Below are 112,696 nucleotides of genomic sequence, written 5' to 3'. Positions count from 1 at the left end.
GTAGATCTGCTTTTTTTGCCTGCCCATTCTCCCATCGTCTACCGTGCCTCATCTAGCCAGACTGCCTGCCTTTAAATGAGCGCTGATGCCTCCTGACTGCAACACGCTACACACCTCCCTCTGTTCATCTTCACAGCTTTTACAGCCATCTGGGTTTTAGTCTCATCTCCCCATTACTATGTGTAATAACCTTTTGACCCCATTTTACATTTTAATTTCAGTGATACTGGGTTAGCGGTTTTGTTCGGCATATTTTGCATCTATAGAATGTCAGCCTTTGTCATTGAAGAGTGGAAAATTCCAAAGTAGGTGCAGTAGATAACATAGATTTATGAAAAATATGTGATTATTATTGCTGATTATTATTGCATTAATCGTCTGATGTCATGGTGTCCTTCTGGAAATGTCAAGTCGATTTAATTTGTATAGCACCTTTCACAACACACATCGTTTCAAAGCAGCTTTACAGAAGATCAGGCATTAACAGAAGATAAAACTGTAATGTCTGTAATGTCGATGAATCATCATTGTGTAATTAGATAAAATACTATTTTTAATCGTGTTTATAAATGAGTAATAAAATAATAATTGTATTTATAACCCCAGTGAGCAAGCAGAAGGTGACTGTGGCAAGGAACTCAAAACTCCATAAGATGTTGGTTAATGGAGAAAAATAACCTTGGGAGAAACCAGACTCGCTGTGGGGGCCAGTTCCCCTCTGGCTAGCATCATGAATATAATGTAAATATTACTTATGTATAGTTAAAGTCATGGTTTAAAATGATTAAACTAAATAAGTATTAAGGGTTTAAACATATTGTTTGAACTGTAAAAAAAAAAAAAAAGCAGGTTATACCAGCAAAGGTGGTCAAAAAGGAGGCTGTTTTTGTAGCATGGTTAACCAGCTCATCTAAGCCAAGGTGGCCTACCCAACATAATCACATGGTAAGTCAACATGTTGCTACTGAATGTTACAGTACCCTGACATCAACCCCATTCTGCAGAGTTACAGGCAAGCAACATCTCCCATTAAACATTTTTGCATCGGCTCAAGCATGTTTACCTACTGTGTCATGACCAATAGCATGTCAGCAGTGTCGTTGAGCAATTTTATTGTCCTGCGTTGAAATCAGAAAATAATTGCATTTGCATAATCATTAACAAGCATGATTTGGAAGTTCCAGATAACATATTTACTCCATTGATTATTAAGTTTAGGGTTGGGGTGTGGGTTTGGGGGTAAAGTTAATAAAAATATCCATTCCTTTTCCCTGTACCACATCATTTACAACTAAATAATACTCTCTTTTGGCGCACCTCTGTGGACATTTAATCCGGAAATTGGAGCTTACACGTGTTCGTATGTTCAAAAATACTTCTCCTTCTGCCACTGGTGGCAGTAGTTCCAATTTTGGTAAAGAACAGACAGATATTTGCTTAAGAACTGTCAGCTTACTGTTGCTGAATTCACAGTGAGATCAGTCTGAGCCTACCAGCCCCTAACCAGGTTGATCTCAGCCCCTCCAGCTGTTTATCCATCTGGTCAACCAGCTTTAAACTATTTAAAACCAAATACCATCAGACACTTGATTTGCTGGATAGCGTTTAACACCACAAATGTATATATATATATATATATAATGTATATACTGTATATACTAATTATAATATTCTTTTTTTTCTTGCACCCTTTCAGAGCGATACTGTTGAAAAAAATGAAAGACGTAGCTGCTTCATGCATGGTCAAAAGACAGTGGCAATCTATCTCGGTGTATTTGTGGTTATGCATATTTCTCAAAATATGCATAAACTTGTTTTATTATAATGTTCTCTTTCAGTTCCTAATCGTCTCATTTTTATGGAAATTGCATCAAATCCATGGTGGAAAGTGCTTCTAGCACAATTTACTTCCCTCTTTCTCTTCCACTGTTGATTTGAGGCTGTAAGTAAAGCTTTGTGTTTCTGTACTAATAACAGAACCTCTAGATCAGAAAAGCGTCAAACTTCTATTAACGTCAACATAAAGCAGCATTCAAAAACCACTTAACTGCGGGACGAAGTTATGAAATTTTTACATAATACCAATCTATAGAAAGTCAGATTATAAATTTTTTATAGGAGTGAATGCTCTTTGCATATAGGTAAGCTATAAGATGCTCCCTTGCTCCCTAATTAGGGAATGACTTAACATCCAGTGTGCTGTCTGTCTGCACTGGTCTCAGAACAGTTTGAAATGTATCTTATATTTATACAAAATTTGTATACAGCCCTTACAAAAAAATCTAATCTTGCCGCTCTATTTTCACATGCAAGTGAGCTTTTGATTTGCTGCAAATGTTTGCCAGAAGTTTGCAGCTCTTCATCGGTAGTGGTGAACCTCCAGCAAACCTTTGCCAACAATGGACAACTTGCCACAAGTTTGCTGCAAAGCTCATATGCATGTGAAAATTATCAGTGCCGAATTTGCGGCAAAGTTGCCATGAGCTCTAGATTTACATAAGGGAGCCTCTGAAAGCTACATTTTCCAGCTTTTGGATGCATTCACTGATTCTCAATGTGATAATTCATATAGGATATGTTATGGAAAATGAGCCTATAGTCCAAGTACATGGTCATTGTGTTTAACAGCCTGCCGTTTTGTGATAAATTGATTAATTTATTTAAATGGCATATCGGATGAAACTAGAGACTCTTTAGACTCAAACAGGTTTTAATGTAAAAATGTAATGAGGTTTCTTACCAAACTTAGTTTTATTGGCGTTTCTCACAAAGACAAACTCAGATGAGATCGGCGCCATGTTGTTTTTTGACACATGACTCGAAAGTGTTGAAAGTTTAACCCTTTAATTACAGTTAAGGTTCCCCCTGAACTGAGATCAGTTAGTTTAAATACAATTAAATTCTGCATAGCTTATAGGGAAACAAAAATGAAATGTCCACACATGTGGATGCTAGGTCTCAGGATTATAAAAATCATAGGACATGAGGAAAAGGAAAGTCATTTCCATAAGGCATTCAGGCATTTCATTAATGTTTTTGTTTCAAAAATTAAAAAAAGAAATATATAGTTTTTTCCTTTTGAAATAGTGCATTCTTATGAATCATGCACAAAAACACCAGGAATGTGTATTTAGAAAGAAAATAGGGTCAATTTTGATTTCATGTTGACTTTGAAGCAGCAACTGTGCCATTGGCAACCATACCCCCACCCCTGTGCCATTATTGCTAGGCAGTGATTAACACAAACATAAACTCGTCTTCCATTGTCAACACACAAGGTTTCCTTAGCAACCAGGTCTCTGGCATTCTAGAACTGACAGCTTAAAGAAGGGGCCACAAAAGAGTGGAAACACTCTCCTCACCCTGTTGCACATTCTCATCTGCTTGGCAGAGGAGTCATGTCTAAGCCAGGCAGAGCTCAGCACTCAGCTCTACCTATCTCCTCTTAACGCACAGCTCAGCGTGTTGTTACCTGCCAAGTCTTTTTCTAGCACTGAGAACTAGCAGCTCAATTCCCATTCTGACTGTTCATTGTGTGCTTACCAAAAAGGGAAAACAATGATGCGATTGTGACTCTTAGCTCTTAACAACACACATTATTTTACTATAGTCTGACTATGTGTTGTGTTGTGCTTGTGTTTGTTGAACTGGTACATTTGAGTACACCTTATGATCTCAAAGTCTTGCTAATTCGTAATGAGTAGGCGGTTATGTCTGACAGGCAGGGAGAGTTGGAGCTAAGGGCTGTCTAACACACTGTATGCGCACACACTTGTGTCAGCAGCTGATACACTGATCTTAGGGTCTGTTTGCTGCTGCCATCACAGCTGGAGAGACACCGGTGCCTTTGGGATCAGACACTGGACTGTATTTTTCAGCTCTCTGTGAGGGAGAAATTGCGTCAGTGGCCAAAAATAGGTTTCATCTCTGTTCATTGTTAATCCAGTTCTGGTAGAATGGATTTTTGGACAGCAAGCAAGAATGCTGTTTATTGTATTATGAAAATAGGCTTCATCATCTGGCATTGTAATCCTGCACAAAAGGATGCTGTGTTTTACAGGGTAAGACCTAAATTACAGTTCACACTTAACATCAATATGAAACAGCATTCACAATTTTGGGTCTGTAATTGTCAACAGGAATGCATATTTTACTAACCCCAACCCCAGCCCTAAACCTAACTGTCAGAGGAGTTAAAATCAACCTCTAAATCATATCACAAATGATTATGATCCCATCTGTTTATGTAAAATAAATAAACATTTTCGATTACTTCCTGGTTTTCATGGGACCAGGAGTCATTTTTTGAACGCTGCTTGTACAGCATTTTATCATTAGTGCTAGCGGGAAAGATGGAAAATGTTTGATGGGGATTGACGCTTTTCATGAAATCTGGAGATTGTGTTTGCTTTGAAAGAACATGAACTTTTGGAAGCAACATATCAATGTTGACTCGTTGCTCAGTTTGCAACACAAGTAAATTACGCATTTAGAACAGTGTCCGATATTAACTTTTACATTCTGTAAGGAGTTAGTGAGCATTTGGGTTAAGGTTAGGGTAAGAGCAAAAACCCTGACCCTAGGATAACGGTAAAAAATTGCACTTGGATTTTATTTTCAGAGGCATTGTTTACCTTTATGAGGGCATATTTGTTACCAACCATTTACAACATAAACTGTCTCATCTATTTATGTCAAATAAATCAATTTAATTCATAAAAAAAAAAAAATTAAGTCACAAGTTCGAATCCAGGGCGTGCTGAGTGACTCCAGTCAGGCTTCCTAAGGAACCAATTGGACCGGTTGGTAGAGTCAAGCTGGGTTAACCTCCTCGTGGTCACTATAATTTGGTTCTCGCTCTCGGTGGGGCGTGTGGTGAGTTGTGTGTGGATGCCATGGAGAATAGTGTTGGCCTCCACACACGCTACGTCTCCACGGTAACGCGCTCAAGCCACGTGATAAGATGCGCAGATAGACGATCTCAGAAGTGGAGGCAACTGAGGTTCGTCCTCCACCACCTAGATTGAGGCTACGCCGCTATGCCACCACAAGGATTTGGAGCGCATTGGGGATTGGGCATTCCAAACTGGGGAGAAAAGAGGAAAAATGGATTGAGAATTTATTACCCTAAAAATTTAATACATTTTACCTCTTTGTTTTATACCAAAATATACAGGTCCATCTCCAAAAATCTGAATATTGTGGAAATTTAAATTAAAGTAATTTAATTCAAAAAGTGTATATATTCTAGATTCATTACACATAAAGTGAAATAGTTCAAGCCTTTTCCAAAAATCCTAAATATCTAATATCTAATCTAATACATAATTCTAAGTAGAATATAAGAATAAAGAATTTATAATACAGAAATATCGACCTTCTGAAAAGTATGTTAATTTATGCATTCAATACTTGGTGAGGGCTCCTTTTGCACAAATTACTGCAAATAATTATTGCTCAGTGGTCCAAGATGAAAGTAAATTTTGCATTTTATTTGGAAATCAAGGTCCCAGAGTCTGGAGGAAGAGTGGAGAGGCACAGAATCCAAGTTGCTTGAAGTTCAGTGTGAAGTTTCCACAGTCAGTGATGGTTTGGGGTGCCATGTCATCTACTGGTGTTGGTCCACTGTGTTTTCTCAAGACGAGAGTCAATGCAGGCTTCTACCAGGAGATTTTAGAGCACTTCATGCTTCCATCTGATGACAAGCTTTATGGAGATGCTGATTTCCTTTTCCAGCAGGATTTGGCACCTGCCCACAGTGCCAAAACTACTAGTAACTGGTTTGCTGACCATGGTATTACTGTGCTTGATTGGCCAGCCAACTCGCCTGACCTGAACCCCATAGAGAATCTATGTGGTATTGTCAAGAGGAAAATGAGAGACACCAGATCCAACAATACAGATGAGCTGAAGGCCGCTATCAAAGCAACCTGGGCTTCCATATCACCTCAGCAGCCTGGTTAAGAGTAATGCACTAACAATAGAAGTCTATGGGGTAAGGCAGTGTACTGGAATTTGTACTGAATGTACTGAAAAAGTTAAAATGCCCACTGTTTAGGAAGTATAGCCATGAGACTTAAAAGTTCTATATGTTAACATGAGATTAGTTTGATTAAAGTGCTAACTAACCTTTTATGTCCAATCTTTCAACTCTTGTCATCATGACCATGTAAAGCCAGTTACCCTAGAAACTTTACAGTGATGCGTGCAGAAGATCAACACAGCCAAATATTTAATCACCTATAACTATAGTCCCATCGCTTAAAGGATTATTTAGACAACTGAATTAACAAAATTGGTGTGGATTTAATAGCATTTTAACAAAAATACGAGCTGCACATTCATGCTTTGAAACCCTCCACAATGTCATGCACTATAGACTTCCATTCTATGTGCATTAAACACAATTTTAGTTTTTTCAAAATGATGGACAAGGCAAAATAATCTTTTGTGGCAATTGACAAGATGCCACAAATTCTGTTGATAGAACTTAGCATGTTTAGAACTCAGTACATTTCGATTCGTTCACAACATTGGACCTGTGTGCTCGAAGGCTAGATGTCTCTAGTGTTTCCAGATACTTGTGGAAGGCAAAACTTCCCAATATCAGCCTGTCTGTACTGAAGGGAGATTTTGGAAGATAACAGGACGCATGTCTCCAGAGAGCTAGAATGCTCTGGACTTCTGCCAGCATGCCCGGCACACCACATCTATTTCTGTTCCAGCTCTCACACAGGGGCACTCAAATGGGTTAACTGCCATGTTCAAAATTCTTTTCCAATGATTTAATTAGACATTGGCCTCAATACAAAGCGATGAGTTGCCATTATCTTGACAACAGGGCAGTGCCTGAACTATGTCATCATTCCTGTCATGAACACCCCTCATGTTTTCAGTGAATGGCCAGCTCAGATAATGCTGGTTGAGTACCAACATTAAGATCAGATTATTCCTTGTTTCCCTGACACTGTCACTGTAAATATTCTGCGTTCAGTGGAAACATTAAAGCTCACTGTCTCGCTGCAATGACTGACTCATCTGATATTTTATTTGCAGTAGTGTCCCATCCCTACAGCTCTCAGCCCTCTCTCTCTCTCTCTCTCACTATATCCCTCTTTCTCCCTGTATCACTCTTCCTATTTTGAGCAATGATCAGCTACATACCAGTGAGTATAACATTCCTGTCCAACAATCATGTTTCCTTAAACAGTTTCTCAGTGTGCACATCAAATTGCATTGCTTAGTTGGTTATTACTGTAGTAATGGACAACCAAGTTCCCATTATACTGTCACTGAGAATCCTGAATATCATAAAGTGTTTAAAGTGCAATGTTATTGAATTTATCTTATATAAATGTCATATGTACAGAGCCTCATAGAGGACAGGAAGATAACTTATTCTCTGAAATTCTGCGTTCCCTTGCACAAAGTTTTACGCTCCCTTGCAATAAATTAACCATGTAACCCTACTTGAATTGTGGTATTTGTAGTAAAACCATAGTAACAACTAAATTTACCATGGTTTTACCATAGCAACTATAGTTTAACTAGGTATTTGTAGTAGAGCCATAACCACAACATTTACTATGGTTTTACTACAAGAACCATATTTTAATCATGATATTTGTTGTCAAAACATGGCACAGGAAAAAACAAAAACTACAGTAATAAAAGGCATTATTTTGTGTTTATGGTTTTGCTACAAATACCAGAGTTTACCTGTAGAAAACTCCAGTCAAAAGTGTAGCTGCAGCAAAAAAAAAAAAGTTGGTTTACCCTTACGAAAATTAACCATAGTTTTATTACACTAATCACAGGACTAACCGTGATTATGACAATATTTCTATAGTAAAACTATTTACCATTAGGCTAAACCTACTATATGATATTTCTGTAGTAAAAGCATGGTTTCCACCAACAAACCATACTATAATCATGGTTACTACAATATTACTATAACCATAGTTTATTTATTATAAAAAACTATTTCAAAAAATAAATTCCCTCCCTGCGGTTCCCAACTCTGTTCCTGGTGGCCCACCAACACTGCACATTTTGTATATCTCCCTTTTATGACATGACCAATTCAGGTCTTGGAGTCTCCATAGACGAGCTGATGAGTTAAATCTGGTGTGTTTGATTAGGGAGATATCCAAATGTGTAGTGTTTGGGGGGCTCCAGGAACAGGGATGGGAACCACTGTGGGCTCTATACAAATGTAAGATGGGATGTTTTAAATATGTTAATGCAAAGTTAAAATGCATTAACTCTTAAAAATAGAATATGCTTTTGCCTTTCATTCATTTTAAAAATGCATTGATCATTAAATATGCAAAGAAATGGTTTGATGAACCCAAATTACTTTCCTGTGGTGAGGAATTTCCGTTTGAATCAGGAAGTTAGGGCAGGCTTGCTAATACCCTTCTGTTTATGTTCCAGCCCATCAAAATCATTCTCATTTTAGAGAGCATTTTATACAAGATTAGTCAGCAATATCTGCAAAAAGTTAACTTTGTCAACACCTGCATGTATATGAAGTTATAAAACACATTTGATTTCATTGGCTCTTTAAAGAAAACCGAAGTTACATCATCCAGCATCATCCTTCACACACCTAGCAGTTCTTTAAACTAAATTCTCACTGCTGGTGTTGTTCAGAGAATAAGAAAATCATTGAACACATAGAGCCCTTCTTGGGCTTGAGCTCTCTCCCCAGTGACTCACTATTACCCATTTGGTTAAAGCTACTATATGGATACAGTATTATTATAGTAAAACCATGGTTTATCGTATTAGAATCCTCCAAAGTGTTTTTTTTTTTTTTTTGCAAAATGCAAATGAGACTGTTGCACTTCTTCAGAACAGGCTTCTTTCTTGCCATCCTGCCATACATGCCAGCTTTGTGTAAAGCTTGGGAGATTGTGTCACATGCACAGACTGATCAATCTCAGCAATAAGGGCATGTCAATCCTTCAAAGTTGTCTTTGGCCTCTTGATAGTCAAGTCCTGATCAATATCCTCCTCGCATGGTCAACCAGTTTAGAGGGACGGCCTGATCTAGGCAAGGTTTCTGTGTGGTGACATGTGCTTTCCACTTCTTAACAATTTTACTTATTAATTTCCCATCATTGTTCAGATTTATTTTACATGTTATTTTCACTCTGATGTTGAATGTTATAATGTGTAACCGCTGGAAAAGGTTCAATGGATTTATTTACATTTCCAGGCATGTAATTCTATGTGATAAAGATTTTGACAAGGTATGATGACATTCGCACTGTTGATTGACCTAAAGTAAACAGACATGGACTAAATCCCATAAAACTTCATTCATTGGCTCTTTAAAGAAAACCGAAGTTACACCATCCTGCATCATCCTTTACACACCTAGCAGTTCTTTCAAAAAAAAAAATCTCACTGCCGGTGTTGTTCAGAGCAGAAGAAATACATTGAACAATCAGAGCCTCTATTGGGCTTGAGCTCTCTCCCCAGCAGAGAGTATCAGGTATGCCACTGACTTTTTTGTCCTCGCTCTTTTCAGACCATTCCCATCTCTGACAACACTAGACACTGGAAATTCAAACACTACTGCTCTATGTTTGTCACTCCAAGGTGAAATATCTCTGAAAAAAATACCCTCTGGCACCACTTGACTGTAACGAGAGACTGAAAATCGAGCATAAAGATTGCCTGCCGTGTTGTTTGTTCCAGTCGTTGTTTAAGTCTTGACTTCAATAAGCATGACATTTGTGCTTAAGATGTATGATTGCAGAAGCTGCTCAATTACAGCACAACTGAACCATAAAGAGATGTTCTGGCTTAAAGGAATAGTTCACCCAAAAATTTAATTTCTCTAATTTTCTCACACTCATGCCATCCCAGATTACATTCTTTCTTCTGCTGAACACAAACAAATATTTGTAGAAGAATATCTCTGCTCTGTAGGTCCAAACAATACAAGTGAATAGTGGCCAGTACTTTGAAGCTCCAAAAATCACATAAAAGAAGCATAAAAGTATTCAATTTGGATGAGAAACCGATACATTTTTAAATCCGTTTTACTATAAATCTCCTTCTTTACTTTCAGAATGTCATATCGCTTCAAAAGACGCAGATTTAACCACCTGAGTCATACGGATTACATTTATGCTGCCTTTAGGCTATGTGATTTTTGGGACTTCAAAGTACTGGCCACCATTCACTTGCATTGTTTGGACCTACAGAGCTGAGATATTCTTTTACAAATATTATAAAATATATTTGTGTTCAGCAGAAGAAAGAAAGTCATGGGTGATGGCATGAGGGTGAGTAAAAGGTGATGAGAGAATTAATTAATATTTTAAAGGACCCCCACCCCCCACCCCCCACAATTTTCCCACCCTCGTAAACATGCTGTGCGCGAGGTTCACTAGCGCGCGCGTGATGTACATTTGCACATGATGTTTGTTGTTCTGAATTTCTTGTCATATTTATAGTTGAGTGTCGATCGTGATGTGTCAGTACGAGGACTGTCTGTAGTGTTGAACGGAGGAGGCGCTTCTGTGCTCTATAAGCGTATGTTTCCCAATAGAAAATTTCCTGTTGTCATACCCACGCACCACAGAGACGCGCGCACGCTCACCTCCATCACTGGAAAAGCGCGTGGAGTTTTTACGGAACATTCCCAAAATATCTGCTCGCTAGCGCTGCTCTAAATCAATTCTGCCTCTAATCAATTAACCCGAACATATTTTTAGAGGACATTCGCCTTCAATGTTTTGAAGTAACGAGGTAAGTCTCTTCTTTGGTGATATTTGGAGCGGGTGAAATAGACACGAGAAATCTCATTAAATAGAACAAACATGTTGACGCAACAATGTGAATTTCGCCTACTAAATACAGCTGTTCTGGTGTTTATCTAATCACTTTATGTCTCGGAAATTGGACGCATTTACAATTGTACTTCTCCGACACAATTGCTAATGTTATACGCATTTATATTTTAAAGAAAGAGAAAGAAAAACGCCCGTAATAACGCACGCGAAGTGAGCGCACACACTTCGGGTACGCGGCGCAGAATAGTTGTAATTTTCCGTGTTGTTTATTTGCCACGTTCACAATTATTTTCTGTCATCAGAGTTGGAACTAAATATTAATTTTGTAACAAACTGTGTAGCCAACATGTTCGTCATCATGTAATTTGTATGTATTTTGTGGAATCTTACGTTAGCCTATAACGTCTTTTTTCAATGGATGAAATGGATGCCATAGAAGGAGTGGAACAGGTTGATGTGCGTGACAGAGTCAGACAAGAGGCGCTAAATGCAACATAATACGAGCTGCAGTTATACAGCTCAGGCATCAGCCTGTTCCATTCACCCCCTGTGTTTGCCCAACCATTATTGTCTTAAGTTCAGCCAACTTTCTTTAATAAGTAATGTTTTCTTGCGACCATGTTGTTCACTCGAAGAAATGTGTACACTTCACAAACTAAGCCTACATTAAATAAAGACCTGGCGCGTCAGTAGTGATTTCAGACTTCCCACTGCTGCATTCAAATTATCCACGTTACAAGTTCATTTATTCTAATAGATATTTTATTCAACTTAAATATCCTGTAAGCTGTAAACAAAAGCTCAAAGTATAATTTGGTTATGACGCGAACGTTAACATTTGCGTACAGGACGCGTGATCAGCAGCGTGCTGGAGCATGCGTGCAGCCTCGTTTTTCTAACCGAGTGTCTTTGAATGCACAGAATGCGCATGCGCCTGCAATTATTTGCTCTAATTAGTGGGTCCACAAGGTGGAAACACTCACATTTGAGAAATAGTCCAGTCCAGTATCTCATAATCGTAACGCCTAGGAGCCTGTGATATGAGCATACAGTCAAATTAAGTATACTGTGACGGGATCATGTTCAGTAGACGCTATAAGAACCGAAACATACTCTACGGAAGAACGAGAAAGCAGGCGCATCTTGCAACTCAAGCTCGATTTCACACGTTGTTATGTTCTGAAATGTGTCAGACCACAATTCATTACTTAACGCAACTACGCATTACATTCTCAACTGTGACGAGGAGGAGGGCGGGAGCGGGCCGTGCGTACCCCAATTGGGCCAATCAGCCGAGGAGAGGGATAAAGCTAAGCCGGATGTGGCAGTTTGAGAGAGGGAGAGCCACACACAGCTGCCGTGTGTGTGTGTGTGTGTGTGTGTGTTTATGTTTATGTCTTTTTAAGTTTTCATTAAACATTATTTTGACTGTTCAGCCGGTTCCTGCTTCCTCCTTGCCCATTTTAAACCTTGTTACATCAACATTGCCACAAGGGCCGCTATCACGAGATTCGTGTTAACTATTTGTTTCTACGGTGAGTTTTATCTTTCAAATCAACTACTCCCTTACAAAAGATCTAAACTAGGCTCAAATTTGCCACTTGTTATTTTCACATGCAGATGAGCTTTTGATTCGCCGCACATGTTTGCCAGAAATTAGCAGCTGTTTGCTGGTAGTGGTGAACCTCCAGCAAACCTTTGGCAACAATGGACAATTTTACACAAGTTTGCTCCAAAGCTCATTTGCATGTGAAAATTATCAGTAGTGAGATTGCGGCAAATTTGTTATGAACTCACAACAGTTTGAAAAGAATATCGCAGAGCAAGTAAGATAAAGTCAGTATATGTATAACAGCATACCTGAATAATAACACACCCAGTTTAAAGGCACAGACGTTTGAAGGTAAATCTATCGACCCCGTGAGTACCGAGGCATGTTCAACTGGATGCAGTGGCCAAGTGCGAAAGTATAATTCAGTCTTAAGCGTTAGTGTCAGAACCGAAGTATACTTTGGGCTCTAGAATTTCAAAGTATGCTTCAGTTGACTGTGCGCGCATACACGTGCGGTTGGCGCGTGCACGCTATGACTGCTATGAGATACTGGACTATTTATCTTCAAGAGTTTAGACCCTCAAAGATTTTTATATACCTTCAGACTGGAGATACACAAATGCATCTCCTGACCTCCTTACACACGCATTCTTGATGTGCACATCCGCTGCTGTTGTTTCCAAATTCTTCTGTTGTGTACCAGAGATTACGTCTCATTCAAGTGCTTCTTCTTGAGAGCAATGGCTCAAATGTAAATGTTGCCACCTTGTGGACCCACTAATCAGTACAAATAATTCCAGGCGCATACGCATACTACTGTTTAATGAATCAGCTTTATTTAATTATTGCAAAAACTATATCGGCTGACAACTACTGATAACTAGATATGGAAATGTCAAGATGCACCATTTGCAATTAAATGTTTCATTTGTTTTTATTAAAAGTTCCTTTTAAACCTCATTAATTCAAAAGAAAAAGGACTGATAAGTCTATTAGGCTGATAGTATGTAATATATTCATGTTTAATCTTTAAAAATGTTCACAGTTTCGTTGTTTAATGCTTTAATTTGGAGGCACTTGTTGAATCAGCATGCATTGTTTCATTAGGCTATTGACAAGATGGGGGTAGTGTAAACATGGCTCAGGTTCAGTTTCCTGTATTCCACATTTGGTGTGGAAGAAGGGCTGCCATTTTGGGGGTCGAGTTTCTCAGCAGGTGCCTCTCGTTCCCATTAATGCTGGCGGAGGTGGAATCAGACTCTGGGAGAATATTCTCACTGATAGAGGTGGTATCCGAGACCTGCAGTACAGAATTTGTGATCTGCTCTGGTGTTGACAGATCCAGAGACACACTGAGTGATGCGTGCATGTGTGTGTGTGTGTGTGTGAGGTTGACATAGCAGCCCATTACTGTCATGCCAAGAATACATGTGTATATGCCAGTCTAAAGGTGAAGAGTGAAGAGAGTGAATTAATGTGTCTCAAGTAAAAGAAATGGCTCGGCTTCCAATGGAGAAGACATTCATTAAAGACTGATTGATTGCTTGTAATCAACAATCTTTTCATAGACACTCAAGCCAAAGTGCATTTTGATGATACAAGAAGCACATGTTCAGTTTTCAAGGAATAGTCAAACATGAATATTCTGTCATCATTTACTCATCTTTATGTTGTTCTAAACCTGTATAGGCTTATGTGAGAAACATACCAACATTTTTGCATTTATTAGCTGAAAATCGTCCCTTCCCATTCATATCTAATTTATGTGCATATTCAAATTTATTGTATCAAGACATGTTGCATCAATTATGATGTCAAGAAAACGCCACTGGTTGTCGCATGTTTCGTAACCACGTCAAGTTTGAATTTGTGGAAGTGCTAATGATATTTGAGAGCTACGGCGGATGGGAAGCTTGTCAGTGTATAACAACATTGATTTGTTTTGTTCCTCTCACAAAGCTATCATAAGTAGTGCGCTATGATTTCCGCATTGCAGAAAATAGACGTAATCGCAGAATCATAAAAACGGAATAAACTGTAGAATGCGGAATGTCACAGAAACTGACATATATTTGGGATACAATTTATGTATGTATTCAAAATTAATCATATTAAATTGTGATATGTCCTATTGGGATGATTAAACCACAAAAGGCTGAGATTTAATTAAACAAATAGCCTATACAGTCTTGCTGAGCCGCATGCTTCATCAGTAAGTGAATGTGAGAAGTCAATGCTTACACACTAACCGCACCATTAACATCACATGCGCTCTGTGTGTGTATTATTGACAAAGAGCAGAGCACTTTATTCACTGTATAAGCACACTATATATTAGATCATAGACTTTTGCGGTTTAAAAAGCACATTGGCCCATATAGCGGAGTGCTTTTCCGAAGGTGAGAGAAGTTGTCAATAACATCCGGTCAATATAAAAGCTAACTTTAATTAGATGCCTGAAACTTAAAAAACTCGACAGAAATATATTACTTCTGTTTAGTAAAATGTAATATTCAATGTAGTAGTAATAATAATGATATTAATAATAGTATATCAATAATAATTACTTTATATTTAAGCAATATCTCAAGCAAGAGTTAATTTCTGCTTTCATTAAAACTGTGATGCTCTACTGTGCAGCAGTGTATTTGACAAAATAAATAAATACAAATTCAAATTTTGGATTTTGGATTATGCTGTGAGGATCGGTATAGAAGCTCTTCCTTTGATAAAAATAATGCATTTGTATGTTGAAAAGTAATTGTTCTGTTTTCATTTGTCCCATGAGAATTAAAAAAAAAAAAATTTAAAACACGGAATGTGGGGGGAAAAGGCATTTCATAGGGCCCCCTACATAAGCTCTTTTCACGTATGCATCCTGGTAAACAGCGGTAAAATTGTTGGATTATTTTTTCTGGTAAATGTAGCACATCTGCTTTTCACACATGCAATGGTTTCCTTCTTTTTTCCGTTTTGCAACCATTTACATATCAGCACCAAAATGCCATTAAACTCTGAGATGTAGTGTTTGATAAGATGTAATATTTTATCAGTCGACAAATTTCTTCATCCACTCAGATGAAGAGAAGTGCTTTTAGAATGGATTACAGTACATCTCTTCTAAAATCTAAAAATACTAGGTATTTACACACACTTACCGACAATGTTAATGCTACAGATAAAAACTGGGCAACACACACTAAACGACTGAAGATAACTACGGCTAAATTTTTTTACACAAAAATATAAACAAACATTGATGTACGGGAGCGCTGCCATTGATGTTGCTGCTTCTCTTTTCTGAGTCTAAAAATAAACGGGCTGAGCACATTGACTGCTAGGCAAGATGGATGTGAATGGCGTTAAATGATTTCTCCACTTTGAGCATTGTTCACCATCTCCATTTCTTCGTGGTCAAGTGTTGTGGCCATGCGTGGTTGAATTTCATTGGCTGCTCATCATATGAATCAGATTTGAGTCGTGGAGCGTCATACACTACGAGATTTCTGATATAGTCAGTTCTAAAATAGCAAATATTTATTATATCCTCTAATTAAATGTAATAATTGAACTATCTGTCCAATTTGAAGAAATGTTTTTGACTCTGGAGTAACTGAATCATCTCCATCTTATGTCAGAGCGTCCTGGCCTCATACTTGCTCAAACTGTTAATCTTACAACTCCGTTCATACATAGCATTAAAACTGAACTTTTCAGGTAATGTTAAAACCTTTCATTCAGAGAAATACCCAGAGCTAAATTTACCAGTATCTTCAAAAGTGTTGGGTTCACACATGACCTCTAAACTGAAAATTGCAATTCATTTTCTAGAAAAGGCTGTTTATGTGAAAATGACTATAGTCTGTTTGTTTTTATATGGAAAAGAACAGCCTGAAAATCTTTCTGAATTACTTTTCACCGAAGAAAATCAGAAGGTACTGGAACAACATGAAGGTGAATGATGACAGGACCAGGCCTCCAATGTTCCTACATTTTCTGTTTCTCTTCTCCCTCTATGTCTTGCTCTTTCCTATCTTTCCACATGTCCACTCGTTCTCCTTTCGCCTTTGGCTTTCTCATTGGGGGCATAAAGACAAATTTATTTTTAAAGCATAATTTTCAACCATGTTTTTCATTTAAACTGCTCAATGAGGACTTTAAGGCATAACAGACATTACAGCATAATTTTCTGTTACAGCATCTGTAAAGCTGCTTTGAAACAATGTGTTGTAAAAAGCATTATTCAAACAAATATGACCTGACTTGACATTCTCAGTGTACATAGAGAGTGAAGCAGCAGTGTTGGGTACTTAAAAATACTAATCAACTACAAGTGACAAATTATTTATCGAAAATTGTAATCAGATTACATTACTAATTACTTTACCTTTAAGTTACTTTCTCAAATACTTCCACTCATCAAATTCAAAATAATATCTATATTCCTTCTTTGTTCATTGTTACACTCCACTCCTCACATTTCTCCTTCACAATGACTCATTATGGGGCCATAATTCATGTATTCTACATTAATAATATATTAGAAATAAGCATTACTCTATAATGTACTTAAAAGTAATTACATTAATTAAAAGTCTGTAACTGTAATCTGATTACAAGAATTTTGAATGTAATGAGGTACACTACTTTTTTTACTATAATATAATTAGATTACAGTAACTGATTACTTTGTAATTGGATTACACCCATCACTGGTAAGCAGTAAGGCCTTTGACTCAGTCAGTGCTATTCCGGAACTTTTCTTACTTACTCACTGGGTCACCAAACAAGAACAGCTCACAAAGTTTTCATCTCTCAGCTGTACAGTCTGGAAATGGGCTTTTTCTCCAATATAACTTATGCCAGGTGGACACCACACATATTTCCCAAAGAACAGTCTGCCAAAATGACACTGACTGCCCTTTTGTTTTAACAAGCAGGAAGCTGTAAAGAAAAGTCTTAACCTCAGAAGGCCACAGTCTGTGCTCTAACATCTGATGCGCATAGCTCACAAAACTGTAAAACACTTTCTAAAGTTAATCAGTCCCAATCTGATTGGATGGTTTGATGGAACTTCCACCAGGAGACGCACACAGGACTTTTTATCAGTCTGCCCATAAACAGAGTTGTGGTCACAAGGTTCCACATTGATAGAATGAGCGCTTTTGAGGCCAAAATTATCACCAGGTTTGCCCAGGTTTGCCAGGTTAGTGACATCTAATCTTTTAAAGATATTCAGAGTTTCGTTTGAGCAACGTGGCAGAAAGTAAAGCAGAAATCCATGAGCAGTGCTGGACTTTCTGCTTTGGTTGCTTAGTTATGTCTGAAATTCTCTGTGATGAGGTTTGCTTTGCTGTACTTAGACTCTACACATTTTCTTCTATTTTCCTGTGTGTTTTCTGTGCAATCGTTCGTAGAGATTGCCGTGCCAATACCATTATATAAATTATTTCTTTCCCCAATCCCCATGTCGGTCTTTTAATATGATATTTTATATCTCTGATAACCCTGCCCCTAAACCACTGTAATGTAAAAACCAACTGTGAATAACACCTTCACATGTCAGTTAGACGGTTTTTCCTGTCTAAGTGGCCGGTTCTTGGCCAATCTACCTGGCTACGCAAAACTAGCTGAGCACCAAAAGACATCATGGGAACCCAGTGATACATTCCCATTGTGAAAAATGAGTAACAGCCAGAGAAAGAGATGGATTGTTTGCCCTGCTTGAGAGGATGTTGGAGACTGTAGATGTTATTGCAATCTGTGTCCCATGAGAATGGCAGGCAGGCTGTTGTATTTCTTGATGTGTAGAGGACAGCTCAGGGAGACAGCCTGCTCGAACTGGGGAAGATGGGTTTTATTATTGCTAACACAGTAGCAGGCTACCAAGCACAACGACACAGCCATAAATTGATTGCCCTCTTGCCACTTTAATGTGTGTCAGGTCTTTATGAATCACATGAATACTTATGCTTCAACAAGTGTATAAACATTTTGCAAGAGTGTGTATTGTTTAAACAAGCTGGAAAATATATTGAATATTCATAACATATATGCAATTATTAGTATTGCATAACCAGACCTAGTGAGTAAATAATGACATAATTTTTGTGGTGAACTATCCCTTTAAGTAACAAAACCAGAGTAGGATTTGGGATGTTTCATGTATTTAAAATTATTTGTTCAAACTGTTCACTCCATGTGGAATTTTTCATATATTAGTAAATAATATATATGTTGGTCAATGTTTCTGTTTATTACAATGCATTGATATATTAGTGCATATAAATGTAACTAATTAAATATAATTCTTCCTTGTTTTCATTTATTGGAAAACGGGTGGAAAACATGCCTTAATTATTTTCAACTAAATTTTTGCAGTTTTAGTTCTTACATTAATCATTGAATGAATCTACTTGGCTATCTGTGTGGTCCAAATAATGATTTGTTCTGAGTAAAAAAACACATAAATATTAAGATTTATATTGAATATAAAAAAAGGCTGAAAATATTGAGAAACAGTAATATTGTGATTTTTATTTTTTTATTTTTTTGGCTATATTGCCTTTTCCTAACACTTTGAAAGAGAAATAGAGAAAGAAATAGCTACAGCTGGCGCAGAGCTCTATGTTGCTATAGAGCTCTGTGCCAGCTGTAGCTATGCATAAGGTGCCGTAATACCAAAGGGATTAAAGGTGCTGTTTGCAACCACAACAGTTATCATATTGATATTGATATCTGTGATATGCTAATAAGGGTGCATTGCTGTGAGATGTGGATAATAAAGAGCCCTCAAGCATGATGAGAAAGTACATACAGTGCACAAGGCGTAAATATACCGTCTGTCCTTGCTAAAGTATGAAAGACAGGCTGCAAAAACAGCTGCTTTACATTCAGTTGTTTTTCATGACTGCCAGCATAATTGGAGGAAGCTGATTTTGGCAGTCTCTGAATCCACTGGGGCATCCAAGGGGCAGCACTGAATGAGTACACTGAATGTTACCTGAGAATATACCCATTTTTACAAGACAAAGCGATTTTTCAGCCATGAAACTTTCCAATTCACTCCAAAGTAGAATCATAAAGAATCATAATCAAATCTTTGTCAGAGCAAATATTTAAAACTCTTCTTTTAACTGAACTTTTAAAAAATATTATGTTTTTTATATAAAGGTGGTTGCCCTCCTGTTTCGTACAATTCATCACTCTCCCCGTCAGACAGTGTATTTTTCACTTATAAGTCTTGTTCTCTGTTTGATTAATGCGGCTCCTCCAGGCTCCAGTAAACACTTGCTCTGCATGCCCCTCATACTCTCGTGCACATCAGCTGGGGACAGTAATTAACACCATTAAATCAGCATTCACCCATGCTAATGTTGTTGTTTTTTACCATGAAGGATTAAGCTTTATCATCAACTGTTGTAAAGCATCCCCTGAAAACATATATTCAGCTAGTAATGGGCTCACTTATTGGTGTGGCATAGCGGATACAAATCTGGAGTGGTAACAGAAGGTTGCAGGTTCAAGTCCTGCAAAAACCAACTCATGAGCTGTTGCCATTGTGCCTCTGAGCAAGGCAGATAACCCCAAGTTGCTCCATGAGGATAGTCCCAGTAATATACTTAAAGTATTCTTGAATTTACTTTTACTAAACAGCAAAGGCTGTGTCCGTATTCTAGTTTATTTTGGCCAAGAACTGCCTACTTAGACAGGAAGAGACCACTTGACTGACATGTAAAGCGACCAACCATAGTTTCTCTATTTTTGTATGTTTTTATGTGCCATTTAGGGGTATATCACAAGAATAGACAGATGTGATGCCACAAATAATGGCGCAGCATCAGTCTCCACAAATGGCTATACAGAAAACACAGGAAAACAACAGAAAATGTGTACAGATATCGATGCATCTAGTTAACTTGCCTCAAACAAAACTCTGAATATCTTTAAATTAATTAATGACAGTAATCTGGCAAACTTTGAAAAATGCAGGGATTATTTCATCCTCAAAAGCACTCGATGCATTGAATGCAGCCAGCATTTGTCCTTGCCAATACTTTCCAGTTATATATATCCATATATTTGCGTCGCTTATAGGACAAGGCACAGGTATCTCACATAGGACGTGTCAATGCAGTGCAGTGCAAGTGGCAGTCCAAAGTTGTGAATCTAGTAACAATACACACAAAAGGTTTTTGAACTTCATCGAGAATAAACAAAGTGGCAATGATGAGTTTGCAGGTTAGTGTATAACTTATGTACTTATTTTTCAAATTAACTTGTGTTCCTCTTGGTTTGTTTTAGATATGTCCGATGGTCTGTGTGATATCATCAGGTGCATTAAGATGACCAAGGAGAACTGAAAGAGATCCTGGCGCCTCCTCAAGGTTTCTGTTTCTCTGTCTACTGTCTGCACTCCTCTATGGGTTCCCGAAGTCATGGGTTCTTCCACCACCATCATCATCATCACCGCAGTTCAGTGATGCCCACAGCTGTGCCTCGACTGGTGCCCGAGACCAGCAGCCTGTTGGGTGGCATCGCCCAGATCACCCCTTCCTTGTTCCTTGGCCGTGGGAATGTGGCGTCGAACCGCAGTCTCCTCCTGTCCAAAGGAATCACCTGCGTGGTAAACGCCACCATCGAGCTGCCCAACTTCAACTGGCCGCACATGGAGTATGTAAAGGTGCCACTGGCCGACATGCCTCATTCTCCGATCTCACTTTATTTTGACAGTGTGGCTGATAAGATCCACAGCGTTGGCCGCAAACGTGGTGCCGTCCTGGTGCATTGCGCGGCTGGGGTGAGCCGATCTGCCTCGCTTTGCTTGGCTTACCTCATGAAGTACCACAGAGTTTCCCTGGCTGAAGCTCACGCATGGGTCAAGGCCCGGCGACCCGTCATTCGTCCTAACGGAGGATTCTGGCGACAGCTTATTGACTACGAGAGGAAACTGTTTGGCAGGAACTCTGTGAAAATGATCCAGACACCATATGGGGTCATGCCAGACGTGTACGAGCGGGACCGCAGAAACCTGGCACCTTACTGGGGCTTGTGAAGAGGAGTTTTGGCTTTGGTTTAAGCGTAGAGGAGATTTAACAGGTCCGATAACTGATCTCTGACTTTGTTGTCTCCCGACCTCTTTTGAAATGTATGCATGTTTCTCCAGCAAGAGAATCAAGTGAGATGTGAGTCCTTGCCTGGGTGTTTGTGTCCATTTTTGAGATGGACAACGTCACTTGGAGTCCACTCTTTTATGAGGTTAGGAGTGATAGGGTCATTTTTTAATGTTGAACTGATATTTTAGAAGCACTTTGGGAACCAAATGAGGTGCTCAGAATCACATATTTGCCCTTCCATAAAATTGTGCTACTGTTGTCTTAGTTCTGCTGTTTCATTTGATGAGAAATGCAGCAGACTGCTCTTGATTACTGGTAGCATTTGAGAAAAAAAAAAAAAAAGTTGTATTCCAATGTATATCTTTAGCTTTTGTGCAGAAAAAAAAAAGACAATAGTTTTGAAAGGTCTTAAGAGCCACAAAAATATTTACAAGATGGATATTTTACAATATTATGTGAGTTTAACAGATTTGTGTATATTGAATATAACAGGAAAAATCTATCTTTAAATGACATAAAAAAAAAAAATAAAAAAAACAGTAGTACTCCAAAAAGGACTATCAACATTTTGAAAGCTTTGGAATATTTTGTTTATAAAAAGCAGATTATTAAATATGGCGGTCACTGTCATTTTTTCAATTAATTTAGTCTATTTGGTCCTTTTGCAATTTCAATTGTTTTGAACTTTAAGTCATGACTATTTAAGTCAAGATGTTTCTTTAAAATATTTAATGTAGTGAAGCAGAGAAGACATCTGTCACAGGACTCATAGCAAAGCTTTTACTAATTCATATTGGAAAACCTGAATTTATGTTAAAGTGTTTTAATTAGTGTGTTCAAATGAATAAATATTGTATTGTTGCATTTGCTTAGTTCAACTGTTTAGTTGACTTTGTTCCAACTGAGTTTAACTGTTTTCAATGTAATGTTTACCTTTTTTAAATGTACTCTCTAAATCTTCTATCCTTGCTTAATGTGAAGACAACTTCAAGCCATTTATAGGTTGATTTCCCAAAAACTGTACATGCTGTGGTGTTATTAAAACATTGCAAAACATTGTTTAACACACCAAATTACTACACCTATGTTAAAGGGATAGATCACCCAAAAATGAGAATTCTTTCATCATTTACTCACCCTCATGCCATCCCATGTATATTCTTCTGCTGAACACAAACAAAGATTTTTAGAGGAATATTTTAGCCCTGTAGGTCCATACAATGCACGTGAATGGTGACCAGAACTTTCAAGCTCCAAAAATCACAAAGTCAGGAATCCATATGCAGGGTTCTCACAGGTCCCAAAAAAAGGCTGTTTTAAGGGTTGTAAGTTGGGTGCAATCACAGTTTCACTTTTTTTACCTTACATCTAGCACAACAGTCTGGTTCCGGAAGTAAAAAACCCATAAATTTTTTCCATAGGTGAATCATTTTTTTTTACAATAACTAATGACACACCTACCATGACCTCCAAGGTTTTTAATTAATTGTATATTCTACTGTTGAAGAAATCAGTATATTTCAACTATTAAAAAACTACATGTTTAATAGCAGAATTCCCAGTACATCTTTTCCTTAATATCAAAGGTATTGCTGGGGGGGAATCTAGACATGGGTGGATTTTTCTTAAAATGATAGTTTACCCAAAAATATAAATTCTCTCCTCATTTAATAACCCCCGTGCCATCGCAGATGTGTATGACTTTCTTTCTTCAGCAGAACACAGTCTTTTAGAAGAATATCTCCTCATAATGTAAGTGAATGGTGGCCAGAACTATGAAGCTCCAAAAAGCACATAAAGGAAATATAAAAGTAATCTATATGACTTCAGTGGTTAAATCCATGTCTTTAGAAGTGATATGATAGGTATGGGTGAGAAACAGATCAATATTTAAGTCCTTTTTTTTTTTAACCTAAAATCTCCATTTTTACTTTTAGTTTCACATCTGAAAGAGAAAGAGGAGATTTAGAGTGAATGTAACTTTCATAAGAAAGTGTTCCACCATTATTCAAACACTCCTCAGATTGCATCATTTATATGTATAAATGTTTCCCAACTGAACAGACAATATTAAATGAAACAAAATACAATAAAATGCAAAGTAATATTTTCAGTAATCCACATAATTTTTGAAAGTAACTGTATGTAATGCTGTTACATGTATTCTGTTACTCCCAAGTACGCCAAGAAGAAAAGCACTATAAATATAATCCCTGTTGTACAGCTTTGACAAGACGGATAATGATCATTGGACATGCATGTGAACACAAGGGCAGAAAATGATCCAATTAGCAAACTGTAATGGCATGTAACAGCCTGTCGAAACACAGTTTGAATACCAGAAACTGGTTAAATAGCTACAAAACATTATTTTAACAACTTAGTCTTGCTTCTAAAATTTCAAAAGGTGTGTGGAGCCACAGGGGTATAAATGAGGATCAACAGTTTTTTTTAAATGAATAACTGATTGTGCAGAGTGCAGACATAAACAATTCATCATATGAATGTACAGACAGGGACAAAATCTTGATGACCTCTGTATCAGTGGTTCTCAAACTTTTGACTCCAAGGCCTCCCATTATCGGAGAACTTTTTGACTCCAAGGCAAACTCCCAAGTTCCCCCATGTAGGCAATTAGAAATTTATATTTTAAGATATATCTAATATAATATAGTTCCTTTGATTCTTCTACTGTAATGATGACAAAGCTTGTTTTCAAAATTTTCTAATGAAAGAAACTACTAGCGTCAATAGATTAAAACAATCATGATAAATGTGTGATTCCAGAAATGTCTAGAACTGTATACTGTTGAAGGGAGATATAACATTTTCAGTAAAAATTATAATAATCTACCTTATTTTAGAAAATATTAAGAGATCTTGAGGCCCCCTAATGGAACTTGACCCCCTGGTTGAGAACAGCTGCACTGACCTTACAAATTCAAACTCCTGTATCCTTGGTAACCATCACCAAGGTAATGTTACTGCAGCTCTTAGCGCTGAGTCGGTGTAAAGGACATGCTGTCACTCACTCACTGGTTACTGGGACCAAACAACAGATGAAGGTTGGGTTCATAAAAATACACTCCCAAATTCTTGAGTTCCTTCATTATACCACATCTTTTTATAAATCACAAAACAAACTCCTTCCGAAGCACTACAACACAATTAATTCCAAATAGTAAATACCACTAAAGATCCCAGGCTTAAGATTCTCAGAAATCACTTAGAACACAAACATTCAAGAACTGCTTTCAGACCCATAGTGATATGTGTCCCAACACAACTAATACAAATAATTAAGTATTAGCATATGGCCAAACAGTTGCCACAAAGTATTTCATTGTAAGTGGATTTTCATCAAAACATATTATCTGTTTTTAAAAACTGAAGTCAAAATTATTTTACAAACAAGATTTAATAGCTTAATTGGTCTATATGCATTTCAATTACATCTGCTAAAATTTTGTTGATGCTCTTCACACTTTTACCTTTATTGTTTTGTGTATTTTATATTTCAATTCTGTTTTTCATAACACATGCAGAACATCTACAAAGTATTAACTATAGTATATAAATTCTAGAGAAATGAACAGCAATAATCAAAATCCAACCAGACACTTAAGTGCATCCCAAATGACAGAGGCAGATTTAAAAAAAAAAAAAAAAAACACAAATGTAGAGACAAAGACATTTTACTTCATGTACAATACTTAAATAAACTAGTAGTAGATAATAAATCATATTTTCCTACAGCACATGGCAGATCTAGACAGTTGCGTCCCAAATTCAAGTGGTGAGAGCAGTAGGGATTCAGAGGCAAACAGCGCAAAAACAGTTATTAACAGTTCTGAATGACTCCCATGATCCTTCAGACTGGGCTCGGTTCTCTTGTAACCCCCACAGCAGTAGAGTTCTAGAGCAGGTCGGGCAGAATGAGGCCAGGTGGTTTGGGTTCTACGCAGTTAATCCAGAAATTAGCACAGCTGGCGTGATACTGGTGACCTCCATACATGAGCTTAAAGTTGTCTGTCTCCGAATTAAAGGCCTGCCAAAGAGTTGCACAAGAAAATATGAGAAACGATTCATTTATACATGACTTGGAAAGACAGTAAGGGGCAGGCTGGGGTTGAACTAATAGGATTCTATTTTTAGGGTGGTGTTAAAGGAATGTTCCAGGTTTAGTTAAGCTTTAGTTAAGATAAGCTTTTTATTTTACAGGATAGCAAAAAGTATAGCCAAAAGATTGAGGTAACATGAGACTAGGGTGATAAAATCGCTTACTAACCATGTCTGTGCAAAGTCATAATGCAATCTTTCAACTCCTGTCATGACCATAAAGCCAGTAACAATGGTAACTATTGCACTGAATGTGCAAGGATAACAGAAAGAGATCCACCTACAGTATTAATGTTGGGAAACACAAAACCAAAACACATCTTGCTAACTAAAAGGACAATATAGACAGCTTTATATTTTTGTTTGGAACTAGTATTATTTATTTTTTTGGCAATTGACAGCATGTCACAGACGTGGTCAATAGAACTTGTTTTGAACCTGGAACATAACAAATAAGCATGACCAATTTTAGTCACCAACTTAAACAGGTGCTATATTCAACCAGTGTCTATAAACTACACGTTAGACAGGACATTTGACTAGTCAAGTCTGACTTCTGTGTGGCATATTGTCATACCCCATAAATGAGACAACAGCTCAACACAGTACTGACACAATTTGTAGGATCAATGGAGAAAAAAAACGTGCAATCCTCCCACATACTGTCTTTATATAGAAAAGCGAAACGTGAACTCAGTGAACTTCGCTCAATATATTGATGTACTGTGTGTGAGCGTGCTTTCATTTTGAAAGGCGCAACTGTAGTCCCGCATTTGTAATAAGGGAATGATGATATGGATGTTATGCAGAATGCAGCTTCTTTGCATTTCCTATAAAAAAAAATCTGAGCTGATGCTAGAAGGAGAAATAAGTCATGTTAGTGAATCACATCAGCCCACGCTGATACTATGCACAACTCTACACACACACACACACACACACACACACACACACACACACACACACACACACACACACACACACACACACACACACACACAAGCATGAGGGCATGGGCAAAATTTTAAACAAAAATCATTTTATATTTTTCTAAACAATCTTTGGCCTGTTTAACGAAGTGTTTAATATAAAGCAACATGAAAATCAAGAGGTTCAAAGTAGGGTTCTGCTGATACAGTCATCTATTAAAATATTTTTTCTCACAATGTATCCATCCAATATTTTAAAATGTATTTTGTGCGCAATCATAATAATATAAACTCTGAGAACGGCATTTCTCAGTTGGAGCAGAATTGCTTATACAAGCCTGTTGAATTATGAGGCACCGTTTCAATCGCGATCCAATTGTGATTGTGCGATGTATTGAATCATGACATATGTATTGATGTTTATTATACCGTGAGGTAGTTGGTGATACCCAGCCCTGGTCAAAGGTCATTTTTGTAGCATCCAGGAAAACATGCATTTAATACTTACCGATGTATTTCATATTTGTGAAATATTTTGAAGATTGTATAAAATCAAAATTGCGATTATTTTCACACGCTTTTTACAGTGTCATTAAGTTTCCAAAAGAACGTTATTGGACTAGTTTTGCAATCCTTCCTCGTCTCGACTTAAGACATGATATCAATAAAGTTAAGAGTCGTTAAGTTTGTTTCGTTTGCGTGAATCAGTTCAAACTCTCCATTACAATCAGTGCTGGGTGTAATCTGATTACAAAGAAATGAGTTACTGCAATGTAACACATTAGATATTGAATTATTTTAATTAGATTATAGTTACTGTCTATCATTTAAGTACACTATGAGTTACATATTTCTATTATATCTGTAGAATACATTTAAAGAATTATATTCATATGTACGTCTGATAGTGTTTCTGCGATGGCTAAAAGGCATGTATAGACATTTTTACGGAGCTAAACAGTGCGCACGCCAAAGCGCTTTCGTCGCGCGATAGTATCTCGTCGATGCGATAGTTTCTCGTGCGCACGCGAAAGTATCTCGTCGCACGCAAGTTTCTCGTCGCACGCGAAAGTCTCTTAGATTTTTTTTTTTTGCACAGGTCTCTTCGGGGGCTCCGTACATTTTGAATTCATCGAGCAAAAAAAAAAACTTCTGTGGAATGTTTTAGAAGATAACTTTAAAATAATAAGTGATATGATTAATTTTATCTGTAGTAATTATTCATATGTAATGGACTACATTTATTGAGAAACTTACCCAACACTGATTACATTTAATCAATTCAAAACAAATTAGACAATTCATTTGCGTCAACAAAAGTGCTCACTAAAGTCTCAATATGTGCCATTTTTCATTAATTAAAATATTCCTGTAAAAATATAATTTTAATAATAATAATAAATAATAAAAAAATAATAATAATTTATTGCAACAAATTGTTATACAGATACATCTAAATTAAACTAAAATATACTTCCTTGTTCATTTTGTGAAAAATGGGAAAACATTAAACGTTTTGAATGACCATTTTAAGCTTTTTCAGGGCAAATATACTGTATATTTTAGTCAAATCCCAGAGCACTACCTAGACTACATTCTGGTAAATTTACCCAATTACGGTTGGTGCCACAAAGCACCTTTTAGCTCATCACAGATGACAAGAACAATACGAATGCACTCCCATAATGACTGTTAAAACAAATGTTGTCAATTGGTAAAATATTTATCTTATTTCCATGTATACAGTATCTACTTGTTAAACATTTGCTCAAAACCCTCCATGTTACGAAAATGTGATGACATTTATACAAAATCTATCTTAATTCTGACCTATTATTAGATACATTTATTGTTAGCGACAGTAAAGCTGTTAACGATAGCACAGGAAAAACGATTACACGGGTTTATTTTGCGATAACAACCGGCTGACGTTAAATTATCCCGCTTATTACATGGCAACTAACCAAATAAATAAATAAATAAATACATGGACATAAAATATTGATTTGCATTGAAATTTCGTAATTTGTGAAGAAATCGCTGAACAGCTGAAATAAACTTCTGGTTTGAGTTCTGTTAATGAAAATGACTGACTCATTATTCAGCCTATAACAAGACTACTTGCCAAAAAAAACAAATAAATGGACATGACACTTTGATTTGCTTTGAAATTGTGTAATTATGTGGGAAGATATAAATCATTGAACAGCTTAAATCAACCTCCAGATTGCGTCAGAGTTTTCTGTAGGTGTTTATTTTGCAAAAATGGCTGTCTGCCTCCTCATTATCCAGGCTTTTGCAAAAATAAACAAATATATGGACATTAAAAATTGATTTGAGTTGAAAATGCATTATTACCTTACTTGAAGAGATCACACCATGATCAAAGCAGCAAGAGAGAAGGCTCGTAGAACCCGGATGAGCGGTCTGATACATGCCGCTGCGGTGGTTACCAAGCAATAACAGACCACTAGATGGCCCTATTGACCTATCAGAATAGAGTATTCCAGGCTGCCGTGTAATAAATATATATATCAAATATGACCAGAAGGCTTATTTTAGCCATATCAACCACTACATCCTAGTCTTAGTCTGTCTGTTTATTGTCTGTCTCTTCTACAATCATTCGTTCTCACTTTCAGTGTCTTTCATTATCGGCATTAGTATGTGCCTAACTGGCCATTTCAATGCTGCGGTGTGATGAAACGGTCAATCCCAAGGTGTGTGTGCATGTCGGCAGTTGCAGCAGAAGCGCTGTGTGAATGAACATGTGGCTCAGAGCCGCAGAAAATGTCAGCCTAATTCAACTGACCTTGTTTAGCTGGCGGAAAGGTTAATTACTATCTGATTGCAAACATAAGAGTGCATCCTGCCTGCAAAGATGACAACTCTTACAACAATCTGAAGTGTTTGAAGACCTGTGGGGGACACTAAACTACAGCTTTAGCTACATTCACTAAAGTGAAGGTTTTTAAAAAAAACACAATATTTACCCTTAATTTGGTGCGATTGTCTTTTGTCAGTGCCTGCAAGTAGCATAAAAAGTGTCAGCATTACAATAATTCAAAAGTTCCAATTTAGACTGGATAGTGTTTTTTTTTTCAATCTCTTTCTTTTTGAAGGGAGCACCAGAAACCCGGTAGTTGGAAGGGGTGTCCATTTAAAGGTGGCAGCCTACTGCGAAATAGACATAGTTTAAGACAAGAAGGGGCAACTTTGAAAAAGTTAGAAAGTTTTGTAGTTAGTTGTAGTTCCCACATTATCAAAAGATAATACAGAAGCTTAAATAAAAGTTTGTATTGAGAGTGTTAAATAACAAATATATTTAAGAATACATATACATACTGTATATTCACCACAAATTAATGTCCATGTCTTTTCCATCATTTTGTTTTTATTATTTTAGAGATTGCGCTCACCAAGAGCAATTTCAAGCCGATTAAATATCTTCGAGCTGAGCCAAATTCACTATAAAAAATATATGGTATTACTACATTTTCACAAAGTTTTACAATTATTTATTAGGTATTGGTGCCAGAATGACTGGTATGAGTATTTCTGTAACTGCTGATCTCCTGGGATTTTCACACACAGAAGTTTCTAGAATTTACTCAGAATGGTGCCGAAAACAAAAAATATCCAGTGAGCAGCAGTTATGTGGATGGAAATGCCTTGATGATGAGAAAGATCAACAGAGAATGGCCAGACTGGTTTGAACTGACAAAGTCTACAGTAACTCAGATAACCGCTCTGTACAATTGTGGTGAGAAGAATATCATCTCAGTGTGCCATTCTGAGATGCGGGTTGGCATTGTTTTGGTGGCACGAGGAGGACCTACACAATATTAGGCACAATATAATGTTGTGGCTGATTGTGTGTGTGTGTGTGTGTGTGTGTGTATATATATTTATATATGTATAATTTGTTTAGTTTTTTTACAGTACTGTGCAAGCAAAAAGTTGTAAAACAAATTGTATAGTCAGGATATTTTAGAAAATTCTCATGAATATTTTATATTTAGAAATTAACTTCATACAAAGTGCATTAAATATAAAAAAACTAAATCAATATTTGGTGTGACCACCCCATGCATTTAAAACAGCAAGGATTCTCCCAGACTTCTGAGATTCGGGTTCTGTGGGGGCCATTCTATCTGTTGCACGACTCCTTGCTCTACTTCAATTTGCAAAAGAAAGGTTTGGAAATATAAAATTTCAGCCTGACACACTAAAGCAAAAGATATAAAACAACCATCTTTAAGGAATATTCCAGGTCCAATACAAGTTAAGCTTAATCGACAGAATTTGTGGCATAATATTACCACAAAAATTTATTTTGACTTGCCCCTCCTTTTCTTAAAAAAACCATTTACAGTGGGTACGGAAAGTATTCAGACCCCATTACATTTTTCACTATTTGTTATATTGCAGCCATTTGCTAAAATCATTTAAGTTCATTTTTTTTCCTCATTATTGTACACACAGCACCCCATATTGACAGAAAAACACAGAATTGTTGACATTTTTGCACATTTATTAGAAAAGAAAAACTGAAATATCACATGGTCCTAAGTATTCAGACCCTTTGCTGTGACACTCATATATTTAACTCAGGTGCTGTCCATTTCTTCTGATCATCCTTGAGATGGTTCTACACCTTCAATTGAGTCCAGCTGTGTTTGATTATACTGATTGGACTTGATTAGGAAAGCCACACACCTGTCTATATAAGACCTTACAGCTCACAGTGCATGTCAGAGCAAATGAGAATTATGAGGTCAAAGGAACTGCCTGAAGAGCTCAGAGACAGAACTGTGGCAAGGCACAGATCTGGACAAGGTTACAAAAAAACTTTCTGCTGCCCTTAAGGTTCATAAGAGCACAGTGGCCTCCATAATCCTTAAATGGAAGACGTTTGGGACGACCAGAACCCTTCCTAGAGCTGGCCGTCCGGCCAATCTGAGCTATCGGGGAGAAGAGCCTTGGTGAGAGAGGTAAAGAAGAACCCAAAGATCACTGTGGCTGAGCTCCAGAGATGCAGTCGGGAGATGGGAGAAAGTTGTAGTAAGTCAACCATCACTGCAGCCATCCACCAGTCGGGGCTTTATGGCAGAGTGGCCCGACGGAAGCCTCTCCTCAGCGCAAGACACATGAAAGCCTGCATGGAGTTTGCTAAAAAACACCTGAAGGACTCCAAGATGGTGATAAATAAGATTCTCTGGTCTGATGAGACCAAGATAGAACTTTTTGGCCTTAATTCTAAGCGGTATGTGTAGAGAAAACCAGGCACTGCTCATCACCTGTCCAATACAGTCTCAACAGTGAAGCATGGTGGTGGCAGCATCATGCTGTGGGGTGTTTTTCAGCTGCAGGGACAGGACGACTGGTTGCAATCGAGGGAAAGATGAATGCGCCAAGTACAGGGATATCCTGGACTGAAAACCTTCTCCAGAGTGCTCTGGACCTCAGACTGGGCCGAAGGTTCACCTTCCAACAAGACAATGACCCTAAGCACACCGCTAAAATAACGAAGGAGTGGCTTCACAACAACTCCGTGACTGTTCTTGAATGGCCCAGCCAGAGCCCTGACTTAAACCCAATTGAGCATCTCTGGAGAGACCTGAAAATGGCTGTCCACCAACGTTTACCATCCAACCTGACAGAACTGGAGAGGATCTGCAAGGAGGAATGGCAGAGGATACCCAAATCCAGATGTGAAAAACTTGTTGCATCTTTCCCAAAAAGACTCATGGCTGTATTAGATCAAAAGGGTGCTTCTACTAAATACTGAACAAAGGGTCTGAATACTTAGGACCATGTGATATTTCAGTTTTTCTTTTTTAATAAATGTGCAAAAATGTCAACAATTCTGTGTTTTTCTGTCAATATGGGGTGCTGTGTGTACAATAATGAGGAAAAAAATGAACTTAAATGATTTTAGCAAATGGCTGCAATATAACAAAGACAGAAAAATTTAAGGGGGTCTGAATACTTTCCGTACCCACTGTAACTCTGGGTTACAGTGAGGCACGTACAATGGAAGTGAATGGGGCCAATCTGTAAACGCTAAAATACTCACTGTTTCAAAATTATAGCCACAAGACATAAACAATATGCGTGTAAACATGATTTTAATGTGATAAAATTACTTTACTTTTCTGTATGAATGTTCTTTATCTGCCAATTTGACAACGTTGTTGCCACGATGATGAAATTTCAACAATCCATAAAATTTAAACAACTTTACATCTAAAAAAAAACATGAATTTTAACAGAAGAATTCATGTAAGTGCTTTCATAAAATTATAAACTTCGCATTAATCCCTCCAAAAATTGGCCCCATTCACATACATTGTAAGTGCCTCACTGTTACTTAGATTTATTTAATTTTTTTTGTGGTCATCAACATTTGCCATAAATGCTGTTGATTGAGCTGTTGACTTGTATTGAACCCAGAATATTCCTTTAAGACAAATGTTGTTGTGTAACAAGTAACATGCCTAAGAGTTTTGCACAGAACTGTAGATTTATATTTTTTACTTTATTTACTAGATATATGTGAAGTGCTACATTAATACACCGTTGCCCATTCCTGCAGACAAATCCTGTTGGCAGATGGAACAGGATCATTTTTTATCCCAGCTGGGACAGAAACTGAATGTTAGCCCAAGGTCAGAGAGTGAATCATCCACAACCAGTGAAAATCCACCTGTAGCCCAAGACACACTAACCCAGCTGCCAGCACCCACCAGCACTTCATCTTTTCACAACCTATAAAACATCCCATCTGAGAGCCCCACCCCTCGTCCCAACAGTGATACTGTCCCTAATTCTCCAAAAAAAAAAGCGGGATATTAACTGGATGTCAGGAGCAGACGGAACCAGCTCTATTAATCTATGGCAGGCTGGATCTATTAGCACCTGTGTTTTTTGGTCGCCGTGACTAATGGCTGAGATGCATCTGCTCCTCAGACATCCATCCTTTGATTCCTTGCTGCTCTGAGCCCCTCCTTCCCTGATTGCATCTACAGCTCTATGAGCAATGTTTACCCCCCTGTTACATCAGCAAACCTTCACCACTGGATTAATGCTGGAGAGATTCAGGAAGCTAGTGAGAGGAGGAATCGAAATGAGCTGATTGGTGATTATATGTTTGGTGGGTGTGTGGTAAAGACATGATTGTACGCTTAAACCAGTGCAGGACTTGATTATACACAAGAGTTAAAAGGATAGTACACCAATTTTTTTTTATTCTGTCTACATTTATACACCCTTATATCACTCCAAACCTATATAACTCTTTTTCCTTGGAACACAAAATAATATATTCTGAAGAATGTTTATGCTGCTCTTTTCCATGGAGCTGTCAAGCTCCAAAAATGAGAAACAAGGCCTTCAGAACGAAATTTAAGCTGTTATTTATTGAAAATCCTCCCCTGCATAGTAGCTCTCAGTCTCATTTGTGTTTCCTTATATTCAATATGTGATGGGTATTGATATAAATTTCCCGATATGATACGATTCGATTCACAAGCTCTTGATTCCTATCTGAATTCAATTCGACATTGATTCATATGGGTACATTTCTTTTACAATGTGCATTTTGGTACATTTCGAAAATGAACATTTTACAAGATACATTTTACAAATCATTCGTTTTTCATGAAATTGGCCACATTTTAGCTTTTCAAACATTTTCAAATTCAGTCTATTCCATCAATTAATGTCTTGTAATTCAATATATTACATTGCATATATATTTTTGTTAATTTTTTTTTAGCTTTACTTGCATTACTTGTACTATTTACAAGTATTTACATTAATATGTAGAACATGTGCTTAATCCGTACTGTCTCTTTAAGACTAGCGGTATCAGCCAGTGGGCGCATAAAACGAGAAGACTTGCGTAATGTCTTAAGCGCATACATGAGTGATTACAATTAAATTATTATTTTTCTGTTGTTTTTAATTAACAGCTGACTATAAAAACAGAAATGGTCTAAAAGGAGACATTATTCAATGACATGTATCTTGTTTTCAAAAATTATGTTAATTTTCAGTTTTTTTACTTAGATATTGGCCTGTTCCTCACACAAAACTATTGTATGCCTACAGAAGACTTGGAATATAGTGCCCTATGCCTATGGTGCTTTTTTGTCCTTTTTAAAGCTTGACAGCCCTTGGTTACTTCAAGATTTCATTTTATTGGAAAGAGCAGCATGAACTTTTTCAAAACATCGCTTCGTATTCCACAGAAGAAAGGAAAGTCATATAGGTTTGAAATGAGTGTGAGGGTGAGTACATGATGACAGAACTTACATTTTTGGATGATCCGTTCCTTTAATATGATATTTCCTTTGACCCATGTCATTTCCAAGTTTGTTTTCCGCCACCCTGAGGTGCCAAAATGACAAAACCTTCACCTATTTGATGTCTGCTTTGTGCTTTTTTTGGCCATGAGTACAAAATGGCAATGCAGTTTTTCAGACCTGTACTTGCCTAACGATTTCTATAAATGCTGAGAAAACAGGAGCTAAGAGCTCATAGCCGAATTAAAGAGAATGAAAGAGTGGCCTTGATTGAGAGCCTGTAGATTTAGATGCATGAGTCAGAGTGCTGCAGGCAGACTGTTTTTGGCAGACTGAATGGAGACGAGTGGCGAGAGGTGAGTTCTGGTCATTTTGGCAGCACAACAGGGGTGCGTTTGCCTGCCTGACCCCCCACAACATGCTGCAAATTGAGGCAAATTTGAGGCAGTTCTGAGAATCCTACTTTTTTAAACAGCCGTCCAAAAGTGTTTTCATCTTTCTTCTGTAAAATGGCCAAAACCAAAGAAAAAGTCAATAGGGATGTGGCTCTTTATTAAGGGGAAAAGCAAAATAAATATCTGTTTAATAATTTAATGCATGATCCATCACATGCTGCATGTAAGGGGTAATGCATAGTCAGCCAGTCATTATTGCCCCCCAAAAAAAAGGTAACTCAGAACCATGACACAAACCACAAGGGTCTTGTATTCTCCTAAAGAGGTTTGTTTAGGAATAATGACTGGCTGGCAATAAATTATTACACTTATTACACGGCTACTAACCAAAGAAATAAATACATGAAAATGAATTGATTTAAGTGAAATTATTTTATGATCTTAAGAGGAGCTTAAAGTTTCTGCAAAGAAAAATAGTACATTAAAACGTTGAAACCAATTATCACAAACTAAAACAATATCACAATATTAATTTATATATTTTTAATCTGCAATCCAAGTTACTTTTTCTATGGATTAGTTAGCTAACGTATTAAGCTCACATAAATGTCTAAAGCAACGTCTTCCTCTATTTTAAGTTCTCTTTCATTCAACATTTTGCATCTCTTACTTCAAAGTAAGTTCTCTAGAGAGCCGTGTAATAAGCAGATTTAGAGTAATATGGGGTGATTATCACAAAACTTGGACCTATTTAACTCCAAAATCAATAGGAAAAAATAAGATATCTTTTTTTGCATACAGAAAACTAAGCTTATTTTTTAGGACCATTACGGTTATTTTTGTTATTGTGAAATAATTTTTCATGACCGTTATGCACATTTTACCCTCCAATACTCATTACCGCAATGCAGAATTTTTTTTTACATTTAAATTACATCATAGTAGCGACCCCTTTCATTTCTTTTCAGAATCTGAACTTTTCATATGTACCAGTCACTTCTGCACTTATGCTACATAAAATAACCAAATAAGGCCTAAACACATTTGCGTCACAAATCAGCACCACCTTGAGGTCATGTGGTAGAAATATTAATAAAAATAGACAAGTCTTTCAAATAGCACTTAAATAAACAAATCATATATTAAATGAAAGTGTTCATTCTCCAGAATGTGACTGTTCAGTTGATTTTGTTGCCCAATACAACAGTTTGAAAGATTTTCTTAAGAATCAAAAAGTGAATGTGATATTTGTAAGACATCAAATACAGATGTCTTTTTAAGTGCCAATCACTGCTGCTGTAACCCCCAAATAGCTTAAAAATGTATCTGCTTTTACCTTAGGCAGTTTTCTAAAACATGAGCCATTTTTTTACTTGTCTGTGAATGTGTTTGTGTGAATAATGCAATGTTATGTCTTAGACGTCCAGAACATTATACAGGTGAAACTCGAAAAATTAGAATATCGCGCAAAAGTTCATTAATTTCAGTAATTCAACTTAAAAGGTGAAACTAATATATTATATAGACTCATTACAAGCAAAGTAAGATATTTCAAGCCTTTATTTGATATAATTTTGATGATTATGGCTTACAGCTTATGAAAACCCCAAATTCAGAATCTCAGAAAATTAGAATATTGTGAAAAGGTTCAGTATTGTAGGCTCAAAGTGTCACACTCTAATCAGCTAAACACCTGCAAAGGGTTCCTGAGCCTTTAAATGGTCTCTCAGTCTGGTTCAGTTGAATTCACAATCATGGGGAAGACTGCTGACCTGACAGTTGTGCAGAAAACCATCATTGACACCCTCCACAAGGAGGGAAAGCCTCAAAAGGTAATTGCAAAAGAAGTTGGATGTTCTCAAAGTGCTGTATCAAAGCACATTAATAGAAAGTTAAGTGGAAGGGAAAAGTGTGGAAGAAAAAGGTGCACAAGCAGCAGGGATGACCGTAGCCTGGAGAGGATTGTCAGGAAAAGGCCATTCAAATGTGTGGGGAGCTTCACAAGGAGTGGACTGAGGCTGGAGTTACTGCATCAAGAGCCACCACACACAGACGGGTCCTGGACATGGGCTTCAAATGTCAAATGTCTTACCTGGGCTAAAGAAAAAAAGAACTGGTCTGTTGCTCAGTGGTCCAAAGTCCTCTTTTCTGATGAGAGCAAATTTTGCATCTCATTTGGAAACCAAGGTCCCAGAGTCTGGAGGAAGAATGGAGAGGCACACAATCCAAGATGCTTGAAGTCCAGTGTGAAGTTTCCACAGTCTGTGTTGGTTTGGGGAGCCATGTCATCGGCTGGTGTTGGTCCACTGTGCTTTATTAAGTCCAGAGTCAACGCAGCCGTCTACCGGGACATTTTAGAGCACTTCATGCTTCCTTCAGCAGACAAGCTTTATGGAGATGCTGACTTCATTTTCCAGCAGGACTTGGCACCTGTCCACACTGCCAAAAGTACCAAAACCTGGTTCAATGACCATGGTATTACTGTGCTTGGTTGGCCAGCAAACTCGCCTGACCTGAACCTCATAAAGAATCTATGGGGCATTGCCAAGAGAAAGATGAGAGACATGAGACCAAACAATGCAGAAGAGCTGAAGGCCGCTATTGAAGCATCTTGGTCTTCCATAACACCTCAGCAGTGCCACAGGCTGATAGCATCCATGCCACGCCGCATTGAGGCAGTAATTAATGCAAAAGGGGCCCAAACCAAGTACTGAGTACATATGCATGATTATACTTTTCAGAGGGCCGACATTTCTGTATTTAAAATCCTTTTTTTTTATTGATTTCATGTAATATTCTAATTTTCTGAGATTCTGAATTTGGGGTTTTCATAAGCTGTAAGCCATAATCATCAAAATTATATCAAATAAAGGCTTGAAATATCTTTGCTTGTAATGAGTCTACCGGTATATAATATATTAGTTTCACCTTTTAAGTTGAATAACTGAAATTAATGAACTTTTGCACGATATTCTAATTTTTCGAGTTTCACCTGTATGTTTTAAGCAGGAAATGCATGCAAAACAAAATGTCAGAAATATATGTTATTGACTACTGATGGAAAATTCTGCATCATCACAAAGGGGAGGATCTCCGCTTTCTAATGACATCTAGATTGAGCTTCTAGTCCACTCAGAGGCCGATATATTCAGTGAAAAAATGGGAGTGGTGCTTAAACTGAAAATTAGACAATGTCTATTGACGAGCACATCTGTGATGGCTAAAATGCATTAGAGCGCCAAATACATTTCAAATCTACATTTTGTGATGGATGGTGATAGAGGAAATTTTTTTTACTAGTACTTGCTGCCATATAAAATAAGATATTTTGGAGGTGGAGGGAGTGAAAAGAACCAGCATTACATGCTTGCAAAATTAGGACAGGAAACAAAAATTTAGACCAATTTTTGGCAATTAGTCCACAGTATAATGTGTAAACTGTAATACAGTAAAAAAATTACTGTTGCTGTAATGATCATCAGGGGTAAAATGTGCTGAATTGTCCTGAAAATAATGCCAAAATGCAAAAAATATTCATGGTCTTAAATGTTGGCTTGCAAAATCTAATTTCATAACTTTTTTTTATGTTTTGGGGTTAGGGCTGGGCGATATGACAACATATATAGTGGTGACGATAAAAGTGTCAACTGATTTTGCTATATCGTGTATTTCTTGACATGTAAATATCCATGTGCGCAGCGCAACGCGCGCGTGCATATCTATCAGTGGCCATGCTTCACGTGAGACTGAAACTATAGGCTTGAGCAGGGAATGGTAAAATCTGCACATGCTGGTGTAGCGGCAGATTCACTAGGGCTGAAACGATTAGTCGATGTTATTTTTTACTAAAATTATGTAATAATTTCTTTGTTGTTTTGCTTTGACAATAACTTTCTTGAGGAAAGTTTATAATACTGTTGTTCAACAACATATCAGACCGAAATGTGGCATAATGTGAAATTGAGTAATATGGTAAGGTGATATAAGATATACGTGATATAAGATTTTGGTCATATCGGCCTCCCCTATTTGGGGTTAAATAAGACCAGGATATTTTCTTGAATTGTTTCGTGAAAATCTCCTCATGAGTCAAATATTCATTTGCAGGGTATATGTGTTCTCTTTAGGGCTGGGCAATAAAACAATCTCGATATTTATTGTAATAACAAAAACTCCATTATACCGATGACAAGCTTTTGAGTAATTTTCTATATTTAGCCTGTGTTCTACATCTAGAGTCTAGATGATGTGTTTTTAAAACACAAGCAGTTCGGCTTTCTCAGACTGCCTTGCTAACAATTAGGCTACGCCAGTCAATCCGGGATCTGGATTCGGACCACGGTGACTGGCATAGTCTAATTTTGATGATGGTCACGCCCTCTCATTGTCTTTAGTGAGCAGTGCGACAAAACAACAGTGCTGTGTACAGCAGATCTGATCTTTCTGCACTGTATTCTTGAATTTTTCTCTCAAATACCAAAAACACTTAATTTTTGGCCTGTCCCGCTCTGCATGCATTGCTTCATTTCCCCACATGTGAGTAGACATTACGTTAATGTGGTTCTAGAGCGCCTTTAGACCATAATGTTTTTCCTTCATATTTTAGCTTTATTTATCAGCTTGTTATGAGCCTTTTATAGTAAAACAAATAGATTTCTGTTCTAATTTTGTGAAATTAATCAGATGTCATCATATCTGGCATGGATGACAAGGCAATAAAATTACTAGTTTGTAGCCTAATCTTTCTCACTTTAATGAAAATATAAAAATGGTCCATTCAGACTTTTACATTTTCAAAATTTTCTCTCAGGGGATACCCCTGAATCCCCATTCAGTAACATTCCTCAGTCAAAAGGCTTCTATGCCCCCATACTTGGGTATCTGATCTGAATGTAACAAAAAATTTAAATATGTCAATGTAAAAATGATATGCTGTCATTATGCTTCAAAACGAACAGATGATCTTTTAACATTCATATCCAACTTCAATTGATTGATAAACTCTATAAAATATTTTGATAGAAGATCCCTCAGACACCACTGCTTTAGCTGTTTTGTAAAGACTATTTAAACTGTTTAGGACTTTTTTTTCTTCTTCTGCCAATTTGGAAATTCAAAAAAATGTGCAATGAGCAAATGTGAATGTATATTGTGATAAATATCGATATCGAACGATATAAAAAAAAGAATATTGTGATAATATTTCTGGCCATATCGCCCAGCCCTAGTTATCCATGTGCAGACATGTGTTTGCTTGATGCGTACAGACCTTGCTACGTGAGTCCACATTGAGCAGACATACTCCGCACGCCAGCTCTTTGGCATTCTTAATGCCATGCCTCAGTATACAGGATGAGAAGTCCAGCGAGCTCTCGTCCGGCTAAAGAAAGAAACACACACACACACACACACACACACACACACACACACACACACACACACACACACAGAGAGCATGAAGGCTGCTCTTAAAAAGCGATCGTTACTATCCCATCCTCCACACAATCCCCTGGCTGTCAGTCAAACCTCAGATCACAGGGGCCACTGAGCCAACAAATCAACATCACAGCAGTTGATTGGCCCTGCAGATCAATGCATCAGCTACAAATCTACCCAAACCAGCAGACTCAGAGCCGGCACATTCATTTTCATTATGCTTCAGAGCTTTTTTAAAGTTTTCAGGTGCTTTTTCGCAGTGTGCAAGACTACATTCTCAGAAGCTGACATTAACTGATGGCAAAACTCTACAGTAGCAATATTATCAGCTGACATTGATATTCTCTCAGGAGTACACTGCAAGAAAAAACTCTGTTATACACAGAAACCACAGTTTGGTCTAATTTTTCTGATTTTTTCAAATGACCCCAAGACTCATTATTCTATTCTACTGGAGAATATTCTAGATAAATATGTCAGTATAGAGACAGAACTGTCATTGTATAGTTTATCCGGTAAAACTTCATAATAACTTTCATCAATAACATTAAAGTGTCATTTCACCAAAGAGAATTGCAAAAATAATGTGTTTTCAAAGAATTTTCCCAACAACTCCCCTGTCTGCCATTGGATATACACTAATGAGCAAAAAAAATTTTAAGCAAATAATGTTGTTCATCTCCTAACAAGGCCACATGTCAAGGTCTAGGTAGATTAGATGGTGATCGAACAATCAGTTCTCGTAGACACCGTGTTGAATGCAGGAGAAATGGACAGGAGTAAAGACCTGAGCAACTTTGCCAAGGGCCAAATTGCTATGGCCAGATAACTGGGTCAGAGCACCTCTGAAACACCAAGAATTGTGGGCTGATTCTGGTCAGCAGTGGTAAGTACCTACCAACAGTGGTCTGAGGAGGGACAAAACCCACAATCCGGCGACAGGGTGTTGGACGCCCAAGGCTCATCGATGCGCGAGGGCAACTAAGGCTATCCAGTCAGGTCCAGAACATTTGAATGATGGTTACAGGGGGAATGTCACGACACACAGTGCATAACACCCTAATGCATATGGGCCTGCATAGGTGCAGACTGGTCATAGTGCTCAGGATGACCCCTGTCCACAATCAAAAGCGCCTACAATGGGCAACAAGTGTCATAACTGGACCTTTGAGCAGTGGAAGAAGGTTGTCTGATCCAATTAGTCTTGTTTTCTTTAAATAACATGGACGGCCATGTACGTGTGTGCTGTTTACCTGGGGAAGTGATGGCACCAAGATGCCCTGTGGGAAGCCGGCAAAATGGTGGAGGGAGTGTGATCCTCTGGGCAATGTTCTGTAGGGAAACCCTGGGTCCAGCCATTCATGTGGACACCAATTTGACAAGTGCCACCTACTTAAACATCGCTGCAGACCAGTTACACCCCTTTGTGGCAATGGTATTCCCTGATGGCAGTGGCCTCTTTCAGCAGGGTAATGTGCCCTGCCACACTGCACACAGTGTTCGGGAATGGTTTGAGAAACATGATGCAGGTGTTGTCCTGGCATCCCAATTCCCCAGATCTCAATGCGATTGAGCACCTGCTGGATATGCTGGACCAACAAGTCCGATCCATGCCGGCTCCACCTCGCAACTTACAGGACTTGAAGGATCTGCTGCTAATGTTTTGGTGCCAGATACCACAGCACACCTTCAGGGGTTTTGGCGGCACACAGAGGACCAACAGCATATTAGGCAGATGGTCGTCATTTTTTGGCTCTTCCATGTAGATCCACCCCAAACTTACACAACTGGTTGAGTCAATATTGCCATGGTGGTCTGGATGAGATTCTCAAACAATCAGTGCAATATTTAACAGCCCAACAGAGCCACAGTGTTTACACTTTTTGGCTACAAAAAGGTATCAACCTACAGTATGAATGGAGTAATTATAGCTGTGTATGCAAATTAAGCTAGGATAGAACAAAAATATTTGGCATTTGCCATAACATTGACACTGTTATGACTTAAGTGCTCATTGTTTAATTATGTAATACAAGTATGTATTTCCCTAACATTGGAGCTAGAAGCTTATGTAACTTTGTGTTTTTACGAGCTGCGTCAGTAGAGGGCAGCCAGTACAGCTAAATACGTTTTTTTACAGCTAAAAAAACTCATTTTCACCATTTAGTTTATAAAAAGTAAACTCACAGTGAGATTAGCCAGTGACATGAAGCCCATCAGGTTGTTCCACACACGGCTGATATCTTTAAGCAGCTCTTGTAGTTTTTCGGAGCAAACAGCAGTGGCTTTGATACCCAGCTCCACACGCTTGGTCACACGATACACTTCCACCACACCTGACAAAGGCAAAAAAAAAAGACAGCATCTCTGTCATAAACCTTTCCGAAAGCATGGAGAACACAGCCATGGCAAACAAAACCACAATGTGAATAAATATATCAAAAGATAGGAAGTTAACAATTATCATGATTACCGTAGTACATAAGAAATTGCCTATGGTGGCTATTCATTACAGCAGCCAACTCAAAATGGCAAAATTAAAACACGTCTTCCAAATATGCAAAAAAAGTATATTAAGTATATTAAGATAACCAGACAGTAAAAACCAAGACTGAAGACTGCAGGGCCACATGAAGAGTTGGTTCGTATGTGGATGAAGTAAAAGACATTGTGAGATGTGGATGCGCTTTAATGTTGATCTGATTTCCGTTTGACTGTTATCTGTTATGGTGGTTAAGGGTAAGAGTGAAAATGGTCTCTGATCAGTAAATAAGAAAGGCAATGACAGGTCTTGTAGTCAAGGTCTCACCCAGCAGGTACTCCATCCCTTGTGCTGATTGGATGACCTCTGTGCACACTGAGGAACAGCTGATGCCATTAAGGGTGTTATTAGCAGTGGTGATCACCTGAAAGGAAAAGAAAGAAAAAGTGTAAAATAAAGATTTAAAGGGGCTATATTCTACACTTTTGTGGCATTTTTAAATGCACTTCTAATGTTAGTCAAGTTTTTTTTTCTTCACCCAAATCAGGCATAATTTAGTTTTACATTAGAATTTTCCATCCTCTCACTGACCTGGCCGGTTTATGCTACTGTGCCTTTAAGAATGTTACATGCAAATAATCTCTACAATTATTGTTTTTGCAAGTGTTTCTAAGAAACAACAGTCACTCTAAATTGCTGAATATGAATTTATATGTAAATAAGGGTAGTCATAGGATAATGTACTCGTGATTATGAATAGAGATCAACCCTTGTTGATGTTTTTTTTGTTTGTTATGTCTGATAACCGCTATTCTTTACACACTCTCCAGACGGCGGCATACTGTATGTTGATGAATTTTGACCCGAGCATAACAGATTAAGCAGAAAAGTGTAAATATCGGTTGAAAGCATTGGTACAACTGATCATCTGTCAATCTCTAATTGTGAAGTCATAAATATGACTTCTGAATGAAGTATGATTTCTGAATGACCCATATTTGAAGCTTAGTTTTCAGTGGACTGGATCAACTAAGGAGGAAGCTTAGTGTTGAGAATATAAGAGTATGGCCAGAAGTATACTTTACACAAGTATATATATATATACGCAAATAATTGGCAAATGCACTGGCAAGTGTGTGGTCAAGGATACTTAAAAGAATAGTTCTCCAAAAATGAAAATTCTCTCATAATTTACTCACTTTCATGCCATCCCAGATATGGAAGACTTTCTTTCTTCTGCAGAACCCAAACAAAGATTTTTAGAAAAATATCTCAGCTCTGTAGGTCCTTTCAGAGCAAGTGAATGGTGACCAGACCTTTGAATCGCCAAAAATCACCTTAAGGCAGCATAAAAGCAATCCATATGACTCCAGTGGTTTAATATATGTCTTCTGAAGATATACAATCACCATGGGTGAGAAACAGATAAATATTTAAATCCTTTTTTATTTACTATAAAACCACTTTCACTTTCAGAATGTGAAAGAATGTAAAAGTGGAGAATCTTTTTTAATAATTACTTAAATATTCACCTGTTTCTCATTCATACTTATCATATCACTTCTGAAGATCTGGATTTAACCACTGGAGTCATATGGATTACTTTTATGCTGCCTTTATGTGCTTTTTGGACCTTTAAAATTCTGCCCTCCATTCACAGACATCTTTGACCGCTTGACATGTATCTCACGCCACTTTTAAAAGATGCGGTTTCAAGTTACAACTCTGAAAAGGAGAAGCTATTCTCCATCATTCAGCTACTGCCTCGTGCTGTTTGGAGCACAAACGCATAATGGACACGTTCTTTTGCTCACCTGTGCTATTTTTAATTGTTGGTGTATGGAAACATGCACTGGATGGACGTCTTTTACCATTTAGATGCATTTCCGGAGATGTGCGTTTCAGTGCAGGATGATACTGGAAACTGGATGTGTGTGCTTCTAGTTCGCACTGTGCTTCGTACTATGTAAGTGCTTCATGTGGATGTGTCTTCAGTGTATTTCTGCGTGAATTTCATGTTTTCCGGTTATCAGCGTGGATTGCTTGTGAACCAATTATAAAACAATTCAAGCTTTGCAAAGGAACTATAATTGAAGGATGGGCAGTTAAAAACAATTGGACTCGATGCAAAACAGTTTTTGATAGTTTAAGGTGTCGTCACCTGTTTACACCAGGCGCATCCATTGACCCGACGTAGCGGCTTGAGGCTGTCTGGCATGTCGACACAAACTTTCGAAACCATTTATTTGTGTTGTTGGCAGTAGTAGCCAGCGCATGCAATACAAAATGGAATGGGACATCTATTTACTGTCATCGCGCCGCGCCACAACGGATGCTTCCATGGTAGACAGCATCATTGATTATAATAGTTTCTATTGCTTTTGAAGCAACCGGTAGACAGGGTGTAAGTGTTAACAGTTGTGCTTGAGATGAACAGTTTAATACATTCAGATACAATGTGTTGGATGTGTGTTATGTGTAAACCCTGAAATTTTGTTTTATAATGTTGTGGAGCGTGTTCATTCTCTTCAGATTGAGTTTAAAATATGGCGGAATTTGAGGGGCTGCACGACGTTAGACAATCATAATAGTGGGCGTTTACATTGAAGTTTAAAGGAGGTGCTTATGCTAAAACCGAGTGTTTCAGACAGAGGGCCAGAGACAGGGCTGAGCATAGATGAAGATGGTTTATGCTAACGCTCGCTATAGCGTCCCTTGAGACAATTCTAATAATTCAACACACTTGCATTGCGTTATGAATTAAGCTCCAAAACATTTCGGAATGCAGAGAAATCAAAAGAAATCAAGCTTGCATAGCTAAAATCATTTACATTAACATACAGGCTAATGTATGTTTCAGGCCAATGTCTACATAGTACATTAAATGCGCAAGCAAAATCCTGTTTTCCACTTTAAGATTATCCAGGAACTGAACTGATAAAGCCTTAAAGTGTATGCAGACCTCTTTATGAATGTATGAGTGTGGAGGTGTATATTACCTGCAGAGCGCTCTCCAAACATCTCTGCCATTCGTACGCATATCGCTCACTCTCCTGCCAGCAGTGTTGGATGGGAGACAGTGGGACAGGCAGTGAAAGACAGACACAGAAAGATTAAACAGAATGTGAGCTTTGTTCATTTAAAACCTCAGGCTGTATTCAGCAGTGAGAACCTTTCTGTGTCAGTTCTTCCAGCTCAAATAGAATGCATGTACCTGGGATGGGAGGAAAGAAAAATATATAGAGAGGGAGAGAGAGAGAGAGAGAGAGCGCGCGAGCGAGCTACTGACCTCCACCTCTCCTGTGAGGTCCTTGTACTTGTCGCGGATAATCGGCAATGCTGGTTTTTCATTTAGGGTGTTTGAACGGTCTCTGAAGGGCTGCTCAGGGGCAGGAGAGGGTATGACGTGGCCGATTTCTTTCTCTCCCAGACTGTGGCTACGTTTATGAGAACCTTTACACAAATAAAGAGATATAGGGGGGTCTTCAGGATGCTGGCTTGGTGTTTTTCAATGGCAATGATATACATTGGCACCCAAAAAGTCCTTGGGACACTTTAGGACACTTGATACACACTTACATTTTTGCTGCTTTTAGTCCATATCTGTAAGCTTTAAGGTCGTCTATATGCTAGTGTACTTCTGAACGTTGACAAAATTTGTTTTCAGAAGATAAAAGCATTTAAAATCTGCTATCTCTCTCTTCCGGCTAAAAAGACTCATATGTAACATAACGTCACATAGACGTTGAGAAACCTTGTCCAATCAAATGCTTTTAGAATGAGGATGTACCCTCCCTCTTCAACTGTTCAGCGCCTCTGGCTGTATTCTAACTGCCGCTGATTATACTTTCGCAGGGCACTTCGAATGGAGCACAATCCCTGCTGTAGGGTCATTCCTAACAACATTTCCAATAAGATTTGTTTGAAAAATTTGTTCTGATTGAAAATAATCACGATCACTTCTAAATGGGCCAACACTGGAGCTGGACACAAGGAAAGTTGCTGGAGTTTATGTTTATTTTTTGTGCAGCCAGAGATTTTTTGGGATGTACAGGTTGAGTAAGTGTTCTTTATTCTTTAGTGATTAGTGTATTGTGATTCAAAACATGTGATGTGCTGTGTGCGTTTGTGGGCTGGTTATGGATTAATGTTGTCAGTTAGATCATTGTTCAGTTCTCAAGTCTTTGGTAAGTGGCTCTGACATGAAAAGTATGCTGGAAAGGTGTATGTGTGTGTGTGACTGTAAACTAAAGCCTATTGGCTTTTTTAAAAAATGGGGTGAGTAATTCGGCATGTCCATTAGAAAATACATCAAATCACCAAATTGAACTGTGGTTGTCAAGGCATTTAACAGGGATTGAAACAATTTCTGAATGTCACTGTATGAAATTCAAAATTTCAAAGCAAGCGGAGTCTGCAAACAAATGTATTTTTGTATTGCACTTTTGTTGTTTCCTTCTGGCCCAATATAGTGAATGCTATGAAAATATAAAGCTATCATTGATATTAAATAACCATTAAATCTGTATATGATAATTTGGAGTGATCATGCACAAAAACACTTAACTGAATTCAAGAATGATTTTGGATGGAAAAGAATATATTTTTAAAACCATTGATTGTAAAGAGTTAAGTCTATCTGCATTTAAAGTGTATCTTAAGTACTATTATACTGTAAGTTAGACAGAATGAAAAGACTTTATTTATTTAAAATAAACGGCACTTGGTATGACATTTTTATCTAATGCAAAGTCAGCCATACATTTTGAAGTGTGGTTTAAGTATTTTTGGGGCCACTGTATACATTTAATCTATGAGCCTAACTGTTTATCCTGAATTGTTATTGAACATTTCCAAAGCACTTAAATTGTCATCGCTAATCCACATGGACCAGAAAAAACCCCCACAAATATCTAATTTGCAACAAATGATAATTATGTGCACAACAATGGCATGGTAATATAGACATGCATTATTCATCAGGCATCACACAGTCAATCACACATGTGTGACAGAGATGTCATTCCACTGGAAGTCGGACAGCAGTGTGGCAAGCTCATGCTACACAGCGACAAATAATCACACCCCCCGCTGGGAAACACATTGATCTCCGCTGTGGTTTCAGGCTCTAACAGTGCTAATCTATTCCTACAAAAACACGACTCCTCATATAAACTTATAGATGGCTGGTGCAGAAGTAAACCCCTTTTTGTTCACACAAATGAAATTTAGCAGCTGTGGGTGGGAATCAATAAGAAGTAAATAAGCCTTTATGTTGCTGAGTAAGAGCTAATACATTATGCGTGTGGCGGATGGCAAGAATGAAAAGAGAAAGGGAGAAATTGAGGGATTTGATTAGGGATTTGGGTGGCAGTGTTCATCTATTGACGTTGTTGAATGCTTCAAACACTTCACTGCCATCTGTTGACGTTCAGCGAGAATGCCACTGTGTAACTACACTGGGTTTGTGAATCATGTCAGATTGATGATTATGCAGTCCAAACAAGCCAACACAAAGTGCAATGGTCTGGTCACAGAAGTTAATATCCCACTAATTTTTGGTATATTCTCCTGCTGAAGCAAACAGTCTGCATTTTTTCAACTGTTCAAAAACGGAAAACCTGGTGAAGACATATACTACCCCAAGATCATAAGGGGAAATTCCACCAATCTGAGAATCAAAGAAAACAAACTGTGGCAAAAGAGCTCTGCAGTGTCCGCCCACTTCCATAATGCACTGCGAATGACGCAATCAAGTCAGCATCCCAACACTCTCAAAGTACTAATGTTTAATATATGCACTCATTGAGCAATTTATTGGGAACACTATTGACCTAATAAAGTGACCGGCATGGTAATCTGCTGTTGTAGCCCATCCGCCTCAAGGTTCAATTTTTTGTGCATTCTGAGTTACTATTCTTCTCACTACTATTGTACAGTGTGGTTACCTGAGTTACCATAACCTTTCTGTCAGCTAGAACCAGTCTGGTTATTTTCCATTGACATCTCTCATCAACAAGGCATTTCCATCTGCAGAACTGCCACTCACTGGATGTGTTTTGTTTTTGGCACCATTCAGAGTAAACTCTAGAGACTGTTGTGTGTGAAAATCCCAGGAGATCAACAGTTACAGAAATACTCAAACCAGCATGTATGGCACCAACAATCATGCCACGGTAGAAATTAATGAGATAAAAAAATGTCCCCATTCTGATGATTGATGTGAACATTAACTGAAGCTCCTGACCCGTATCTGCATGATTTTCTACATTGCACTGCTGCCATACGATTGGCTGATTAGATAATTGCATGAATATGTATACAGGTGTAACTAATTAAGTGTTTAGAGAGTGTATCTGACTATTTAGCAAGATCCTTTAAAAAAATAATTTCTATGCTCAACAATTAAAAATCAACAGTTTCATATATTTACATTGTTTTTTAATTAAATTCTATCATTAGCAATGCTTCATGGGATTCTAGTTCATTTGCTCATTAAATACGTTATGTACAGTCTGTAGTACCTTTGTCTTTTTGTCTGATTTTCTTATAACTTTTTGATTTAAATTAAAGGTTATAATGATGTGATTAGTCCCAGAGTTGGTTGGTTTAGTTCATGGCTTAGAAGAACGCTTTTAAGAAGTACTTTATGAAATCCCTAGTGAAAAAGTAAATGGTAAAATTACTTCCGGAACTGAAACGCCTGGAAAATAGTGGGTGGGCACAGTTGCGCACTATTAGATACTTGTCTGCTTATGACTTTTATTTTTTTAAGTATTGCCAAAGACAGTATAGGTGGTATACTTCTATGGTGGCTGTAGAAATGGAAGTCCTGCCTTTCAGTAAAAAATAGATATGTCATCTTTTTGCTAGAAATTTTCTGTTTTGTTTTTCTACTCTACAACACCATAGGAGGACCAAACTTAAAACGAGACTTTTAAAGTGATCTAAGCTAAATAAGAAAAATGTATGATACCGTTATTATTAGTTTTATAGCTAATTTGACATGTGTTGTTGAAATATAAGCTTGAAAAACTCACGCTAACTTGCTCACAAAATATTGTAATGGCACTTACCCTGCACAGACAAGTCAAAGGTGGCGAGCTCATTTTTGATCATCTCCTCACTGGATTTCACTTTGGGCTGCGTGCTGGCCTTCAGGAAGTCAGACTTGCCAAATTTGGGCTTGTCGCCCTGGAAGGCTCCAAACTCATCTGTCATTTCGCCCTGGTTGCCCTCCCAGCATGCTTCTGTGTTACCAGGAGGGGAGTCAGATTTCTCAGAAACTGTGCTGGCAAAGTCACCAAAGTCATCGTTGTTGTCATGTCCAGACTGCTCAATGGAGCCAAAGTCTGCGAAGGCTTCAAATCTGCTCTCAGTGAAGGTGCCACTGTCTTCGATTGGGAAGGTGGTCACCTTGGCAACCATGGTGTGGGTGATGTTCTCTGAGCTTCCGAAAGATGTCTCCTTTCTGGGGACCATGGCTGAAGATGGAAGTCCATCTAGAGACTCTGCCTGAAGCTTCTTACCTTGACCAGATGAGAGATCTTCCTTGTCCGACCAGTCATAGCTGCCCAGACTGCTGACAGTTGATGTGCCAAAGGGGTCAAATTTCAAATCATCAGCCTCTGTAATGACAAGATGGAACACTCCATTCAAATAAAGAAGCATGCTGTCTCTTACCACAGGAAACTAATTTGCCACGTGCCTAAACTAGAAAAATTGCATTTGCAGCAGTGCACTTACAATGTAAGGCTATGGGGCAAGGCATTCTGGGGGGATTAAAAGTAGAAATGTGAAACTTCTACCTTGCAAAATTTTGCTATTTGAGTTGTAAATGTACTTTTAGCAGTTGGACTACTGTTCTATGTGCATTAACTTCTGATTATGTGTTATTCGTGTGTTTGGATTTTTCTGTATGTAAATAGTCCTTTTCAGCTAACTTTGCACATATCATGTAAAGGTTATCATGTTTATTTGCTATGAGTGACATGAGTGATATTGTATATAACTTGTACATAAGGTTACAAGGTGATTTAATCACACTGGTGTCAAGTGAACATGTATAGTATTTTAGGTTTTTTAGCTAAACTTTTGAAACAGTATGCATTTTAACATGTATCCCTCAGTCTTGCCACATTGACTTCCATTGTAAGTATACTACAGTACAGAAAATAAAACTGCAACAGAGGAACTTTTCTAAATTACTTTGTGGCTATCGACAGCTTGCAACAAATGCTATCATTAAAGCTTAACTATTATAGAACATTCAGATAACAGAGGACAGAACAGATCTCTAATTTTCTAGAAAAGATGGGCAAAGGGCCACTGAGCTTCTCTAGTTATTGGCTATATCCAAACTAGTTGTGAGTTAGGCTTGCCTTTTTTATGCAATTTTTTCAATTAATATTCAACATACTGTTCACCAAAAGCCCTCCCTAATGTAAATTCAACCATGTTTTCTGACTAATGAATGAGGTCAAAATTGTGTTGTTTTGATGTACACCTAGAAAGGGCTCAACTACCATAGATGTAAACATGCTCATTTTTATTCATGCTCTTTCCCTTTTTGAGTCCTGTGTTAGGACGATTAGCATGTTTTTAATGCTTTAATGACACATTCTAGGATGACTCAGTCCGAGTGTCTCAAGAGGTCCTTGTTAATGATGAATTATTCCTGGTATCCGTCATACGACGGAGCCCCGGTGCTCCATCTCTGCACTTTGAACAAGCTTTATACTTGTATCTTATGTGTAAATGAACAAAAACACAATAACAAAAGAGTAAAAATAATGTGTTTAGAGTGCTTTGTTAAATATGTGTTATTATAATAATTTTTGAAAGTGTTTTGTTTGTTTCAACTTTATGTCCAACATTCTATATATTAAATGTATTAGTTTTTCTAAAATGAATCACTGATTTGAATGATAATCTATATAATGTGTCTGTGACTCACCAGAAAATGCTATTTTCTTCATTTCACTTTAGAGTGTCAACATACAATCATTCACACTCCCATACAATCATCCAAATTGACAGACCGATATAAGAACTGCAGAGTTGTATTGTACTGCGCTCTTTGAAGCTACCGCTTGATCTTTTTTCAAATAAAGAAGAATTATAGACCGGCTTTAGGAACTGGTCTCATTTTGAGATCATGGCAAAAGAGAAAAAACCATACAACCAAAATGTTGATGGTTGTTCCCTTTTTTAAAAGTAAAAATGGACCCTGTACTTTCTTAATGCATGTCCAGTGGCTAACTGTGAATGATTAATTGATGTATGTTATTCTGCATACAGGTCTGGCTCAATTTTGGGTACGTTATGCCCACTTTCACCATCCAGTCAATCCCTGATAGATAAATAAGGTCCTGCCTTACCTTTTATCATTGAATATTCAAATTTACTCAGAAAAACACCAAATTACGCAAGTTAAATGGTTTGCAAAGATTTCACACTAGGGATGGGTATTGATTTCCAGATTCGATTCAATTCTGATTCACAAGCTCTCAATTCGATTTCTATTCAAATGGGTATTTCAGTTATAATGTCCCTTTTTCTTATATATGAAAGAAATTATCTCCCAGCTAATGCTGTTAATTACACAGGAGACCTTCTGACTAGGTACATTACAAAAATATTAATTTGACAAATGATAATTTATTAGTTTTTCATCATTTTGGCTTTTTAAAAATACACAAATCCATATATTCAATCAATAAATTATATATATTAAATTATATATAAAAATGTTTATAACATGTTTATTGTTTACATGTAGAATTTGAACTACTTACAGGTATTTCACATTGATTTGTTGAACAGGTGATTAAAAACCAATACAGTCTCTTTAAGGAAACCGGCATTTCTTTAAAAAGCATCTGTACATGAGCACATTTTAATGAGAGACTTGAATGGCATTATCTCATCTGTGCCATGCATGATTAGAATTAAATGTTTATTTTTGTTGCTCTTGTTCAACAAATGATTGTAGAGAACAGAAAGGGTATTAAAAGAGACATTGTTCAGTGACAAATGGGTCAGGTGGATCTCGACTTTGGACACACATTACACGGAACAACTTTTACTCTCAACGCGCAGTGAAAGGATCTCGCTGTTGAATATTCCACCAATATACTACACAATTACTGGTGAGTGATTTACCAGCCAGTTGCCAAATATGTACATTTTATTCGCATAGTGCAAAAGTGGGTCGCGAATGTGAGTGATTTCCTCTCATTGTGTAGAGGGTTGCTCATAGAGTAAAAGACCAAATCTTGGGATTTAAGAATCGATATCGAGACCATTCAAATGAAGACTGCGATGCAACCGAAAATCTATATTTTGACCCATTCCTATTTCACACTGACTTTAAATTAATAACGACACATCTGAAGTCATTGGGTCTTAATCATAATTATATGAATAATCAAACATGCTATCCGCTACTTCCCTTCTCATAGACGAAAAGTTGAGTAGGACACACCTGTTCATATAATCAATCAGTTTGTGCAATTGACAAGGAGCTAGTGCAGTGTGCTAATCTCATGGCTAAATCTGCTTTGGGTGGCAAGATTGTAGGATGGAGAGAGAAATCAAGACGGCACGAATGTCTGCTGTACCATTGTTCATATTTATTACGACAACATTGGCAGAGAGAGAATGAGAGGTCACAAAATATCATGAAAGATCTGTTGTTACAATAGCTTTGCCAACAATTAAAAAGCTTTTTTTTTTATGCATTATAAGAATACAAGGGCATGCAAGTCAGAAAAGAGAAGAAAAAAACAGGACAGAATCCCAAACCCAGATGCAGAACCCAGCATTGAGAAGGCACATTTACAGATTAAGATCAGATTAGTTCTCATTGGTCAAACACACACTGTATTTGATATATAAAAGGAAAAAGCAACCAGAAAAAAAAGGAAAGTGATATAGAACATTTAAGCAAAGATCAAGGTGATGCTAATATTGACTCTGCATTTTAGAAAAAACCCTTTGAGAACCCAAGAGCTTATTGGGGGAAAATTCTCTGAGTTTTGTGACTTTAAAATTTAGCTAATTTTTCTAATTAATGTCTAAAAGACAGAATAGGTTTACGTCAATTAGACTCAACCGTAACTCCGTTAGGTGCTCAAAGGGTTACAAGAAACCAGATAAATCTATCAGTTTGAGTGAGAAGTAAAGAACAGACAAAAAGAGACAGTACCCTTTTTCTCTCGCCATCCTGTACATCTCGGTAGGAGCTTTTTTTGACCCACGTAAGTCAAAAAAAGTAAACATTTCCATATCAAGGGAAGCAATATTTGCTACATAAATACAAATAATATGCTTTCTGGCATAAATGCTTCAACACAACCAGGAGTATTAATCAAGTCTATCTATATTCAAAATAAATTAGATAATTTTCCTGTAATAAAAATACACTATTAAATTTGCATGTATACATTTCCATTCTTGATAAAAACAACCTATTTTCTAAGTATGCCAGAAAAAAATTTACTTCTACTAATCATTTACTGCAAGTAAATTCTTGTCAATTTCACATATTGAAGGCTGGCACATACTGGAGTGTAAAAAAGCAAAGTTGGAAAGAGTTCCACTATCATGTTTGGTCTCATGTACTGAAACACCTGAAATAAAGTCATGTACTAGTGGAGGAACCATGTTTAGCGGCTCTGGCCTGGAAAAGAGATACTCTAGGGAGGTTAGCTACACATCCAGGGGCGTAGTGCAAGCATTAAGAAACCCAACACTCTGAATCTGCTACAATATTTATGCTTGGGCTCTAGAGGTGTCAAGTAACCAAACTAGAAGCTTTTTTATGAGATTTTATAAACAGTGTTTTGAGGAAATTATATTGAGTGAGGCCATACGCTCTTTGAAAACCAGGTGGCCATTTTGAAGAGGGATTCCTGTTTGGAGCATCAGAAAATGTCCCACCTGGTATGAAATATACACGATTATGCTTTCGCAAACTCCGTAAAGAACGCAACTAGGATTCTTACAGACCTCAGACAGAGAAGATGGCATATTTAAATTGACAGGAATGAAAATGAGTCTGTCAGGGCCAAATGTTGTTCAAAATGACATACTTTTCTGCGCCTGGGTGTTGATCGTTCAGTCGATAAAATGTTAAAAATATTCCTTCGCTGCAACTTCAAGAGGCCCAAAAAATTCTGGGAAACATGTTTTGTGAAGATTAGATGTCATTTAAGACCACATATTGAAGAAGCTGAACTTTTATCCCTCTCAACCTAGACACGTCAATTTTGATATGCCATCTACTGTACTGTAGTTAAGATATTTTGCTGCATTCGTGTCACATCGGTATTAGAGTAATCATGAGATGTGAATATACTCAAACTCAGAAATTATTTGTTTTTATGACAACGGCTTATACCACCAAAACAGATCTACAACAAATATTTGTTGTTGATACTTAATTCAATAGAAGTTAAGCTCAATCTCCAGCATTTGTAGCATAAAATTGATTACCACAAAAAAATCATTTCAACTAATCCCTTGCTTATTTAAAAAAAACAATTGTGGGTACAGTGAGGCACTTGCAATGGAAAAAAATAGCCACAGGATTTAAATATTACACATATTAACATGATTTCAGTGTTCTACTTGTTTTTAGTGTGACAAAACCTATAACAAAGTGTACTAGTGTTATGTTGTCATGGCAACAAAGTTGTAATATTGGATATAACTTTACATAGATAATGTTAGAAAGTGATTTTGACACAAAAATCATGTTAACATGTATAATGTTAATGTTTTGTAGCTATACTTTTGAATGTACTTTTGTGTGTATTTTAATGTTCATGGACTGACCCATTCACATCCACTGAATGTGCCTTACTGCAACATTATGCCACAAATTATGTCGATTGAGCTTAAATTGTATTGAACACCCAGAACATTCCTTTAACTCGTAAAGCCGCTGCCATTTTGGTCGTTTTTACATGACGTCACAACAGTCAAGTGTCAGAAGTCGAAGCTTTCAAAAAGTTTCTAACTTCTAATTACTAGTTTGAACTAGTCGGAAACTCGTAATTACAGTCATTTCGGCATGGTGTAAATGCACCATACATCAATCAGGCCCGCTGTTTATAATATTCAGGTCTGGTTGTAGAAATCATCAGGGTCATGGCGAGACCACACAAGTGTGTCGGAACTCTTCCTACAGTGCTTCATATATGGAAACCAGTCTATGTACACAAGAGCTGATATGACGGCTGACGCTGACTGCATGAAATACTGTGACTGTGTTCTCACCATGATACATGAGGAAATGAGTGATGAAGTGTTGCACACACACATTCAGAATGCCTGATATGCACCAGATAACATGAGTAGCAAAGAATGAGAATGCTGAGTGTAAACGAATAATTAATGATTTTAGGACATAAAACATTTTACATAAACAGGCCAATCTATTAAGAGCTACTTGCATTCAAATGAGTGTGTCTACTGAGCACCTTCGAGGGAAAGAGTTTACGAACATGGCAGCCCATGTGCTTTCTGATTTCACTTCGTTGACGGGCATCAGATGCAGCTCGAGTAAAGGGCAGCCAGTTCATGCTTTAATGATATGATTTGGGTTAAGTATAGAAGCGCTGTGTATTTTTTGCTCTTATATGCACTTTGGCACGGCATTGAGGATTCCCCATGCACATGCAAATGTGGATAACAATCATATGCCAGATGAATAACCACATTCAAATAGAGTGTGTCATGATTGTATTAGGATGATTTTAACATCTGGTCTCAATAGCAAAAGAGGGGATATGTTTTAAAGTGGATTCGTGCATTAGTACGGGAAGATTGAGGAGACAAATGTCAAGATCATTCATCATGTTAAGACAAATCAAGTTGACTGCACTGCTCTAAGGAAAATAGCAAAAAATGATTCCCATTAGCATATTCATCTGGCTGTTTACATATTCCATCAGTAATTCTGAAGAGCACAAATAAAAAAACAGAACAAAAAGTAAAACATGCTGGTGCCAGCAGAATTTAAATTAATATTGCTATCTTATGCAATAATCTTTATCGTATTATTTAATCTGCTTCTCAAAGATATAAAAGGATTTAAAATGTGTAAACATTCTAAAATGGAACATTCTAAACTCAAATGGAATGTGAGGTTGGCTTTGATCAGACAAGCAGGAAAAAAAATATTTTTAGCATATTTTAATAAAATCCATATAGATTGCAATCAAAAAACGCATTAAAAAGGATCTTTGCAAAACTAATCCAAATCAGCTTTGTTTATAGTGTAAATTCAAAATAAAATCTGTTTTCGCATTATAGGATTTTTTTTAATAATTATTATTATTATTATATTATCCTTTCAGACGTAATGCGAAGTACTATGTGAAAATATCTACAGCTGTGTCTGAATTCACTCATTTTCAATTACTCTTTCCCCATATAGTGATTTATCCACAATTAATATGTAATAAACAATTAATAAGTAAAATAGTTAGCAGTTTTGGATAAAAAATGTAAATCAATTTGTAAAATTCATGTAAATGCATGTTCCTCATTTGTAAGTCGCTTGAATAAAAGTGTCTGCTAAATTACTTAATGTAAACGTTAACGCAGTAATGCCTCGATGGTGATGTCATTACTATGGCAACTGATGTAGACATACCAGATATTGACTACACTGAACAAACGGATTAAATTTTATCACTTGCAAAATGATAATGTGGACAGTGAGTCCTTAAGATTTTATCTGAAAAACGAATTGGAATTGGGAGTAAACAAAGCTTTATGAACCATTATGAAATGTTTCTGTTGATGTCACAACTAAATCATGGGAATCTGAGGGGAAGCCAACCAATGAGAGATGGCAGCAGTGACAACATGGACAGACAAATTACAGGAGAGAAAACCAAGTCACGAGCTATTTGAATTAAATGCTGCATATAAATGTGCTTTTATAGCTGATAACCTGATAACACTGGGAGTTATTAATACCAGTTATTGTGCTGTAAGCGATAATACTAATTTCTTGAGATTGAAATTCACAAGCACAAGTTTTGACTGGTAAAAAATTATAATACAAATGCTAAATTAAATAAATAACTACAAACTACAATAAATAACAAAGGCTTACAATTGTGCATGATTAAATTGAAAATAGAAATAAATTAAATGGGAAAGAATGGCATGATATGTATCTAATATTTAAGTAACTATAACGCCATACAGAACACAAACACAGTGTTCCATTTGGGCATTGTTGAGCCTTTGAGTGGCCCGAGTACTGGACTTAGTGTGTTTGAGAGAGAGAAAGTGGCAACAGATAAAGTGGGCTGGACTTCACCAGAGCAAGCGTACTAACTCCTCACCTGCAGCAGGGGGTTGATGGGAAGACAAACCAGGGAGATCTAAGGAGCTATCAGACATCACATGCTTCAGATCTCCACCCATGTCCGACAGCTTCATGTCCAGCTGTACTGAGAGCGCATCTTCTGAGTCCTCCTTCCCCACGCTGCTGCCCCCGATAGATGGGAGGTCCAGGGACTTCACAGATGCAGAGTCCTCTTTGGCTTGCTTGAAGGCGGCTACTTTGTCCAACAGGCTCTTGTCAGACGCCCCCAGAGCAGAGCAGAATTTGGAGGACTGGAAATCTGCAAAGTCATCCATGTCGCTCTTGAGCGACGAGATGGAGCCCCCACCATTTTCTTTGTTGTTGTCGTAGGCCAGGCCACCTTCCAGGGAAAGCTGTTTGAAGACGTCGTACTTATCGGCAATGATTTGCTGCCGCTGCTGGGACGTGTCACCCTGGACCTCACTGCCACCCTCTCCAGAGCCAGCCTCGCTTCTCTGGTCTTTAGAGCTCCCGAACGCCAAGAAGTCAGCAAAGTCATCCTGAACTGTCGCCCCAGCAACTTTCCCCACGGCTGGTGTGACTTCTGAGGATGCGGAGGAGCCAAAAAGAGCAAAATCGCCAAAGTCATCGCCCCCTACGGTGGGAGGTTTGGGGACTGCGGTGGGCAGGACCAAAGATGGAGGTGGTGAGGGGAACAGGCTGAGTTTAGAGTCAGCAGTGGAGGTAGGGCCCGGAGAAGCCATTGTGGTGAAAAGGTCCAGATCTGCCATATTGAGAGGATTTCTAGGTTGAGCCAGAGAGGCTGGCTGAGAAATGGACAGTGGTAGAGACTGAGAGGAAGTGAAAGGAGGAGGAAAAGTTGACTGAAACTTGGCCTGGTCTGGTGGGTCTAGTGGAGAGACAGTGTCGGCTGTTTTAAAGTCTGTGAAACCATCATCGGCACTGACAGACTTGAAATCAGCAAATCCCTCCCCTGTGGAAAAACAAAACAAAAACAATTGAAGAGCATGGTGAAATGCATTTCACACTGAAACAACAAAGGATAAAGAACTGGCACAGCACAAAACAAGGTTAGCAATGCTTAACCCAAGCCACACACGGCTGCTGAATTTAAATATAAAGGTGCTAAAATAAAACAAGAATTTCAGTGTAAACTAAAGAAAACTGCAAAAACAGAACACGCCAAATATAAATAGAAGAAACGAATAAAAACACACTTCTGTAATACTGTTACGTACGCAATGTGCGCAAAGGAAATAATTGTCCGATGCATTGCAGTTCCATTGTATTTACTTAATGTGCGTTTTTGCTGAACTTTGGTAGAAACAAACCTCAAAACTCAAGGCATGATAGTTACCTTAAAATGTCTGGGACATTAAATCAGATTTGTTTTTATTCGGGTAGCTAACATGCAGAGTCGACAATTTAACTAAGTTGCTCAGGAAGGTTTTTCACGCTACGATTAGTTTTTTTACGATTAGACCTTTAAAGAGATTGAAGAAAGTTGGCAACTTTAGCACGTCCTTACGTCAAAGTGCGCATTACATCATTCAACACGTAATTGTGTTATGTTATGATTTCCGAGTGGTTATATTTATGAATGCATCACCACATGAAATCACGCTTGTGTAGCTTGCATTCAGATACTTGCATTAAGAATGTTTTGGGCCTAATACTCATACATTGTTGTTAAAACTAAATGCATCATCATCATCAGCATATCTCAGTCTTGGCATGCATAAAAAACCCATACACAAAAACACTCAATGCATTTTCATTTAACTTGTAGTGAAGTGATATTCATAGAATGACATTTAGATGACAGACATTTATTCACTTCATCTGTGATCCATATAATGAATCAAAGGCAGAGTAGAAAACAGAAATAAGGGACTTTTGAGGTAGATAGTTACAGAGATCACTGCAAGCATTAACTTACTGGATCTCTCAGAGCTGTCCCCACTGGATTCTGCTCTAGTGAGACAGGGACATGCACATATGTCTACATCAGTGTATTAAGTTCTGATATGAGTTTTTAATGGCCGGTAACAATACTTCTATATAGAGAGCTGGGTGTCTGAATGCTAAAATGGTTATATATGTATTACCATTTAATTTAGCAACTAAGAAGTACACAAAATTGATGAAATAAATAACATTAGGCTGAATGACCACTTCTGTTAATTGGGTAGAAAAATGATTCGATGTTGACAATCTCAAATATAACTTGACTAATCAACCTGGTCGATATATTGATCTATCACTTGTATGAATCTGTAATGAAACTAAACACCCTATATTAAGGGTTTACATTACACAGGCCTCATTGATGAAACTTTTGAAAATATGAGTAATTTGCAGTTGCACTTTAAATGGACCTTCCCAAAACGTTCAGATTCATAAAATGTTCGATTCATAAAAACTCTATGTACTCCCCAGATTTATTAGTAAAATGTGTGGACCAGTATGTTAGTGAATCCCAAACATTCCTAACTCGCCCGTTCATTCACAATTATCATAATCCACACCCATGGCAAATGCCATATAATAAAGGATCCAAACTCACTAGTAAATGCTTTTAACTACGTGGAATAGTAATGAAATAGTTTATGAATTAAGTACATATATTCATATCATAAAATGTTTATTTAGCAAGCACAATAGCGTCTCAAAGAAAGTGAGAACTTAGTCAGTTTTTACTGTCACCGGAGGCCTTTTTGTGAATCAAACAGCTTAAGAATTCAATAAAAATAGTTTGACATGAGTGTAAAATAATTTCAGTCCACGTCGGTAGGAGGATATCCACCACCATTAACTTTCTGTGGATCAGTTTGCAGTGCAATGCCAGCATCATTAATTAAACTTCACGGGTAAATCATAATGGTAACAGTGATATACTTGCAACTGGAACAATCTTCAGAGAAATTAATAAAAATACCAGAAGAAGACCTTTTACCGAAACGCTATCAGATATTACACATTTGCAAGCTATACGACCATGTGTGGTATTTTTCAAATTTTTTCCCCATCTTATTGTACACACACCTGCCTGCAATGTGTTTACTTATGGGTTTATCAGCATTAGCCTTGAGTTAACCATACGTTATCAACTGAACGCTAGTTACTGATGCCTTTACTGAATTATGAAACATAATTATATAGCTCATATAACATTTTATTTAAAAACTGTCCAACCACTCATGTTAGTGGGCATATATTTTTTCAGAGAAAATCAAATGTAAACTGTCTTTCTATGAACTTTTCACCCTTTTTCAAGCACTTCTGCTTGAAAAAATATATACTTTGAAAAAAGTAAATGAGTATTTGAAAATTCTAAATTCTAAAAACGAAGCTTTTTTAACCTGTTAACCTGCACCCCCACTCAGGGGCTCACAGCTGAAAATGACATACCTGAATTAAAATAAATATAGCTCCTGAGAACAGTGTACCACAGGCACAATTAAGGTCTCTTTGGAAAGAAGACACTTGGCACTCTACTAACTATCAATCAGAGTTGATAATGCTCAAACAAATAAAAAGTTATAAAAGTTGAAGTGCCTCATAAATAATGTGAACTTCAAAAAATGTTTTATTATTTCATGTATAAATATATAAAAATAGACCTGGAGGAATCCAATTAGGTAAATAATTGAAAGCCACAAGTCTCATCAGTTTATATTTCAAATTTGAGGAAGATATAATGAAAAATGGGGTTCCTGCAAGCTTTTTTCCAAGACTATGTCAGTTCCCTTTCTCCCTCCCCCTGCCCGAGGCACATCCCCAGAAATGACATCCCCAAACTAAAATAATTGTAGTTACTGAACAATTTGCTCTACATGCACAATTTAGACACATTTAAAAAGAAGACACTTTGGAGTTTATTACCCAAATGTAAAAGTTGAAAAAACTTAAAAAATTTATAGAATTTAAAGTGTCTTGAAGATAATTTGTACTGCAAGTAACATTTCATTATTTTATGAAAAAATAAATGAAAACAAACCTGGAGGAATCCAGTTAGGTAATTGATTGAAAGCCACAAGTCTCATCAGTTTATATTTCACATTTGAGGAAGATATTATGAAAAATGAGATTTCTGCAATATTTTTCCAAGACTATGTCCAGGTACCAAGAAGCCTCCTTGGATACCTCAAAAGCAACCTAATGACCAAATGTTATGAAGGGTACTGCAAGCTATTTTAGTCATCATATACACTGTTCCATGCTTTTTCAATTATAAAATAATCCACACAACCATAAGACTTTATATAAGTGATTTATTTGCACAACAGAACAATAAAAATATAAGTAAAATATTATGAAATATTTAAAAAAATAAATGTATAAAAAATAACTGAATTTCTTTGCAACAGAAAAGGCAAAGAAAAAAAATTCAAAAATGCTGTTGTCTCTGGCAAAATGCTAAGTCCTGTTTAGTCAGTGCTGGTCATGCCAAACGTCCTCGTCAGTTGAACAGTTCCACTTTTCTTTAGGGGTGCTTGGGGACACAGCGGGTATGGACTTGGTTTTTCTGCCGCTCTTTTTGCCTCTCCCTTTTACTGGTCGATTCAGGTCTAAAACAGCAAGTGCAGATCTTGAAGAATTTGAGAGCTTGCATCTCTTTTCTACTGGTTGGCTGGTGCTTGGATGCCACTCTTCATCTGAAGATTCAACTTGATGGCTGTTGCATGGGAAAGAATGGAAAGATAATTAGCACCGCATGTCAAGTAAATAATTCTGTATAGTTTTTATGTGGCTGGCCATTCAATCAACAATCAAACTGATGGGCAGTCGTTTAGACAGCATGGCCAGTGATACAGACAGCATTCATATGGATGGTCAGACATAGAACCAACAATCACACTGATGGCCAGCCATCAGACAGGCCATTTGTTTTATAAGGTAAATGCATTGTGGTCTGAAAAGATGATGCTACTTTATTTCTATTTATTTCTATTTGTATATATTGGACAATTGTAAAGTTGTTTAGTTATTTCTGTAATTTTTCCTAGCACAAACACACTATATATATATATATATATATATATATATAGTGTGTGTGTGCTAGGAAAAAATACAGAAAAATGTCAAGTCTATTTATATTTATACTGTATAGGACAATTGTACAGGTGTATAGTTGTTTCTGTTTTTTTTCCTAGCACACATACATTATATAGATATATAGTGTGTGTGTGCTAGGACAAAATGACAGAAACAACTAAACAACTGTACAATTATCCAATAAATACAAATATAAATAGATAAATAAATAAATACATATAAAGTAGCATTATCTTTTCAGACCACAATGCATTTACCTTATAAATCAAATGGGAAAACAAACACACACACACACTCTCTCTCTCTCTCTCTATCTCTCTCTCACACACACACACACACACACACACACACACACACACACGTATAATGTGTGCATGTTACATAGCAACTCACCGATGTAAAATTGGACCATCTTTTCCGTCCTCAAGCATATCACCCTCGGCGCTGTCTTCACTCTCCTCAATTTCGGTCATCGCTGCTTCGAGTGATCTCAAATAAAACATCTTCAGCAGAAAAAAACTTCTTTTGATCGATCCATTTGATGAGATAATCCGTCCAGTAAGTAAGACGCGAAAACAGATGTTTTCCGTCTTTTTACTATGGCTTGTTTGTTGTCAAATGACGGGGTGTGGTCACAGCCTACGCCGCAGGTTAGCTCCTCAATAGAGAGTGGCTGATTCAAATAAATAAAAAAACATCTTGTTCGCGAGGAATTTAATCTTCCGGGTATCGTTGGAATCGTGCACTGCTTGGCTACATTTTCTATCAGTCATATAATTTCAATTCTTTCATTGGCTTTCGTTGTAAAGACAAAATAATAGGATCAGCATATCATGACGTCAAAAAACTGACCGCAGTGTTTGGATATTTTGACCTATATATTGCCTATCTTTGTATTTGTGTGTGTGTGTGCGGTCTTAATTTGTTCATTACACTCTAAGCAACACACACATATAACGTTCGGCTACCGGAGTCTGTTTTTATGCATAATTTTATTGCATAACCGACAAGTATGATACTTCACCCTGAAGAAACTTCGATGTAAACAAAGGAACAACCATCGATGTTACAACGTTATTGTTTCTTTGGACTAAAAATGCTCTATGGGATGTTATTCAGTGGACTCTCACCTTTCCATTCAATCTGGAACTTTCAGCAGTGGATGCGTGTGTGGCTCGTTATTACGACACTACTGGTATGTACTCCGCTTTTTGATTACGTGTGTTTTGATCTGTACTGCTTACATAAATGCAAGAAATACATTCGTTATAAGCTTTTCATCGAAAAACAGAGCTCTATCATCGATGCTTGAGGCTTACACCTTTAAAATTATATATAGTTTGCCAAGATTAATGATGTTCTTTCACGTTAAATCTATTCATAAACATGAAACTAGTGGGGGAAAAAAACTCTTCAGTGCGCTGGCGCACTGGCAAAGGTTAACAGGTTAACTAATTTAAGTTATTCTTTAAGGTTAATTTCACTCATTTCATTATTATTAATTTCTTATTTAATTTCACTTCTGTCAAAATGTAGTCATGGCAGTTTGCCTGAAAGAACACTACACGTTTGGATGTCTAAACATGATTTACACGTGGTCGGGAGCAGGTTTTTTATACCAACTAACATTTTAAAAAACTAAAACTTTCATGAATCTGAAAATGTATGCCAGCTTTACAATGATTTACACAAAAATGTGTTCTGCTTGTGTTTTATGAATGAGGCCCCATGAGACAAATGACTTCAGTATGACATTTCCATTACTTTTCCAGTTCTTGGTGATTACTGGAAACAGATTTTTAGAAATAATTCTATACAATTTCTAGTTGATTTCTAGACCTAGTAGACTACAAAAACCACAGTATACTTCAACAAGAAAAACTATACTACAGAACATTCTGTGAATTTTAAGGCCTGGAAATCACAATTTTAAAATGTTTCCATGACAATGGGAACCCAGTATTTAGGTTCATGTAATTGCATTAATGTAATGTTGTAGGAGCAGTGCTCATGCATTGTTTATCTCCAATTTGTGTTTCTTTGGTAGAATCTTGCAGTGTAAGATGTGGATCTGCTTACCCACTGGTTTTCTGTCTGAAGGGTGATCAAGCTCTCGGAAAACACTGTATTTGTCCCCAGAATCTGGACCAAAAGAACAAACACAGTCAATCACAAAAGCTTGTGTGTAAATGAAATACTTTGGACTAAATTTGCAGGAGTTGATTAATAGGAGAATTTCTTTATGCAAAACACATCTGTGAGCCACACAATAAATCTTTGTTTTATTTAAAATGCATTTAGACAACAGAATTTGTCTTCATTGTTAAACTGATATGACAGCAGTCCTTTAAGAGATCTTCCACCAACAAAGGGCTAATGAGGTGTATCCCTAAAGCTAGAGGGATATGTGTGTGTGTGTGTGTGTGTGTGTGTGTGTGTGTGTGTGTGTGTGTGTGTGTGTGTGTGTGTGTGATGTTACCTGAGACAGGAGGTGTGGGCACTGCAGGCTGCTCCACTGACAGCTGCTTAAACACTGCATATTTATCTGAGGAGGAGGATGAAGATCCAGACACTGGAGTCAACATGGCAGGAACACTGTGAGAGACAAAACATAAACCTAACTCAATCAAAAGAGATCAAAGACATTGTATTGGCAAGCCAATGCATTATATTTTGTTTTTAGAGACATTTGTCATTGTTCTTTGATGCTTTTGGGTGATTCTGTAGAAAAGTCCTATTTTACTCCAAAATCAAAAAATATGCTACGCTAATGAGAAATGTGCTGTAAAATGTGCTTTAATGTTCTAAAAATAATGTCAAAATGCAAAATTAAAAAATAATAATAATAACAATTGTTAATACATGTAGATATCCTAAATGTAGACTTCATTTTCTTCATGCAAAATATTGATTTGGGATTAAGTACTGTTAACCAGGACCACCCTTTTAATAATAAACATAATTCATAAACATAAAAATGACACATAATTTACATGATAGACACGATTTGCACCATATTTATCTTATAGAACCATATGTAAGATTATTTTCAAATTAGTGCATCCTAAATGATCGTATGTTAATTAAGCCAAACTTGGCCAGGTAGTGTACTATTTATGGATTTTTTTAAGTGTGTTTATGTGGATACTTTATATGCTAATACTGTCCACTCTCCAGACCTCCTTGCACTATGGAAGAGGAGTAGGAATGCAAGGATGCCTATAACAAGTAATAAGGAATTTAAAGGTAATGAATATAAAGAATTACATGCATACAATGTGAAAAAGTATGTGGTAGTATGCCCCAGTGGTGTACCATCTTACTTTTATCTAAAAAGTATGCGTTTTCCCATCATCAGCAAACTTTTTGTGTGTGTAATAGGTATATGCGAAATGTGAATTGGGATTCAGTCTGCATTTTCTTCTAAATAAAAATCTGTTTCAAGAGATAGCATTACACTATCCCTCTTCCCTCCCCTCCGTCTTGGATCACTTCCCTCATAACAGAGCAATATTCCAGCACAAGAGTACACCTCTGATCTCACCACCCTCACTTTCTGTATTACTCTCACCACTTTTCATTTTTTCTGCTTTAATTACCATGTGATCTGACACTCTCAAGAAACAAAACATTCCTCTAAAACAAAGAAGCCTTTGTGCTTAGGAAGGATGATCGACTGTTGGAGGTCGTGGCACTTGGAGAAAATTATTTTCTCCTCTATTCCCCCTCTCACTCCCTGCTTTCTATAATTGCCTTTCATCGTCTTTTCCCTGGGAGCATAAAATCTCTCCATGCAGATGTGAACAGAAATAAAATGGGATGAGCTTATCAGCTGTCCAATGAAATGGGTTCATTAAAAAAAGATGGTAGAGGTGATTGTTGCATTGGGCGGGTTATTGCAAGCCATTACAAAGCAAAGAGCAATTCTGTCCCCCAGATGAGTGAATCAAGTCAGGATGAATTAGCAAAGCATAAACACAAAATCATAAGCTACTAATGAGAGATGATGAGATTATGTTTTACAACACATTTCTATATTCGTAGCTTGCATTACTAATACAATGTGTTTTTGCAGGCACACGTCAATATGTCACAATTTGTAAGGGCTTTGCTTGATCAAAATTGGTGCTTATACCCGCTCTGGGATGATGTTGCCATGGCGGGGTACGCTCCCCCTGTCTCTCCTTGGAAATCTGTGAATGAGTCATCTCTGGCACCAGCTTTTGGGGCTTCCTGGAAGTCCTGAAAATCATCGTCATCAGCCTTGGCAGCCTAACGTAGAACAATAGAGCAAGAAAATCTGCTAGTGCCAATAAAGATGACATTTTTTGTTTAGGTGACTACAATACATTGTATGATGTTTACCTGAACTGGAGGGAAGTTTGTGATGAAGCTAGCAGGTGGGTTTGGGGTCATACCCACGACAGGTGCAGCAAGGTTGGGCATTGCCATGGACATGGGCGTCTGGGTCATGATGGGCTGCTGGTGCTGAGGCAGGACAGTGGGAATGGCCATAGCCATGGCTGGTAGATTGGGCACAGGCGGGGAAGGAAACTGACTCAGGATATCCAGACTCATGACTGTAAGACCACTCTTGAAAATACAACCATAAAAAGTAATTTAGACCAAGGAGTTTAAAGGTGAACTCAGTAATGATAGTGTAACGGTCAACTAGCGTGTTACAAGTCACCATTTGAAGATACCATACAAATAAATGAGGGGAGCTGTAAACTGACACCTACTTGTTGCAAAATTGTCTGTGTCTTCTCTTATAAAACAGCAATTTTATTATAGTAAACTCCACACATAATTCAGTTTAAAAGGATTGTTTAGTGTAAAACATGTTGGAGATTAGTGTACAGGTGGTCAATTCATTAAATGATGAGACATCCGTTAAAAAAACTGGCCTTTTTTCTCCTCGCCAGTGAGGTCACAAGCTTAGCATAAAATAGCATAACGTGGCTGTTCCATAGACATTCTATGGGACAGCCGCATTATGCTATTTTATGCTAAGCTTGTAGGCTCCACTATATAGAAGGGTTCTGATAAAGAGCACAAGTAATTTAGCAGATGCATAAACAACATATTCTATGAGAGTACGCAAATGCAAACACTTCTAGCCATGCAAGCTCAGCATCAAGTGTTGCTGCATTCCAAAATAAGACTTCAAATATGCATTGCATTCTCATCAAGAGATGATTTAGCAGGCATTAGCATATAATGTTAAGTTAAGCTCTATACATTAATATAGGTAGCTATTTGATTAATAATACGAGGTTTAATGGTACAGACATTTTAAGCTAAATCTACTAGTCCCTAGAGTTTTAAGGTTAGTTATCACCACAGTAATGGCTCTGGTATACTTCGTTTTTGCATCAAGCACATGGCCCCGTGCTCAGACTTTCAAAGCATAATCTTTTGACCATTAGCCCATACATTTTCATTCACTGCATGGGCAATCTGACTCCTATGAGATACTCTTTAGAACAGTCAATGCCTGTTGCATGTGCTGACAACGTGCAAAGATGAGGACAGTCCAAGTGTCTTGAAAAAATGGATGCATTGTGCGCGAGACATACCAGCATGAAGAAAACCGAAGTATACTTTGGCCTTAACGAAATAGGGTCAAGTATGCACAACAGGACAATGAGCTTGCAATGCGTTGGCCAAACATTTGCATCTGCATACCTCTGTACAGTATGTTTCTAGCTTTACAGTTTGCAGTCCTCCTGAAACAACCTGCAGGTAAGTGCCTTCCTCTAGGTCACAATGTTGATCATTCATGGATCTACCACTGTGGAATTTGAACCTACAGCTATTCAGTTACCAACCCATATATTTAACAACTATGTCACACCATCCCCATTAATCAAAAAGCTACAGGTGAAACTCGAAAAATTAGAATATCGTGCAAAAGTTCATTAATTTCAGTAATTCAACTTAAAAGGTGAAACTAATATATTATATAGACTCATTACAAGCAAAGTAAGATATTTCAAGCCTTTATTTGATATAATTTTGATGATTATGGCTTACAGCTTATGAAAACCCCAAATTCAGAATCTCAGAAAATTAGAATATTACATGAAATCAATAACAAAAAAGTATTTTAAATACAGAAATGTCGGCCCTCTGAAAAGTATAATCATGCATATGTACTCAGTACTTGGTTTGGGCCCCTTTTGCATTAATTACTGCCTCAATGCGGCGTGGCATGGATGCTATCAGCCTGTGGCACTGCTGAGGTGTTATGGAAGACCAAGATGCTTCAATAGCGGCCTTCAGCTCTTCTGCATTGTTTGGTCTCATGTCTCTCATCTTTCTCTTGGCAATGCCCCATAGATTCTCTATGGGGTTCAGGTCAGGCGAGTTTGCTGGCCAATCAAGCACAGTAATACCATGGTCATTGAACCAGGTTTTGGTACTTTTGGCAGTGTGGGCAGGTGCCAAGTCCTGCTGGAAAATGAAGTCAGCATTGTAGCTACCCCACTGGAATGATGGTCAAGTACTCCTTAAACTGATGTTTCCATTAGCTTTTTATTCGAATCGTAACACTCATGTAGACACCGTAAGAGCTACAGCAAAACAAACAAACACTGTATCACTCAAACCCGTTAACCAACATCACAATAAAACGATACAATTACAAAAAAAAAGATAAACATTAACTTAGTTTACCTTATAACCCTCAAGTGGGATGCACAAAGACTTCACAGGAGAGAAAACCGTCATGCATGTAAGCTGCGTCCTTCACGTAAAATGTGCGATACACATAGCGGAAACAGAGCGCTTTAAACACCCATGTTGGCACATTAAGGCCGTATCAAAATAAAAGTCCTTCAAAATGACTATACTGAATAATTCGATACTGACCTTATAAATTCAGGCAAAATTAGCAGTCACTTACACTCCCACCAAATCATGAGTTATAATAAACAAATGATTTCAAAATTACAATGACACTTCAAATAATATAAACCAAAAAAAAACAAACATCAAAAAAAAAAAAAATTTAACAAGTCTCCAACAATAAAACCAACTTCTGAACAGGACGTTCAACAACAGAAGGCTTCCCAAGACGTTCTCCTTTCTTTCCCAGATTTTTATCACCAAAATAAACCCTGACTCTCCGCACAAGTCCATCCGAATCTATGGTCGTTTCTGCAATCCTACCTAAAGACCATTTATGTCTAGGTAGATCATTGTCCTTAACAATCACAATGTCCCCTACTAACATATTTCTCTTAGGGGTGTGCCAACGCTGTCTGACTGCAATATTGGAGAGATACTCTTTACGCTAGCTGACTCCAAAATTGTTCAGCAAGATATTGAACATGGCGCCACCTTTTTCTGGCAAAAAGATCTTCTCTAGTAAACTTGCCTGGAGGAGGTAAGGCAATGGTAGATTTCATGGTAAGAAAATGATTTGGCGCTATGGGTTCAAGGCTATTTGGGTCGCTTAAATTGTTGACAGTAAGTGGGCTGACTGTTTACAATTGACATGGCTTCAGTAAAGGAACGCTCTTAAAGATGAATCGTCAATCCTTTCAGAAGCAATTAAAAGTGTAGACTGGAGGACACTTCTGACAGTCCTAATCTGTCGCTCCCATACACCTCCTGTATGACTTGCACATGGTACATTCATAACAAAGTCGCACTGATTCGAAGCCAAGAAATTATTTAACTTCTCAGTGTCAAGTTCTTTGAGCGCTTCAGCCAACTCATTCTTAGCCCCTACAAAGTTACTCCCCTGATCAGATCTAATCTGCCGCACAGCCCCACGTATGGCGATAAAACAACGCAAGCTATTAATGAAGGAATCTGTTGACATTGAATCAAGCATCTCAATATGAATGGCACGGGAAGACAAACAAGTCAAGATCAATCCATATCTCTTGTGCGCTCTTCGTCCTTGTTTCACAGAAAATGGACCAAAACAATCCATACCACAGTAAGTGAATGGTGGAGAAGGATTCACTCTCTCTGAAGGCAAGTCAGCCATCCTTTGCTCTTCTGTTGGACGCCTGTGTTTTCTACAGGTAACACAGTTACGCACATGAGATGCTACAACACAATTGATGCCTAGGATCCAAAACCCACTTGAACGAATTTCATTGATGGTAAATCCTTTACCTTGATGTTTAACTCTTTCATGGCAATCAGCAATAATCATTTTCAGTAATGTGATGGTCCTTGGGGATAATTGTAGGATGTTTGAGTAGACTACAAAGAGAAGAATTGCGAAGTCTTCCTCCCACCTTAAGCACACCATCACTATCGAGAAATGGATCAAGGTTGTACAATTCATTGTGAGATGACAATTGGATACCTTTACTTAATGCTTTCAATTCAATTTCAAACACATGTCCTTGCAGAAGTTTGATTATGAGGCACTTCGCCTTTCTCTTTCCTCAACTGTAGAAAGTCTGTTTGACTTATCCTTGCGAATCCGTCGTTGAATACGTGCGATTGCTCCTATTACCTTAGACCAAGACGAGAACTTTGACAGGCGATTTAAAATAAATTCCTGTTCCACTGCATTTATGTTAAGCGTTTGAGAACATCTGACTTCTGTGTCACTTGGTTGTAATTCTGGAATCTCGTTGGCAGGAAGAACCATCTCCTTATTCCATAAGAAACTTGGCCCTGTGAACCAGTCAGATGAAATCATTTCATCAACAGTGAGACCTCTTGAGACATGATCTGCAGGATTTTCCTTTGTTGGAACATACCGCCATTGCTGCGGCACTGTACTTAAATGAATCTTTTGCACTCTGTTAGCAACAAATGTATGGAATCGTCTGGCCTCATTATTGATATATCCCAGAACAACCTTGGAGTCAGTCCAGAAAAACTCTGTGATGTCAGCATACCGAAGTTCTTGCTTAAGGATTTTACTGACGCTCACTGAAACGACTGCAGCCGTCAACTCCAACCTTGGAATAGTTGTAATCTTTAAAGGAGACACACGAGACTTCCCCATGGCGAGAGCAACATGGACATCTTTCCTTTCATTTTTCAATCTCAGATATGAGCACTGTCCATAGCCACTAGTACTAGCGTCTGAAAAATGATGCAGCTCTACTTCCTTTACCTTTCCAAACCCAGGAGGAGCATATGTGCGGGAATAGTCACTTTCTTCAAGTTACCCAAATCTCTTCTCCAGCACTCCCAACTTGGCTGCAACTCATTTCTCAGTGTCTCATCCCACCCTATACCATGTCTGCATACTTCCTGAAGTATTTTCTTTCCATGAAGAATAAATGGAGCCAAGAACCCTAATGGGTCATACAATGATGCAATCGTAGATAAAATTCCACGTCGAGTTACTGGCTGTTCCTTGAGAGAAATATCAAACTTAAAACAATCAAGTTCCATGTTCCACTGAATCCCCAATGTCCGCTCTGTCAAGGAATCAAATGAGAGATCAGGTTCTTTTACATTGATTGCTCGTTCTGAGGGAGGAATACTTTCCAGCACAGCATTAAAATTGGACACAAATTTGTGAAGTCTAAGGCCACCAACAGCACAAAGGTCCCGGGCTTCTTGAGCAAGTTGAATTGCATCCTCTGTTGTTTGTACACTTGTAACACCATCGTCCACATAAAAATCATTCATTACAAACTGAGATCCCAAAGGGTACTGATCCTTGTTACCTTCAGCCAAATACTTCAATCCATAGTTCACACATCCTGGAGATGAAGACGCTCCAAAGAGATGAACTGTCATTCTGTACTCTCGAGGTTGTTCTTTTAAGTCTCCATTTCTCCACCACAAGAAACGCAGAAAATTTCTGTCTGCTTCGGGCACATGGAACTGATGAAACATTTTCTCAATATCACATATTAAAGCAACAGGGTGCTGGCGAAATCTGAGAAGAACCCCGGTCAAATTGTTCATCAAATCAGGTCCTTGAAGGAGATGATCATTTAAACTGATTCCATCATACCTCGCAGAACAATCAAAAACAACTCTCAGCTTGTCTGGTTTTTTCGGTGATAAACACCGTGATGAGGAACATACCATTTTCCACCTTCACTCCCTCCATCTTTAACTTCCTCTGCCTCTCCTCTATCAATGACCTCCTCCATAAATTTCACATAATGCTCTTTGTACCTTTGGTCCTTCAACAATTTTCTCTTTAGATGATTAAGTCTCACAAGAGCAAGTTGTCTGTTGTCTGGCAAATTAGGTCTCTCTTTGAAGGGTAGAGGCATTTCATAGTGTCCAGAGCTATTTCTCCTTATACCATCACTTAACTTGTTCAAAAAGGTGATGTCATCTTGGGAAAGAGTTTTGTCATCATCATTAGCATCCCTAAAATCAGATTTTAAAATGTGTATGGCATCTACTGGAGTCAACGGAGGAATTTCTTTAACCGAAAGTCTATGACAGAGACTAGTGATACCTGAAGAGTCAAGCCTGGGTAATGAAGGTCCAACAATGCTCCAACCCAAATCAGTCTTGACAGCATAAGGTTCATCGTTCTCTCCTAAAATCACTTGTCTTGGTGCCAGTGCTCTAGCACAATTATAGCCAATCAAAAGGCCAGCTTCACAGTCCTTCAAAGAGGGCATCTCTTCAACAATTGCAGAAAGATGATTCCAAAGTTTAGCTGTTTCACACGTAGGTATATGTGCATGGTTGACAGGAATACAATCTTTAGTATAGACAGGGGAGTTCAATATAAGTGGCAGAACTATAACCCCTTACACGAAGTCCTGAGATCCTTTCACTCTTCACTATGGTATCCTTTCCAGTCATGGTGGTCAGTTTTAACTTGACAAGAAATTTATCTGCTTGCAAGACATTGCTAACTTCTTGGTCGATAAAGGTTGTATCACTCTGTGAATCGAGCAAGGCATAAACTAATTTTTCCGTACTTGCATTGTTGCTTGATGATAACCATACTGGCACAACCATTGATGTATAAGATGATCCCTTTCTGGCCACACTCAAAGACAGAACCGCTGTTGACTCATCTTCTGACCTTGGAGCAGATGCCGTTAATGGAACTAGCCTTTCTCTTTTGGTGAAGTTATCATCATGAAGGCAAGTAGGATGTTTCCCTTTACATGAGTTACAGGAATGACGATGACGACAGTCTCTTGCTCTATGGCCAGTTTTCAAACATCCATAACAAAGATTATTTTCCTTTATGTATGCCCGTCGTTCTGCTAGTGTCTTGGTCATCAGTTTGGAACAATCATAGAGCTGATGTTTAGGATCTTGACAAAATACACAGGGAGGTTTGACAGTTTGCTTGATGATCTTTGGTCTATTAAACCCCAAATCGGTCTGAGTATTAAGGACATTAGCCTTATTTCCTTTAGACTCTCTGGAATTTTGTTTGTTAACAGATGTTAGACTGAGAGCATAAGATGACGTGACTGGATTACAGCCAATCTCTGCTTCTAATGAGATGAATGCTGTAAAGGTCTTAAAGTCAGGAAAATCATTATTGTTTCTCAAGGTTTGTGTAACTTGACGATTCCAACGCGAAGCAGCCCATTCAGGTAGTTTTTGAACTAACTTTTGGTTTTCGTCACAGTCATTTAAGATTTGTAGACTTGCAACATGAGGTATGGCACCTTGGCAGGCATTAAGAAAATCCGAAAATTCTCTAAGTCCAATAGCATCCTTTGATTGAATTTTTGGCCAATTTGCAAGCTTCTGGCTGAAAAGCACGTTGAATCACAAATGGTTGACCATACCTTTGATCTAATTTACTCCAGGCATCTTTATAAGCTTCATTATCACTCCTGTAGAAGGTACCATCCAAGGTCTTGCGTGCCGATCCACCCACATACCTTTTAGATAATAAAGTTTGTCAGCAGCAGATATACTCTTTCGATCAATCAAGGACATGAAGGAAGCCTTCCACTCAACATACTGAATGGGATCACCATTAAACACAAAGGGCTCTGGAGCTGGCAATCTATTCAAATTTATGCTGTCTTGTAGGGCTTGAACAAGAAAAGGCAGTTCATTTTGAGATGGAGATATATCATTAGCAAGTTGGCAAGAAAGGCTTGGAAGGCAATGTTGTTCTCTGATAACATGGTTTGTTGAAAGATCAGCAACTTCTTGCACTACTATCCGATTATAGGCCTCAAACCTTGCCTGTGCTACTTTTAAAACCTTTTCCGCCTGTAACTGCTCTAGTTCACGTTTTTGAGCATCTAAGATCTCCTTCCGTTTATTTTCCTCCATTAACATTTTGTACTCCACTTCTTTTGCCGCCAATTCTGCAGCTGCTTCAGCATGTTTTGATGCTACACATGAAGAGGCAGTACGATGACTCGATTGAGCACTAGACTTATGGCTAATTCGAGAAACAGTAGAGCCATAGATAGAACGAGTATGGCTAAATTCAAGTAAATCCTTTAGCGATGTTTTACTTGTTCTACATCAAATTCATCAATGCCTGATATTCTTTCATAACCAACTTTTACTATTTCTGTTGTTACAGCCTCACAAGCATCAATACAACGTCTCAGTTCAGTAGATGGCGTGACATAATTTCGAACTTCAACATAGATACGCATAATTTTCTCCTTTTCCTCTTCCAGGGTATCAATAAGATTTGCTACCTGGCTCTCAGTAATATCAGACTTAAGTTGATCTCTAGCCTTACGTGCCAACATTTTCCATTGTTCATACATGGAAATAATCTTTCTTTCTTTCTTCTGAATTTCATCTTTTGAAATGCAAGCATTTTCCCTGTAGGATTTTGTGGGCGAACAGAACGTCGAGGACCTTGAGAATCTGCTAAATTTTCTCTGAGTTTGATTTTAAGTTCACTCATAGATTGTTCTTTAGCCTCAATTGTCTCTATTATCTGTTGTCGCTTTAAACTCTCTGTTGATGTTTGATATTCATTATTAAGGACTTCAATATCGTGTTGGAGACTATTAATCAGCCCTTCACATTCAACATTATCAAAAGAACAATTTAACTCAGTCATTTTAAAAATTACCAAACTAACACACACAATAATATAAAATGTCCAGCACAGTTAAAACATTATTTAAATTACCAAACAGTAATCATATAGTTTCAAACATTAATATCAAGTGGTTTTGTGTTTTTAAAACAACCCTTTGAAAGACAAATATTTCCTTTAAAACTCGTACATATATCACTTCTTCAAACACAATAAATTATTTGGTCTTTCAAAATGCTTTAAACATTTCAAACCCTTGTTTTGAGCTCAATGTCCTTTTACTGCTGTAGAAGTGCAAGGAAAAATGTCACCTGAAGTAGAACACAGACTTTCTCAATCCATAGTGTAAGTTTAATCCTCGTTTTCAACCGTGGTTATCCATAAACGAACCACATTTGACCATCGGAAATCGACCTGCTGCCCGTGAACATCCACTTCTCACAGACCCGTCGGCATGGACACCAATCATTAACACAGCAGCAGTCTCGAACGACGAATGGCCAAGCTCTTACTGTAGCTACCCCACTGGAATGATGGTCAAGTACTCCTTAAACTGATGTTTCCATTAGCTTTTTATTCGAATCGTAACACTCATGTAGACACCGTAAGAGCTACAGCAAAACAAACAAACACTGTATCACTCAAACCCGTTAACCAACATCACAATAAAACGATACAATTACAAAAAAAAAGATAAACATTAACTTAGTTTACCTTATAACCCTCAAGTGGGATGCACAAAGACTTCACAGGGAGAGAAAACCGTCATGCATGTAAGCTGCGTCCTTCACGTAAAATGTGCGCATACACATAGCGGAAACAGAGCGCGCTTTAAACACCCATGTTGGCACATTAAGGCCGTATCAAAATAAAAGTCCTTCAAAATGACTATACGAATAATTCGATACTGACCTTATAAATTCAGGCAAAATTAGCAGTCACTTACAAGCATCTCCATAAAGCTTGTCTGCTGAAGGAAGCATGAAGTGCTCTAAAATGTCCCGGTAGACGGCTGCGTTGACTCTGGACTTAATAAAGCACAGTGGACCAACACCAGCCGATGACATGGCTCCCCAAACCAACACAGACTGTGGAAACTTCACACTGGACTTCAAGCATCTTGGATTGTGTGCCTCTCCATTCTTCCTCCAGACTCTGGGAACTTGGTTTCCAAATGAGATGCAAAATTTGCTCTCATCAGAAAAGAGGACTTTGGACCACTGAGCAACAGACCAGTTCTTTTTTCTTTAGCCCAGGTAAGACGTTTGACATTTGAAGCCCATGTCCAGGACCCGTCTGTGTGTGGTGGCTCTTGATGCAGTAACTCCAGCCTCAGTTCACTCCTTGTGAAGCTCCCCCACACATTTGAATGGCCTTTTCCTGACAATCCTCTCCAGGCTACAGTCATCCCTGCTGCTTGTGCACCTTTTTCTTCCAAACTTTTCCCTTCCACTTAACTTTCTATTAATGTGCTTTGATACAGCACTTTGAGAACATCCAACTTCTTTTGCAATTACCTTTTGAGGCTTTCCCTCCTTGTGGAGGGTGTCAATGATGGTTTTCTGCACAACTGTCAGGTCAGCAGTCTTCTCCATGATTGTGAATTCAACTGAACCAGACTGAGAGACCATTTAAAGGCTCAGGAACCCTTTGCAGGTGTTTAGCTGATTAGAGTGTGACACTTTGAGCCTACAATACTGAACCTTTTCACAATATTCTAATTTTCTGATTTTCTGAATTTGGGGTTTTCATAAACTGTAAGCCATAATCATCAAAATTATATCAAATAAAGGCTTGAAATATCTTACTTTGCTTGTAATGAGTCTATATAATATATTAGTTTCACCTTTTAAGTTGAATTACTGAAATTAATGAACTTTTGCACGATATTCTAATTTTCGAGTTTCACCTGTATAAAGAGAAGCATTAAATCATCATGATACCATCAATGATAACAAAAAGTGCAGACATGATAAATAGCAGGAGCAGACTGATAAATGCTGATTACTGACATTCATTTAACTGAGGTATGACGCACTGCTATAAGACTCTCAATTAAAGCAGACATTCTCCCTACACACAATGATGATTTTGTGAGATAATAGATGAGAGTGCTTCAACTTTATACGTAAACAATGAATTTGCAGCACGTCTGTCATCAGGGAGCAAAAATTAAAAAGCAAAGCTGTCAGACAAAAGACTTGCTTCCCCATCCAGCTGTCTATTCTACCTCCGCCAAGAGGCAGCCTGATTTGTTTGCCTAAAATATTCATTAAAGTCAACTTCCATTTTCAATGCCATTGCTAACAACCTCCAGAGCTTTTACTTTCTTTATTGCTCTACAAAACCAGAAGCACTGGAAGCTCATTGAGCTTCCCAATTTGCATAACAGAAGTTATTACTGGAAGGGTCCCATGGGTTGCAGACAGAGCTACCTACTCGTGCGAGTGCAGCTGCCAAGGTTGAGTAAGGTCCGATAAAGATGCACTTTACACAGGAGCTGCAACTCTACAAATCATAACATTTCAACAATAGAAATGGGATCAAGAGCTAAAATGTCTAAAACAACCATAGACCAGATTCTGCTAGGATGGCTTTGCATCCTGCATAAGCTAAGAATGTTTAATGGGGTGGTGTGGCTTGAAGTTTAAGATATGGGTTGTAATCAAAAGGTTGTAGGTTCAAGGCCCTCAAGAGTCAAACCACTAACTATCCTCATAGTGCCCTTGAGAACTTGGGCACTTAACATCAAGTTGCCCCAGGGGGCACTGTCATTTTAATAAGTGTACAGTAAAGGATAAAGTCTCAGCTAAATAGTTAACTTGAAATTGTTAACCCCTCTGTAAAGCTCCTGAAGTTTGCAGACGACACTACAGGCATTATCCTCATCCAAGATGAGTACGAGTCTGCTTACAGAAGGGAGGTTGAACAGCTGGCTCACTGGTGCAGTCAAAACAACCTGAAGCTGAACATGCTCAAAACAGTGGAGATGATAGTAGACTTTAGGGGGAACACCCCAACATTAACTTCACTCATCATTCTGAACAGTAATGTGGCAGCAGTGGATTCAGGTTCCTGGCACTACCATCTCACAGGACATGAAGTGGGAGACCCACATTGAGAAAAAGGCCCAGCAGAGGTTGTACTTCCTTTGCCAGCTGAGGAAATTTAACCTGCCACAGGTGCTGCTGATCCAGTTCTACTCAGCAATCACTGAGTCTGTCCTCTGCACTTCAATAACTGGTTTGGTTCAGTTACAAAGTCAGATATCAGAAGACTTCAAAGGATAGTCCGGTCTGGTTTGGTTCAGTTACAAAGTCAGACATCAGAAGACTTCAAAGGATAGTCCGGACTGCTGAACGGATTATTGGTTCTCACCTCCCCACCCTCAAAGAACTGTACAACTCCAGAGTGAGGAAAAGGGCTGGAAAAATCAATCTGGACCCCATTCAACCAGCACACTTCCTTTTTGGGCTGTTGCCCTCTGGCAGGCACTACAGAGCACTGAGCACCTGAACAATCAAGAACAGTTTCTTCCCTCGGGCCATTCACATAATGAACAGTTAAAACTGCCCCAAAACTCTCCATTGTGGCAATACAATCATGCGCATATTCAACTATTCATTCATATTTATATTCCATTTATATTTATTAGACATATCCTACCTCTTCTGACAAATCACTTTGCACATAAATATTTGAACAACATTATTATTGCCCTACTGTAATTTCCTCAATACATTTAACTGTTGTAACTTATTTTTATTATTATTTCACAGTTTACGTATATATGTTTATATGTATATTTAAAATGTTTGTATGTACAGTATATGTTGCATATAGGGATGTCGCGATTACCTGATTTCAGAGTTAACCACGATTAAAATTGTCACGGTTATTAAACCGTAAGAATTTGTAAGCTTGAAGAATGTGAAAGGGGTTCTCCTGGAGTTGTATCCGCCAAATAAGCGAATTAAATCAGCTATTTGGGAGCATTTTGGCTATCTAAAAAATGACACAGGAGTTGATGAAGACGGGAATCCAGTATGCAAAACGTGCAGATGAAAAGTGTCAGCAAATCGGTGAACACATCTAATATGTTCCAGCACCTGAGGGATCACATCCAGAGATTCATTCCCAGATGAAGGAAATCATTTTACAAACACAGCAAATATTATATGTAGTGTACTACTTACCATTTGGTAAAGTCAAACACTGAATTGAAACTGTAAATCTGAAGAGTTGTATATTTAAGTTTAAAAGAGGAGGGGTTCAGCTTTATGTTGTAAATGCCATGCCTACAAATTGTTTTTCCTACTTGAATAAGATTTCAGCAAGCGTAAAAGTGCTGTGATTATCCGGCTGATCATTAGATTACTGAATACAGAAAGAAGGTTCTCCTAGCCCCTAGCCAGTTTTATTTTAAACATATGGGTTAAGTTATAGTTGTTTTTGGTTACTTATTTGTATTTTTATTTATTTATTGAAAGGGTATAGATACTTTTTTGTTGAAAAGGTACAGTATGTTTTGGTGTCAGAGGGCAGATAGAGAAAATTGCATCTACTTATATACAAGTACTTTACGTACTTGTTTTCAACATAGAAGTAGGAACATATATGTTAACTGAATGTCCTTATGAATGCTGCAATAAAACATAAGTTGTGATATGTTTGTGGAGGGTTTGTTGCATCATTGTAAAAATCCTGATTTTTTTTATCAGACAATAATCGTACCATCAAAAATTCACATCGTGACATCCCTTTTTGCATATGTATATTTTTTGTATTCTCTTTACACTGGAAGCTTCTGTCACCATGACAAATTCCTTGTGTGTAAGTATACTTGGCTATAAAGCTCATTCTGTTTCTTGTAAAATAGCAGTACAACTTTTAGTTTGTGAAACTGTGACCATCTGGAAATGGCAGTCATTACCTGGGCAACTCCGATCAAGGCCAGAACAGTGTAAAGCTCTTCCTTGGTCAACTTGCCAGGTGTGGTACGGTTGGCCAAGGCCCAAATCTGCCCTAATGCTTCCCGCGGCAGGCCCGATGAGATCAGAATGGGGTAGAGTTTGGCTGTGTCGATCCCTGTTGGTGTCATGGTGAACTCAAAGACCTTCTTGAACAACTCTGGAAAGAGCAGCCAATTTGCATTAGTTACTGGGACATAAACTTAACTTTGCAGAACAATGAAGTCGAGAGCATATCTGCTGTATCGAAATATACCTGGGATAAGGGTGTCATTGTACAACCAGGCTGGCACCATGGGCTGCATGTCTTGTTGAGGGTAGACGCCCACACCTGTTTATAATGGATAAGGAAAAAAGTGAGATACTGCTCTTGTACTCTCTTAATATAAGACTGCTCAATCAAGCATACATCCCATGTGTATACAGCACAGTCAGACGTCGTTACACCTGTTGTCGGATGTACCACTAACATGGACAGATACACTAAAGACACTAAATGCTTCTACCATCAGCTCAATTGTCTTGGGCCAAGAACCGGTGGGTTTGTAAGGAAAACAGATTGACAAAACATACGGGGAGGAATGTTCTGTCAATTTGCATTAGCATTGAATATGTTTCTCGGAATGCATTTGAATTTCCACTGTGCACATGGAAAATTGCGCTAAAACCCTGAGCCCTGTAGTAAAGTAAATTAGACTACGAGTCAAAATTAGGACTTTAAACTACCATCAGTAGCAAAAAACATAACAGGTTCTCCCTTAAAGACATCAACAGGTTCAGCTGAATAGACAACCCCGATCAAACCAAAGGAATATTTCTCCCAAAACTGAAGATTTGGTCATTATTTACTCTTATCAAAACATCTCCTTTTGTGTTCTACATAAGAAAGACGGATTGTGGATTGGTGAGCAAATTATGACAGAATATTCATTTATGCATAAACTATTCCTTTAAATTTCTATAATTATTATTACAGAGAAATGATGCAGGGCTCCAGACTGCAACCAAAAATAAATGATTGTAACAATAATTTAAAATATAGTCACCATTGGCGACAGTCAGGTTGTGTACGTTCATGTGCGATTTTGTGAGATATCTTGCGAGTTACTGAATACATATTTAGAGAGTGCACCAGTGTGTCTAGTGCCTCTTTTCACCCGTTCTGTTTCTGACAAGCTTGCTGCAACGCATGCAACAATAAACACAGTCATGAACAATTGACTCTTTTTCAAGAATCACCCAAAAAGAACTGAGGGTTTGAGCTCAGGTTAGCAGTTTGAATCAGATTCACTTTCTCATCAAAGCTCGTAACTGGGAGCGCAGATTTGGCTACTAAAAACAGCCATTTGGCTCCTTAATGTTTGAGTTTTAAAAAAGTCTTCTTTTTTTCTTTTCTTTTTTGAGCCCTGTATAGGCAATAATGCAGAGAGAAAAGAATCTAAAATTGTAAGAATTAATTTAGCACCCCATGTTAAGAGATCAAAGCCCAGCATATACTGTAAATGTTAAACTGCCAACATGCACAAATTTTAGGTTGCATACACTTGTTAGTGGGATATGTTGACCAGAATAGAAAGGAAAGCATTCACAACATCAGACAGAAGATCTTCTCTAGACATATTTTCATGTTACTGGCAAAGCAGCTGTCTCACCTCTCTAATGAAAGCTGATGTGGTTATTCAAAGCCCTTATAAAGCTGGCACATATGTTTGGAGTGTTACAAAACTCACTACATTAGATACATAAACACAGGCCCCAAATTTAGATTAAGCATGTGGAAGAGCATATTATATGACACATTTTCCCTCAGTTGTCATCCAAAGGCATTTTTCATGTTCAAAGAGCATATTGTCTTGAAATGTAAACCATATGCATCCATTAATTTTCTCCACTTTCAAGCTTGAGCATTGCACTACCACAGAGAGTTGAAGATGGAAGGTTTGATTACTTGGATATCCATTAGGAAGTATTAGGTATAATATCATGGAGATTTCAAGCCATATGAAAGGTTTTTAAAAGAAACCAAGAGCACCATGAAGCCCATATGTTGATGCATACCAGGATTAGCAAAGAGACAGGGCAGGAAGTATCGAGCTGTGTTTATTTTGTGAAGCTTGGAAAAGGCGGGGCAGAAGTTACAGATATTTTCTTCTCACCGCAGGCACTAGTGGGCTGGACCGGCGGGGTTTCCGCTGCAGGTGGCGCTTGAGCCACAGGAAGAGGCTCAGGTGCTGTCTCTACGATGAAGGTAGAACAGAAGTCGTCTTGAGTTTGGCCCCAATTTCGGGATCTGGAGCAGCTGTGAAATTGGGTTGTGGCCTGAGCTCTGGGACCCAGCTCAGACAGAACATGTCGTGGCTTAAAACTAACATGGGCCTTCTTATCAGCTGTCAAATCACATGATGAGAACATCTTTTCTTCCAGAGATGGGCCTGAATCAGTTAGGGACAGAGGTTATGACTTTAAACGTGATTTTTATTGTTGAAATACCTTTTTCCTATCCCAACTTAATAAGAAGCGACAACTATAGTATAAGTAGGCCTTTTGTATGTGGATTCATTAAAAAAATAACATGGGGGACTGCTTCATTAATTTATTCACTGACTTTTTTCATAGAACCTGAGGCAGAACAGGAAATGTTTAGGCCCGATATGATTGGCTAATTTAATTTAATAATAGAAGAAAAACTTAAGAAAATAAAACAGAAAACAAGTCTATTTAACGAGCAAAAGAACAAGCCTATGTAACCGATGCACCAATCGGGTCCGGTGTAGCCAGAGACTATTAAGACCAAGGCGGAGCACTTTTTTTAAAATTAATAGGAGAAATCGGAACACTTAATATGCCAGATGTAGAATAGAAAGTCCCACCTTACAGCTAAAAGAGCCAATAGCCTTTTAGATAAAGACAATGTCTGTCAGTCAACTCAAGAATGCATATGCGAATTAGCTGAACTAGCGTGTAAAAAAAAAAATTTTTTTAATAGTGTGATCTGAGCTAAAGAAGCACAATTTATGATGCTATAGTTGTCAAATTTGACTGCTGATTTTAAATATGTTATTTGATCATAATCTTGACCAACAGTTTTGGAGATTTCAGTCATCTCCCCATTCAAGTAGATAGGAGCTGTACTTTTATGCCGCTTGTATCCAAAGAAAATAGCTGCCTGGGAGCATTTCCAAGATGGCCGCAGAGTGGACCGACTTGCCTTCGAAGGACTTTGGCGTAGCCAAGGTTAAAGTCTATGCTGTTTACAGTTGCCAAAAAAAGTTGTGCCACATAAATTGAAAATGTGTCTCATCTTGCTCCCCTGATTGCTATGTAGTAAATCAGTATATCAATCATGAACACTCATTAACCAGCCTGTGACATGATGTAAAGATTGTACATTTAATGTAATTTAATCAACATTAATCAACAACATCACTGTATAAGAGAAACTACATTGAACGTACATTGCTATTATGAAAGATAAATAACAAAAAAAATAAATATAAATTTAAGGATGTGTATTTTGTAACAACTACAAGATTTAAAAGATTGTTTCCCTTTCATGCACATTATAGATGAAAGATAATTACAAACAAAAACTCTTTTTAAAGAGAAAATAAGGCTTTGACTTCCTAGTTTTACACTTGTGCCTGTCTACTAACAACTTGAGACTTCCAAAAACATGACAACATTTCTGAAAGGGAAACATAAAGAACAAAGATGCTCTCTGGTTTTTACGGTGCATTCGGGCATTTTTAGGGAGCGACTTCAGCCACAGGAACGATTTTGCAAATGGGAGAGACCTAGAAATGGCAGACTCCTTGGCCAGGTGCCCTGACTACTAAATTAGGGAGTTAATTGAGATGCACCCAAAGAATTTAAATGATGTGCGGCCACACAAAGGTCACGTGTATGTATATTATCTATTGTCTTACAATAGTTTTAAACTTTGCTCATACAGTCCTATTTATAATGATATACTGCTTTGAGTATTTTGTTTTTAACTCAAGTGGTGCATAGGCAAATGTGAAGATATGTGTGAATTTCCAGCAAAAGTAACTATATTGTGTTATAAACCATTATTGTGACAAGATTTTGGTGATATCACTGGGGTGTGAAATCACCATGATGTGAAATTAACATCCACCACTCGCCAAATTTTGCTCATCTGCCCACCACTATGGTGTGAAACAAGAAAGGCCATCTTCCACAAAAAGTGGCTGGTAGAACTGGGCGTTTACCTGTTGCTGATAAGTTTTTATTTTTTTAAACCTAGCATACCACCCACCACTACCATAAAATAATGCCTTAAAATAATGTGGGGGGGCACTGTTACAGCATCTAGCAGCAGGGGCTAACTGCTAAAGCTAACAAGTGATGATACGATGCAAAAAGAGCGAGAGAGAGGAGTTACCTTGGAATGCAGTTTGGGAGCTGGAGATGACAGAGTGTTGGATGGCAGGGGGGACAGAGAGAGATGGAGGGAGAGAGTGAGGGATAGGGGAAGAGGGGGGGTGCTGGCCGGGCCCCGTCTCTAAAGACTGGCTGGCATGAGTTGCTCTCAGTGAAGGGGAGGATGGAGGGAGGGAAGAAGTGAATGAGGAAGAGGTATCGACAGGGCCCTGCAAAAAGTCACTAAACTCATCGTTGTCGGGGAAAGCAGGGGGAAGAGAGTGAGAGGTGACAGATGAATGAGATGGCGATGAGTCTGCAAAAACCAAACAAGAGAGTGAAACAGACAACACACATCATGAGATATGATCAAACAGACAGACAGAAAAATGAAAACAGTATTTACAGAGAACAACAAGAGGGTACTGAACTTCAATAGGTTAATTGTTCTTGTTTAGCAGGCAAAAGACATACAAAAATGTAAATGGATATATTCAGTATCTCTAGTACAGAAATATATATCAGAGTAAATCTCATGAAAACTGTCAAGAAATTTCCTGTTTACATTTTACCCCAAAATGAAAAGAAACAGAGGAGAAATTATGCAGAAAACAAAGCATATTATTAAGACACATTAAGATTTTTTGCATTGTGACATTGTGTCTGTGAATAGTTTGAAAAATAAAACTAAATAAATGTAATTTAATTGTAAAGTACATTTATAAAGTCCAAATTATAAAAGTACTAAAGCATATATCATGGCAGTATTTGCGGTATTGCCTTTAATTCATGCTGATTTTAAAATAAAAAATCATTGTGTTCTGACCTGACAATTGTTATTGCTGTATTACAATAATGAGATTGATCTGCATTACAGTAAATGGAATTTGGAGGGAGTTTAGGCTTAAACGTCATGAAAATAATGACAGAATTTAGATAAAGTCAGATAAATAAATTATTATTTTCTTATTGTCGTCTTCTGATTTTGGGGTGAAATACAACCCAGGCATTTCTTTGTGAGATTAACCTTGCTAGAGAACTAGACTAAACAAAAAAACTAGACAACACAACTAGACAAAACTAAAAACAGTTACAGCAGTCAAGTATAAACAATGTTTCTAAAGTAATATTAATTGCATTTGCAGGTCTGAAATGAAGCTAACAGCCACTGGGGTGAGGGTGTGTGAGGAATGAAACTGTAAGAGTGTGAAGGGCAAAGATAATGTGTTACATGGGAGATGAGGAAATATCTCACACTCAAAGGAAACATCTGGAGGGCCTCCTGGTGGCTGCTGGAGAAAAAATAGCTTCACCTTGGCTGTAGGTTTAAGGTGAGGTGTGTTTGTATTAAGGCTGAGTTTTAACTGTGTGTTGAATGTGTGAGGGTTTGTCCCTAACAATGTCCTTCAGCTCATGATGACCACTTTGGCCTTGTCAAAAGCTGTCTGGGTTACAGATGTGACCCATGACATCATGAGCAGGGACAACAAGCAAATGGCCTGAAGGCAGCTAGAGTGCATTTCTAAATGTACCTGGTTTCTTAGACTGTGCAGACGGTGTTGGATGCATTTTGGCATCTCTGCTGAAGCCGTCCATGTTTCCTTTGATGGCCTCTAAAGCGTCATCACGACTTTTCTCCCCAGTCTGTAGAAGAATATAAAAATAGTTTGAATATGTTGATATGCAAGAAAGCGTAACTTTAAAAGTATTCATGCAAAAGAATACTAAAAGTTAGTCACATTTAACTTGTCTAATCTGACTTATATCCAAATGAAACAGAGTATTCAGTGGGAACTAATGTAGGACTGGATTTGAATTCATCTATGTGGATTTGAGTGTATCATGAAAAGTCAGCTATGATGTTATTGGTAGGGATGCACCGATCCGATACCTGGATTGGTATCGGCTCCGATACTGACGTTTTTAGATGGATTGTGTCTCGTTCCAACGAGCCCGATCCAAATCCGATACTGCGTGTTAGTCATGATTGTTACAGTCAAGCTCCAAATATTACATAAAAGAACCATAAAAACACAAATAAAATAGTTCATATGACTCATGCATTTTATTAAAAGCCTCTTGAAGATGTGCGATTGCTCTGTGAATCACAAAAGGCTGTTTAATAAGTAAATATATAAAATGCACATGCGTCAGTGAATGGTGCTGCTGTTAACACACAAGGCTATTTTTAGCCTTCACACAGTGCGCAATATTTGAATGTTACTCACGAACAACATCTCAGATGTAGATGCTCAATAGTTCGGTTCACTTATAATATGCATTTAGAACGGCACCGGAGTTACTTTTTACCAGAACTTGAATAAGAAGTTAATTAAATTACTGTGAACTTGCCTACAAACAGACACATACAGGACTTCCTGGAGAATTCTGATTGTCAAAATAAAAGCATGAGGGTTTAAAAGTTAAAGGTGCACGATTGAAATATATTACTATATATTATTATGATTACCATTTGACCATTTTCATACATCTAATGAAGAATTACATTGGCCCATTGAGCAATAATTATGTGCAATACACAGTTTAAGTCTATTTATATTATCCAACATATCCACTTCTGCCATTACTTACATTGCTCTGTACATAATATACTGTTTTTTGTTCTTTATATACAGATTGTAATAGATTTGCACTACGTGTGTATGTGGGTATGTATGAAGGTGTATGTACGTAGATGTATAATTATTTATTTTGTATTCTTTTTTGTTTTAATTACCTATGTCTTGCTGCTGTTTTTGGTATTGTTTGTATGGTTGTAAACTGGAAGCTCCTGTCACCAAGACAAATTCCTTGTATGTGTAAGCATACTGTGGCAATAAAGCTGATTCTGATTTGTTTACAAATTACAATAATATTTAAGTTGAATGGTTCCAAAAAATAACTGTGTGAATGAAAAGTGAGCTGATATCTTACAACTAAATTGAACAAAAAAAGATTTGAATCCTTTAAAGTCCAGACACAAGTTGAAAAAAGGCTTCTTTTCTACTGATGACTTATACTGGAATTACTGTTAATTTTGCTGCTACATTATCCAGTATACTAGTTAATAATAAAGTGTTTCTTAATAAGCTTTACATTTATATTTAAATAATGTGTAGTTATAGGTTTGTGTTTCTTTAGATATTAAAGAGCATATTAAATCGGACTGGAAGAGAAAAAGTGGTATCGGTGCATCCCTAGTTATTGGCTAATATTATTTAAACCTGCCTGTGCAGCCTTGGTTACTTCAGCAGAAAAGAATTATGACTGTAAACTATTCCTTTAAAGTATTCGCTCACTTTTGGTTTGACGCTACTCAGGAGACGCAATTTCTGTTTCTGTTCTTCAAACTGTCTCCTCTTCCTGTCCTCCTCCACCATCCGCTGCTGCTGCTCCAGCCGTTTTCTATGGACACACACACTGATCAAGGGACAAGCTTTGATGTACTAACAACATTCCAGCAGAATGAATATGTAAAACCTTACTGATGCTCCTCCGCCATCTGTTTCTGTAGATCTGCAGAGAACTGTGGCCCCGGCCCCCTCATGCCTATGAACTGAGGTTGACCCATGAACTGCATCCCGGGAGTTTGCATACCCATAGCCATCCCACCCTAAAAACACAGCAGAAAGACAATGAGCAAATCTGAACAGACATTAGTGGTTCAATTTAATGGCACAACCACAAGATAGGAATGAGCCATATATAGGGAAGAAAAATAGTTAACACCTTCATCCAACTAATTTCATAAAATTCATAGAACTGCACAAAACCACCCTGTATTTGAAAGTAATTAAAGTATAATCAAATATCCTATAATAAAATACATCTTTAAAAAAAAATGCAACAGCCGAGGTTAGACTGAATCAATATGATGACAAAAAAAAAGTGTAAAAAAATAAAAAAATAAAAGTCAGATCATAACATGTGAAAATATTTTGTTGTTTCCTGTTAAAATGTTGTTTGCAAAATCTCACAGAAGTTTTAGGGATGTGATAAGACAAATGCAGTGATAACTATGCCTTACCCTTTGATTACAATCTCTCTCCCACTAAGAAAAAATATCTTTATTGAGATCAGCGAGGAAAAGAGAAAGATGACAGTATTTTTTAAAGGTTTGATGAATTGGATTTTTTTTATATATATATATTGTATGTAATTTAAGTCTCTCTGCAAAGCCTGCTTCGAACTGTGTCTTGTTTGTGAAAGAATCATCGGTAAAATGAAGCGAGCAAACAAACACGTTCTTATGACACAATCCGGAACTTCATTAAAAATAAACGTCAGCCTCTCATTCTTAATGTTGGGATTCTTGCGAAGCAAATTCAAGAGATCTAGTTTCCCACAACCTGGCACTGCACAACATCTTGACATCTTCATGGCCATCGTGACACCTCCTGTTGCTCCAAAAATAATCTCACCGCTCTACTCTAATGGCAAGACTGGTGGACAGGCCTAAGCAGTGTCAACAATAAAGTAGAGGTTGATCTGTTTATGCAGAGGCTGGCCTGTGCTGATTTAATACCTCACTATGATGTATTAGTGTGGAGGACCTTGGTTTCAATAAAGCCTTTTTTTGGACTACCGAAGAATTTTTTTGTTTCTGAAATTTACAGTATGTTTTTATAGTGCTATGAACTCTTATATGTCAAGCTATCATGGTAAGTTTGATTTTGACAGGAAAGGATGAAAATGTATATTAGCATGAGAGATATATCTTAGATGTTTATGACCAGTATAAGGATTAGAAGAAACAGGAAAAAGAAAAATCCAAGGAAAAATCATATTAACACGATAGATATGAGCAGAATGAAAGGAAAGAGTTAAAAGAAAGGAAAATATTAAGATGACAGTATACAGTATTATAACATGAGGGATATGTCTTAGATGTTTCTAATGTGTCTCAGAAACAGACGCTTGACCTGTATAGGCATGAAAATTAAAGAGGGAAAATTCATATTACCATGAGAGATGTCTTAGATGTTTATGACCAGTATACGGAAAAAGAAAAATGAAAGTAAAAGAAAGGAATGGGTGACATGTTAACATAAAAGATATATCTTTGATGTTTCTAATGTTTTTCAGAAATTGAAGCTGACCTGTATAGGCATAGCACCAGGCATCTGTGCACCAAAGTTCATTCCCATCATCCCTTGCATGTTGGGCTGCATCACCTGGACGATGGGGAAGCCCTGCTGTTGTTGCTGTTGCATGGGAATCATTCCTGCCATTAAAGAATAGTTTAAAAAAATCACTTAGTGCAATTTTATTTTTATAGCCATAGTGATTTGATTCCTAGTTCTTGTCAAAAAATTTCATAATAAAGAAACATATCCAATTTAATTAAAAAGAGGTAAAATACACATGAAGATTCTGATTCTTACCTTGAGGTGGTCCAACGCCTCCTCCAACTGGGTACATAAAACTAGAAAAGAATAGAAAGGAACATTCAGTATTGTTGTAATTTACCAGGCTGTCCATTTCAAAGCCCTGAAGCTCATTTCTCATATCAAGCTAATGTTGTGTCTATACAATTGCCTTCTGTGTTTAAGAGAGAGAGGAAAACTAAAAGGCAAGAAATCAATCTTACAACCGAAAAAAACATTTATGAAACAGAGTCCACTGGCACTTGCTAAAGAAACCAAAATAATAACGGTTGGTTGTCCATGATGTTGTTTCCAACAGGGTTGTATGATATTCAGAAGTGAACGGAGTAGTGAAGTAATAATGTAGTAACTTTGAAAACTACTCTATATATTCCTGAAATCCTGTTACAGTTGCATTGCAAGGGATAAGAAAGTCTCTACTCTCCGAAGAGACAAGCAGCTATGATAAATGCATTATAGGTTAATAATTGCAGCCGGGAGCATGCAGGCCTAATTGCTTCCTTACTAATTGAGAAATGCGAACGATACTGGTGTTCACGTACCACAGATCACCTCTTCAAATAAACTATGAAAACTGCTTGCAATTGTCTGGGTTTGCAGCAAAAGCGCTAGTGTGAAGAAACCTGACAGTCTCATCCAGAGTAAGCCTAAATTTGTTTGCTTTGAGAATAGCTTGAAATGTGGGCTAACACTCCAGTAAGGCCCTGCAGAAAACTCTCTTTTGGCACGGAGAGGATCTGTCTGTCTATGTTGCATCTGTTCACCCGCAGGCCTACAGCTTTACAGAGCTCTCACAGAGACTGTGATACAACAGAGCGAGGATAAAAAAAATAAAACACTCGATTAAACCAGATTAACATTCAGAGATCTGCTGTGACATCATGGCACAGAGATCACATCATCAAGCCATCATTTCAAACTGTTACCATCACAAGACATCCATCACTGCACACACAGTTATAACCAAAAATCAACACTAAAGAGAATAAGCTTCATATCATCAGCAGCTTTGACACAGAATTTTAAAATGTATAGCTGTCTAACCCAATATAGAGTGCAAGATGCATTTGATGTTGTTATAAGTTTCACTTTAGATTTAGCCAAATGCTGGTTACTAACATAACCGTGATTCTATGAATAGTGGAAGACGGATTAACATAGTGAAAGGAGTTGTGCGCTTGCGCATGATATCGAGAATCTTGCATTTCTTTTTCACACATGACCCTGACCGAGGAAGTGTCAGAAGCCATATATGATTCTGTTCATGTCATGGTCTGCCTCTGTAGTCATTCTCGTTGGTCTGAGACCAGAGACACTGCCGATCTTCTACTATACACAGAACCACGGTTATGTGAGTAGTCAGCATTCTTTTTCATTGTTCCAGACCATCAGAGATGAATTAACATAGTGGAAGACGAATACAACCAAGTCACAAGGACTATATACACAGTCTTAAACGTTTTCTGGAAGTACAGCAGAGCTAACTAAAGGAACAGAGGCCACATTAAATATATAAAATCTTGTGAATGTGCAAGGTGACACCCACGAAGCTGCCACACATATTTCAGAGAGGGGCACACCACGCAGTGCTGTCCATGAAGTGGCTACAGCACGTGTTGAGTGACACTTCACAGATGCAGAAACTGGATGATCTACCGAACGGTATGTATTGGAAATGGTGTCAACCACCCAATGAGCCAGACATTTCTTAGATAAGCATGCACATTTCCGGCAGGCACGCAAACTAATAAACAACTGATTGTTGGTACGCAATGAAGCAGTTCTTGAAACATACTGCCACAATGTCCGTCCTGGACACATGGCTACATGAGAAGAATCACCCTCTGGGCAAAAGGCAGCAAGGTGAATAGGATGGTTAGCGAACTGTGCTGACAAAACCTTGGGTTGAAAAGTCAGGTTCGGCCAAGGACTGACCTGACTGTCCTCGAGCCCCCACCTGAGGCATTGAGGACTTACTGAGAGGGCATGCAACTCGCTCACCCTCCTAGATGATGTTATAGCCAAGAGAAGCAGCCTTCATAGAAATATCCCTAATGTCAGCCTGCTCAAGAAAGTCTTAAGAATGTTTTCTAAAGTAAGTCTTTGCATGTTTCAACATACTGTACATCTCTACATGGATCTCACTCTGACTCACGATATGAACTTCACTTCTTCAACTTCGCAGATATTTTTAGATGCACATCTCGCAAGAAAATGTTCATTAGGTAAATTCCAGCTTCCCGGTCTGGCTATTAGCCAATGCTGGAATGGGCATAGATGCAACAGCCCTAGATGAACACCGAACACAGGCTATTAAGCACCACCTGTAGGTCCACTGAGAATGTGCTCTGCACACCGGTGGATTAATGTATAAAGTTCCCTTAAGAAATGGCATATCAAGTTTAGCACCAATTGACACATCTCCCACAGGGTCCAGATGAGCTGCTATAGCTGCCAGTGTACCAGTGTCCAGTAAGTGCTGCAGAAAGTCCAGCACTGAGCCAACAGGACAGTCAAATGGATTAAGAACCCAATTAGCACACCATGAAACAAACAATTTCCACTTACTGGCATATTTAATACCCATTGAAGGAGCTCTGGCATTCATGACAGTATTCCTGAATCCTGCCGAGCATTGTGAGAGCATCTGCTCAACCCCAGGGGCCAGACGCAGAGCCTCAATCTCTCCGGGGATAGATGCCATACGTCCCATTCATCTGGGACAATAGATTCCTCTGGTTTCATATTGGTGTATTCAATTGGTGTCATAATGTAGTTTGTCCAGCAGTGCTCGTAAGTTGCCAACTAGTTTGTGAAATACATACTGGAAAGTTATTAAACAATGACCCCATAATTTTTCCTTTTCAATATAACTAATATAACAATAACCCTGTCCCTGACAACCATGTCATTCATGTTTATCATATCTGTTTGCTGCTAGCCAGCTATAGTTTGTCAGTGCAGTCAGTAATGTAGTAGATTGAAAGGTAAGCATCAGAACATATTTTGCAGCTCAGCAGACAATGGTGCAGTGGTGAATTGTGTATGTTTAGTGTTGATTTCACACTACACTGTTACCTAGTTGGTGAGATGCAATGCTGGAAAGTAAATATACAACGTCCATCTTTTACTCTCCATGACAATGAGCTTATAGCTAAGTAGCTAACGTCGAAGCTACTTTCATTGCTTGTCAGCTGATTGAAAGCTAATGTGTGAACGTATTCACCAAACTGTTTTGTTCAGGATTCACATCGACCGAACAATTCTAGTCGTTGCATTAAAAAAAAGTTTTATTTAAAACTTTGGATTCCACTGCTGACACTGTTTATCTCTTGACTTGGCAGCAGCGAACCATGAGTTATTATTTGTGATTATTTTGGCAGTATTAAAATAGTCAGCATTTGACTGATACTAAACAGTACAACTGAAGTTTATTTAGCTATTTATTTTTTTGAATTTATTATTTATTTAAACAGCAATTGATTGATACTGAACATACAGTACTGATGTTTATTTAGCTATTTATTGTATTTTTATTAAGTCTTTGTTTTCTCAGTGTTCATTTCTAGAATTTGTTGACAAAATATAATTAATGACAATTATTCTTTGAATAAAAGTATTTGTTTAAGAAAGCAGCCTTCTGAGTACCTTTGTATTGTCATATCGGTGCATAATTGGTGCATAATCTACATACACAAGGTCTGTTTTCATTCCAGCTTAAAGTTAACTATATCAGCCACCATATCAATAATCAGATAATTTTCTCCCTATAAAATTGGTATCATCTCAAAAATCCCATATCGGACGGGCTCTAATTACTTTTATAGATATTTGCCTTTTATCATTAGGCAAGACAGTTAAAAGTGACAGGGAACTGTTGAGGAGAGAGAGCGAGAATGAAAAAGGCAACTACTTTAACATAATGAGCTCAAACGCCTCTGGCGTGGCTCTGATATGCGGACCGTTTAAATGACCCAGTGTTGCACACCGGTCTATTAAAGTAGTAAAAAGATGGCACGTAACAACAAAACTAACCATGACTGATCGTTTACATGTCTCAGTCACTTCACATGCAAGTGGGCGATTCTGAGTGCCCTCAAGAAACAACTCGGCCAAAGGGGAAAATATATCAGCCGATGCGATAATTACAAAATGTTAATAGCGGCTGATTTATCAGCTTGGCGATATAGGCTAACGGTCAACCACTAGTAGACATCATTCCCCTTGGTTTGGAACAGAGTGGGAGAGTGAATCCATCATGCTGTTGCAATGACCGGAAATGTGCATTGCTCTGATTAACAGAAAGTGTCAGTCTGCCCACAGCAGTAATACCTGTGTTAGCTGGATGCACGGTAGAGACCTCATTCCCCCTTTGTTATTGATGAGGAACACAACTGTAGTGTTGTCCGTCTGCACAAGTATGTTTCTCCCTGACAACTCCTTTTTAAAGTGTCTCAGAGTAAGAAGTACTGCCCACTGCTCCAGAATGCTGATGTGACATACATCTTTTAGGGAAGAAACCTTCCTTGTCGCTAGAGCACAAGGGTGGCGGAACAGCTGGCTGTAACCTGCACTGGGGAAAGCCGATTGTGAATTGCCGACAACCGTCTGGCTATTAGCCAACGCTGGAATGGGCATAGGTGCAATAGCCTAGATGAATGACCATAGAGGTCTCAGTGAGTAGTCCAGCCAGTTGTAAAAGGTTGATGTGAGGCAGCCTGTGTCACCTCCTGTGCACTGTGAGAGTATACTTAATTGTTCTGGAGCACAGGTGCATGCCCAGGAAGCACACAGACTGACAAGGTACAACGCAACTCTTCTGTAGATTCACTCTCATCCTCAAGGACTTGGCATGTTCTAGTAGGTGCCAGGTGTTTCTGACAGCCTGCTGAGGTGATGCGGTGTACAGCAGCCATGCCTTCCCACTTCTATGGTTCCAGTGCTACCTGATTGCACTGTGTGAATACTCGAGGGGCTACAGTCATCCGGTGGGTCTACAGTCATGGAAGAATGGAGTGCCAGCAATATGCAGGCCATGAAATTTCCCACCCCACTCAAGCCTGAGATGGTGTTATATATCCTGACCAAAAGGACATTCATACGCCTGCATTCCGGGCTGGGGCAGCAGAGACAAACAAGAAAGAATTATATGGCTCTACAGGAGGCATATTACCAAGGCCCCTTTCCTAAGCATCAGCCATTGCCACTAATGTACACGCCACCCGATCAGGCCTGGTCGATGGAGCTGTCCGAAAGGCAGGAAAAACAACCTCAGTAAAGTCAGGACAGCTTGGCATTAAAAAATCCTCAGGCCAGAAGACTGGATGGTGCAACAGGTTCAGGTTAATGCATCAAATTCAAGGCTCTGATGCTGGCATACAGAACAGTCACTGGGTCTGCTCCAGCATACCTAAAATCCTTTCTGCAGTGTTACGCGCCAACTAGAAGTCTGCGGTCGGCTAAGGAACGTGGCCTTGTTGTACCAACACAAAGTGGCACCAACACACTTTCGGCTTCATTGTACCACGCTGGTGGAATGACCATCCTAACTCTATGAAGCTGGCTCACTTTCTTCAAAAAAATTGCTTAAAAACACATCTTTTCCATGAGCACTTAACCAGTCACTAAAAAAAAAAAAAACTTCAAAAACTTTCATCTGTTTTGAATACTACTATTCTGATGCGAATAAAATTTTATTATATCACACTTTTTGTACCACTGTCCTTAAGATGACTCGCTTATGTTTTCCTCTTTTTAAGTCGATTTGGATAAAAGCCAAACGTAGAACCCTGTGGTTATTTGGTTTCACGGCAAGTATTAGAATTACCTGGTGCTGTGCTGTTTGAAACCAGACATCCATTATTCAAGCAGTTTAGTGGAGACTAAAGCCTTCTTGGTAAATAAAACATGAAGTTGTCCTTTTTATCCTTTCTGAACGATATGAGCTCTTCTTAATGAAAACTTTGGCAAACTCGCAATGTCTCCTTCCTAAATATCCAAATATTTTTGCTCAAATAAAATAATATAACTAGCGCCCAAAGTTGCAAAAATTAAAATAAAATACAATTCTATTTTGCACTGTGCAAACAATGGCAGCTGTCAGGTCACCAGATCCACATCACATACAGGTAGATGTCTTAAGTGAAAACATACATCATGCTGGTTGGGGTGGGTCTGGTCTACCTGCAACCAGCCAATAACGAGCACCACCCCCTCAAAACATCTTTACATCTCGAAATCAGAATACAACCGTGTACATACACTGAAAAACACCCAGTCACGTCAGACTTGCATGCACAGACGAGGGCTGTTTCTGAAAACCTAGTGAGCTGCATTCCTAGAAAGAATTGTAGGACATTATGGGCGCGTTTGAACGTTCAATATTAATTTTAGGGCATCATAGACACCCACAAATGCTAAGAAGGCAGCTCACTGGGTTCTCAGACAATAAATGCCTATTTTTGGTTGTTAGACGGTTGGCTCATCAACGATTGAATAATATTGTAAAGCATCATACAATAGGAACAATAACTAAGCATTATAAACACAGACAAACGTTGACTGATGTCTAATGTCGTCTTAAGAATCGAGAGCAGCATTACAAACGTCACATCACCAGCTGACCAGCATCTAAATACAGCGAAACTGTGCGGTATTAACGAGGGCATTTTCGAGCAGACTCGTGTATTAACATATACTGACTTCGGCAGGTTAATATAGAGAATAAAACACAGATGACAAAGCGTTTCAGTGAGATATTTTGTACCTGCCACCTCCACCTGATCCGGGCCGAAGCGCCATTTTAAACAGCTCAATGAAGTGACGTCATCGGACAGGAGAGACGCACTCAACTTCCGGGGTCACGTGCATCGACCGCGTCATATCAGTTATGACGTCATCTCGTGTCTTGGTTAAGATTGCATAAAATAATCTATTTTAAAAAAATTATATACTTGATATATTACAGTTTAATACATTTAGCCTAATCGTATATTTTACAATCGCGAATATATGAATGTGTGCTTTTGTAATGAAATATTCATGAAGTTTGCAAACAGCCCTTCTTTTGAAAATAAAATTAATCATTTGTTTTCACAGTTTGAGCAAACAACAGTAAACCTACTTGGATTTCTTGTGATTTTTGTGAAATTCTCCACATTGAGCAGACGATGGCGCCATTGTATGGTTTTTCTCATACCGAGATGAAAGTCTACGAGTAATTACGTTGTAAAAAAGAGTGGCGCTTCCTACCAGATTCATTATTTCTTTACACTAAGATCAAACTACAGTGTTGTTTAGTCGAGCATCGTTTTGGAGGAAATCACTTAATTGAGGATAAAATAAAATACTAGCCAAATAAACTGTTAATATTATTTATTTTATTAGTTGTGGGTTAATGTTCGAATAACAGTAGGCCTACCATGAAAAGGGGAGGTATACATACTTTGGGTTTGTTAATACACTGGACAACACTGATATTTCTCTCCTACTCAAATCCATTCAGCTCTCTGAATAGTCACCTTACATAACCATTAGGATCCATTCAGGAGGCATGAAGGATGCTGTTTCCCCACTGAGAACAGTGGGTTTAGCTTAAGGCCAGCCTCCTCAGAGGAGCTGATGTGAATACAGGCAGGTTCCAGCAGTTGCTCTGTGACCCAGGTGAACATTAACCCACAACTGACTCAGAGCACCCCACCAATCTCTATAAATCACTGTATTCCTCACCATCCTCCATGACAGCATCAGTGTGGCCACTGCTATCTGTCAGGATTCCCTTTTACAGTGTGATCAGTCTCTGAGCTGAAAGGCAGATTAAAGATTTATTTGCCTCAATTGATCCATTCTCATTCTGCCATTCACTCTGTGGGTCTGTGTAGAGGATCGATCAATAAACCAGTAAAGAATTTCAAATACACCATGAAAATGTCTTTTTATGTACAGTAGACCGTTTCTTATCAGACAACATTGTGCTTGCAGAGCATACCTTTGATGCGGAACAATTCATGTTTAATATTTACATTCTTATTTCTTTGTGCGACCTCTGTTACAAGACTACAAGCTGCTGTTTATGATTTGTTTAATTGATTGTGTGTTTTGGGCATTGCTTCAAAAATGTATGGACAGAGTGATTTCACTATTTTAGTTGTCTTATAGATCCCCTCTCAACATAAGTTTGTTTTACATTTAAATGATTGCACTTTCAGTTATGAGGGTCATTAGTTCATATTTATACTGATATTTGATATTGACTCAAATTCAGATGTATTCATATATGACACTTGAAAACACAAATTGTTCCAAAATTAAGACAAATATTTCTAAAATGTCTCTAAAATGTATCGGCTGGGTGAAACTGCATGATATTTGTTTGGTAATTGATAAGCAAATCTTGTACTGCTCCATTGATGGAAAGCATTTTTGCATTTAAAAAGAAAAGTCAAACGGGTCAAAAATGACCCAAATAATAACAGAGGGTTAAATAAGACAGTGGAGCTTAAGATATGATGAATTACTGTCATTTGCTTTATACCCCTCATCATAAATTGGATACTAATAGGGCTGGATTATTATGTGGGTCATGAGTTAATATTTACATGTGATATTTTATATTAATGAAACAGAAAATGTCCCCACATGTCCGATAATCATCTTTAAAATTCTATATTGAAACAAAAAATAAAGATCAGAATTTGAAATACATTATAAAATGTTCAACTTCAAAGGCTAAATTTGATCTCAGTTTGAAACAGTGTTACCAATTAGTCCTGGCAAAGATTGGCCTCCTGTCCTCTGACCCCTGCCAGGCTCTCTTGCCCATTAAAAACCCTTTGGGGCCCAGCTGGAGTTGATGTAGTGCCCATTCTCTTCTGACCACTAAACACACAGCTAGATTCAGTTTGTAACTTCCATTTTCTGTCCCTTTGTCCCTTTTCTCTGTTCTCTGTGTGTCCAGCTTGCTCTCGTGTTGACCTCTGGGTCTTCCCAGAGGTCAAAGATCCAGTCCTTCCCTGCTGTGTCTGTTGCATCTACAAATATTTACATTAAAAATCATTCCTCATTCTCAAATGTCACTTATGATATTGCTTATGCCATGTTCAAGCTGACTGAATATGATGCTTTCACATTTTTTTGTTTAATAATATATTTTTTTATATAATAATATACATATTAAAACGAATATACACAGCATAGAGTTACGGTTAAGCTTAGTATCCATGATGCATTTTTACAGACTACACATTTTAAAAATCAGCATTAAGTCTTTAAAAAATCCACAGCACAATAAAAAAGTTTGATCAAAAAGTAATTTTCAATAAAACCGTGATTGTTTCACTACCTCAAAATACATTCGAATTTAACCAATATTAGTTCCTTATTGCAAGGCCGTAACCATGTCTTGAACATGGGTGGTGACCAAATCATTTTGGGGGTGGGGGGGGTGGCTGATGTTGAGGTCCCGAATATAATTGTCCACTTTCATCCTTTAAAATATTAAAGATTATTAATATTAATATGCTGCTCACTATAAACTTTTATTCTATGGAATAGAGTTGCTTAAAATATCAATTTTTATGTTCCAAGAAAAAGTACCAGCATGTGGGATTTGAACAACATAAGGGTGAGTAAATGAGTGAGTAAAAGTACTTTTTCCATTTTAGGTGAACTACTTTAACTGGTGGCTCATTTTTTGAGTACAAACCTGACAAGACATAGGCTACACAAAATAAAACATTCTCATAAAGAAGACTCTTAGGAAATGGATAAAAGCGTCTGCCAAATGAATAAATGTAAATGTAATGGAAATGTAAATGATGTACAGAATTTAGAATGAATTAAAGACACAAAGAAATTATTAAAAAAATCTTAAATTACCTAATAATATTTGCATAAAAAATGTATGACAGTGTTCTTGCTGAAACCTAAAAGCACAACAGTAGTCACAAGTCAGGTCTGCATGTTCTAGATTTAATCTGAGGGTGCACACATTGACTCTTTGTCTGAAGTCTGATATGAATGACATCAGAATCACGTACTGTACGTGACATATTCTTTAAATAAAAATGGCAAATTTCATCAAATGGTGAGTAGTTTTGCACCACTGAAAAATGCTGTTGGTCTGTACAACATTTAAATCCTATAATAGTGGGCAAATATTGCATGACACAAACACTCTTAACCTCAACCGCTGACACATGCGTGTGTGCTGTAATAATCCACAAGGTTCCAGCTTCTTAAATTTATGTATCACCTTCATCGATTTGACTGACCTCAAATGACATTGACAAGCGGTGTTAGACTACTGTGCATGCTAAAACTTTAACTTTTTTTTGTTGTTATTCCTGCAAAAACTTAATGACAATTAGACACTGGTGCATAATGGACTGCAGCAGAACAGCATCAAGGATATCAATTATTTGGGGGGACAATCTGGACATATCTTATTATCCCCCTCAATGTATATAGTGGTTAAGGCCCTGCCTTATTGTATTTTTACTATTAGGTTTGTTAAAATTGCTAAAATTACAGGCCAACATTTACAGCACTGTGAGAGCTTGAATTGAACTATGTAATATAACAATGGTTATAATCATTGTTAACTCAGTACCTCCAAAGAATGCTAATAAGCATTGCTCTCTCTCTCTCTCTCTCTCTCTCTCTCTCTCTCTCTCTCTCTCTCTCTCTCTCTCTCTCTCCACTTCTGAAGCTCTTCTTCTTTCAGGGAAGTGTAGTAAAAGAGACCAGCAGTAAGATCTTTGGTGGCTCCCTGGGAGCAAAATCAAAGGACTCATTGATAACCAAACAGGGCGACATCATTGGGTTACATGTGTATAACCAGCAGGATGCTCTCTTTCATACCTGTATGAGTATCTTATAAGGGGCATTCAACTGAAGACAAAAAAGCCCCATTAAAATAAGTTTAACATAGCCATCACAGGTCAAACTGGTCCTCCAGCAAAAGGGAACATTTGGTTAGCTGACTGAACAACTCCAAATAGGCTTCTACGTGTCTACTTTTACACACTTGACTTTATACAGTACATAGCTGACATTCTTTATGGAGAATTTACTCAGATAATATAAAATGCAATATTTTAGAGCATATGAATACATTTTTAGGTCATAGGTGTTTAGCTTATCTAACATTAACCCTTTAATGCATACTTCGGGTCCAGAGGCACAAAAACCAGATATGCAAGGTATGTATGGAATGATATTCATCTCATTATTATTAATGAATGCACACACAATTATGCATGTACTAGATAAATGTTGTGAATGTATTTTACTAACCACAAACAAATGCCATTTGATTTGAATCTGTGGAATTCGGGATTGAATGATTGTGCAGCGATTTGTACAAATACAGACATATTTGCAAATAAACATGTTCTGTTCTACATTAATAAGTCAAAAATTGCTCATGCAAAAATGAATCCGTGCATTTGTGGATCAGAAGACACGCGTGCATTTATTGACATCTTGTTCGAATCGATCCTGTTCGGTTCATTTGGATTTTGAGACTTCCTTTTCGCAGTTTACAGCATTCCACACACACACACACACACACACACACACACACACACACACACACACACACACACACACACACACACACACACACACACACACACACACACACACACACACACACAACTAACGAACAAGCCAGTGCTATTCATTAACGTGAACACGATTCGTAAATGGGTGTCACTATGCAATGAAACAAATGCTTTTCAACCGGTGTCTGTAGAATTAAGAATTACATAAATGTGCAGCAATTTCTACAAATAAAGTCATGTTTGTGAGTATAAATGTTCTGCTTTGTATTAAAGTGTGACAATTTCCGAAGCAAAAAGGAGTCCGTGCATTTCTGGATCAGGCGACACGCGTGCATTTATTGATTCCTTGTTCGAGTCGATCCTGTTCGGTTCATTTGGATTTTGAGACTTTCTTTCCGCACTTTCAGCATTGACGATCCACACGTAACTGAAAGGCAAGGCAGGCAGCTACCACTAGATGGCAGTCGCAGAGAATTACAGAGTTGGCCTGCCCTGGTTTGAGAACAGATGATAATGGACATTGTTGGCATTCTTCCGAAGAACCTTTAAAACATGGATAATACCATTTTAAACCAACAAGCTGGTTGGGTAAGTAACACTAATCTTTTTTTCTTTTTTTTCTTTTATTGCATACTGAAAAGAAGAAAAAAAAGTAACTTCCTATAGACTAGCAAGTTAAAAACAATGTACATTTGATATATTTGACATATTAATTACATTTTATAAATATTCATTTGATGAGATATTAACAAAAAAATGTTGGCTCTTCATTATGTATGTTATATTATGGTTTAGAGTGCGAGATGATCAGGGAGGAGAGAATGTTGGCGTGGCTCGTCTGATGTTTTCTGTACGTGAGAAACTGCAAGAAAAACAAAACTAAGGACACTTGAGACAAATGTCAAAAGGTAGTGTGTGGGATCTACACATGGAAGGTAGAGAGTACATGTGTTGAGTATCGATCCACAAGCGTCAGTGAATGATGTGCGGGGTTTGCCCCCAAAACAACCAGATGCCTTGTTCAAGTGAGCCCACTTTTAGGAGAATTCGTTCATAATGATTTTACAGCATACTATTTTCATTATAGTTTTACAGCATGATATTTTTGCTCACAGTAAAACAAATATTGCTTTCTAAATCAGTTCGTCTTCCCACAGTTTAGCGAATGTTCATATTCTTTATTAACTGTTTTGGCCATTTTGGGTTTGGCCTATATGTGTTTCATACATGTCTAAGGTTTTTACTATGCATTGAAATACACATTGGTGATGTTTTTATAAGCTATTGTATTGATTTGTTTTTATTTTACAAAGAAAATAATTTAATATAAATAATCAAAGTTGCATCTGTAATCAGCTACAATAGCAAGTTCTGTGATTTTCGATGAACTAATACATTTTCACATTCATTAGAATTAAAATTTCGTGTCCTGGTGTTTATTATTAATATAACAGATTAATTTATTCATGGATTTCGATTCCAGTGGTGGCTGCATAGGATTGTTTCCAATTCGTGTTGTCCAAACATTTCCAATAACTCCAGAGCGTTGTGAAGTCCAAAACTCAACATGTTTTGAAAAAATATAGATTTAATAATTTCCTAAATTCACAACATGTTTTTATCTAACGAAATATTCTGCCTCAATCCATGTTTGTTGGCGTTTAGACTTTCAAAAACATTTTCACTGTGGTGAAAACTTGCTGGACACAAAGCGAGGCACGCACCTTCCGGGGCAGTCTAGCAGCTAATATAGGCTACATATATTTTTTGTATAGTCTAGCACTATTATATATTACAAAAAAAGATTGTATTATATTGGACTATCTGCGTTCGCTTGGCGCTCCATTTAATCCATATTATTCTATTTTATTCTAATTGAGGATTTTGTTCGAGGATTTTGACATTTTTTAGGGTGATGACGTCATAAAATATGACGACAGACATTAGAAGCTTCATTCTAAAACCTCAATAGAAGTGTCGAATGTAAATATGACATGACATTTGGTACAGTCTAGTATGAACGGTCAGAATGACCGCTATGGCCATTCTAGTAGTTCTAGAATTTCCACGAGCATCTTCCTAATGGTCGGAGCCCCCGAAGTGACCTGTGCAAAAAAAAAAAAAAATCAAAGAGACTTTCGCGTGCGCACGCGTTACAGTTTCCGGTGTGTGTGTAGGCCTATAGCTCTTTTCCGATTGTGTCATTGCATCATTCATTTACTCAAAGAGACTGAGAGCATGGATGCGCATGAATTTATAGAGATATATTTTAAACTTGGCCTTCAAAGACATTACTGTCTATGACATTTGTAATACTGTCATGGCTGAGACACACTTTGATCTTCCAAAGGACACTAATCAAGCAATAGACTTGTACTTGCATTTAACACTAGAACTACCGGAATTCTAGAACTACTAGAATGGCCATAGCGTTCATACTAGACTGTACCAAATGTCATGTCATATTTACATTCGAAACTTCTATTGAGGTTTTAGAATGAAGCTTCTAATGTCTGTCGTTATATTTCAAGTGGGCTCACTTGAACAAGGCATCTGGTTGTTTTGGGGGCAAACCCCGCACATCATTCACTGACGCTTGTGGATCGATACTCAACACATGTACTCTCTACCTTCCATGTGTAGATCCCACACACTACCTTTTGACATTTGTCACAAGTGTCCTTAGTTTTGTTTTTCTTGCAGTTTCTCACGTACAGAAAACATCAGACGAGCCACGCCAACATTCTCTCCTCCCTGATCAGCTCACACTCTAAACCATAATATAACATACATAATGAAGAGCCAACATTTTTTTGTTAATATCTCATCAAATGAATATTTATAAAATGTAATTAATATGTCAAATATATCAAATGAACATTGTTTTTAACTTGCTAGTCTATAGGAAGTTACTTTTTTTTCTTCTTTTCTGTATGCAATAAAAGAAAAAAAAGAAAAAAAGATTAGTGTTACTTACCCAACCAGCTTGTTGGTTTAAAATGGTATTATCCATGTTTTAAAGGTTCTTCGGGAGAATGCGAACAATGTCCATTATCATCTGTTCTCAAACCAGGGCAGGCCAACTCGGTAATTCTCTGCGACTGCCATCTAGTGGTAGCTGCCTGCCTTGCCTTTCAGTTACGTGTGGATCGTCAATGCTGAAAGTGCGGAAAGAAAGTCTCAAAATCCAAATGAACCGAACAGGATCGACTCGAACAAGGAATCAATAAATGCACGCGTGTCGCCTGATCCAGAAATGCGCGGACTCCTTTTTGCTTCGGAAATTGTCACACTTTTATACAAAGCAGAACATTTATACTCACAAACATGACTTTATTTGTACAAATTGCTGCACATATGTGTAATTCTTAATTCTACAGACACCGGTTGAAAAGCATTTGTTTCATTGCATAGTGACACCCATTTACGAATCGTGTTCACGTTAATGAATAGCACTGGCTTGTTCGTTAGTTGTGTGTGTGTGTGTGTGTGTGTGTGTGCGTGCGTGCGTGCGTGCGTGCGTGCGTGTGTGTGTGTGTGTGTGTGTGGAATGCTGTAAAATGCGAAAAGGAAGTCTCAAAATCCAAATGAACCGAACACGATCGATTCGAACAAGATGTCAATAAATGCACGCGTGTCTTCTGATCCACAAATGCACGGATTCATTTTTGCATGAGCAATTTTTGACTTATTAATGTAGAACAGAACATGTTTATTTGCAAATATGTCTGTATTTGTACAAATCGCTGCACAATCATTCAATCCCGAATTCCACAGATTCAAATCAAATGGCATTTGTTTGTGGTTAGTAAAATACATTCACAACATTTATCTAGTACATGCATAATTGTGTGTGCATTCATTAATAATAATGAGATGAATATCATTCCATAGGTGTGCAATGCATAGGGATGCCATGTAAAGGGGGGCGCCAGCGGCTCACTAAAAGTGGTGCAATTGGCCTCCTCGACCCCTCAAACAATCTCTCTCACTTCTGAATAAAGAAAAGGCAAAATTGTGAAGAAAAAAAAAGAATAAATGTTATACCTGCTTTCTTACCACAAGTGTATAGGGTCATTAAAGACCCAAGATATGCAATGATGTCTTTTCTTTTCTTTTCTCTTTTTGTTTTTTTTCTTCCATGAATCCTACTTTTTTTATTTCATTCCTACGTAATTTAAAATTTACCATCATAGGATATATATACAGTATTTCTATGTTTATTACAAGAATACATGTAACTGGATTACATATTTAAAACCAAAAATATAAGTAACTGTATTCCACTACTGTTACAGTTTACAGTTACATTCAAAAAGTATTTTGATTACTGAAGAGATTACTTTGCTTTAGTCCTTTCAGATGCAAAACATTTATACATATAAATGATGTGATCCAAAGTGCATTTGAACAGCGGTGAAACACTTTCTGATGATGTGTTACATTCATACGAGCAGACAGAGAAGTACGTTTGAAGTTTGGAGCAGAAATAAACCATGTGTAAGTTGTCAGCTTTATGCTAAGCTAAAATGCTATTTCTAGCCTTTACATGCACATGTTACCAGACACCATCATATTTTTTATCAAGAAAATTCACGTTGGATCATAATTTCTTTTTTCTAGTAAGACCTTTGATATTAGGGCAAAAATCATATTCTTAATAAAAAACATTTTTATTGTTTTCCTGTAAAAATATCTAAAAATCCTTAAAACAAGATCAATTTGATTTATCTTGTTTTAGAAAGAACATTGCATAAGATATTTGTGTTTTTCAGAGAATGTATTTTTAACATGTATTTTGTCTTACTGCACTGACAGAGTTTTTATTGTCAAAACAAGTGAAAAAATCTACCAGTGCTGAAGAAGTAATCCAAAGTATTTAGATAACATTACTGACATTGAGTAATCTAATGAAATACATTACAAATTACATTTTACAACATGTAATCTGTAATCTGTAGTGGAATATGTTTAAAAAGTAACCCTCCCAACCCTACACATACATCTTTTACATGCTATTTCTTACTCAGGGTGGTGCTGATGTTTCAGTGATTGTCTTGTTTTGCATTTGACATTGCTATTTGATGAAGAGGCAACGTGAAAGTAAACTATAGCAAGTGTAACACATGAACAGTATGATTTGGCAATTGTCATTTGTGTGTGCTAATGAAATTTTGTAAGTTGTGCATCTATTTAGACTCAAAAATACATATGTGTAGCTTATGCGTTATGTGTAGCTCAATAAGTGTTTGACAGTTGACTAAAGTTGGTTGCATCTCATGAAATGTCAGTGTAAAATAAATGTATCTTGTTCTAAATTTGTTTTACATCATCTCTTTGATAAATAAAACATACAGGTGAAACTCGAAAAATTAGAATATCGTGCAAAAGTTCATTAATTTCAGTAATTCAACTTAAAAGGTGAAACTAATATATTATATAGACTCATTACAAGCAAAGTAAGATATTTCAAGCCTTTATTTGATATAATTTTGATGATTATGGCTTACAGCTTATGAAAACCCCAAATTCAGAATCTCAGAAAATTAGAATATTACATGAAATCAATAAAAAAAAAGGATTTTAAATACAGAAATGTCGGCCCTCTGAAAAGTATAATCATGCATATGTACTCAGTACTTGGTTTGGGCCCCTTTTGCATTAATTACTGCCTCAATGCGGCGTGGCATGGATGCTATCAGCCTGTGGCACTGCTGAGGTGTTATGGAAGACCAAGATGCTTCAATAGCGGCCTTCAGCTCTTCTGCATTGTTTGGTCTCATGTCTCTCATCTTTCTCTTGGCAATGCCCCATAGATTCTCTATGGGGTTCAGGTCAAGCGAGTTTGCTGGCCAATCAAGCACAGTAATACCATGGTCATTGAACCAGGTTTTGGTACTTTTGGCAGTGTGGGCAGGTGCCAAGTCCTGCTGGAAAATGAAGTCAGCATCTCCATAAAGCTTGTCTGCTGAAGGAAGCATGAAGTGCTCTAAAATGTCCTGGTAGACGGCTGCGTTGACTCTGGATTTAATAAAGCACAGTGGACCAACACCAGCCGATGACATGGCTCCCCAAACCAACACAGACTGTGGAAACTTCACACTGGACTTCAAGCATCTTGGATTGTGTGCCTCTCCATTCTTCCTCCAGACTCTGGGACCTTGGTTTCCAAATGAGATGCAAAATTTGCTCTCATCAGAAAAGAGGACTTTGGACCACTGAGCAACAGACCAGTTCTTTTTTCTTTAGCCCAGGTAAGACGTTTGACATTTGAAGCCCATGTCCAGGACCCGTCTGTGTGTGGTGGCTCTTGATGCAGTAACTCCAGCCTCAGTTCACTCCTTGTGAAGCTCCCCACACATTTGAATGGCCTTTTCCTGACAATCCTCTCCAGGCTATGGTCATCCCTGCTGCTTGTGCACCTTTTTTCTTCCACACTTTTCCCTTCCACTTAACTTTCTATTAATGTGCTTTGATACAGCACTTTGAGAACATCCAACTTCTTTTGCAATTACCTTTTGAGGCTTTCCCTCCTTGTGGAGGGTGTCAATGATGGTTTTCTGCACAACTGTCAGGTCAGCAGTCTTCCCCATGATTGTGAATTCAACTGAACCAGACTGAGAGACCATTTAAAGGCTCAGGAACCCTTTGCAGGTGTTTAGCTGATTAGAGTGTGACACTTTGAGCCTACAATACTGAACCTTTTCACAATATTCTAATTTTCTGAGATTCAGAATTTGGGGTTTTCATAAGCTGTAAGCCATAATCATCAAAATTATATCAAATAAAGGCTTGAAATATCTTACTTTGCTTGTAATGAGTCTATATAATATATTAGTTTCACCTTTTAAGTTGAATTACTGAAATTAATGAACTTTTGCACGATATTCTAATTTTTCGAGTTTCACCTGTATAACTTTATCAAAATATATTCTATTCTATTATTTTATAATTGTTTTGAAAATGTTTTGAAAAATTTACTCTGTCTTGGCATTTTGTAGATACATTTGTGATAGATATACGTGACAGGTTTCTAAAGACCTGAGTATGTAATAATGTTTGGCGTAACACCCATAAATTTAAGGGTTAATATTAAACGACTGATAGAAAATGTTTTTCTAATGACACATGAATAAGAATAATCAGAGCTGTCTGAAATGTAAATATTCACACAACTGAAAGTATTGTACTGTAAGGAGCTCTTGTAAAATGAATGCATGTTGTGCTGTGCATTTGTTTTCAGCAAGATGAAGTATCTTTTGAGAACAAGTGAAGTTTATTTAATTACAAATGCGTAATACTGTCTACCCTTCAATCGAACAGGGAGCTATGTTATCCTGCATATTCTATCACACTAGAGCAACAATGTGGTCTCTCTTACTGTGTGGCATTGGCATGGTTTTTGTTTCCATTAAAAACATGTGTCTCATCCTCCCAAGTTTTGTTATAGCGGGACTTTTGAGAATTGTTGTTTCAGACCTGTAGGAGGAAAACAGAAAACAACAGGGAGGTTCTTCACCAGACATGCAACTCCATCCTGTCTCACGCTGCTGCTCAAGATGCCCAAAATGCCCAGCATATTTTAAATATCCTGAATATTTCCCAAACCTGAAACTTTCTACTCAAAGTAAGCGACAATGCTGTAATTAATGAGAAGCTCCTGAACTTTAAGCTTAAGTTAACATTTAAGTTAACATTTATGATTGTCATTGTATCAGCAGTTCTCATTATATCGAGCATGTTTAAAAATTTTTAATATACCACACAAAAAAATCTTAAAAAAAAGATCTTTAAATGGCAAAAAAAAAAATAAATAATAATAATCTGACTGTGGCCTTTGCTTGTTAGCCAATCAGAAAACTTGATAGCGGCTCTCTACGAATTGTGTGAGTTTAGGGCCAGCAATGGACGACAGGGACAGTGTTGGGGAAACCTGTTTGGAAATGTTTTGGAAATGCCACTTGAAGCAACGAAATCACTTACAGCAGTTTTAAAGTGTCAAAAGTTTATCAATTAAAACTATATTGTGACAATCTCTTTCATCTCTTTGATATACATATTTGTTATGTTGTTTGTAGTTTTCAACAAGTCTATAAAGAGTGCTATCTGGTTTGTCTGAATCCGTTCGCAGTTTAATCTGAATAATTCGCACACCTCACACACACACTGAATCATTTTGTTTCATACTCAGAAGAACAGTTATAGGATACTAGAAGATGGAGAACTAAAAAGAGTACGTAGAGTAGCATGTAAATACTATGTAAAATGAATATGTAATCATACAGAATGTTATATATCAAAGTACCATATGGTATTACCATCTGATTCTATAGGAGTAAACAGAGACAGAGCACTATTATCAATCTTGGAGAAAAATTATTTACTTCGACATCAACTTTTTTTTCCATAAAGCATAAATAATGATTTTAAAAGATTGATTTCATTTTATACAAAAATAATACAATGAGGAGAGAATCACATTTTGTATAAATCCACCATAAAACAGGAGAATACACCAGCACTGTAGCCTCAGCTCAACTGGCAGTGGGTACATAGTCAACAATGTAAAAAAAAAAACTTTGAAGTGACTTTTTGAAAAGTATTAAAACTCTCATGCAGGACAGAAAGGGAAATGTGTAATTCTTCAGTTTATCAAAATGTGCCAGTAAATGTGTAAAAAACTATTGACAATTGCAATAAAAACTATTTCACAATGCTTCCTGGTAGTTCAGAGTTGCGTTAGAAGGTAATACTGTTTGAAATGGCCACCTGGCTGACACAACTTCTTTCCCAACTTTAATGACATTCCTACTGATCACAATGGACCAATTCTGGACTCTTTTCCATTTCACCATGTATTCCTTTACCAATGACAATAACCACTTGAATGTGGGTCAATATTTAGTTTATGGAACGCCATGATTCATGTCCGAGTAGACAGAGTAACCTCTTTCTCTGACTGACTGTTTCTCAGTGCTAATCCAGTATTCCTTGGATGACGGTTCGTCATGCCATGGAATTCCATGTGAACGCTGGCACAGATAATCGATTCTTATCTATTTGAATGACATCACTAATGCCAATATTCAAAGTTGAAAGATCAATATGTCCATTGAAGTCCTTTTTATTATGTTTTGTTGATTGTGCTTTAACATTTATCTTCCTATCTTACTATTAGCAAAGTTAAAATGTCACTTCACAGGCCCTGCCACACATCCAAACTGTGTTCACTGACACACTGCATATAGTCTAACACAAATATTTACATACTTCAGACTAATGACATAATAATAATAAAATAATTGCTTCTATTTACATCCAACTGTACAGAACATTGTCTATGCATGCTGATCTCAAGGAAGACTTCATTTAATCAAATTCATACATTATAAAACCTCACTGTTGCTTCTAGGTTAACATTTATGATTGTCATTGTATCAGCAGTTCTCATTATATCGAGCATGTTTAAAAATACTTGGACACATATTTTGCTCCTATTTCAGGAACCGTCTGTACAAAGCAAACCATTCTGTCCATTGACAAGCACATTAGGTGTCTTTCCATTGGAGCACTGTTGTATTTCCAGTGTGTCTTTGTATCTGTAGCTTTATCTGACCATGTTGCGTATATTTCCTATCCATTTGTTCTTCAAAATTGCCCATGTTAATTGAATTTTTTTTTCCATCCATGCTGGGAAATCAAATACTGTCACTAAATGTTTTTGCTTGAAATGGCATCTTCTCCTTGTTGATCATTCATCCTAGGACACCCATTCTTCTTGTCACTTTATGATAAAACAAAACAAACCAACAGTGTTCGATTGTGGTCTGCTCACAGCATCCACCGCAGCCCCTGGTTTATTGACTAACTCATCGTCCAGTGTG

At 37.6% G+C, this 112,696-nt stretch overlaps 3 protein-coding genes across 11 annotated transcripts in view; 1 reads left to right on the top strand and 2 right to left on the bottom strand.

Moving 5' to 3' along the window:
* The first annotated feature begins 10,487 nt into the window (after nucleotides 1–10,487).
* LOC127629692 (dual specificity protein phosphatase 14-like) lies at nucleotides 10,488–22,979 on the top strand. Its single transcript, XM_052106905.1, has 2 exons — nucleotides 10,488–10,770; nucleotides 20,671–22,979. The coding sequence occupies exon 2, from the start codon at nucleotides 20,789–20,791 to the stop codon at nucleotides 21,419–21,421; it is 633 nt and encodes a 210-aa protein (XP_051962865.1). The 5' UTR covers nucleotides 10,488–10,770; nucleotides 20,671–20,788; the 3' UTR covers nucleotides 21,422–22,979.
* A 1,585-nt stretch (nucleotides 22,980–24,564) lies between these two features.
* On the bottom strand, nucleotides 24,565–98,105 carry LOC127629690 (synergin gamma-like). 8 transcript variants are annotated; one of them, XM_052106896.1, is made up of 24 exons: nucleotides 98,015–98,105; nucleotides 91,246–91,286; nucleotides 90,961–91,085; nucleotides 89,347–89,474; nucleotides 89,161–89,266; nucleotides 87,394–87,505; nucleotides 85,884–86,177; nucleotides 83,635–83,910; nucleotides 81,735–81,809; nucleotides 81,442–81,638; nucleotides 67,928–68,155; nucleotides 67,698–67,834; nucleotides 66,042–66,157; nucleotides 65,642–65,704; nucleotides 58,521–59,477; nucleotides 50,229–50,780; nucleotides 46,442–46,605; nucleotides 46,152–46,205; nucleotides 43,480–43,576; nucleotides 42,858–43,006; nucleotides 40,504–40,614; nucleotides 35,303–35,341; nucleotides 29,524–29,556; nucleotides 24,565–25,530 (listed from the first exon to the last, which is right to left on the bottom strand). In XM_052106896.1, the coding sequence occupies exons 1-24, from the start codon at nucleotides 98,047–98,049 to the stop codon at nucleotides 25,399–25,401; spliced, it is 4,221 nt and encodes a 1,406-aa protein (XP_051962856.1). In that variant the 5' UTR covers nucleotides 98,050–98,105; the 3' UTR covers nucleotides 24,565–25,398. The 8 variants fall into 8 exon arrangements, with proteins under 8 accessions (XP_051962856.1, XP_051962858.1, XP_051962859.1 ...); XM_052106898.1 differs by having other exon boundaries at nucleotides 24,566–25,530; nucleotides 83,635–83,715; XM_052106899.1 differs by lacking the exon at nucleotides 83,635–83,910 and having other exon boundaries at nucleotides 24,566–25,530.
* Nucleotides 98,106–111,011: 12,906 nt separating this feature from the next.
* The window catches only part of LOC127630299 (hepatocyte nuclear factor 1-beta-A), a 19,469-nt gene continuing 17,784 nt past the window's right edge, over nucleotides 111,012–112,696 (bottom strand). Inside the window, exon 9 of one of the 2 annotated variants that reach the window (XM_052107809.1) lies at nucleotides 111,012–112,696. This exon is cut by the window's right edge and continues 124 nt beyond it. The gene's annotated coding sequence lies outside the window, so the exon portion shown is untranslated. The other variant, XM_052107808.1, reaches the window with a different exon arrangement.

The sequence above is a fragment of the Xyrauchen texanus genome, chromosome 36 (genome assembly GCF_025860055.1).
Source record: "Xyrauchen texanus isolate HMW12.3.18 chromosome 36, RBS_HiC_50CHRs, whole genome shotgun sequence".
Lineage (NCBI taxonomy): Eukaryota > Metazoa > Chordata > Actinopteri > Cypriniformes > Catostomidae > Xyrauchen > Xyrauchen texanus.
This window is presented reverse-complemented; position numbering and strand designations above follow the sequence as displayed.

Excerpts from the sequence above, each read along its gene's own strand:
- LOC127629692 (XM_052106905.1), top strand. The coding sequence starts at position 20,789 with ATGGGTTCCCGAAGTCATGGGTTCTTCCACCACCATCATCATCATCAC.
- LOC127629690 (XM_052106896.1), bottom strand. The coding sequence starts at position 98,049 with ATGGCGCTTCGGCCCGGATCAGGTGGAGGTGGCAG. Across the intron at positions 91,086-91,245 it reads AGGCGTTGGACCACCTCAAG|GAATGATTCCCATGCAACAG; the intron begins GTAAGAATCAGA and ends CTTTAATGGCAG. Across the intron at positions 67,835-67,927 it reads CAAACTTCCCTCCAGTTCAG|GCTGCCAAGGCTGATGACGA; the intron begins GTAAACATCATA and ends GTTCTACGTTAG.